At 39.3% G+C, this 144,179-nt stretch overlaps 5 protein-coding genes across 8 annotated transcripts in view; 3 read left to right on the forward strand and 2 right to left on the reverse strand.

The window, feature by feature from the left end:
- Nucleotides 1-5,322: 5,322 nt before the first annotated feature.
- Nucleotides 5,323-46,565, forward strand: phc2b (polyhomeotic homolog 2b (Drosophila)). Of its 2 annotated transcripts, none has more exons than XM_006782871.3 (15): nucleotides 5,323-5,502; nucleotides 19,951-20,308; nucleotides 22,780-22,923; nucleotides 23,066-23,143; nucleotides 23,502-23,663; nucleotides 24,930-25,052; nucleotides 25,318-25,612; nucleotides 33,169-33,473; nucleotides 34,515-34,716; nucleotides 39,851-40,062; nucleotides 41,066-41,195; nucleotides 42,111-42,213; nucleotides 42,325-42,439; nucleotides 43,247-43,577; nucleotides 43,694-46,565. In XM_006782871.3, exons 2-15 carry the CDS (start codon nucleotides 20,009-20,011, stop codon nucleotides 43,846-43,848), a joined length of 2,655 nt encoding a protein of 884 aa, XP_006782934.2. In that variant the 5' UTR covers nucleotides 5,323-5,502; nucleotides 19,951-20,008; the 3' UTR covers nucleotides 43,849-46,565. The 2 variants fall into 2 exon arrangements, with proteins under 2 accessions (XP_006782934.2, XP_006782933.2); XM_006782870.3 differs by lacking the exon at nucleotides 5,323-5,502 and adding an exon at nucleotides 15,568-15,728.
- A 1,278-nt stretch (nucleotides 46,566-47,843) lies between these two features.
- On the forward strand, nucleotides 47,844-60,154 carry LOC102795913 (T-complex protein 11-like protein 1). Its single transcript, XM_035904603.2, has 10 exons — nucleotides 47,844-47,951; nucleotides 48,594-48,684; nucleotides 48,810-48,939; nucleotides 49,038-49,158; nucleotides 50,293-50,513; nucleotides 51,250-51,386; nucleotides 53,173-53,354; nucleotides 53,688-53,869; nucleotides 55,519-55,691; nucleotides 56,731-60,154. The coding sequence occupies exons 2-10, from the start codon at nucleotides 48,606-48,608 to the stop codon at nucleotides 56,961-56,963; spliced, it is 1,458 nt and encodes a 485-aa protein (XP_035760496.2). The 5' UTR covers nucleotides 47,844-47,951; nucleotides 48,594-48,605; the 3' UTR covers nucleotides 56,964-60,154.
- On the reverse strand, nucleotides 57,090-111,542 carry anks1ab (ankyrin repeat and sterile alpha motif domain containing 1Ab). 3 transcript variants are annotated; one of them, XM_087840953.1, is made up of 15 exons: nucleotides 110,615-111,541; nucleotides 91,268-91,340; nucleotides 84,189-84,304; nucleotides 79,806-79,904; nucleotides 77,710-77,856; nucleotides 73,294-73,401; nucleotides 72,371-72,541; nucleotides 70,604-70,741; nucleotides 70,314-70,385; nucleotides 69,471-69,554; nucleotides 69,218-69,355; nucleotides 68,101-68,277; nucleotides 65,851-65,949; nucleotides 64,898-64,995; nucleotides 57,090-62,657 (listed from the first exon to the last, which is right to left on the reverse strand). In XM_087840953.1, the coding sequence occupies exons 1-15, from the start codon at nucleotides 110,906-110,908 to the stop codon at nucleotides 62,624-62,626; spliced, it is 1,848 nt and encodes a 615-aa protein (XP_087697079.1). In that variant the 5' UTR covers nucleotides 110,909-111,541; the 3' UTR covers nucleotides 57,090-62,623. The 3 variants fall into 3 exon arrangements, with proteins under 3 accessions (XP_087697079.1, XP_006782929.2, XP_006782930.2); XM_006782866.3 differs by lacking the exons at nucleotides 57,090-62,657; nucleotides 64,898-64,995 and having other exon boundaries at nucleotides 65,377-65,949; nucleotides 110,615-111,542; XM_006782867.3 differs by lacking the exons at nucleotides 57,090-62,657; nucleotides 64,898-64,995; nucleotides 91,268-91,340; nucleotides 110,615-111,541 and adding an exon at nucleotides 85,012-86,402 and having other exon boundaries at nucleotides 65,377-65,949; nucleotides 79,794-79,904.
- A 20,576-nt stretch (nucleotides 111,543-132,118) lies between these two features.
- snrpc (small nuclear ribonucleoprotein polypeptide C) lies at nucleotides 132,119-140,761 on the reverse strand. The gene is made up of 6 exons (XM_087841349.1): nucleotides 140,692-140,761; nucleotides 136,959-137,001; nucleotides 136,715-136,823; nucleotides 135,318-135,377; nucleotides 133,271-133,375; nucleotides 132,119-132,620 (listed from the first exon to the last, which is right to left on the reverse strand). Exons 1-6 carry the CDS (start codon nucleotides 140,697-140,699, stop codon nucleotides 132,496-132,498), a joined length of 450 nt encoding a protein of 149 aa, XP_087697475.1. The 5' UTR covers nucleotides 140,700-140,761; the 3' UTR covers nucleotides 132,119-132,495.
- A 1,234-nt stretch (nucleotides 140,762-141,995) lies between these two features.
- Nucleotides 141,996-144,179, forward strand: part of ilrun (inflammation and lipid regulator with UBA-like and NBR1-like domains) — an 11,520-nt gene continuing 9,336 nt past the window's right edge. The window contains exon 1 of the mRNA XM_006782864.3: nucleotides 141,996-142,287. Coding sequence (XP_006782927.1) covers nucleotides 142,130-142,287 — 158 coding nt within the window. The 5' untranslated portion in view covers nucleotides 141,996-142,129. The remainder of the gene's footprint in view (nucleotides 142,288-144,179) is intronic.

Below are 144,179 nucleotides of genomic sequence, written 5' to 3' on the forward strand. Positions count from 1 at the left end.
GGACTGAGCGCCTCTCTCTGCAACTGGATACTAGATTTCCTGTCAGAGAGGCCTCAGTCTGTCCGAATCAGTGACATCTCCAGAACCATCAGACTGAGCACAGGAGCTCCTCAGGGCTGTTCTCAGCCCACTCCGGACACACAACTGCACCGCCCTACACAGCTCTAACCACATCATCAAGTTTGCTGACGACACAACCGGGGTTGGACTCATCAGCAGCAACGATGATTCGGCGTACAGAGATGAGGTTCAGCATCTCAACATCTCAAATGACCTCGCCTGGACGACCAACACCACCTCCTGTTCATCCACACTGAAACGACTGAAAACTAGTGATGTGCGGATCGATACTGAAATATCGATTCCTCCGATACCAGTCATTTATGTTCTATAATTGATTCTCACATTAAAATATCGATATTTTAGTAATTTAGGGTAAATTTGTAGTTTATCATTAACAGGAACACAGTGGAAAGAAACTATATAGTTTCTTTCCACTTCCAATGTTGACAATCTGAATGATATATATCATTCAGATTGTCAACATTGGAAGGAACTACTTCCTCTTCTGCCTTTAATAGTCATGTGCAAAATACGGCTGTATAAATGTGTCCAGCCCCTGGCGTGCGCACTCATAACAATGGCTGAGTGTAATTGGACTTACGTGCAGACGTATTTTACCTCCACAAACAGCCGAGATGTGGTTTGCAATACATGTGGCAAGACAGTGAGGTGTTGTGGCAACACCACTAACCTTGTGAAATACCTCACAGTAAATCAGATCACAGAATATGACAAGCTTATGTTGAGGCGAACTGAAGAGGAGGACAGGGACAGGTGCTGCTAGGGCGAGACAGACGTCTCTCACTGAATCCTTTAGTGCTGCAGGTAGGCAGCGTGCTCAAATAGTGCACAACTTCAGGTTTTTTATTTCTACATGATGAATTCTGCATTATTAAGTGATAAGAACAAGTAATATGATGTCCTGTAATCATGATGACGCTATAATTTGAGATACAATAAAAGATACAATAAATAAAGTAAGTTTTTGTACAAAGTATCGGATCAGCATCGTCGATACCACCCTGAATTTTACTTATTATCGGATCGGAAAGGAAATCAGTGGTATCACACATCACTACTGAAAACGCGTACATGCCTGTATTGCGCATGCGTGAAACATAAGACAATTCGACATGCCTCATTTCTGTCTGACGTTTATTTACTTTCTGGCTCTTTGAAACGTGGCAGCAAAATGTGGAGGAAAAGCACTGAGTTTTTTAAATGGACTGAGGTGGAGTTGTTGCTGCGAGTAACACAAAAGCACAAAGTTGCAAAAGCGAGTGACTATTAAATAATCTGAAGAAAAGCTATCTGGAGCATGTACATTTGATATTAATCTTTAATAGGGCTGTCAAAATTGTGCGCAAACAAAACAACTGCTGTATTATGCCCTCAGCTATCTTAGTTTAATTGGTCACATGACTGCATCACATGACTAAAATGTGTCATCGTTTTCAAAAGCCCCCTGCTTTCGCAGTCCACACTGCAAAGCAAAAACGTATCCGCATTTCCAAAACGCTGCGTTTTCCTTGACCAAAAATGCCGTCTCAGTGTGGATGGAGGGCCAAAACGGAGAGAAAAAGATGTGTGGACATGGCCTAACTGACTCTATTGCACTCCACATACCACTGCCTTTGTAATGCAGACGCTGCTCTATGGACAATCCTACTCTCAAGAATCCTGCTCATGTTTGCAAGCTACTACGTTTTCTGGTCACTTTAAATCATTCAACCTGTAAATTGTCATTGATCCTTTTACATTAGTCTTAAGTGTATATTTATTCTCTTCTTATATTTATTGTTGTTTTTTGCACTGAATGGAACTGAAGACTGTTGTCTCATCTTTCTATATACTGTACCATTTATAGCAGAGATGACAATAAAGTTTGCTTTGACTTTGATTTTGATCAACTTTCCCAGGGAGGCTGAGGACTTTGATCCCTGTGAAGTTAGAACACACCTTCTTAAAAACAGAGGGACCCACTACCCCAGTCCGCCAATCCAGAGGCATTGCATCATCCCTCAACCCCCATGCAATGTGGAAAAAGCATTGTGGGATACAAATATGTATGGATACAAATTCACTTGAGGCCAAAGACAATACAATATATGTTTTCTTTTGTTTTTATGTGTTTTGAAAAGCTAAGCATAAAAGCTACTGGTTCCATCTATGTGAAACATAATACTTTAATTAATGCTGCTTGTCCACATTTTATTATTTTGTTTGGGGCTTTGAACTCCCACATATTTTGAAAGGCAGTTCATTTGGTAAAAAAAAAAAGAAGAAGAAGAAGAAGAAGAATAGCCTTTTTGTAAAATTCATGCACAAGCAGCAGTAATTTAAACAATAAACCTGTGTCCCTTTGCTTGTGGCTTTGGTTTAATAATTGTACTTCTGTATAATCAGACTAACCACAAAAAAGTCACATTTTATGTTTGAAACCTTACTTAAAGCAATAAAGAACAAAGAAAGCTAACTAAATTATTTTAAGTTTAAAATTATTTGCATCACTGTAAAAAATATAAAAACTTCATCTCTGATTTTATTGGTCAACAAAGCTGAATGGGAGCCACACATAAATATTCCATTAAGATTCTCACATTATTATCAGCACACCATTACCGCTAGTCCATTATGGCATACAAGCGTCACATTGAAGGTATGTTCCAGTCCAACAGAGCAGTGTTTGACTTCACTGTTACCTCTGCTATAACATTAATATCACACATTAATCTTGGCTGCAATCCCACAGCGTATCTTTGGGAACTAACTGCATTACTGGAACGATGCTGTGCTCATACTGATGCTGTGAGGGATGTATCAGGGGAGCTATGAAAGACCAGATAATTAACTCGCGGGCCAACCAAATAAGTCATATTCAGATAAATTATTCAGTATTTGCAGGCGGATGAATGTGCTGCCTCCTCATATTGCAGGCAACACAATAGTGACTTACTGAAACATTAGCAGTTCATTGTTGTCCAATTTATTACAATGCTGGGTCATTTCCATGAGGATACAAATTACAGATTCAGTGGGGCCTACTCTTGCGTGCACGGTATGTGGAATGCTAAAGAGTCTGTGCAGAGAGCAAAGACAACCACAACCTGAACCTGTGAAAGACAGCAGTTTTTAAGGAATCTGGAAAACAAAAATCACAAAATGATAGAAAACTACAAATGTGCGTGTTGAAAATTCTAAATGGAAACAAACAGAACAGAAGAAAAGGTACAGAAACAGCACTTCCTTACTTTTTTATTGTTCTAGTCACTCTGTGTATTACTTTCTGACATTTCCTCTCATCTCCTCTTCTTCTCCAGATAGAGCTGAGTAAATAAAACGACTCAATAAAATGTGGAGGCCAAAACCGCTTTTGTGGGGTACAAAATATTTGCATAATCACATTAGTTACACCTTCATTATCATAGACACAGGTGTAACTAATGCAAACAGCGCCTGCATTCCACTGTCAGACTCCTATTGGCTTGCATATCTTACTGCCATTCAAATTAATACTGTGAATAGGGTTTATATAGGTATTTAAATATTTTAAACTCTGAACTCTTTGCGCATGCATCTTTATTGTATTTAAAATTATCAGTCTGTCTTTATATCTGCTTTGACTGGTGATCATACACATGCGGTTTTTTTTATGTCCTGTTGAATGAAATCTATTAGCAAAATTAATTTAGATAATAGAATTAAGTCAGTAAGTGTTCGGGCAATGACTCAATTTTTATATTTTTGTATTTCTACACTCTTCATTCTTCAATCTTTATTCAAGAGGTTTAAACAAATTATTGGCAATTATTACCCTTTCATGCATAGTGGTCACTACAGTGGACAGTTATTCAAAGGCTGTTTTCTTGTCAGTGTCAGTGTTGATGGTATACTTGCTCATAAACCACTACATTGAACACTGATGTGTCACTCCATACCCTGCCACCCACTGGTCATTTAATGTTACTATAAATGTTTGACGTGTTTCATTGTAATGTTTTATTGTTTTGTTTAACTGTTTTGTTTTAATTGTTATTCAACCCTGTCATGCATGAATTATGATAACCTCAATCAGGATTTTTTTCTCAAGTATTTTGTATTCATCTTTTCATTACTGAAGATGAATAGAAATACTTAAGAAAAAAAATCCTGATTGAGGTTGTCATAATTCATGCATGAAAGGGTTAATTCTAAGGATTTTTAAATGCTGCATTTTTAAATACAGTCAATGAATTTCTTATCTCTACAGCCCAAAGACATCATGAAGTGCTGTTTCCTCCCTTGAGATGCTCTGCCAGGCCTTTATTTAAGTAACATTCAGTTACTGCTTGTTTGTGGGTCTCTGTGCATTCAGCTTTGCCTTCAGTAAAGCATCCTCTGATGGGTTGGGATCAAATGACTAATTGACAAACGGACAAATATCCCATTTCTTTGCCTTGAGAAACCCTTGGGTCACTTTTTACAGTATGCTTTGGGTCATTGTTTGCACATCTGAAGCACTGTTGGATCACTTTTGCAGTCTTGGTTGTATAAATCTGAGCAGAGAGAATAACCTTGTACACTTCAGAATTCACCTGCTGCCTCTATCAGCAGTAACATCATCAATAAATGCCCATGCCATACGATTTACATTGTGAACTGTTTATCTCCTTCGCTGTATTCTCTGAATTTAATTTGGTATTAATTAGTTAATTTTATTTAGTTTTCCCCTCTGCATTAAAGTCTAACTTGTCTTAAAAATGAAGAAACATTCTAATAATGACGACTGAAAATTGTGAAAAAGCCAGCACTTCAGGTTAGATTCATCTTACAAGCAAACATGATCAAAATGATACTTATTTTACGGCAGAATGGTGAGCGTGCAAGAAAAAGAGTCCACATGCTTGTATGTGAAAGAATTTAATAGCTGCTAAGCTTACAAGGCAAAGAAGTGGCCCGGAACAAAACCCTGAATCAAATGGCTCCAGGGGTGCTGTTTTGAGGTCGCTGATGTTGACCTCGGTTTTGAAGAGGGCCAAACAAAGTGCGACATATCTTTAAAGCTTCTCTGTGGCCCCGTAGCTGCACTGCAAACAGAGCACAGTGCAAAGATTAAAGCTCTTTGTTACCATGGAGATCAGGACTGAGGCCGACACTTGACAGGTGAATGGAAAGAGAGGAGAGGAGGGGTTAATTGACAATAGGGGGTGGGGTCAAATCTCACCCTTTACGCTCATTGGTCCGCTTTGCATCACGTTGCCTGTATGGAATGCAAACGAAAGAGTCGCTTCGGTCTACCCTCCCTAGGCCAGGTCTCCTTTGCCGCTGTTTCTTCTGCTGTTGCTGGAGTGCTCCGAGTCTGTTGGGCGCAGCGAGCCACCGTCCAGTGTAGAATATCAGGAGAAACACTGAGCGAGAGCAGTCAGAAGGAGAAGCGACGAAACAAGGTTTTCGGCAACGGTAAGGTCACGTATATTTGGCTTCTTGGCGCAGGATGTCACGGTTCGTACAAGGGTCACATACCTGTTTATATGTGTTTATATGTGCTTTGGAACGCGTGAGGTTAGTCGATAGCACAAGCAGACGTCTACACGGGCCCCAAAACAGCAGCAAGCGTTTTTCTAGCTGACTTGCTAACGTCGACGTTAGTTTAAGTGCTAAGTTTACTGTTCAAAACCTCATATAGGAACAAAATTGTGTTATTATTATGAATAACAACAATTCAGATGTAGCTAACGTTAGCTAGTTTTGTAATGGAATTCATTGCCAGCAGGAAAGGAGTAAAAATGCTTATGAATGAGACAGCGCATGAGCGAAACGTTTAAATGCAATGTTTTGGCCAATAATAAAGCCTCCCTTTTTGTTTTTAATTGACAACAGTGTATGTAGGGTGTAGCTTTGCTAATTTTGAAATGCTAGGCAAAGTTGGCCAAGTGGATACCAACAGGGAGCTGTGGCCCCTAAGGTCATGACATTTGGCATAAAGAAGGAGGTAGTTATGTTGACAAGTGAAGGTCAACACAGCCGATGGCCCGGGCCCTTTAAAAAGCTGCATGGAACAGTCTGTCCATTTAAGGAAAATTAGCAGTGCTTTAGGAGCAGAAATCTGTGAGGCAGAAAAACAGACTGCAATTACACTTAAAATTGGCTGAAACAAATGGAGTGTAAAATGACTAAGTATATGGCACAATAGTAGCAATGTATTATAATGATGCATCGTAGACTTATTTCAGCACTGGAACTGTATTCACCCTAAGCATATATGCATAAAAGGTTTAATCAACATCTCACCTATTTAACATATTTTCTTAATTTGTGTAATAGAATACATTTATTTTAAAAAAAATTTTTTTTCAAATATATTTGGATCTCAATATGAGTTCAGTGACCTTCACATATAATTAAAGCAAAACACAAAAATCTGCATATGTTGAGGAAATTGGGTGTGTGTGTGTGTCGGGTGGGGGTGGGGGGTGGAACAGTACTTATACACAGACTAACTGGTGTGTTTAGTCATAAAACCTCAGATACAAAGGAGACCTGCACAGTAGCCACAGATAGAAAAAAGAGGAATGTAGCCATTTTTATGTCACCCACTGTTAATTAGTGCTAAGTAATTAGGTAATAAAATGTAACTTCACTCACCCAAACTAAAGTACAACCTCTTGGATGGTCTCTACTACACTACAAGCCATGATAATGAGGTCCACTTTAATGACTCTAAAGTAGTGGAGCTTGGTCTTTGACTTTCATGGGCTCCAGATGTGTGTGTTTGAACACCTGTCAGTTATTTTGGCCTTCCTCCTGAGTTGTAAGAAATCCACCTCTCTTAAAGTTAAACTGAGGCTAAAACCATCCACGCTGTAAATGTGGTTTTAGTGCTATAAATTTGGCCATTTTAACATGGAAGTTTCTGGGAATTTTGGAGCCAGCCTCAAGTGGCATCTAGAGGAACTAGAGTTTTGTTTTTTCCTTTTTCTTGTTGGCTTCGTTTTTCGGCTTGACGGTAGTCACACGAATTGATGGAGAGCCTGTCACTATTGTGGCTAAAAGACCCTCTCCATCATGATCCGGACACCAGCTGCAGCCATTAATGGTTGTTTCACAGAGTTACCTAGATTACCTTTACAGTTTCTTCCAGATAGCTCTTGAACAAATGTTGGATTTCTTTTAAAGCCACAGTTATAATTTAAATTAAAATCAGATTAAGCAGAACAACTACAGGTCCAGACTTGGTTTGGTTTCTATGTTTTATTAAAATCTTATTAATTTTCAAAGTTCAGCTTATTAATTTACAGAGGGTGTTGTGCTTTACTTGCCTTGTTATGGCCTTGGTTTGAAGGTTATTTTGTACCTGATTTGCATCTGTTTCCTGGAGCCAGTGAGTTGAGACGGCCACTTCAAAAGGTGCTGCAAGATGGTGCCGAATATTACTGTAAAAAACTGTGAGGCGTCAAAATCTATAAGCAGTATATAATTATGATGAGAATAATACTAAACTGTTAAACCTATATCCATGCCTATATTTAACTTGCAGTGAATCTTTTTTAGATTAGGGATGTTTACTGATTCATAGCTGGGGGGGCAAGCATTTACATCACTTCAGCTCATACAAACAACTGACTAGTTGTGTGCAGCAGAAAAATAACACAGCAGGCTTAGGGAAGAAACTTGTAGATTTTCTTCACTGACACTGGGGTTAACTGAAGAAGAATTATGCATTATCCACTTAAAAGCATGTCAAGCTGTTGTAATAGAGTAGAGGCTCCTTTAAAAACCTGAGATTAGTTAGCCAGCTGTGATAAATCAAGCAGAGATAATTAGTTACCCTTCAATTCCTATAGACAGCACCTGATCTGATGCTGTTATTCAAGTTAATTATGGGCTTTTATCAGGTACTTATGAAAAGGTTTATTTGTTTATTTCACAAGAGAGAGAGAAGCCACACTTTGTTCCTATGTTTTGTTTAGAGATGAGCTCATTTACATATTGCATACTGCTTTACATTTACTTGTGACTTGCAACTGCCTCTACCCTTCAGTACACAGCCAGCATATATTGCATGTCATAGCTTTCAAAAGATCCACCTGAGGCAAAATGCCACAACAGATGGCTGACGGACTTCCTGATTGATTGTAGATACTTGCAAGCTGTAGTATAGTTATCAGTACAGGTACAAATAAAGCAGTGATATGTAGTTGTGTTTATCTGCACCAGTAGGCACAGCTACAGTGGTAAGTCTTTCTGTGGGGTCACAGTTTGTTCATTTTTATTATTATTATTTTTAAACTGCTTATTTATTTCAGGGTCACATAGTGGCTATAGCTGACACCATATGAAAATGGACTTCTTCATTAAAGTAGATGACAATTCAGGTGAAATAATGCTATGACACACTGATGACCTTAAACTGCATCCATGGGCCCATACATAGGTGTAAATTATTAGGTTGGCCTTTGGCTACATCCACATCAGTCCAGATAAATTTGAAAATGGCGTTTTCGTCTGAAAACGCTCTGCGTCCACACTATCATTTTCAGTCGTTTTCACATTGTTGTTCATCCACATTTTAATGGCCGAAAATGCTTACGTTTCCGTACTGCGCATTCGTGAAATGCAAGACGATTTGACTTGCCTCATTTCTGTCTTCTGTTTATTTACTTTCTGGCTCTTTGAAAGGTTGCAGCAAAACGTAGAGGAAAAGCACCGAGTTTTTTAAATGGACTAACAAGGAGGTGGAGTTGTTGCTGCGAGTAACATAAAACTACAAAGTTGCAAAAGCAAGTGAGAATTAAAGAATTTGAAGAAAAGCTCTGTGGAGCATGTACATTTGATATTAATCTTTAATAGGTCTGTCAAAATTTAGTACAAACAAAACAACTGCTGTATAATGCCCTCCGCTATCTTAGTTTAATTGGTCACATGACTGCACCACATGACTAAAATGTGTCATCGTTTTCGAAAAGGCTCCAGGTTCGCTGTCCACACTGCGACGCAAAAACAGCGTTTTCAAATGTATCCGCTTTGGAGAGCGTTTTTAAAACGCTGCGTTTTCCTTGACCGAAAACGCTGTCTCAGTGTGGATGGAGGGCCAAAACGAAGAGAAAAAGATGCGTTTTCAAACGAACATGTATTAGTCTGGACATGGCCTGTGTGTCTACTTCAGTGTCTTTTAACAATATAAACATTGACTAAAGCTTTCTGTCAGAATGTCAACATGTGTTATGTTTTTCATAATTTTAAACCTGTTGAGTAACACATCTGTTATTTTGGGCACAAGATTTTGCTTCTGAAAGGTAGTAAATTAACACAGTTAAGTTCTCTCGGCTACTTCAAAATGACGAAGTGGCTTCTCTGTTATCCTTTGGATAAGCTCTAATTTTTGTTGTCTCTCTGGTTCCCTGTTAGCATTGATATATATTTAAAGGACTTTAAAGGATTTAAAGGAAGCACTACATTTCTGTTTGCCTCTGCCTCATACCTGACCCAGTTTTCTCTTTCTTTTTTTTTTCTGCTGGCATGAAAGACTCCTGAGAGTGATGCCCGAGAGACTGCTTTGATAGAATAGTTGGGATTGAAAAGCGTTGATAATCTCCAAGCTTCACCAGAACTATTTAATGGTGATATTTATAGATCAGAGAAAGAATCTTTCATTTCTCTGTTGGCACCACTTCAGCCTCTCAGTCTATGTGTGCTTTTCTGCCTGCTTTTGCTGTGTTTATTTTGAGAGGCATTAATAGTCTGAGACATTTTTAGCATCTACTGGAGCATTTTGCACCTTACGCTCTTAGCCCTTACTAAATGAGCCAGGGTCCTCTCTGGAGAGTAAAGTCAAAGTGTTTTGTATCTTCGCAGCATGAGCCTACATATGCTGGAACGGCACACACTCTCAGCACACTTAACCTGGAAAGCAGCCAGAGTCTCTTTGTGCTGGTCTACTCAGCTGTGGAAGGGAAGGTCCACAGCTGAATCGGAATCAGATGGCTCAATTACGCTTCCATGGTCGGCCTTTCCTTGGGATCAGAGGGTATCGCTATCTTACACACTTTAGCGAGGGCAGTGGCCTGCTTGCTGTGTTTGGACAAGCCCATCAGCTATCATCAGGCTCAGGGGATTCTCCCAGCATTACCAGAGTTCTCTAAGGAAATGCTTTTTCAGAACAAATGATCTTGTCACTGACTTGAGGTTCATTCCACTGAAAGAACAATGAAATCTGAGACCCTCTGTAATTCAGGTCCTCCTGCGTGGTCAAATAGCATTGAAGAGAAAGTTCTTCAGGACCTAATGTTGAGGACCTCCCACACACGGTGATATGACCCTCAAAGGTTTACCCACAATGCACTCTTTGAAATCTTCTCCAATTGATCATAAGAAAACAAATACGAGATACAAGGAATCACTATTTTTATCTGTTACACTGCATTGTAGACATTAAATTGGTGCAGTCCAACTATGATATTGATACTATGGTATATCACATGATATTAAACTTTATTTTTTTACAAAGAGCTTTAATTCTGAACAAAAATTTAATTAGATTTGGGCTTTAGACTGTGACGTAATTTATTTATTTATTTTTTTAAATCCGTAATTCTGATTGCTCAAATACTGGGGAAATTTCAACTCACTCATTTATGTTGAGCTTTTTTTGCAATTACTGACTGTCAAAGTTTGGCTTTACTTAATTTAATACACTAAAATTGAGTGGGAGGTACTGATTGGAAGGGAATGACCCATTAAAAGTTTAAATAAATAGGCCCAACCCTCTAAAATGATATTTTAGTTTCTTAGAGGTAGAGCAGGGCGATATGACCAAAAATATTTATCACGATATACATTAGAAAATTTACGATAACGATATAACTAATAATATAATTGACACTAGACAAAATACTTTACAAGTCCACAACGTTATTAGTGCAAAAAAAAAACCTCATCAATGTATTTTCACTTAAATAAGCAGCTGTTTTTATGTGCATTAAAGTTATATAAAAATTTAACAGTGCAAATGCAAATTCCTTGCTCACTGTTTAACCAAAAGGCATTTCCAGTGGAAATTGGCCGACATATCCTCAGCATAACCATGTATAATATCCATAAAACTTAAAAAGAGGTTATAGACACACAATACGGTAATATTATGTTGAAGCACAGTACGTATCACTCTGCGAGGCTCCTGACTATGATAGCCGTAATGCTCCGGCAATCCATCAAGCGGTGCGGGTTCGTAGCTTAGCAAAGTCGTACTAAAACATTTGACATATTTGTCGAGCGCCGTGTACCACCTAAAATCGTTTCGAAGTCAGTAAACACAACCAAAATTCATACATAAGGCTCACAGGATTATAAGGGGCACTGTCGATTTTCAGAAAAATCAAAGGATTGATTTTAAGTGTGCCGTATTTTCCAAAAAACACGGTAATAACAACAGCCCGCTAGCATGCTCTACCAAAAATAGTGGTTTGTTGTGTATCTGATGGACGAAAGCTAAACCAGTTCCACACCACTGAAGTTGCAGCATTTTTACAAACCATTTCTGGTTCATCCGTTTCATTTAACGATCCGCTTTCGCCCTTGTCATTTTCTGTCGCTGCCATACGCGTATATAAACAAAGTCACTGCGCATGTGCGTTTGACCCATATTCTATCGCAATATTTCATTTTCTTATCGTTGCCCGACATTATACCGGTATTACCGTGAACGGTATGATATGGCCCAGCCCTACTTAGAGTACAAGATTGGCTCTTACAATAGAACCTCTGCACAAAGACCTTACGTCTTTGTGCAGAGGTTCTATTGTGAGAGCCAATCTTGTACTTAACAAATGAAGCCATTAGGTGTGAGTAATAAAGACAGTGGGTCCCCATCCCAAGTTTGTCTTTTTGAACTTCATTAGTTACTTTGACTTTAGTCAGAGTTGTTCGGCTAACTAGAGAGAATTAGTTTTGTCAATTTATGAAGTCTAAAGAAAAGCTTTTGAGACCTAACCAGTGTGTCAAAGGTAGCTCTGTTTATCTTTTAACAAGCAAAAAAAAAAAATGATAACATTGAAAAGAATTATTGGCATTGATAAAAATGAACTGATAAAATCCTATCAATACCTTTTGAATAGTTAAAACTAACACCAGTTATCAGTTTATCATTATATTGAATTTATTCCTATGTTTTAGGTTTGTCCGTCTTTATTTCTTTTCATTACCACAATAAATTCTGAGTGCCTTAAATTTTTTGCCACATTTGAAATTTTGCAAAAAAATTTCTCAGAACAAAATGGAATGCCCTACTTCAAATGGTTCATTAAATGTTTGTGAGATAGATGTCAACAAAATAGCCCCAGCAAACTCATGTTCATTTTGTCAGTCTGACTCATACCAATTTAATTTAATAATATCTTGCCTGTTTTGCCATCTGGCATCTTTAAATATCTTCATTATCCTCATCCTCAAATAATTTAGTTTACCAACTTTAGGGAAGTTAAATAAAAGCAATTATTTCAATCTTATTTAACCTAGACTTTTACCATCATAGCTCTTGTTAGGGTCTATTAGGCCCCTGGCTGAACCACCTTTTACACCGTCCTTGCATCGTAATCACTTTGTTTTTGATAGCAGTTTTGGAGACTGAGCTTTAGGATGTTGAGTTTTATCATCAAAGAGATGATATCTCACTGAGCCACACTATTGGTCTTTCCTTCCTGTTTTTAACCCCCCAACCCCCCTGCCACAGCTCTGTTAGCCAAGTGTGAGATTTCAGGCTTGCACTTCTGGATGCACTGCCAGCTAATCTATATGCTAATGAGAAGATGATAATCAATGAGGCTCACGCATGGTTGGCCCCAATCAATACTATATTGCACCAGCAAACGACTCAAATAGCCACATTTCATACTGCCAGACAGTTGGGTGGCGTGTTAATGTTGTGGGGTAGAGCATAAGTATGCCATTATCCTTTGGTTTTTATCTTCCCAATTCCATGTAAATGAATTCTGTTGTCATTAAAGAGGAGTTTAAATTCAACTCTGAAGCTATCTCATTTCATTTTTATGAGGGGTTTTGCTGGTTTTCCTCTTTTGTTATTTTGTTTCTAAGCTTGATGTCCATACAGAAATCTTTGGCACCAATTATTCAAAGCCTTCAGTAATAAATCACTCTAGTCTAGTGTGTACAGTTATTTTTTTAAAAGCTGTCAAGACATGCTGCAGATGAATAGTGTCACAAAAAAGTTGCAAAGGTCGAGAATAACAGTTGAATAGTTTGAGAGCTCATGTCAGCAGAGATAAAGCAGTACCATGTCATGACTTAAGATGATACTAGTCTCAGTTTCACAACTAATAATGAAACAATTTTGTGAATCAAAAATCTGTTTTGTTTTCTTAAAAAAAAGAAAAAATCCCGTCTCACCCCTGTGGGATCTGGGAGCTTGAAGGTCCTGCGCAGTGCCTTAGGCTACGTCCACACTAGCCCAGATAAATTTGAAAACTGCATTTTCGTCCACACTATCGTTTTCAGTCATTTTCACAGAGTTGTGCGTCCACATTGAAGCGGCCGAAAATGCTTACGTTTCAGTACTGCGCATGTGTGAAACGCAGGACGATTCGACATGCCTCATTTCTGTCTGCTGTTTATTTACTTTCCGGCTCTTTCAAACATTGCAGCGAAATGTCGAGGAAAAGCAGCAAGCTTTTTAAATAGACTAACAATGAGGTGGAGTTGTTGCTGCAAGTAACATAAAAGTACAAAGATGCAAAAGCGAGTGAGAATTAAAGAATTTGAAGAAAAGCTATCTGGAGCATGTACATTTGATATTAATCTTTAATAGGTCTGTCAAAATTGAGCACAAGCAAAACAACTGCTGTATAATGCCCTCCGCTATCTTAGTTTAATTGGTCACATGACTGCACCACATGACTAAAATGTGTCAACGTTTTCGAAAAGGCTCCAGGTTCACTGTTCACACTGCGACGCAAAAACAGCGTTTTCAAATGTATCCGCTTTGGAGAACGTTTTCAAAACGCTGCGTTTTTCTTGACCGATAACGCCGTCTCAGTGTGGATGGAGGGCTAAAACGGAGAGAAAAAGAGGCGTTTTCAAACAAAAACGTGTTAGTCTGGACATGGCCTTAGCTGTTCCTAGGACTGCGCTCTTCTGTACAGAGATCTCAGATGTTGTTCCTCGGATCTGCTGGAGCCACTCGCCTAGCTTGGGAGTCACTGCACCTAGTGCTCTGATTACCACTGGGACCACTGTTTCCTTCACCCTCCACATCTTCTCAAGCTCTTCTCTGAGCCCTTGGTTCTAATTCCAGCTTCTTGTGTTTCTTCTTCCTGATGTTGCTGTCATTTAGTATTGCTACATATATCACTACGGTCGTCTTCTTCTGCTTCTCTACCACCACTATGTTCGGTTGGTTAGCCACCACCATTTTGTCCGTCTGTATCTGGAAGCCACACAGGATCTTAGCTCGGCCATTCTCCACCATCCTTGGTGGCGTCTCCCAGCCTTGTTCCTGCTTGTTCCTGTGCTGCCATGATTAGTGCCTCTGTGTTGTCTTTCAGTCCAACTTTCTCCAGCCACTGGTAGGACGTCTGGATGTCAGCCACTTCCTCTATCTACCGGTGGTACATACCGTGCAGGGGTCTATCCTTCCATGATTATTCCTCCTCTTTCTCGGGTTTCTGCTGCCTGAGGTATTCACTGAGCACGTGGTCGGTTGGGGCCATCTTTGCGGATGTTTGTTGTCTCATCCTGGACTGTGATGATATCCAGTGTTTGTGATGATATCTCCCCCCGACTGTTGTCCTGGTTCCCCCTTCGTAGCATGTGTGTTGTTCCTCGTCAATCTCTAGACATGAGAGCAGTCCTTCTTCACAATGTTTGAACACTGAGCTGCTAGTTTCGCCATCAGTGTGGATGTTGGGTATCAAAGATTCCATAGGTCCCTCATCCTATTCATGTAACCCCTTCGTTGTTCAGCCTGTGACTCACTGTTCCTGTCCTTAGCTGAATGCTAAGGAAAATGGGCCTATTGCAACTGCAGGTTATTTGTGGAAATTGTGCTGCAGACTTGAAGTGAAAACTGAAATACTGAAAAAGGAATGAAGCCTTCGGTTTTCCACTGTTCGGGTCTAGACTAAGCAAAAGAGAAGAAAAAGCATTTCAGGGTTATTCTTATGAAATGCCTCATTATCTTGGATTTTCAGCTATTTGGAAATAATTTGGGTGATATGGGGAGGTTAGGGTCTAAGCATCCTAAAAAAAAAAATTTAGTATTCAGGAAGCATCAGAGGGGGAGGGGAGAGTAAAATCATTACCATCATCTTCATTAAAGAGGATCCTGTTGTCCAATCAGGATGCGGCTCTGCATGGGGATTCCATAAGCGCCCGTTGGCTGTCGCTAGGATACCACATAATTAGGAGGCAGGCTGTGGCCTGGTTGGTGGACTTGGGTGTTGATGCTGGGACGACGAGCTTGCTGTGTGTTGGGGGTAGACAAGAGGGGCAGGGGGTTTGGAGGCTGCACAGAAACACCCTTGCACGCGCTCATTTATTCACTCAGTCAGCCAGGCAGCCAGCCACTCACTTAGGCAGACAAAGAGGAAAGAGGAGCAACATCCTGCAGGAGGACAGCACGCTCCCCGGGGGATGGGGCATCATACCCCTGCATCGCGTTGGGGGTGTCGGAGGAGGTAGGAACACCAGGGTTAGGGGGCTTTGTCTCAGAAGCAGAGTACCCCTCTTCACACACAGATACACGCACACACACACACACACACACACACAGAAATTTTATATATAAAAATACACACAGGCACAGATTTCTCTGTGGATCTTTTAGCTATTAAAGCTATTATCACACATCAATCGATTAGTGGAGCTGACAAATGCATTCTCATAGTATTTTTAATGTGGGTCATCAGAGTTGTATGGGCACTGATGGAGGTTTCTGCACTTCCTTACTGTGATGTAAGCTCTGTAGAGACAGCCAGTCTGTCTGACAGTCTCTTAACAGCTCTCATCGTCCTGCTGGATATGCGAAATGGATCACACGCAAAGCTGACTGTCAGTTCTTGTGGTCTTGTAATGCTAGCATGAGGGGATCAATATGCTCCAACAGCACTTAAATTACATTGTTATGGCATTGACTGGCTCTTTGCACTGTGTTTCATGCTGCTGGTGCTGCTTTGATGTTGTCTTAAAAAAGCTGAATAGCACTTTTCATGGGTGCAAGGGGTCCTCCATGAAACCCAATTCAAAGCCAGATTTGTGGATGTAACAATGTAAAAGTGGTATTTGGATGGGACTGAGCAAGGGGTGATCTACATGGCACTGTTTACTGATTGATGGGTGACTCCTCTCAGAGGGACATGGGTTGCAGGGATCATTACCAGAGGGGATTCCCTCCCCTCTCCCCACATGGGGAGGCAATATGAAGCACACTGTGGGATGTAGGCTAATGATGGCATACAGACAAGCAGGCTTTGGCAGCAGTGGTGCTTTGTTTACAACCTGGACCCAGCACTGCCTGACTGCATTTCAGTTTTTCAGCCACAAATATGAAAACATCAAGTTTTCAATCAGTGACTGGCACCGCTGAATGGAAAATAAGGGTCTTTTTAATTTAGGAGGTCTTGGAATATGTATTTTATATTTTTCCATTTTTCATCCAGTTTAAATTAGGATCTAGTTCTTTGCTTTAATGGTGTTAGATATATCAGGTTAATATGTAAAAGCATTTTTAATTGATCCGTGTACTGCCCTAATTTGACTGTTTGCTGCCTTTCTTGTTATGCAACCTAAGGTTTCAATTAAAGCATTCAAGCTGTTTAAACAGATGTTTAAAAAATGTCTTTTAACTCACTCACTGGTTTGCTCAAATATTTTGTAACCTTTTGTGGGCTGTTCTGCGTTTGCCATTTTAAGGAATAGCATGTGGTTTAGTGAGATGGCAGATTGTTTCCAAGTCTCCTTTGTAGCCTAAATGGGCTGTAGAGCTTTGCTTTGGCTCCTAATCTGTTCAAAAGAATGAGTATGTGGAGGAAATGGCTTAAGAATTGCAGCATGGCGGCAGCATTGCTCCTTATTTAATTACTTCCATTACACACTCGTCCCACTCCTGCCCATTTAAAATCCTGAACCTGTTCACTCAACCTTCACCTCTCACTTGCTCCTTTTTCCTTGTAGCTGCGGTGACTTAATGTGAACCTGTATAACCTTAAGGCTAGAAATTCCTCCCTCCCTTTTCCCCCCTTTTCTAACTCATACAGTGATTGTTATTCTTTCTGATCCCCCCCATCAAACATGCTCATTAATCTCATTCTTGACAATAGTCAGAATCTTAATGAGTTCAGATTCTCTTCTTGCTCTGAGAGCTTTTTTTTTTTTTAACTTCTTCTTTTTCTTTTCTTTTTTTTAATTAACTTCTGGACTTTGTTTAAACAAAAGAACTTTTGACTTTTTCCAAAGATTGCTTATTTTCCGCCAAGGAAGGATGCTTGATCTCCTTCCATCATCTTCACTTTTTATCAGCTGCCATGCTGAAATCTTCTCCACCTTGTCTACCCGGAGAGCTCTGAACCTTTTTCGTTCTGTGCTAATGGATAGCAAAGCACCAAGGGACCAAACCTAAAAAGGCTTTTATGGAAGGACCCTAAATCATTCCTCCTTATTCTTGTGACTGACTGAATGGAATGGATTCATTATTTCTATTTTATTTTTTTAAATCTCATTCACTCAACACTCTTGGACTGAATGTTGACTTAATTTAGGCTTGTAGTGTCTGCTTAGCCCTTATATTTATGCTAAATTCAGTGGAGTTCACTGGATTCCTGAAACACAATTTTATGTGTATTTTTACATGAAAACAGAGGTATCATTTATTTTCCAGCTTGTGTTTGTATCCTGCATATTCATTTCGTGCAGTCGGACAGCATATCCGTCTTTGAGAACAGACAGCAGAGGTGTGACTTAAGCAAGATGACAAGAGATATCCTTATGTTTGTTTTGTAACTTGTACTGACTTTATATAACTTTAGCTTGGCTCAGTTTATTAAATACATAAATACAAAGTAAACAATGAGATGAAAACTCCCTTCTTTGAACAGTAAAAGCAAAGGGAGTATAAACTGTTTGAAACTTAATAAAGAGAATGGCATAAGGGGCTCTTACATAACCCAGCAGCAATGTTTGTTTTGTATGAGAGAGAATGCTTAGTATCAGAACATATATGTATATTTTGTGTAGTTTGTCAAACTGGGGGCTGGACAGTCATGACAACAGGGATGTGGGTGTCAAATTAAGTCGGGGTAAAAAAAAAAAGAAGAAAGTTAATGATTGGCTGCAGAGTTTGACGTGATCTCTTTCATGGTTTCTGCAGTGAGAGATTATTCAGGTAGTTGCTGTAGTAAAAGATTGCTGTGACCTACAGCTTACACTGGGCTGGTTTGCAGCTGGGTGCGAAGAATAAACTGAGCACTGAAATGCTCACTGAGCTGGGGAAAAAAAGTGAAACTGGTAATTCACTGGTCGATCTGCATTCCTAACCTCACCTATGGACACGAGCTCTGAGTCTTGTCTGAAAAAATAAAATCACAGATACCAAAATGGCAGAAGAGTTTCTTTCAAAGCATAATAAATTGGTAGGGGCTCGAAGTAAAACGACTACGCTTTCATGTAAGGTGATTCAGGCATCTGACTAGTGTGTTTTCTGGACTCCTCCTGGGTGAGGTGTTTTGAGCCATGGGAATGGCTCAGTGCATCACAAGAGCTGGAGGTAGCAGGGGAGAGGGAGGTCTAAAGGTATTGGTTTAGACCCTGATCAGAACAGAAGATGGATAGGTGTGATAAAGATTAGTTTCAACTGTAAAAGTAAGTAAAACAATGATTTTATAGTTATGTAGTAAATGTTTTTGAAGTCAAGTACTAATTTGAGCAAGCTGAGATTTTGAGATTATTTTTCTTTACATTAATATAAAATCCACAAAACTTGGACCTGGTGAAATCTTCATAACCAGAGTTCAGAATTTTTATTCAGAAGAGATTTTACTTAATTTGAGTTCCTTTTTTGGGCCTTTTGATCACTTATGAGTCTAAATTGCATTTTGTTTTGGTGGCAGGGTGATGCACTAATTAGTTCTTACTTATTTTTCATACTTTAAAGGGATTGTGGCACATGTGTCAAACTGAAGACGTAGGGGTTCAATCCAGTCCTTTGCAGGTTTTAATCCAGCCTGCCAATCAGTTTAGTCTTTGAAAAACTTCTTAGTCATTTGTAAGTTTTCATGTGAATCTCCTTTTTCATCCTAGAACCCTGTGGAGTTCATTTAGTTTAAAATTTTCAAAGATCTTTAAGTTTGACTTTTTTTTTCTTTGAAATTCCCCACATGTACTGAGTTTTCAGGTTCATGCTTTTAAGAATTTTAAGATTGATTATTTTATCTTGAGCTATTTGTGCTTAACTAAATGATATGACATAGTTAGGGATCTTTGGACAAGTTGTTGTTAAGAATATCTGGTATATGTAACCATAATAAGCTGTAAACTGTGTATGGCCTTGGATGTGACCAAACGTGGTAAAATTAATTTTATTGCCCTTGACTTATAGTGCAACATAAGACTAAAACAGTTTGGGTATAACTTTGATGCGGTAGATGTGTCACTGGTCTTACATTTACCTGGTGTTGAGTGGTTTATTGACAGCCATATTCAGGTGCATCTTGTTTCGACTACTTTGTCTCTATTCAGTTGTATGTAAACGTGGAAACCTAAAGCATTTTTGCAATCCATGAGCCAAAACTCTGGGTTAATAATTATTGAGTTGGTTGTCTAAAAAAATTGCTAATTCCAACTTCTGTATCAGTGGCAGAAACAAGCTTCCATACATTCATCAGGTTTTTTGCTTCTTTCTTGAAGGCACAGGAGAGCCATTCAGAAGAGCCGGGGGTCAAAGGTGAAAAGAGCAGAGGGCACCATGGAGAGTGAGCCAGGGGCCCCTGCTTCCACTGCCAGCAGTACCGGGACCACCGCAGCCACCACCACGTCCACCACCAATTCCTCCAGCACCACTGCTGTCAGCAGTAATAGTACCTCTAATACTACTACGACTACTACTAGTTCTACCACTTCCACTAGCATTAGTAATAGTAGTAGCAGCAGCAGTAGTAGTAGTAGTACTAACACTAGCAGTACTTCCAGCAGTAGTACTACAGCTGGAAGACCGGCAGTGCCTCAGATATCGGTTTACAGTGGAATACCTGACCGTACAGTACAGGTGAGTGTTTTGGTTCTGTAATAAATCTGCTGAGAGCTTAAGTTGAGGTATTCTGTGTAACATCCTGACACTCTTTGCTCTACTGCCATCTGTTGGTGTTTAAAAGTGACATACAAGCTTCTAAAATTGTTTTTGAAAAGGGAATTGATGAAAAAGGGAATTTGTATTCCCAGTAAAGGATCTCAAATGTGTGGTAATGTTGGAGCATGTCTCCAATTTGAAGGAAAGAATGTTTTCTGTGCTTTAGTGCTTTTGACCCCTTGCCCTCGGGGTAAGCCTCTACACAGGCTTAGCCTCCCTTAGAATTAGGTCCACTCAACTTTGAGTGCTGATGGTTTGACAGCAGGGTTTTTGTTAGATTGAGTCCTTCTTTTCACCCCCTCAGCATGCTGACAATCACAAGGCAATCACTATTGTCACTGAGCAGCACTGTGAGCATAAAGGACCGCTGGAAATCAGTTCATGCATGTATTTCATCTTTGCTACTTGTGCCCGTCAGCGACACGTTGTGGGTCCGGATGCTTCTGTGACACTGTTGACTGCAGGTCAAAATCCTTGGAAGAGGGCACTTGGAGAGGTGGTTTCCCAGTGGTAGGGGTTTAACTTTCTTAGAGTTGTGTCTGGCACAGTGTGAAACCTTTCTGTCCCACATTTAGGGAAAAAGAATTGTTTGTATGTTTGCAGTAATTGGAGGTTTTGAAACCCTGACTTCTGTCTCCCGATTAGTCTGTTAAATAAGCAGTGATGCAATCAGTTCAGATACAACACATTTTGATTGTACCACATTTAGGATTTGATAAAGATATTGCATACTAATGACTATTGCTTAATGAAGAAAAATCAGCAGTTTGGTCTGTAAAGCATTTTGAAATACTATCAGGACAAGATTTATAAGCTCAAGTGATAAAATAATTGTAAATCTAAAACCTTGTAAAGTTTGTAAAATGTTAAATTCATAATAACTTAGTTTTATTTAGAGCAAAAGTAAATGTCTAAAATAAAGCATAAGGGTATTATTATTGTTAGGGATGCCGCTATTATATCATCTGAACATATTTTTATATCATAGATATTTAGGTTACGGTAAACGTTTAACTTGGCAACAAATTTGTTTTCTAAAAAAAGTTATTAAGCCTCATGCAATTCCAACACATAAATCAGAAAATGCACCGTGCAATCAAACTGACATTTCTTGATGTTGTTTACTGTTATCACACAATTTCCTTTTCATTTTTCCCACCAGATAATCTGCATGAGCAAAGATCCTAGTAAATAAAACTGCATTTAATATGGGGATGTATTAGCAACTGTTACTGGTATCAGAGTTTTTGGGTTGCCTGCTTTTTTTTGTATGCCTTTGGCATGGTTCTAGCACCGCTGTATGTTTGTAAAAGAGCAAATCATTTCAAAAAACCACAGGTAAGGCTGTACAAAGAACAGAACTATTTTTAGTATAGGTGTGATGTTGGTGGCTTTAAGCGGTTGTATAATAGAAGAATGTGGAGAGTGTGGAGGTGGGTGATACAACCTCAGATTATATCACAATATTTCAAAGAAATTTGCAACAAGTGTTTTACTTGTGAATGAAATGGTGCCAGCAATAGCAGCATTATGGTGCAACAAGTCACACAGGTATTGTTTTCCAAGGAAATTTTAAGTAAGTCTAAAATAAGTGTTTAATACGTTCGCAATAACTAAAGTAACCTTGTAACTCTTCAGAAACCTGCACAACATTGTCACGCAATAAAACTGAAGCTGAAAAATATTTTCCACCTCTGATGTAATTCGGGTCCGCTCTCTTTCTTTTTTTCTTTTCTTTTTTTTTTTTTAAATCTGTTGCTCCAAGGCCTGCTTTACCACTTTCTATCCACTGTTTGCTCTTCTTGTCATATGAACTCCAACGAGTGCTCCAGTAATGCTTGGTTGAGACATTTCTTTACTTTTGTGTCGTAGATCACCAGCTGCACCAGTTTCCTCTTTGCATGCCTTCGTAGCATGGTTATACTTAGGGTATGTTTTTGGTGAAACAGGTTTGCCTTTTCCATGTTCAGCAGGGACGGTTTTCTTGCATAATTTGGAAAGCATTGTTATGTTGGAGGATGATGAAGTAGCTCCCTTTTAACAAATCATCACTGTAGGCGGACACATGGCTGTGGCTGTCAGATATATCCGGGCTTGTCTACTTGTTGTGCGATTAGATAATGTAAACACATGGCATTGCTATAGAAATAAAATTATAAAACCCATTTTCTTTTCTTTTTATTTATCATGTAAAAATTTGTATTGAGATTACCCACATGGTAGAAGCCCAGAGGCTTTGGTTTGCTTTGTTGACATATCATGAAGAATTGATGTTGTTTCGAGGTGACTGAATCTGTGATTCTTTGGATTTTATGAAAGTTTAGTTCAGATGTAAAAATCAAATGTTTTTTTTAAACTGGTCATTTTTTTGCACCTGTTTTTATTTGCAGGTATTCCAGCAGGCATTGCATAGACAGCCCAACACAGCAGCACAGTACTTGCAGCAGATGTATGCAGCTCAGCAGCAGCATCTGATGCTGCAAACTGCAGCCCTCCAGCAGCAGCACAGCCTCAGCCTGGCTGCTGTACAGCAGGTCAGCAAGCAGGCATCACAAATAATTCATTCTCTCAGTTTAGAGATGATGATTGCAGTTATTGTTGACCTGCTGCAAAACATGTTTCAGAAGTTGTGCATCTCTCACCCTGTCCTTCTGCCTCTCTCTACCTTTGTGATAGGCCAGTATCGCGGCTGGCCGGCAAAGCTCTTCACAAAATGGCACTTCATCTCAGCAAACAGGATCTACTCAGGCTACGGTAAGTGCAGTTTGGAGTGCTGCCTTCCTAAAAGCCTCTTTAAGTTATCTTTGTCCAGTTGGATTATCATCGAGCCAAGTTGAATTTTAGCAGCAGGATGCTAGCAGCTTGGTTGCTCCTTCTGTTTTACCTTTAAAAAGATTCAAGTTTCTTTTTGATTTTGTACGTATTTAGCTGTAAGAAATATTAGCAGAATGAGCACAGTTCAAACAATTTTTTTAAATTTTTTTTATTAACTATTTAATTTGATGCTGTCAAATTTAATAGTTGGGGATATGATGCTTTTGTCTCAGAACTCCTCACATCTATTCAGGACTTGTATGTATAACCTAATAATCCTGATTATCTCTCCGCATAGATCAACCTGACCACGTCTCCAGCGGCAGCTCAGCTGATCAGCCGAGCTCAGAATATTAGCTCAACCCCCACCACTATTTCCCAGCAGGCTGTTCTGCTGGGCAGCCCATCAAGCCCCACTCTTACACCCACCCAAGCACAGATGTACCTGCGTGCACAGATGGTAAGACTACAGAGAAAAGAAATGGCCACAGGCACATTTACATGATCCTCCACTTTATGCATAAACACTAACACACTTGTATTGCTTGATTTAAATAGGCACAACTCTGTTCTTTGGAGGCCCTGTGTATGTGTTTATGCCATTCAGATTTATTTTATTGTCATACAGTCAATACATCACAGATGCATTACTGAACAAAATTGCATGCACAGAGAGAAACTCGCAATAAAAACAGGGCTGAGTTAAAAAAGAATAAATGAAGGTGTTATTGCACATGTATAGAACATTACATACATAAATACATAAATAAATAAAATATACAAAATACATATTGTGTTTGTAAGTAATTCCACTGTAAATGGCGTGTTTTGTTGTCATCTTGCAGTAGAGTAGGTGGTCAGGATAATGCGTTTGCCTACAGAGAGCTCTTTGCAAACATGGAAGTCGATGTCTTTAACGTGAATGCTCAGAAAACATTTTTTGGTTTGTGTGCGTGTTCTCTCTTTCTCTTGTTGAAGGAATAGAAAGTGGTTATTTTGGGTATAGCTGGTTTTGAGTGCTTGCCAGTTGGAGTTTCCAGATTGTACAACTGATGGCAAACTGAAACTGGCAAAACAACCTGCTTATTACGAGCAAAAACACAACATTATCAGATGTCTGTGATGATTGCGGCAGGAAGCAAACTGCATGTCAGTTTAGTCATGGACTTTATTTCGAGTACAGTTTCCTGGTGCTACATTTACTCATATCAGTGTCCCAAAATATTTTCTTTAGTTTCCTGTTTTGTCTTATCATACACCAGAGGTTAAAAACTAACTAAATATACACACGCAGCACCCCATGATTAAATGATCTTCTGTCTTGTTAAGTTTTTTACTTTTGTAAATAGTGTGTTTTAACATTTATTGGGAGCCTGTGGCCCTTATTCAGTGTCATGCCCAAGGTACTGAGTCATATTTTCTAAAGCAGAATGGATGCTCATGGCACAGCTTCACCTACTTCATAGGTGCATTTTTTGGCCTGTGGCTTTCATCAGGTCAAAATGGTTATAGCCATTATTCAACACCATGCCCTGGGGTACTGAGACAGTTTTCACAGGTAGTTAGATACTGATTTGGTGATATAAGTCTTTGTCATCATTAAAATTGCAGTTTCACTAGTTGGTGGGGGAATATGATCAGTAATGACACAAGAGAGTAATTTTAGTTTACAGTTTGCTTCTCCTATTTTAGTTCCCCCTTTTTCAATGTGTGCCATACTTTCCAGGCCCAGGTACAGGTGGCGAGGAGCCTGGGTCGTGCTGTTCCTCTGTCCCCACAGCTCATCTTTACCCCAGCTGCCACTGTGACGGCTGTGCAGTCAGACAGCTCTACGCAGGCCTCCTCACAGGTAATATTGCTGGAACGTATATTATCACTAATAATACAAGAGCAGTCTTTTATCTCGCCTTAACATCTTTTCCAGCTCCCTCTCGTAAATATAACTTTATGCATTTTACACATATGTAGCAAAGCAGTAATCCATAAAAATAAATATTAAACTTAAGAGCTTTAACTGAATTTCCAGCATTTTACAAACAAAATTCTTATGAACATAGTCAAAAAATCCACAGCTTGAGCCATTTGTGAATCTTGTCTCTCTTTTTGTATTTAAGAATCAGGTACAGAATCTGGCCATCCGTGGCCAGCAGGGGGCGACAACATCCTCCTCTCAGACTCAGATGCCACAGGCTCTCAGTCTGAAGCAGGCCCCTGTGCCTATCCAGCCTGCGTCACTGATCAAAAACCCAAGTCAAGGTACCCAGGCCTCAGCAGGGGGGAAGACCAGCTCCTTAGACAGTCCCTCTGAAGGAGGGAAGAAGGGGGACAGTGCAGCAGTCACAGAAGTCCGAGCTATAAACATGAGCCGCAGTGTCACCGCTGTGAATGCTCAGCCTCTGCTTGCTCCGGGTAAGAGAAGTTTGTATATCCACAACATTAAATCCCATCCATTAAAGAAATGTCTCTCACACAGGTGAGAGAAAAAAATAATAATGATGGATATTAGTGATGCAAATAACCCCAAAACAAATAGTTGGTTAACAGGTTGTTTTGTTTGATCTTTAAAAGTACAGGAAGTAATACTTTTCTTGTTCTACTTACTGCTCTCACTCTTTTTAATCAAGAAAATTGTCTGCAGCTCAACCAGTATTTATTGATACATGCAGCCTTAATGTGTTTTAAACCTAATGCTTTGTGCGCTTGCCAAATTATTTGCAACACAAAGTCTTAAAAAACAGCAATAAACTCTGTGTAAGATATCAAGATGTGCTTACTAGGTCTTGTTGAATATGAGTGTTGGTATTAAATGGCAGCATTGTGGTTCAATTGATGGCACCATTTCCTCACAGCAAGAGTGTCCTGGGTTGAAACCTTGACAGGGCCCTACTGTGTGGAGTTTTGTCTGGGACCACTTAATTCAAGTTAAAACTTGTGGCTCCACAGTGTAGTGGTTAAAACACATTTAACACGTGGAAGTTCAAGGCCAGGAGAAGGAGGGTTATGTCAGGGAGGGCATCTGGCATTAAACTCTCTTCTAAAGGCAGTGGTGACACTGCCATACACTCTAGACAATCTAACCAACATGTGCAAGCAACCCTGTAGCATAACAGATTACATTTTAATGTCCCTAATCATGTATTGTAGCAACAGTCTTATAAACCAATGTTTGTCAGGTCACTGCTTTGATTCTGACTAAATTATATCAGCAGCTCGACTGGATTGCCATGAAATTATGCAGAGCAGAAATTGGTGGTCACAAGAGCATGAATCCTAGTGTCTCCACTGAGTTTCCTCTTCTGTGTTTCTTCAATCAAATTGTCTTATAGCCAGTAAAATCTTTAATCTTAGTGTATTTTAAATGCTGTTTCTGAGCACATCTTAGATAAAACTTCTTGTGCTGCTCATGCTCTGTGTTCTGAATGCACCAATGTTTTCCTCTGAAAACATGTGGTCCACAGAGCACGTAAGCTCTAAAACTGCAGTGAAGTTATGGTTTCATTTTTGTGGACAGAAAAAGGAAACTGACAAACTGTTTGCCGGCAGTTGCATGCTTCTGTTATGTATCAGATGTACATTTCAAACCTGAAGAAAGATTTTGGCTTTGTGACAGCTGTCTTATATACATATACAGAGCTGTGCTCTAGTGTTTATAGTGAGATTAGATGAAAAGACATTTCACACATGGACGTTTGAAAGCTTTTTCTTGGCTGTTGCCGTGACTTGTCGGGGCCTGCTTCACAAATCCATTCACTCACTAAATGGGTGAAACCAGCTCTATTAGAGACAGCGTGTTGGTTTTGTGTCTGGAACAGTCTAGCTGCTTTGTGAATTAGGAGCTGTGAAAGGCACACTGCCATGCAAGAGTGTTTTTAAACCACTTATTGTGTAATTGAAAGTCAGCAGCTGTTTTTTTTTTTTTTTTAATATTTTTTTTCCCCCTTTTTAGCGTGAATGGTTGTGAATGTTCTAGCAGCACAAGCTGATTACGTCAAATTAAGTCCCATTTGTTTGCATGATAAGTCCCTTTAGATGCATTTTAAAGAGGGTCCTCATAGGAAATCACATCTTACAAAATAATTTGTCTGTCTGTGCATGTGCCATATTTATGTCTGTATGACTGCATGGCTGTAACACTCTTTACATTTATGGTTGGTGTTGTGTGTGTGTGTGTCTGTGTGTGTGTGTGTGTGTGTGCGCGCACTTGGGCTTGTGTGTTTGTGAAGAGAGGGGGAGGTGGGGATTATCTGTGCACGTCGGTGCACAACTGTGTCTTGCTTTGTTTCAGTAATAGATTCACGTAAAATGAAAGGGAGGATGGAAGCTGAAAATCTGGCAGCATGCTGTCTGGGAAAAAAAATTACCATGGGTTGCCATAGCAGCAGCCCACGAGGGACAGGTGTGCACATGAGATGCTGGGGAGTTATTACTGTGTGGATCAGGAAGAGAAGCGGCAGCGTGGCTGGCTGATGGGATTCGGATTAGGATAAAAGCTTGGATTCAACTTGACTGTGGCTGGGTCAAGATGCACTTTGCTTTAGAGGGTAAAATTGGTAATAGAAGAGAGCAGACATTATTTTTAGCTGCAGGAAACCAGAGATTTTGCTCCATGTTGTTGGTGGGTAATTTCACCCCCCGAGGATGGTTTTGGTTCATGAAAGATTGTAGAGGTAATTGCTACTTAGCATTTTATGTAATTGATCAGCAATTTTAGTGATTTTAGTCTTAATAAAATTATGACACTTAACTGTTGCATTTCAAAAGTAGCTCATTGCCAGGAAAATTTAGATATGAACTCAGCTAGTGGTTTTGCACAGTCCACATTCATGATGTCAATTATTAATAGTTTCAGTTGGCAAATGAACCACCTATAACATTGCAATGTTACTAGCTTTGTTGCTAGTTACTACACTGACATTGACTGATATTAGACATTTAGCCTAAATTCTCCTAACAAAATGGGTGGTGAATTTATGCAGGAGGCTTGCAGACTTTAGAAGTGTTTAGAAGTGTAATATGGTAATTATGGTTTTTTCACAAGTAAAAGGAATAATTACGTCAATAACCTTGCTTTAATTAGTTTTTTATGTTTTGAAAAAAAAAATACAGTACATACTGTTTTAAACAGGACTCTCCCGGCCAAACAAGGTGTGAAAAATATCCATCATAATTTCACAGATTGATAAATGGATTCATAAGTAGTAGAGCAGGGTAAAATGACCAAAAATATTTATCACGATATACATTTGAAAATTTGTGATAACAATATAACTGACGATGTAATTGACACTAGACAAAATACTTTACAACTCCACAACTTTGTTAGTGCAAAAAAAAACAAAACATCAATGTATTTTCACTAAAACAAGCAGCTGTTTTTATGTGCATTAAAGTTATATAAAAATATAACAGTGCAAATTCCTTGCTGACAGTTTAACCAAAAGGCATTTCCAGTGGAAATTGGCTGACATATCCTCAGCATAACCATGTATAATATCCACAAAACTTAAGAGGTTATACACACACAATACGGTAATATTATGTTGAAGCACAGTACGTATCACTCCGCGAGGCTCCTGCCTAAGATTGCCGTAATGCTCTGACAATCCATCAAGCGGTGCGGGTTCGTAGCTTAGCAAAGTCGTACTAAAACATTTGACAGATTTTCGAGCGCCGTGTACGACATAAAATCATTTCGAGGTCAGTAAACACAACAAGAATTCATACATAAGGCACACGGGATTATAAGGGGCACTGTCGATTTTCAGAAAAATCAAAGGATTGATTTTAAGTGTGCCGTATTTTCCAAACAACACGGTAATAACAACGGCCCGCTAGCATGCTCTACCAAATATAGTGCTTTGTTGTGTATCTGACGGACGAAAGCTAAACCAGTTCCACACCACTGAAGTTGCAGCATTTTTACAAACCACTTTTGGTTCATCCGTTTCATTTAACTATCCGCTTTCACCCTTCTCATTCGCTGTCGCCGCCATGTGCGTATGAAAACAAAGGCACTGCGCATGTGCGTTTGACCCATATTCTATCGCGATAATTCATTTTCTTATCGTTGCCCGACATTATACCAGTATTATGAACGGTATGATATGACCCAGCCCTCATAAGTAGGTTCAATAATTCATGTGAAGGATGCCTTACAGCCTCCCAAAGTGAAAAAGAAAGCAGTTAAAGGGTTATAATTCATTTAACAAAACGGACGTGCACCTCCCATCAAAAGACTCCTATTTGTGTACCCTTGTTATCGCCACAAATAGAATCTTAAGAAAAAACAAACACCTGACGTGTCTCATTTCTACCAAATCTGTGTGAAATCTAACTCAGCACAGAACAAATTGATTAATTGTGGTTACGCTGAGAGTTTGTCAGATTCACATTCATGGGAATTGAGGAGGAAGCAAATGTTAGGCCGTCTGGCTTGATGCAGCAAGTGTATGTCTGTCATCACCTTCTCTCAGCAACAAAGAGTCGGCACCACACTATAAAACCACAGCAGGGAAACCCCGTCAGCACTAAAAAACTAGAAAGATGAAAACTTTTTTCTTTTTCTTTTTTTAAGGGGTACTTATGTATAAAACCTTTACTGTACTGTAAGTTTTGAAGCGAGTAGAGAACTGGATTCATGGAGCTAATTTTCCTTGCTAAACAATCTTCAATCCTTATTTGGAATTGTATTAAAATTAGGAAAGGTGACTCAAGGTCTACTGTTGCTGTGGTGTTATTGGTCAATATTTTTCAAGATGGTAAGCCAAAGCAGGAGTCAGTGAAAATGTGGAAACTCTGGGGTTTTCCAGGGCCTGGTGCTGCAAAAGCTGGAAGGAATGTATACTGTCCTCAATTTCAGGACATTGCACGGCAATACACAGAGTAAGAGGTCTACAAACATTCACAACCTTGGGGGTGGAGGGAGTGGGCTTCCGCATACTGTAGACTATATGATTTGTATGTATATATTGGTTTGGGGTGCCTGAGTAATTCCAGTCCTTAATCTTAAGACCTTGATAGGGAATAACATTTAAATGAATTTCCAAACCTTCCTCTTCTTTCAAGACCTCTTTCTGTTACTCATTAGAGGCTTGGGAAAGATGTCAGGATTCATGAGAAGGGGCTGATTGTATCCGGTGTGTACTGATTCAGAAATCCCCCTCCTCCTCCCTTACAGAAGGCTAAGAGTCTCTTGATACTGCAAGTTTGACGCAGTTTAACCCCCGCAAGGGAGCTTTCTGCTGCCGTTTTGTTCTTTGATCACATTACAATAGAATAGTCATTAATAAAATAGGTAAATGTGCACACCATTTGTTAACTATTGAATATGGCAACCAACAAGTTAAAGATAGCCATACATGTAGCAGGCTCTGCTACTGTAATTGGTCCTTTCCTGACTGTTTTATATCTTAAGATGGTCAGTTTGTAATGACAGAATTATACTCAGTCTCCAATACCCAATGATCAGTTAAACTCAACAACAACAAGCACTAACTTTGAGTAGCCGCCTTCTTGCTACATTCAAGACTAAGAACAGCAGACTGTGGCTCCCTCATAACTTTGGATGAACATTGTAAAATGGCAGATGCAGCAACCAACTTGCTTTTCTTGACAACTTGTGGTGTTTGGAGGTAGTAGGTTGACTTCACAGCCAGAGCTGTGATAGAAACTGTCATACAAACTCATGTTTCTGCTGTGTGAAGATGTCCGATGTTAAAATCAATTCAAAACAATCTCATTTTCTGGTCCATTTACTTGGTATTTACACATAGTATGATTTTATGTAGCACGTCTATCATCATCGTCATTCTACCACTTTGTAGAAAATCCAGTTTGAAGAAATATTTGAGTTCAGAACAAATGTTCATGTTATCCAGGAGATTAAGAATCACCACAGTCAGTAGGTTTATTTTTATTTTAGTGCAACCATAAGGCTGCACTAAAACAGGATTTGTGTCTTTAAAAAATTGATTTCTGTGGAATTTGATGCTCGCAATCATCATGTAGAGCAGGGGTGTCAGACTCATTTTAGCTCATGTGCTGAATACAGCCCAATTTGACCTCACACAGGCCTGACCAGCAAAACCACAGCATAATAACCCATCAAAAAAACCCAACTAAACTCTCAAACCATTCCCATTCAGCTTTGTCTCAATTGTTTCACATTTGGTGTGTTGCAATTTTTAATAAGCTACTGTTTTAACTTAAAGAAACGCGTCAGTGTGGCTCCTTGGCTTAACCATCTTTGGGGTGGTTTTGGCCGGCAGTGTGTAATGTCTTTGTCAGCAGGAAGGCTGTAAAACTGGACATGATTCAGAGCTCTGGCTTGAATGGCAATTAATGATTAGGACACTCTCATGATCTATTCTTGTGCTCCGCTTATCTGTAGTTTTCACACTTTATGAACCCTTACAGGAGGCCTGATCAGATATTTTTAGGAGACTTGTTGTAGACTGTTCACTTTGTTTTTCTATACTTATTTATTTTGGCTGTCTCAGACAAGAAGACAGTTGAGTAAACTTTATTTAGTAAATTAAAGTTGCTAAAATGGGAATGAGTGTCATGGACACGTCTTTTGTTTTTATTCTCTTCTACCACGCAGACTCTTTACATTAAAAAGATGCTTTAAATGAAAGGCTTTGGGGCTGTGATGCTTGAGTCGACAAAAAAAGCATGTCTCCACTCATTTCTTTTTCCCACCCATGGGCATAGTTGTTGAGTTGATGGATATAATTTTCCACGGTCTGTTTTTAAAGTTTGTTTTCTTAAAAACCCTTTAATGGTTAGCATCTAGCTGGCTTTATCCACCCATCCACATCTTATATTTATCCTTCTCTTAACATAATAAATATTAACTGAAGGTTTTCATCGACGCCACAGCTAACCAAATTTTCTGTCAGTGGGTTCCACTGTGTCTCACCATGTGAAAATGAAAACTCTTCTCAGCGGTCCTCGTACCATTAAAGGGACTAATGACATGCAAACTCTGCTGGATAGAAATGTCTATATTTTCCACGGCAGGGTACAGAGTGTGGTTACTGCCTCACAGGGAAACTTTGAAACCAGATGGAGCCTGTCCCACACGAAACAATGCGAAAAGAACAGGGGGGCGGAGGGAGGGGCCGAGGGGGATCTAAGACAAACACTGATGCACTTGGCAGTTTTCCACTCTGGGATTTACTGTGGTGTTTATTAACATAACCAGATGCACCTCTAGGTTCACATGGCTTATAAAGCAGGACCTGCTGTTTAGTAGTTTTCAGGGATAACTCTTCATTTTTGGGGGATTTTTAATAATCAGATTTTTTTTCTTTGTTGATAAAATTCTTAGAAATCAAGGAGGTGTGTGACATACTGGAACCCACTGACTCATCCTTAACTCTATACAGGGTGTCATAGATAGTTGGCTCTGCATGTTTCTTCCTGAGGCATTTCTAATATTAGACTAGCCTCAGGCTACTTCCAAAGAACACTCTCCCACTCGCACATGCTCCCACAATACAAGATTGATGTGCTGTGTCTTGGGCTTGGGGGCAAGTTATGAGCTCAGGATGTCCTTTTACCCGCAGCAGCACTGACAGGTGGTGACAAGCCATTTTAAAACTATTTGTGAGTAATGGTCTGGCCAACACTGCAACAGTGGGCCTCTCTATGCACCTTTCAACAAGCTCTTAATATTATATCCTGTCAACAAGGGACTTACAGGTGAAGGCGCTGCAAAACAAGCTCTTTTGTGCAGACGTCTACATTTTTCAATGTTTATGAGCCTGAGGCGCAGTTCTCCGGATATCGAGAGTTTGGACAGTTGTCAGCATGCATGAAATAAAGAATGCTCATTGTATGACAATGACTTGCTTTGTAAGGATATTTATGAACAGTTCTTTTTCTTACCAAATAGTTTTAACAAATAATCCTAGCTGAAATAAAATCACTTTCAGAAATAAGTGTTGGTGTTCTCGTTCCAGCATACACCCAGATTCAGCCGCATTCGCTGGTTCAGCAACACAAGCAGCAGCAGCAGTTTGTGGTTCAGCAGAGCCAAGGTTCCCAAAGGACAACGGGCCAGCTGCTGCAGACGGCCTCCGTTCAGCCGTCACAGCATCCTGTCCCCGTGCTGCCCAAACCTGCTCCTCACCAGCCTTCTACACCGAGCCAGCAGGCTACCATCTTCCACTCCACTATCAGCCCACATGCCCTTCACTCCTCCCTCAACCATGCCAAAGCTCAGCCTGTCCAGCTCACTGCCATCAACCTACAAATCCAGCCAACGGTACGTACACAAACGCAGATTAATGCCACACACAAAAGAGCTTGAAGACAGGATTTTTCTAGGTTGTGAAAATGCTGCAAGTTTGACACAAATGGGCAGCCTACCTATAAATAAACAGTTATAACAGGTCAAAAACTCCACAGATAATTTTTCAAGGAGGCTTCTTATGCTTTACCTTATTGTCTCTTGTTTATTTGCAATGACAGTGGTGGGCACTCATATTAAACGTGGTCATTACTTTAAATAATGACTGTGCGTAATCCCTGTGAGTCACAAACTCGGACTTAAAACTGTTCTAAATGCTCAGTTTTAGACATTTTTTCCCATTCTTGGATCTTTATAATGACAAGGTGAGCAAATATGTCTAATATGGTGATCTTACTTAATTACCTGCTGTTCAAACTATGTCTGACTGCTAGCTCATCTGAAAAAGTTGAGTTTAACCTGAGAGGATGTGGTAGCTGAACCTAGGGGCTACACCAAATCTCAGCAAAATGTAAATGAGGATTATTTTGAAGAGTGAAAATATGTCCTTGAAATGAATGTAACCCATCTGCTTTAATTAAAATCACAATTAGATGTGCAAAGCTATTTGGGTTCAAATTTTTGAGACTTTATTTTCTAATATGAAAAATGTCAATTCTCCAAAGTGAACTTTTCACCTGTGTCCTACCTGTAGATATGAAACCACAGGAAAATATCTCAGAGTAATGCTATCCTTTTCAAAATTGCGTGATGAATGTGTTTAAAGTATTTTGAGTTCTGGTACACGTTCTGCAATTTGGTATTTTGACAGTGCCAACCAGCTAAACAAAAACTACTTTTACAGCAGTTCCACAGTCTTCATTTCTTCTCTAAGAGACACAAAGGGAAAAACCCCAAAAAACACAGGAATCTTCACAGTATTATATTTTCCCCCTCATGTGATGTTTTCCAAAGCTGATGGATTTCAATTTCTCAGTCCCTGATGTTTGTTGTTTTATCTCAGATGTCTTCTTCTCACACTTTTTTCTTTTTGTTTGTTTCTACTGCACTTCCCAGGCCTCCCGACTACTTCAGGACAGTAAAGATAAGCCGACCTCTCTGGTAGTCAGAGAGACATGTCAGACCCCATCCACACAGCAACAGCAACAACCACAACAGCAGCAACAGCAACAGCAACCTGCAGCTTCTCCATCCCAACCCTCCAAGCCTGTAGAGCAGTCCAAGGTTGACTCAGCCACACCAGCTGTTCAGCAGCAAGGTAGAGACTCAGTGGGATTTTCTAAGCTGAAAGTCTTATTAAGAACATAATTTATGTACTTGCCTCTGGGACGACATTACTAGTAGGAGTTAAACAACTGTTAGCTACAAATTTGCACCTCGACAATTCAGCCATCTCACATCTGATGTCTTTAATCTGTTCACCTGCATAATGAAGGAAGATACATTTTTGTTCTCACATCAAAACATGTGTTATCAGCTCATTCACACTGCTCTTCTTATTGTTTTCCATATCTGTGGTCGTCACTTCACCCTAACCACTCATCTTATGAATCAGAGGGGGTTTCTGCCAAAGGTGTTATGATAATGAATCCAGTTTTTCACTCTTTTCCAGCATACATCAATCACATAGACATTTGTTGATTTCATTATGGGTAAACTGATACATCAAAATGATAATAGAAACTTTAAAATGTTTATATTATATCCTTAATTCTGCTAAGTTCCACTGAAATTAAAAATCTTTTTTGAGAGGTACACCGTCAAGAAGGAAACGGATATTCTAATAATTGTAAGCACAAAAGAGCACACAGTGGTAATTGTTAAACGCTACAGATAATTTAATACACAATTCAGATTCTAAGCAATTTTACAATCAAATAAAATCAAGATCAAAACTGGTAGAACAATGTGCTCGATTGTAACCTCTTCTGATAAGGTCAGCTTCTTCTGTAAGGTCCTGCCTTGTTTTGGCACATGCTGTCTGCTGTCGAGTTGTGTAATACTCACCTGGCGAATAGGGAGCAGTTGACATCGAAATGTGTTTACATTTGTATAGTGTGCCAAAGTTTTTACACCACAAATATACCAGATCCCACTAACTATGGCCTTAGTCCTAAAGTATCAGCTAACCTAAAGTATAGCAGTTTAACAAAATGACAAATACAAGCTGGCTTTCTGTCTGTGTTAATCTCATAGTAGCCTACCAACTTTTGCCATATGACTGCTAAGATGGGCTCCAGCCCCACCGTGACCCTGAGTTGATAAATGGTTAAGATGTTTCCCTGACACTTGGGGTTTGCTTTAGTCTTAACCTTTAAAATTGTTATTTTAATTGCATGTTTTTCCAGTTATCATTTTATTTTATTGGGGTTGCATCCATTCACTGGCACATCTTTTCACTTTGGGCAGGAACTCTGGGATTTACATCTCATTTAGTTTTTCACTTATGGGAAGTTTACCGGTCCTTTTTTCTGCCTGTCTTTTTCTTTGTGGTAGTTTTTAAGTCTTGCACCTTCTCTTTGGTGACGGGCAATTTGACGCTATCGTCATGCGTTTCCTACACACTAATCTTTATTGTGTAGTTCATAGTCATTTAGTAAAACACATACTTTCGAAAAGTGTGCGTCTCTGACAAAGGAGACTCAAGTATTGCCTTAGAATATGTGGGGTGGAGATGCACAGTTCCACATAAGCTCTTGTCCATTAGTACCAACCTTAGGTGATGATACCAGGTACTGTTTTTGTACTTACTCTGCTGGCGTACCAAATGATTTCAGGGGATGTCAGCACACTGCACGCAACCTATTGGTTTGTCAGTGGCGTCACAGAATCAGTTATGAGGGCGTCTCCTTCATGAAAATCAAAACCACCACTTTGTTGTGGCGTTCGTGTCACATACTAATTAAGTCACAGGACGCTTGGCTGCGTTGCTATAATGACCCCAAGCACATTAGGTGGTACTCGATTGTAATAGAAAATGAGTTGAGTTGTGCCCCACATCGAGCTGATCTGAGTAGGTACTAATCGAAAAGGGGTGATAAAGGATATTTAAGCACCCATTTGGGGAATGCTTTGAGACCATGTTTTGCTTCTATGGAGTAATTCATTAAATTAAGTGCGGACCAAACTGTCTAAATGGTGTGGAGATGATTCCAATATGTGTTCTGGGGAATTTCTTTGTGTGTGGGGGTAGAGTGTATATTGAGGGACTTGGATGGCCCGTGTAACTCTAAAATCCTTTTTGCGGCCCTGCTGAAAAGCATGCCTTTTGTGGCAGGGTTATTTGAGGATTGCTTGCATTTTCCGTGAGAGACCGGTTGAAGTCTGTGCCAAAAAGAAGATATTTCCTGTAGTAGGTTGAAGCTGGAGGCTCTGTGCTGGTTTGTGTTGTTGTGCAGCAGCAGCAGCAGCAGGCGGAGTGAGGAGGATCAGAGCTACTAACGTGGGAGGAAACGGGGAGGCGGGGAGATATTTACGTGAAGCGGCGCTGCAGCTTAAAGTCGGCCACAACAGCGGCAGGCTGGCGTGTCGGAGCAAAAACAAACAGCAAACCGCACGTGCTTTCTGACTGAGCAGAGCGGAAGTTGCGCGGTAAGAAAACGCTTTCTCATTCAATCCAGCCGGATTTTAGGGTGACAAAGCGCAGAGGAGCGGTGTTTACTTTCGCTTTGGAGGGGGTTTTCACAAAAAGCCGAAGCGTCTTTGTGGCGGTGCAAGCGACAGATGTGGGGTGGTTGCGTTGATGTTGACTGGTACACTGTTACAGGAGGTCAGTGCGGGATCGTTTAGGTCTGCCGGCAGATGAGCAGGTGGATATGACTGCGCTAATTTGCCTGAAAGTGACCGTAATTTGACATTTGAGATTGCGAAATGTAATCGCATTAGTCCTTGCAGCCTCGGTGCTGTTATATGAAGACAGACATTTACGATGTTGCAAACAATACTACTAATACTACTAACAACTACTACTACTACTACTAATGATGATGATGATGATGATGATAATAATAATAGGATTCGTGTTCTCAAAAGTTTAGCCTTTAAATTTATGGCTGCAACTAATTACGTTATTCATAAATTTATTTATCCATAAAACATAACAAACAAAACAAAGTTTATGTTTGCTTGCTGCAAACCTCCGAGGTGTCAACTCCATTGTTATCACACACTCAGTGGCCACTTTATTAGGTACAGCTTGCTACCTTTTTGTCTTTAGAGCTGCTCTAATTCTTTGTGCCATAGAGTCAACATAATGCTTGACACATTCGTTAGAGTTTGATCAGTTAACGATGTCAGCATCACAGGTTTTGCAGATTTATCAGCTGCACCTCAATCAGATGAATCTTCCATTTAAACACATCCAAAAGGTGCTCTGTTGGACTGAGATCTGGTGACTGTGGAAGCTATTCGAGTACACTGAACACGTTTAAGAAACCAGTTTGACTTGATGGGAGCTTTGTGTTATCCTGCTGGAAATGGCCCCCAGAAGATGGGTATGCTGTTGTAATAAAGGGATTTGGATTTAGTCAGCAGCAATACTTTGGTAGGCTGTGATTATTAAAGGATGCTCAGTTGGTACTAAGGGGCTGAAATATTAAATTCAATTAATTTATATAGCACCAAATCACAACAACGGTCCCTAGCAGTGGGGAGGCTGAACAAGCCAGGAGGGATCCATGCTTTCATGTTGTTTTTGCAAAATTCTGGCTCTACTATTTGAATGTTACAGCAGAAGTCCAAACTCCTCAGACCAGGAAACCCTTTTCCACTCTTCTGTTGTCCAGTTTTGGTAAACACATTAAGTTGTTTGCTTCAGTTTCCTGTTCCTAGTTGACAGAAGTGGCAACTAGTGTAGTCTTTTGCTGCTGTAGTCTATCTGTTTCAAGTAGAGCTTGACCACTGTTGGACTTTGGATACCGATGCCAATGTTTGATGATTTAAAAATCCCATATTCCGATATGTTTTTTTTAAATTTTCTATCTTTTAGACACACAGGCAGCTTTTGCTAACATTTATTATTTATAGTTATTTCTTTTTTCATTCATGCCCTGCTTTGATCAGCTGATCGTTTGTAATGTTTTGAACTTGTTGCCAACAGGGGAGGTTGCAGAGTGCCCTCTGGTGGTTAACATGGTTGGGGCTCTTCTCCTGTGTCTTATTTACTTTTCATTTATTGGCTGTTATAAACGCCAATAGTGGTAACAAAAGGCTTACGGCGGCTGATATTCCAACAAAATTGGTCAGGCTTGAGTTCTTAACTGATAAGAGTGGCACTTGGCAGAGTCTTCTGCTGCTGTCACTCATCTGCTTCAAGGCATACTTTGTTTGTAATGACTGGTTATTTTGGTAAATCTTCTTTGATCGTTGACATCAACAAGGGATTTCTGCCCAGAGAACTGCTGCTCACTAGATGCGTTCTCCTTTTTGGAGACCCTTCGTATAGCCTAAAGCTGGTCATGTGGGAAAATCCCAGTAGATCAGACATGTTTAAAGTCACTTTAATTACCTTCGTTCTCCATTCTGATCCATTAATGTTATTGGAAGATTACATTAAACAGTTAAACTGATGTTCATTAATGGAATTCGCCAAAGTGGATGACGAGTGTAATAAATTTTAATTATTAAAATTTAAGAAACTGAGATGGGTTACTGTTGAACATTTTCACTTAAATGTGATGCAGATTTGATGACATGATTACTCGATTTTTATTAAATATGCCTGATAAAATTTCCCCAAAATTAAAATGGGAATGAAATGCTTGGTTTTACAGCTGAAGCTTTGTTTGTTTCATGTGTTTTTAAACATGTAATTATAGCAAATCCGATAATATGTCCAGCATAGTGTCTGCAAATGTGTTGTTTGTAATGATCTCAGCATTGTCTGCAGCACTTGCACACGTAGCATCACAATAAAATGATTCATTTGAAGTACATTGTTAAAAAAATTATTAAACAAATACTCTATGGTTTCCTTTTCAATATTACTCTAACACACTGTGTTTATATTTATGTGCATAAATATGCATACAATCCATTATATTTATATTTCCAATGTAGTATATTGGATAATTACATTAAATTTAATATAATTATGATTATATGAAAATCTGACATTTCTATTGGAAAACAAACAAAAGGAAAAGGACTCCAGCTCTACTTGTCTTGCTTAACCAACAATGTACAACCAAAAAATATTCAGATTACATTTTCAGATTTGAATGGTTAATGCTTCTACGATAAGCTGTCTTTTCTGCTTTTCTAAATGACTGAAACGATCATCAGCTACTTCTTTTTAAGCTTTAATTTCATTCAAACTGAAACATTTCTCAATGGATACATGCTCCTTTGTATTAAATGGACCCATTTTTGTTTTTGTTTTTTCTCTCCATCAGGTGGGGGTACAGCGAAGAGGCCGAGTGCAGCAGTGGGGACCCCACCTCCAGCCATGACCTCAGGAAATGAGAGCGAGGCGCCCACCGTGACGGGCAGCACGCCACAAAACGGAGAGAACAAACCACCTCAGGCCATCGTCAAGCCCCAGGTCCTCACACATGTCATCGAAGGCTTTGTCATCCAGGAAGGAGCTGAGCCGTTTCCCGTGTGTGTAAGTGCTCAATCTCAGCAATACTGGCAGACAAACATGATAAACAACCCAAAGCCAGCACCGTCTCCAGTGTACACGCCTGCAGGGAACTGTCAGCAGGCAAACACATACCCTCTGTTACTGCTAGCAGTGACATCGTACAGCTTCTGTTTGACACTCGTTAATTACAGGGAGATGAGACCCTGTGAATGGGAAAGAATACAGATGGAAGAAGGTAATGAGCAGCGCTCTGTAGTCAGTTCATTTAATCAAGGGCATTAAAATCCTTCCTTAATCTGTGTAGTCATCTCCCTTGAAATTGGTTCATTATTATCTCATATTGTTTGTACAGTTTAACATGTGCTTATATATTAATGTTTGTATCTTTTCAATTGTATTAGTCATTAGGGGGAAAAAAAAGTGTAGTTTTAATTTCTAGGCTTTGGCCTCTCTGCCTCCTACTGGACATTTTGTGAAAATGCTCTACATACATGCACACTTGGCTAAACAAGCAGATTACAGTTCCAATTTTTATTTAACAGACATGAAAATAAATAAAATGCAGTATTTAGGAAGATGCGTACACACATGATGACACACAGAGCTGAGGATTATTTTTTCACCAATGATGGTGTTTATCTGTTATTTTTGTGATCGCTATATATTCAATTAACATCCGGAAGACTGAAACATTCAGTTGGTGACCACTGTTTCCTTTTAAGTCTAAAAGGTTTAACTTGTAGTGGCCAGCAGTCAGCTGACTTTTTAAAAAAAATGTCATCTCATCAATACTACGGTAATGAGGCGCAGTGGGGCTGTGCAGTGAAACAGCTGCCCTGATTTCCAGGTTATTATTTGGAGTAGCAGCAGTCTTTGCGTTAATGTTGCTGCGGCGACAGAATGCAGCTGTTGTGATAAAGCAGTCCAGATGTAAACCCTTAAACCACACCCATTGTTTCTTGTTACTGTTGTGTGCAGCGTTTCATTTTTAGTCCATTTATAAATATTTTATGCCCCACACCAGGTGGAGCGTCTGCCCATTCTCATCGATAGTCCAAAGAAGCTGGACCATCAGCTCTCATCTGACCCGGACAAAACTCCGGTCAGCAACGCAGCCAACACCGACTCCGAGCCCGAGGACATGAGCCAACCAGGTGAGACCAAACACATTACAGTGTAGACTGTGTATATTTCTTTGTGTAGCTTCACCAAGTTTTGGAGGTGTTAGTCTGTCGCTCCTGATTTTTCCTGCCAGGGTTTCACATAACGTTAAAGGAATTCACTTTACAATGATCATCCTCTCATAGTATTGGAAGGTGTTACGAGCAGACACCGACCCAACAGACAGAAACTCTGACCCTGGTGTGTCCGTAGAGTTTATTTAACCACGTAAACTGCATTTTGCTCCTCTGCCCCAACAGTCAAACCCAACACTTCTAAATAATGTAGACCCTCTGGAAGTGTTTTTAACTCAGTTGCTGGAAGTTCATTATTAATTAGATGTTCTGTCAGTTCCTGTTTCCTGATACATGCTTCTTTTTTACCTTTATCTAGCATGTTGTAACAAGTTGTCCATTTATAAGTTAGAAAAAGACCTATGTAGAAAAGTGCTGAAAATATCGGAAACGGTGTGGAGTAGATATTTGGCAACACTAGCTGATGTTGACATTTGTGGTTTTGCTGCAAATGCCTGTTTTTTGGGGTTTTTTTGCCTTCACTTTAATGTGGAACACTTGCAGGAAGTGCCATCAGTAGCTTTACAAGGGTTGACCAACTGCTGTAAACAAAGCACTCGCAGAGAAATCTCTTGAAAGAGGTTCAAAGCAATGTAGGTTTGTATGTATTTGACATCTGCACCCTGAGCCTTAACCATCTCATGACTCTCCGTCAGAAGTAGAAATGATGCTTTAACGTTGGGCCCCGAATAGTTTAGATGAGCTACCTACAGTTTTAATTTTCTGCACGCTGAATACACCTAGTATTATGTCTGTCCTTTTTTTTTTTTTTGTTCAGAAGAAAGTCTAATACTTGACACGTGTGTTGTGTTTATGCTGCTTCCTCTCCCCCAGAAAAAGATGAGCCCAAGCTGACGTGTGAATACTGTGGCTGGGTTGATTTTGCTTACACATTCAAAGGCTCTAAAAGGTTCTGCTCGGTGGTTTGTGCAAAGAGGTAAGTAACCTTGGCTTTTTTTCTTTCATGTAAGAAAATAGCAATTTTTCCATTATGTTCACAAAAAAGGAATTTAAAAATATACATATATATATTTATTTGTATGAACAGATACAACGTAGGCTGTACGAAGCGGATTGGACTTTTCCGTCCAGAGAGGAACAAACCAGCAAATCGCTGGCGTCGACGGTCTCAGGGCCGCCCCAGTATTGAGGCAAAAAAGCAGGTAACAACATGCTTCTTAACTGTCATAAAACTTCCTCATCAACACTTTACCTCTCATCAGATAATGCTTCTGCTGCACATTTTAAACCCTGCACTTTTCATGCCTCTTGCTTTTTAATGAAGTTGAACATAATTTGTGTGAGCCCGATTATCTCCCTCTGTCTTTAAAGGGTCATTAAGTACTCGATGATCTTCATCAGCCTTTATTGGTGACCGGCAGAAATGGGAGAGCATTAGTAGAGATTTTCTGCCTTCTGCACAAGTTATATAGATGTAGATAACAACTGGATTCACAGTTTTCTCCCCACACGTCAAAGCCTTCTTTTGGGACGTAACACATTATCCTTTAACTGAACGTAAAGAGAAGCAGTTTAGGTAATTACAGCAGAAATTCAGTGGAAAATATAAAGCAAGCATTTTACACCACAATAGTAAAATGTGGTGTAAAATTTTCTTTTTGAATCAAGAGCTTTTTAATATTTTATGGCCAGCTTATGTAATGTTATAAGGATTCAGCTTTAAACCTCCAGTGGGGGGTGCTTTTGTGTCATGTTTACACCAATATGCTTAGGGCTTTGCAATTCAAAGACGAAGTGATATTTGAGGCAATGGTATTGATCCATTAATCCCCATCATATCCCTGCAGGTGTATTATCGGCATTTAAACCTATTGTACCCTACAAATCTTACTTATTATCCCGTTAATCTTTGCGTTGACTTTTATATTGACCTGGGAGTGTTTTACTTATGCGCTATCCTTTTCTTAAATGTAACAATTGATGTCACTCCCGTTTGTATTGCTTTGCAGAAGCTGGCCTTGTCACCACAGCAAACTCAGGGCGGTTCTGTATCCTCACCACATCCCTCCCAGCCCAGTCAGGAGGAATCCAGCCCGTGTTCAGACATGTCGAGCTACGAGGAGCCACCGTCTCCCCTGTCAGCAGCCAGCTCTGGACCTTTGGCTCCTGCCCCGGCTCCAGCCCAGGTCCCCGTCCCTGTCCGCCGTCAGCCGAGCAGGGCCTCGGACCAGGAGGCCTGCGTTGGGAGAGATGGAGCACCGCTCTGTCAGCGCTTCGTACCCAACGACCCCACCAAATGGAATGTGGAGGAGGTTTATGAGTTCATTCGTTCACTACCAGGTGAGTAGGATTTGTTAAGAAGGCACAATCATAATGCTTTATACTCGGATGTGTTCCGTGTATGAAACCTGTTTACCTGTTATTAACTGTAGCTCGTGCCTCTGCTGTTTTCACAGGTTGCCAGGAGATAGCAGACGAGTTTCGCTCTCAGGAAATCGATGGACAGGCCTTGCTCCTGTTAAAGGAGGACCACCTGATGAGCACTATGAACATTAAGCTGGGACCTGCACTCAAGATCTTTGCACGCATCAACATGCTCAAAGACTCTTAGCAGGAAACCGTGCGTGTATGGGTGTGTCTGTTTGTGTGTCTTTGTATATTATAGCACTGATGGCACAGAGTACTGACTGCACTGTGAGCAGGCCTGCTCCATTACTGGACTGGTTCCTGTCATCCAGAATCTCACTCAAGCTTGACTCGACCTCCCAAACCAGATCTTACTCACCGGCATCAGCTCAGTCGCCTTGTGACCATTTATGCTTCTGCTTGGTAACGTTAGAGTGACGTGTCAGACACTTTAGTCTGTGTTTACATGCAGTCACAGGAGAAGCTTTTCAGTTGCTAAACCTTAAAGGAGCCTGTACAAAAGCTGTGCCAAAATCTTTTATTTTTCCAGATGAAAAGAAATTATACTTTAAAAGTATACATGGTTGAAACAGCAGACGCATAAGTTTCCACCTGGCAGTGCACCTGGTGAGTTCTTTCTGGGTTAAAAAGAAAAAAACTACACGAGTTGATGTGGGTATAACTGTTAGTAGAAAAGACATCAGATGTCAAAACTGGAGACAAGTTAATGGCAAGCAGCAGCCTCTGGGGCTGAAAAAGCCAACGCACAAGTGCCAAAAACTGCAGTTCTTCTACAGTCGCTGGCTCTAAAAGCCATTAATCCCCCTTACCCAGTTTATGCTTCCCGTTGTCGCCCTCGCTAACAGTGGTGCTGGCCAACAGTGACATCACAATTGCTGGCAAGCACGACGCATCGGTGTCATGTAGGCTGGTGTGTACTATCATGCCACCATTTCAGTGACACAGTCGTACAGAAGCTCGGAGATTCTAGAGGGATTTTTAAAGCAAGGCAGATGCAGCAACAGCTTAAAAACATGACTTTGCCGTAGCTTTGCATCCTTTTTCTTCTTCTCCTATACCAATGCTCCTGTGAAGGATTCTTCTTAATAGGAGATGAATCTGATGTGTGTCAAGCACCAGTATAAATGGGTACAGGGCTGTAATGACGTCACGGTTGGTGTAACAAGCAATTTGATTAACATAAGCTAGACTAAAGACCCCAATGTTAAAATGCTCAACTTTACTGTATCAATAAACATGTCTGCAGCCTTGTACAAAAATGTTTTGGTCTTTCTGGATAGATTACACCTTCAAACAGCCTAATTGTATCTGATAGCTCTTGGCGAAGCTTCCATTCAGCTAAATAGAGTCGCTATATTTAACTTCTCAACTGTGTTTGGTGCCTTTGGGAGCTTTTTTTAATGCTGTTATCTGACATTTTATATGGTATTAAAGCACTGCTGAACTTCATATCTGTGCAGGTATCTGTACTATAGATGCAGCTTACAAACCAAGCTTGCCAGCATTAACTGATAGCACTGTTTGCTATTGAACAAATACATTCAGCACAGCTCCAACACAACATGGACATATAGCTCAAAGTTTAAAGTGCCAGTCCATAAGTTGATAAGTGATGTTGCACTACATCCATCAATTACATAATCTGCTTCTCTGCCATAAACAGACGACGGGGGAAAACACCTCTATAATGTCAGCTTTTCAAGCTTGGGAACGATAATCTTCTATTACATGTGTAATCTGTTAAGCTGTGATCACAGTGCAGGAGAATTAAGATAACAAGAGTGTCCTTTTAGTACCAGATGTAACAGCAATTATCAAATGTCATTAAGCAGATTCCAGATGAAGATACTGATCCTGTGATAATTACAGAAAAATGGAGTGTCATGTTTACCCCGGAGAGTTTTTTTTTTTTTTTTATAAATAAAGTCTCTAAAAGCTTAACTGAGGGAAAATGTGGCTAAGAGAAGAGACAGTGCCAAGGTGCATTACCTGTTCAGTTATGATTGGGCCAGTTCACACTGCAGCACAGTCAGTGCTGAATGGAGGCATTGGGACAAAACATGAGAGAAGTCTCGATTTATTATATTATTAGACAAGTTTTTGTACAGTTTGGTTAGCGTGTGAATGAGAGCGAGGTGGCTGTACGTGCGGCTGGGAACAGAAGATTGCATTCATTAATTTGCCCATTTTTATTCACTTGATGCTCCTTTGCCTTTTCTCACAATGGACTCTCACAGCTCTCGAATACAAAGCTTGAATGCGAAGAAACAATTTAAACAGCCTGTTTTGTGACATCGATTTTTCCCTTCCATCCGCCAGTTTTCTCCTCTGAACTTACACTGCTTACAAATGATTTTTTTCCCAGCTGCTCTTTTTTTTTGTTGTTGTTAAAGATTTACTAAAATATGATATTGATTTCTTGTATGAGATTTGTAAAAGTACACTAAATTATCAAAGAAAAAAATGTGGGTACGCTGCTCTCTTTTCGTAGCAGCTCTGTTTTTGGCACTTATTTTCTCTTTTGCGTTAATGTTGGGGAAACGCTTCACCTAAAAGTGAGAAATCTGGAGTGGCATTTGTGAAGCGGTGCCAAAAAAAAGTTTATATGTGCATCACAGCTCAAGTGAGGAAGAAGAGTGTGAATCTGTTAAGTTATCGTTTTAATTTTTTAACAAAAGTATAAAAGGTGTTTGATATTTTGAAATATGCAAATGTATAAAGTACCATTGGCTTGGGAATTTTGGGTTTGTTTGTTTGTTTTCTATGGGGGGAAAAAATGTTCATATTTACTTGTTTTGTGGGCGAGTTTGGAAAGTTGACTTTTTTTTGATACTGCTTTGTTAAATGCTTGTATTTATCAAAACTGTTTGTTACACATTTTGCAGTCATAAATAATTTGCTATACAATTCTGTGTCGGGACATTTGTGTGTGTCTGTGGATTTTATTATTTATTTATTTTATTAATGGGACACCTCTAGTTGTTAATTTATATACAAAGCTTTTAATTTCACAAATTCCATTTGAATGAATGCGCTTGTGTTTTTTGGAGCATGTTATTAGAATTTTATGACCACTGTTTCTTTCTCTTGAAGTTCCAGACTCGTAAGGACCGAAACTTAAAATGCTGAAATATCATCAGTTTTATTTAATTAAAGATGGAAAATGGTTTTGAAAATGGGCAGATTTGGCAATATATTTAGAGATTTCTTCAATTAAGCACCAAAGATCTAAATATAACCGGGTACCAAAGCATTTTTTTAAAGGCACATATTTCTTTTGATACATGCAGTCTCCCTGTCTACATTAAGTATTTAAAGAAATATGCTAATCTATAGACTGATCACAAATGAAATCCAAAAATGATTAACAAACCGAACACCATCTGAAATGATGGCGTTATGTTTATTATTGGGATATGATATAGAAAACATGAGCTTGAGAAGACACGCAAAAGCAAATTAGCTTTCTAGCTCCATTTGTGTCCAGTCCATTTGGCCTACTTGATGAGGGAGGTGAGGGAATTGAATATGATATAAAATAAATATAAAATCCATTATGTAACAAACCTGGAACCTGAACACACACACAATATAAAAAAAATTATGGATCTGGTTTATAAAGAATAAAGTAAACAGAACATACACAAACAAATTAGTAATTGTAGAACAGGCCTTTTAAAAGTACTGGTGCAGTATTTGAGTGGTTCGGTATAACGCACTGGTTGACGGTTCACGTTCCTAAGCTGTGTACCTGCTCTTTCTCGAAATTGGAACAAAGATGTTTCCAGGTGTTGAGCTCTCATAACGTTTCGTACAATGGCTGACGGGCGGTTTCCTTTTTGTTTCCACCGAACTATAATGAAGAAACAGGTAGCTCGAGTTTTGTTTCAAACGCAGAGACGAGCAGCGTACAGTACAGAAAACTGCAGCACAGACACGCCCACTGATTTGATTTGAGAACGGACCAAACCAAAAGAAGTAGCGGCTTTTTTAATGTCTTGCCTTTTTCAAGGTAGAAAATAATTTAGTTCAGTGGTTTATTATGTTTATAGCTGCATTTTTCTATGTGAACACAGTCACGCATACAGGATAGACTTTCCTGTGAAACAGGAAGAGCGTCTATCATTGTTTAACCATCCCCCCCTTATTGGTGAAAATAGTTTAGTCCAAGTTTGAAACGATGTTTTGAACTGGAGGTTTTTAAACTGCGGAAAGAAACACTGTAACGTTTCTAACATACTACTCACCTCTAAAACCTATACTATATTCTTTAAATAACAGCAACAGGTAAGTTCGCCTTTAGAAAGGTGTCATATTTTCATTTCTGTGTAGTCTTATTTTTGACTTTAATAAATACGTTTTTACTCATTTTATTTTATGTAATTTTTTGTTAATACTTTAATGTACACATGTAATAGTACATTTTCTGTGTGTGGAGTGTAGGTGTACCCAATTTTACCCTTGTACCCAACTTCATTAGTTTTCTTTTTTCCCTAATAAATAATGTTTAACCTAAATATTTATGTTTATATCAATAAACATATTTATATCAATAGTTGCTATAGTGTGTGTGTGTGTGTGTACATATGTATGTGTGTATATATAAATATAGAAAATGTGTGTTTATATAGATAGAGTTGAATATAGATACAGGACTATTGTACATTTATAGAAAAAGGTGAAAACCCCTTATAATTTCCTAGAAGTAGTCACACTTTATGTTCTTTTTGATCACTAGTCCCCAAACCAGGGGGCAAATCTTTGAAACTCTAGCTGTGCTGTTTCTCATTAAAATATTACTAAAACTGTTGCTTGATTGTTAATCAATTGACGAACAGTCTCAACCATGACCATTTTGAGTGGAGGCGTAGTTAAAACCTGACAAAAGTGACTATTTGTACCACGTTAACGAGCGATCTAAATGTCTAGACTGCTTCTGAAATGCCAAATCAGAGAGAGGGGGCCACTGATGATTCCCCTGCTGACCTTCCCTGTCTGGAAAAACTTGACTCTCCAACAGGTACGTGGCAGTTATTACAGCAGTTATTGTTTTCAGGCACATTCAGGGGCCATTAGTAATTGAAATATTACCACCGTGGCAGTTTTAATTATCTGTGGGTGTGTGTGTCCTGTCTGTGGTGTCAGGGAGCCCACCCACAGCCTCATTATCCAGTCTAATGGAGCTGGAAAATTGCGTTTCCAACCTGAGTCTTGCACATGAGATAGTGGTGAACAGAGACTTCTGCTTCAAACCCCGAAATCCTTCTACAGACAGGCAAGAAAACACATCTACAGTGACCTTGGTTATTCTTAGTTCCTATATTAATGAGTGTTTTTACCCTTGAGCTGTTCTTTTAAACTGCTTGTCTGCAGCCTGGAGGGTAGAGTGACAGAAATCGTTCACCGGGCCTTTTGGGACAGTCTTCAGGAGCAGCTGAACAGCGATCCTCCAAACTACAGCCACGCTGTGCTTCTGCTGCAGGAAGTCAAAACTGTGAGTATCTGGCATTGTAAGGGTCAAAAGGAAAGCACAAACATGATCACCAACCTTATAAAAGGAGGAATTAGCGCTATCTGATCAATAAAGCATTACTTTAATTCACAATGTATTTGTTATGACGCTGTCAAAAATATTCAGGTTTAAAAGAAATGTGAAGACAAAAAAGAATCTTACATTTTAGATCTTTTAGGGTTTTTTTGTAACAATTAAAAAGTCATTTTTAAAGTGACATAAAACAGAAAAATCAGAGAAATACATGTCACAATGATATTACAACAGATTGGGTTTGGCAACCGTGTGGCAGTCCTTTGAGTTTATTTGAGTTTGTACATCACTTTGATGTGTAGAAATCCTGTTGTGGGCAGATGTCCCAGTCCTTTTCACACAAGAAAGAAGCTGAACAGCTGCTTGTTTCAGAGTTTAAAAATTGAAATCTTTGTGCCTTACATTGAATGAAAATGTTGGTGGTTGAAAATATACAGTACAAGGGAAGTGATTATCCAGCTTATTTCTTTGATCATACTGAAAAAACAACATTGCATCTTTTGAGATGAAACATTAGGTCACTGCAAAGTGTATTTGTAGCTTCTGGGAACCCCAACATATATACCCAGATGTTTATCTTTAATATAGTCACACTACTGCGCCTCCACAAGGTTTGCACAACTTTTTTTTAAAACAGATGAGAGGTTCAGGTTTGGCTGCTTTGAGAGTGTACATTTACTTAGAGAAGCTCTGTCTTTGCACAATCTTCTATTTCCTGTAAATTTAAATAAGAAATGGAATAAGATCCCTTGAGCACATATGTAGATTTTCATATCTTCTCTTTTGATTCCAAAAAAAGGAGAAGAAATGAAAAAAATAGAAAGAAACTGGCCATGTCATCTTTAATCAAACCCATATACTACTCTACTTTTATCTTAGATGTGTGCTTGTATTTTATAGCTTGTTTAAGATTGTGTTTATCTGCCCAGGGATTGTAAACTTTGTAGTAGCTAAATCTTTATTAAATAGAAACAGTTCCAAGTGACTGTTTGCAGTGGATTATATTAAAAGAACTGGATAAACAGAATATTTCCAAACAAAACATAACATGTTAGTGAAAATAGGCATTTTTCTTCACATTAGATGCTTCAGTCCCTGCTCTTGCCTGCTCACGTCAGACTGAGGTCTCAGCTTGACGAGGTGCTGGATATGGATCTGATCAGGCAGGAGGTCGACCACGGGGCTCTGGACCTCCACCGACTGGCGGAATTTGTTATCAACACCATGGCATCTTTATGTGCTCCGGTGCGCGACCCAGAAGTCAGAACACTGCGGGATCTCAAGGAACCTGTGGAGCTCCTGAGGTAAGAAGCAGGTTAACAACACCTGCACCGAATAAACTCGTGTCTGACATGGAATCAGTGGCAGGCTGTGGCCATGTATTAAATCCAGCATGCAGCAAGTTGTATTCCTGTAATGACATCACTTGCAGACATTATTACCATGAAATGTAACGTAAAACCGAATTAATATACATTCACTGATCAGTTTTCTGCTTAGTAATGCAGTGCCAATATAAGATAAATCCAAACTTTTTTTCAGTTGGTGTGAGTTTGGATGCTCTGTTCTGCAGGAATACCTCTCATAATGTCCAATTATAACTAAAAATAATCCTCAGTATGTGCAAATATTTAAATATGCTTGTAAATTCTTGTTTTAAAAATAGTATAAATCCCACCAGAATTAACAAAATCTATTTAAACAATATAAAGATGCAAATATATTAATTTATATCCAAAGCATCTATATATTGTGCTGAAGAGATATTAACTAAAATTGAACTTTGGCCAAGCTGTACTATCATGTAATACCACTTTGCGCCACATGATGATGCTGTGAGTTGTGTAACCTTTATTTAACTGGGCAAGTCCTTTGCTCTAGTGATGACCTGCTATTTCTTGAGAAAATGCATGTAGAGCTAAAGTAGCCAATGTTTAAAACATCTCCAAACGTGTATTAAAATTCTGCCCCCTAGTGGTTGAGGTTACCTTATTTCCAAGAATGTCAAAAAAGGTTTTACTCAAACATTATTCCTCCCAGGGAGATCTTCCGTGTCTTGGGTCTCATGAAGACCGACATGGTTAACTTCACCATTCAAAGCCTGAGGCCTCATCTCATGCAGCAGGCCATACAGTACGAGCGGGCGAAATTCCAGCAGATCCTGGACAAGCAGCCAGGTGAGAAGGGATTTCATTTCCAGCACTCTTCAATCTTCAACTTCACTGGTGCAATGAGTGATAGATGATAAAGGTGACTTTGTGAGTGCTACATTTATGGTCGCTAGATATTTCAGTTTTCAATTAAACCTCTTTTGACCCTTGTCTTTCTAAAGTACCATCCTGCCATTTTTCTGCTTCTCATATATTGGGTAAGGAGTGGGACAGCCAATCCCTGAACTGAGTTTTTGGCTCATGTACTGTGCTTCTGTAGCGCTGGCTAATCAGAGTAACTGGCAGCGTGACAGTCACTGGTGCTGAAAAAGCCATGTTAGCATCCATCCATTTATTTTGTTAATCGCTCATCCAACTTAGGGTCATGGGGGGAGTTGCAGCCTATCCCAGCTGTCATATGGTCAGAGTCAGCCTTTACAAAAGGCTGACAAAGAGAACCACACAGTCTCACATCCAAACAATTTTTTTCTCACTACTCTGGTGAGTAGTTTAAAGACAGAAAAGTCTAAATAGTAAGCAAGATCATGAGTTAAGCAAAAGAGTTTTATCACCTGGGAGAGACACCTGGTGCAATCCCATGTGAAGCCTTTGTTGGGATGGCTGGAGCGTATTCCCAGTGTCATCGAGTGACATGTCGAGGAAAAGGAGAAGACAAGACGGGTCCTTTTTAAGAGCAGCAAAAGAAAAAAAAAGAGCGATGGTAGCCAAGGAGTACAAAACCCAGAGAATCAGTTATGGACATTAGTTTATTTATAAGTTAGCAGTCCAGCCTTATATTATATGCATAGGTACAACACTCTTATCAAATGTTCTAGAGCAGGGGTGTCCAACTCCAGGCCTCAAGGGCCGGTGTCCTGCAGGTTTTAGATATCAACCTGGGTCAGCACGCCTGAATCAAATTATTAGTTCATTACCAGCCCTCTGGAGAACTTCAAGACATGTCAAGGAGGTAATTTAGCCATTTAAATCAGATGTGTTGGAACAATGACACATCTAAAACCTGCAGGACACTGGTCCCCGAGGCCTGGTGTTGGGACACCCCTGTTCTAGAGTCATCACAGCAATCAGGTTTTCACCAGCCGTCTCTAACCAGAAACCACCTTTTACTGGGTCCAGCTCCTCCACCACATCCGACACCAGTTCCACAGACTTAACTCCAAGGTTATAGTCCCAGGTCAATTGCAAATGTAACATAAAAGGTCAATATATGCTGATAGATTACTCTTCATAAAAAGACAAAGTGGGATGGAGATGATTTACTTTTTAACAGCACCACAGTCTTAGACTAAGGTAGGTGTGGGGAAAACCACAGAGGTAAATTTAACAAATTATTGTGCTTTAAAGGTGCATATTTAAATATGTAAATAATAAGTGCAAACACAAGTTAAACGCAGTTTTAGCAAAATAACTCAAGTATGAATTCACAGCTAATCCCTACATGAGTTTCTAGTTTCTACTGAAGAGAGCATGTTTATTTTTTTTAAATGATGGTCTCATTAGTTTAAAAATTGATGATAAAGCAGGGGATGCTTTAAGTTGCATGGAGTTAGTGCTCAGTTTCTCTGTCGATCTCTGCCTCAATCGTCACAAAGTCTAAAATGGGGATGGTGAAAACGCTCAGCTCGAGGCTTGACAAACCACAGTGACATAACCATGGCTACATCCATCTTTAATGAACAGTCTATGGCTCTGTCTCGCTCAGTAGCCATGATTCACTTAGTCGGTCTCATCTGTGTAGTTTCAGTTTTTTAGTATATTCTTAATCATTTTATAATTTGTCACTTCTCTTCAGATTCTTTGGACAATACCACTGCTTGGCTTCAGGCAGCAGCGTCTGAGGTGGTGTCGCCGTGTGAGCCACAGTCTGATTCTCCCGGTCCTGACAGCCGCAGTCCTTTCAGCCCCACCGCTGTCCTCAACCGGGCCTACATACGTCTTCTCCACTGGGACCCACAGGACCAGAAATATCCTGAGGTCAGCTGCCGTCTGAAAAATTACATCACGCCCATGCTTTTCATCGGACCCGGTGATATTTTATTGATTATGAGGGAATGTTCAGTTTGCCTACCCATTCCTCTTCACTGGTTAAAAGCATGTGAACTGATTTTAGACGCTGCATTAATATAATTGATGAATCATGACAGTTTGCATTTATATACTCTATGACCCCTGGAAATTCATCAATTATCTGTGGCTTCGCAATCTTATTTAGGGTTATAGCCATTAGACTCCTTATTGAGGTATTGATTTCATATTTATGCTGAAAACATTGTCCCCTTGTGACCCCAATCTGCCTTCCACACACAGACCATCCTGATGGATCGGGCCCGCCTGGATGCTCTTGGTCAGCGGCTCCAGATGTTGGTCCTGGAGGCGTCGGTGCTGCTCTTGACTAACGCTCAGTGCGGCTGCGTGGTTTTCTCCCTGCAGGGGTTTGTAGGTAAACTCAGGCAGTCCATCACTGCCCTGCTGGAGGGCAGTCACACAAGGTAAGAGGAGGATGTGGTGATGCATGTACTGGCTGTCACAGGGAACAGGTATTGTATGAGAAAGAAACCAATGGAGGTGACATGAGGCAACTAGCTTGTCAGAACAGATCCAGCTAACCTCATTCTTTCTGTTCAAGAGAGGGCGTGTCATGATTAGCGGATAAATGTGGAACAGCAGCTTGTAATGTTCGAGGTCTGCTTGCACTCTGGTCCGAGCTGCAATAAAAGGCAGCACAGGCTGTTTCTGCCTTACTCGCCTTTGTTACAATGTGGCAGTATTTAAAGACCTCGGCTGTTTTTTAACCCTCCGTAATATGTTCATGCGATCATTATTTAAATGCCAGAAGAGAAATCCTGAGCAAAATTAGAAGCCATTGCCATTGTTGAACATTTCTGCTTTGGTGTGTTGTAACAATGAATATCTCAAACTTGGCCTGGATTCATAGTTGACAAACTTCAAAAACTGAACCAATCAACATGCGAGATGAGGCTAACTTGTTAGAGCTGTTTAGGGGTACGAGGTTTATCTAACATTAGTGAGGAATTATCAGCTATAATCAAGCCTGAATGTTCAGATTATCTATGAACTCTATGAACTGGATCTGTTTTATGCATATACTGTTACCATGGTGGATGCTAATATTAAACGTGACCAGAGTTTCAAAATAGAGCAGTCCTAGACCGCATATCTCTGCCATGGCTGAAGACGACCTCAAATCAATTTCATAGATTTGAAAAAATGTTTGAATTCTTTTGTGATGTTTTCTTGAAAAAATACAAACAATGTTTGATATTTGGCAAGTTCTCCAATTTTGCCAGACATTGGTTTGTTTTGTTGTTTTTTTAAAACTCTAAATTTTGTCAATAAGAGCAGGTATCGGTAATATGGTCACAGCGCAGCCTGTGAGCACAGAAGCCCCACCTACCTGGTGTTCAAACAGTCTGTTTGACAGCGACAGCCAGTCAGAAGAAAGGTGGCTTAAAAGGGAGCGTGGTCTTAGAGATAGAGGAGCTAACACTGTTTGTTTGAGACAGTAGAAGTAGTAGAAGTGGAGTAAGGAATATTTTGAACTTCCCCAACTTTAAAATGATGGAGCCTAAATGAGGATAATAGTTCCACTTTGTAATTTCTAACACTGTAGAAGCTGTTCTGAAAAAATGATTTCCAGACAATCTGGCATTTGCTCTTCAAAATCTATTTCCATGTCAAACATCTGTGGCTCAATTACTCCTACGTTAGTTTTATCATTGCATAGCAGAAAGTAGTCTTTCAGTGTTAACTGTCAGAGCAAAGCAGATATGCCTCAGCAGGAGGCAAGCAGCAGAAGAGGTGAGAGGAGACAGAAGACGACACTAATTTGCATTTTCATAAATACGCATCTACTAAAAAGAGGCAAGGGTGTAGAATTATATCGAAGCCATTTTAAGGAGTGCACTCATGGAAACAAATGTGTAATTGTGAAAAACAAAGATGAGCTTGTAGGAGTTTAATCAATGGGCAGGAGAGGAACTTTAATCAAATCCTGCTCTTGGAGAACTCCTTTATTACTTCCATCAGTTCCTGTACATAGATGCGTAGGCCTGTGAGACAATATATGTCTGATGAAGAATGCTGATGGTTGGTCTGATGTTGGTTTCTGGTGCTACAGGGAAGCTGACCTGAAGGGGGCCTTGTTGGGCATTGGGGAGATAGTATTGCAGCAGATGTCTGAAGCGCTGGCTACTCAGGGAGGTGCAGCACTGCCGCAGGAGAGCCAGGATCTGCTGAAGGGACAAATATCTGAGCTGTGGAAACACAACAACCCAGTCTGCATGCTTATAGGTAAGACAGGATGGGGGAAATGAAATATATCCACATATTGGACTTAAATCGGTGTGTATTACTATATAATTTCAGCTGTTTACGTTTTGTAAGGTGTGAGTGGAAAAAATGGCCATTTAAGACTACTGGAAAAACATTTTTAAAAGAAGTATATTTTACGTAGCAAAAACTCATGTTTGGAGAATCACAATTTTCAATGGACAGATTAAACTAATCAGTTAATTTGATCTTTTTTATTTGTGTAAAATGTCACAAGAAAGACCATGGTGATACCAGGATGTTGAAGCAGATCATGTTCCTTGAAAAATAAATCCTCAAAGTATTTATTATAAAAACTACTATATTTGCATATGTTTTTTCCTTCTTTTTAAAAAGCAATATTATCTTGTATTTTATATATTATAAGATTATAATATTTATAATACAGATGAGCATCTACTCTGTATTTCTTTATATATTGCTTCCAAAAAGCCAGACTTTATTGTAGAGGTCTTGAGCAATGGTTCTCCACGCTTTCTGAAGGTCTTTTGAACGTGTGCTTTGACTATTTGCTGCTTTTTCCACTCATTTTCAGTCCACTCCTTGTACCTGACCATTTTCACAGGAATATTTTTTGTTTGTTAAACCACTTGAACCTGACTTGAGTCCTTCAAATAAGCACTTAAGGGACAAACCAGTGTTTGTCACACTGTTATTAGCAGCCTGTTCCCATGTCTTCAGTTGAATCTATAAACAACAAGATGATTCCAAAGAGCTATTAGCTGAAAACTTGGCATATGTTGGCATGATGTCCAGTGTGTCCTCAAAGACATTTAGAAGGCATCAGGTTTTTGGTTAAGTTCTTACTTCATTAAAATTTAGGATAACTTGGCCAAACAGAGTGGTTCAAAAAAAGCGGTCCTGGAAAAATATTTTCATTAAGATAGATAAGTACATGTTCCTGCACTTTAATGCTGCTGAGTTTAGATAGTCTCTGTTTAAACTTGGATGTGTGCTGCCGCAGAGCTGACTTCTCTCCCTCCTTCTCTCCATCAAACAGGAGAAAGGGTACAGGGTTTCCTCCAGGACACGCTGCGGGGCGGCCCTGCTAAAAGGAGTCCAGAGCTGCCTGCTCCCCTCGGGCTGCTGAGTGCTGAGCTAGTTGAGCTGGGGACGGCCTTTGGGCGAATCGTCCACTTCAACCAAACAGTTTTTGGTCCCTTCTATGCACCCATCCTCAGGAAACTGCTGTTCCAGCCAGTAGGGGCCGAGGCTGGGGAGGACTCGCGCTAAACTGAGGCTGACCCTTTCAGTTTGTAGCTACATTCTTAGGCAATTTAAAGAAACAAAGGCACAGAACCAAAATCCTGTGTTGCCTTATACATATTTACTGCCTTAAAAAACCAAACACGTGAAAGAAATTTTAGTAATTCTGACCCAGGTGAAAGCTATAATTATTATATTTAGCCATTTTAAGATGCTGAATGTGAATGATTTGAGAAATCAGAGCACCAAAGAACATATGATGAGTATGTAAATAATACTTAAGCTTTAATATGTAGCTCTTCATGTTGAAAAATGTTTATGAGTAACTTACCAAAGACAGCATGCACCTTTTCAATATTTTTATTATTATTATTTTTTTCTTGTTGAATCAAAAATATACTTGTGTTTCTTTCAGTCGTTGACATTGGAGGGGGTATGTGCTACTAAACAAATACCAAAGTGATATATTTTTTCCACCAGCCATTCAAAGACATGAAAACACGTGAGCTTGAAAGAAATTATTGTTCACCTTGTTACATTTTAAGCAATATTTCAGAAAAAAACTGTTACAGGATGCACATACAATGGGATAAGTTAAATCCTAAAGGGGTCTTATTTTAAAATCGGTATTTTTTTTTTTCTTTTTAAAAAATACTAATACGGTTTTTAGTATATTTCCCCCATTACATGTTATTGTAGTGAAGCTTACAAGAGTCCTGTTTTAAATGTATGTACACGCTAACTTTTCAAATGTTTGGAGTGACTGTGCTATAGCTGACTGCCAACAAGCAAAGGAAGTATTCAGAAACCAATTTGTGCCCTTTTATTTGCTTCTGGCACTATTTTTGTAACCCATTAACAAACTGTATAAAAAAGATGGACATAGCCTTGGGGTCTATAAAGTAAAACCAGTGCATAAACACCTTAAACCTAGATTCTTTATAATGGCCAGCAGGGGCCAATTCTGGAAGCAGCCAAAAAAGTCAGACAGTGTACAAGTGAGGAAAAACTGCAGTTCCTTTAGTGACCACTTGTGTCTCCATTGACTCTCATGTTTAATCCACAAGCTTGGTACAAAAACAAATTTGGTCACAACTATGCAGTTTTTTCTCCGCTCATACAATAAATAATAATTATAAATGCAGAGCAGACAGTTGGTGATTTCATTGGTCGCTACCTTAGTGATGCACCCAATTGTGATGATACGATACCTGGTAAATTGTATTTGTTTTTTAAGAAAAGACTTATTATACTTTCAAACATACTTTTCATAAATAAAATGTTATCCGTCTAATTTATTCAAATTCGTCTTATTTTAGCTCTGCGAGTGACCACTGCATACTGTCGTCCTTTACAGTGACACTTCTCAAAGTGCCTCGAGGCTACTACTGCTGTGATTTGGCGCTATATAAATGAAATTCAATTGAACTTCTCCTTTACCTGCTGTCGCTGTGAGCACACCTTTTATGCATGCGTGGGGTAAAGCCAATAACAGAAACATGAGATGAAATAATACCACATGGAGTTGACAACATGTTACTGTATGTTACTGTAGCAATGCAATAAAAGCTTTTTAACAAGTGTTACACTGAGCATAACAAGAGTGAGGACCAGCGAGAGTGAGCAAACAAGAGAGAGAAGCTGACAGAGAAAGCATCAGAGTCTGAGCTTTTCAGCAAATAAGTTAACTTATAAGTCATAAATAAACTCCTATTTCTTTGCTTTTAGCTTCCTCCATGTTAGCTTCCTTGCTTTTGACTCATGAAACACAGAAATGAAATTAATTCAGTAAAATATAGATTTAAATTGAACAGAATGATCCATTGGTAGCAGATCCAAATATCAGATCAATCCGCCCCTATCTACATCCACCTTTTATATTCAGTCAATCAATTTCAGTAAAGATAAAGTTTATATTAACTTTTGCCAGTGTTGCTTTGTTGTTTTCTAATACTTCATGCTACAGTCACACTAGGTAAAGCAGCGGTAGGAGACCATGGCACGACCAAAATTATTGCATCACGTTGGAATCTTACTGCCTTTAAAATGGTTACTTTAAAGACAGCGAGTACGTCTGCAGTCAGGTATTTTCAAAATGACTGTGGTGCTTCAAAAAAGCGCTAAAGCAGCACAGCCAGTCTGCTATCAGTTTGTGGCTGAATGGAGTCAAGTTGGCACTTACATTGGGTTTGTGAAAATACAGCAATTAAATGTGATAAATGAGTGAAAATCTCAAATGCTTCAGGAATTCTCATTAAACAGAAACCGACATTAACTTATATTCAGTGGGGCCCAGCAAGCTCCTCAAAGATTTGAAATTCCTCCTCAAATACTCACATAGTTGCTGCAGGACAGCAGGAAGGTTGTACTCATCGGAGTAGACTAACTCAGATTGTTTGCCAGTCTGTCTCGCTTTATAAATTAAATGGCAATTATTTGACTTTCTGGGGATTAACGGTGACCAATGCAGTCGTCTTGCAGTCCAGTGTGCTTGTCCAGAGGTTTAGGGTGATGCTCGCTCAACCTCTGGTTGACCACTTGGTCGCCACAACTATAGTCAATCAGTCTCCAGTTGCAAAAACTGACTAAACGAATGGATTCAAACACAAAGCAATGGGCAATTTTTTTTTCCTGCTTTTACTGTAGTGTGACTGAGCTGTTAGGTTTGAGAGCTATGCAGAATGACCCAATATGCATTTTAAAGAGTCAGCTTTTCATTTTCTATTTAAATTAAATTTATACCCATAGCTGGAATGTAGCTAAAATAAAACATTTCTAAAACAATGCCAGTTTTGAAGAATTGTATTCATACGGTTAGCAAAAACATGCAAAAAAAGGACAGGTAATTCTCATTTAACTTTGACTTTGCTATACGTCCCAACAGAACTGATAAACATATACCTGACAGAAAAATGTTTCTTCATGTTGTGCAAATGCTACGTTTACTGTGTTGAATACTGATGTGTGTGTTTTCACCAGGCACCTGGATGCTTGGCTCTGACTTGAATGCAGTTGGAGACATGAGAGAAACAGAGACTGGGGGCTAATCGTTTGTTTAGAATAAAAAGTTGCACCACCCACTAATCTCTTTGGCAGCAGAAAGAGTGAAAGTATAATTGTACATTAATTACCATGTTTGTTGTATTTGTCACTTTAAATTTTAATCAGCTGGTGTAATGTTTCTGCTTTTAACTACTCAGCCATATAAAAGAAATCAATGCTGACAACAGACGTGAGAGGGATTCTTTAGTCTTTGTATTATTTAATGTCATTAATATAATATTGCTTTGAAATTTGAAACAGTATCACATTTTCATTGACAAACCATACTCTGTCCAGAAACATGGGCAAAGCATTGTATGCTGGTACAGTTTTTTTTCTTTTCCTCTACATTTTGTTACCCTTTAATAATAATTCCCACATTTTCAATAGACCTGAATCAATAGAAATGCTCATTAATGGTCTATATCATTAATGGTCTACAGTGCTCTAAACATTACAGTACCTACATAACAAGATCAGAAAGTCACACGGAGGCCAGGAAATAGACTTGACCTTTCTGAGTGACCTTTCTCAAGACAGGAGTGATACACAGGTCCTGTTTAGCCAGTGATGTGGGACTACCGGTTTACCTTTTAGTCTGTGTTGGGATTCATCTCAGGGGCAGTGGAGGAGCAGGGGATATACGGAGTGAGATCTAAATGTCAGAGTAAGCGCTGGTTTGGCCCTGCACATTGCATAAGGCTTACCTCTCAGTTTCTCTCTAGCTCTTTCACACTGCTCTGCCCGCTATAACTCAACACACACAAACACACTCGCATCGGCTGCTCCCCTTCAACTCACAGCTTGGTATCCGGAAACTTGAACGCTGGGGCGAGCTACACAAGGAAAACACCAATGTTAAAAAGAGCGGTTACATGCACAGCGATATCATGCCACCAAAACTTGCTTTAAATAGCTTGCTGCTCATTTAAGTGTAATGCTTTCATATTGTGCATCCATAATAGAGCAGGTTGTTTCGGTGACACACAGAATGGGAGAACATACGTGACAAAATGTTGGACGACGATGGCAAAACGAAATGAGGGTGAAGCGCTGAGTTGGCGTGTGACGGGGAGAGGGAACGTAAAAAGCGAATGGCAGGTGAGTGAGAGGAGACGAGACACTGCTACGGTACATACAGAGAGACTGCTCAGGCCAAGTGCATCAAAGGGTACGAAAACACAAACACACTGCCAACATGCAATCGTCAGTGGAAGCTAACAGTTAACAGTCAGAAACAGAGTGGCAATGACACAGCCACGGTACCGCACGCAGGCCGGTTACACCGTAATAAAAAAAATTAAATCAGTCAGCCTCAACGAGCTCAATCCTTCACTTCTCCCGCAGCACACAAAAAACAAGGACAGTGGCCGGTGATGTAAGAGTCCAAACTCCCATGAGGACAGACAGAAACAAGGCATACAGCACGCACAGCAGGTAGTGCACACAGGGGAGAACCCACAGATATGTGTCGACTTCACGACGACCTTTTTTTTTTTCAGTCACAGTGCAGGAGGAAAATCTTTTAAGAAAAAAAAAAAATGGTACCACGCTCTCAGCATTACAAATCCACTCGCAGTAACACGACACCAGAGCTACATTTAGATTTGGCTCTTTTAATGTAGTGGAATAAAATCTTTTCACCCCCTCAAAGTAACACACGTTGCATGTACTGTACCTAATTCTAAAGTGGAGTGAAACAGCATGGATACCTACTCAAGTAATCATGATAATAAGATGCTATGACGGGAAATGTGCATCAGATTGTGCTAGAGGCTCATTAATACACCCAATATTTTTTTTTTAACGTTGCTTACGTTTTGTTTATTTTTATTTTTTTGCCTCTGGTAGTAATGTTGGGATTCTTTACAATCCCTTCGTAATCATTCCCCCCAACCCACATTTCAGTTATGCCCCGTCTATCAAAAAGTATCACAAAAATCCACTAATGTCAAATTTGCACCATAAGAAAAAAAGAAAACAAGGTCTTAAAAGGGATAGTGCCATGTTTTTAAACACAGTGTTTCTTTTCATTTTTTTTTCTTTGTTTAAACTGACAATAAGAAGAAGCTGTGATTTTCAGGCTCTCAGTGCTACCACGACTGCTGAGAGGCACTGGGCAGTACAAGGCCAGAGCAAAGACTCATCCTGACAAAAACTGTACCATCTCTGCATCAACGTCATCCCAGCTAGTCACAGTCAGTTTAAATACAGCAGAAAATAAGAAGTGTTGCCTTTTTTTTCTTTTCTTTTTTTGCCTTTAAAGTCTTTTAGAAGCAGGGTGGAGGCGTGCAGTTGTTGGGTGGTGGTGTTCGGGCAGGTCAGGGGATTTTTAGTTGATTATAGATAACCGTAATGAAGTAAGGCTGTTGTCCTTGATATTGTCCTTCTGGGTGTGTATGTGTGTATTTGTGTGAGTTTACGAGGTCTCAGTTTTTGGTCCGTTTTGAGTCCAGACATCAGTGATTAGATTCGTGACCGATTCCTTGTGGTCTTTCTATGAGTATTGTACAAATGCGTAGAAAAAACCCCAACAACAACAAAAAGAAAACACAAGTTGTTTGCTGCATGTTGCTGTTTTGTCTTTCATTGATTAATTGTCCATCTTGCATCCCATGCTATCAAAGCAGCCTCCTCATAGTGCTTCACAGTGGTAGATGCCTGGTAAGACAGGACAGGCTACAGATGGAGAAAGAAAAAAAATTATAACTGTCGAGAGGCAAAACAACCAAACAATTGTGTAAATGAAAAAGATATGTTAATAATAATAAAAAAAAACAAAACCTAAATATAAGCTACAGACTTGAAATCTATCTGTGTGATACCAAAAAGACACAATAAAGAAAAAGTTAACATTTTGGAGAATATGCTTGCTGGGAATTATGCAAGGGGACACAACTGTACATTTAATATGGAGCTGACTGGATTTACAGGTAGCAGAGCACCTGCTTAATTAAGCTCAGCTGCCACAAGAACAGATACTGAACTGAAAATGTAACTTTCTTTTCAGTAGTTTTTGCTTTTATTTTATTTTTATTGTATGAATTTATTTAAGCCATTCTTTTTTTGGTTGTGTTTTTTGTTTTGGTTGCTATAACACAGACATTTACCAACTTTTGGGATAAACTAAGTAGAAATGCTTTAATCTGTTTGGCATACAATCTTATAACTAGCTAACCTGCCTTTAGAAAATGAAACTGAGTGACTAGAGGAGGAATGGGGAGGGAAAGTAAATTGAACAACTGTATAGGGAAAATAAACAAGTTTATCTCCTGATGCTGCTGTAGTGACTTTTATTTTGTCAACATTTAACTTGGTTAAAGACTGGTGAGGGCTTATTGAAATTTGGGATGCGGACTGAGGTTGTTATAGTTAACTTAAACTGAATGGAAAAACAAAAGCTAGGTTGGAAAAAAAACACATCTCAGTTAGGCCTCAGTCACACAGGCCTAGAGACTGGTCCCCCTGGCAACCACAGGTCGTTAGTGGAAAATATTTAATCCCAGACTAGTTGCGGAGATTTCTGGCTGCTGCTGGGTGAACTTGGTTGCTAAAATGGAGCTGCATCAAAAACTTGCTTGTGATTGCATTGGTTGTCAAGACTGCAAGTTCACCTGTACTTTACATCAAGGAGGGTGACTTGTCTATAAACACTTGCCACAGCTACTTCCCGAGTGGTAGTGAAACCTTAGAAAGTGCACTTCAGACTAAAACTGGAGACTGTTCACCTTCAAAAGTAAAAATTGCTCTTTTCATGCAAGCAACACATTTCAACAGCAACTTTTACTTTGAAAGTAAATAGTCACTCTGTGCATAATTAGCAAGTGTTTGCAGATGAGTTGGCATCTTCCATGTAAACAACGGGCACCAGTGGCAATCTGCTGGAAACCAAAACAATCGCAAGGAAAGTTGCACGATGGGCTTTAGCAACCAATTTCACAGTGACCCTAATAACCTCAGCAACCATTACACTTTTTTTCCCCTAGTAACTGGAAGTTGCCAGGGTGGGAGAGGAGGGGTCGCCTGTGTCTAGGCTGGTGTGAAAACTAAAACGTGCAGTATACTTATAATCTAACCTGTCTAAAAATATTAGAACGTTTCTTTAGCTATTTGTTAAATAGCTGAAATTTGTCAGTAATCAGTGGGAGAATGCTTTGGTGAATGTGCTTATTGAGACTGGTATATGTAGCCTGTGTGATTTCTGTTTCAGCTTTATATTAACTATACACCTGTGAGACTGTTGTCAATATCCTCACGTAATTCTCTGCTAGACATATTTCCCAAAACGTCTAACAGAAAACCATTTTTAAAATAATATAAACTCAAGACTTCTGGAAATACTTCAACTTGCCTTTAGCCAGTGTGAAGTCTAGACAGAGCAAGAGAAAAAATGAGCATGCCTGTTTTGCCTGTGGAGAATCAATTAAAAAAAAAAATGGCTTGAAAGAGGAAGAATAATAAAGATGCAACCTCTGGGAGCTATCGGGGATTTGGAGGCAGATGCAAGTTGTCAGGAAGAGGAGGATGAGGAGGAAGAGGCAGTTTGGTTGAGAGAGCGGGGCCACTGTAAAATGAGATCAGTCCAGGATCATCCGTTCCAGAGCTCCGCCATTGGCTGTAGCAGCAACAGGCGACGGAGGCTGCCAGGGGGTGTTGGGGAGGCATGGGGGAGCCGCAGGAGTGTTTGTCATGGCAGGTAGGAGGTTGGTTTGGGTCGCTGGGCAGGGCAAAGGAGGGTGCAGGAGTAGGCAGCCCTGAGGGATGCTATACCATCACAGTGAGAAGGCACGGGGCTCACATGTATATATGTGTGAGTGTGAGAGATAAATAGAGAACCGGATGCAGGGGCAGAGGAAAATACAGGGGGGTGCAGAGGGGCGGCTGTGGGAGTCCGGCCTCAGAATATGGTGGTCTCGTACTTGGTGCTGACAGGGCGCCTGTTGGCGTCCCGCTGGTCCAAGAGCCAGGTGGTGCTGCCCAGGGACTGCATGTCTGGGTCCATCTCCAGGGGGTCGATCTGCCGAGGGAGGGAGGGAGGAGGGACGAGAGGAGGGCGTGAGACGTGTGGCAGTGGAGGCCATTGCGCCACACTGACAAGTCCTCAGCTCACACACGTGCATGTGGATTAGAGGTACAGTCCAGTGATCATGTTATAATCACAGACACTCAGGGCTCAATCCACAACATGGATGATGTCTGACAGAAAAGACCCTCAGCCTGTATAAGCAGCGGCAGTAAAACCAACAATACGACCCTCTGGGAGTTAAAACATACGCTGATTAGTAGTTCAAAAGCACCATGCTCTACACCATTGGCTACTGTCATAGCACAAACGGCAAAGACACATAATTCTACATGCATTACGCTGAGTAATTTACTTAGAAATACATTTGACTTTTAATTAGCTTGGAAAAAATCTCAATGTAGGCGTTTGGCAATCTGAAATTTCCTGCTTATGAAAGACACCTTCAGTTGAAAATATCTTAAAAAGACACAAGAATTGAGAAACAGTTTAAAACCATCGAGCAGAAACAACTTCAGCCATCATGTTATTGACGCAATGGGCTAAACCCACACTGGCATAATTTAGCCAACAGTCTTCATATAAAGACGGTAAATCACATCAATGAGTCGCTCGTCCCCGAATGGGTTTAACCACAGAGCTAATTGCATTTTAACACTAAAATGTAAGATGAAGATGACAGATGGGAAAATAAAAGGATGAGGTTCATGGTTGAAATACTAATAACCACACAACGTGGAGGCGAGGTGCACCGAAGCACTCAGATGCAAGAAAAATAAAGAGGAGAGGGAATTGTGTGTCAGAAGATGCATGATTAAGGATTGAATAGAGGAAAGGAAAGAGAAGGACCTGGACTCCAGGGCTAACAGAGTGCAACGGGAGGAAGGAAGGACGGTGGGTAGTACACGTGTGACAGTGACAGCAGCGGCATTCGAGCAGAGGGGCACCCTGGGAAGCAGGAGGACCAAGAAGACAAGAATAAAGACATGTTAAAAAAAGAAGAGCGCAGAGGGACAGAGAATTTATATGCACTAAACAGACAGTGTAGAAATCCAGAAGCAGCAGAACGAGCAGTTCATTATCTGTCCTTAAAGCTCAAGAGGGCAAATTTCTCAGCATCTTTGAGTTTTCTTGTCATTGACTGTTTACTTAACCCTGTCTATGAATAGTGACGGTCCAATTATAGTTTAGTAGCTCCAGCTAGGCATGGCAGTATTTATTTATACTTGTGTCATTTTTGGCCCTCCATATGGCATGTCTGTGGAGCGTTGGATTTCTCCACTTGCTCAAGTGGCGTGCATGTGGCTATATGCAGCAAAGTGTGAGGAATTCATTTACGAGTGTTTATACTGTTTAAATAAATCAGCAGCATGCCCAGATGACTAGTTTAGTACCTACAAACCTACAATAACTGTGCATGCGTCTGATTTGAGATATTAACAGTCCAGGGTAACAGTATTTCTATAAATTGTTCAAATTCACATATCAATATTTGTCAGTGATCCCAGTGAAGCAATTATATACTGGAAACAGCTATGAAGGTTGCATCAGTGTTGTTTCTATATTCCAATTTAAAAAGCAAACAAACACACCAAAGATTACAAACTTATTCCCAAAGCCAAGAAACTCGAGCACATACATCATTATTAAGAAATCCACTTTGCGCTGTTCCTTTACTGAGTGCATCCTGGGGTCTGTCAAAGGTTAACATTACTGGCTAGGCCCTTTTCTTTATTGAATATGGGCACATTTACACTCCAGCTAAAGTTACTCAAGTAAGCAACATTTGATCATCACGCTCATTAACAGTGGAAGCTTTGTAAAGCATTTTTAGAAATATTTTATCCACAGCACAGATAAACCAATAGGGCTAGCTAATATGTCATGTCATTGAGTACTATTTAACCCAATAACAGTAATGTATACATGCCATCTAATGACATATGTTTTAGTCACTGCATTATTTCTGATAACTATGTATTTTAATGATAATAGTAGGGTGGGGCTTTTCCTGGCGTAAGAAATACACCGACCAATCGCAACTGGATTTCTTTAAGGGAAACAGCCATTACCGAATATGCCCAATGGGCATACACTGGATTTTTTTTTTCATTTTGAGATGCATACTTAAGATTCCTTTACAATATTTTTGTTTTAAAACAAGAGGGAAAAAAACCTGACAGTAACAGTTGATAAATATTTTTTTGTTTTAGGAAATATTGTCTTTATGCAAACTACAGAGGACAGGGCTTAGCAAACAGTCAATCTCTTCTTAGGTAAAATACATGAGAAACCTTCATGATTGTCACAGTTTTTGTTTCACTTCACTTGGTAGCAGCGAAGTGTATTAAAACAAATCGCAGCTGACAGAAATCAGCCCCCCCACCCCCACCCCACTCTTCTCATCTAAAACTTAAACAACCAGCAGGCTCATTATGCAGCTCTGTGATCACTCCATATATTATCCTTGCAGGCAGGTAGTAAAACAATGTGATTTGTGTCTCTGAATAAGCAAGTGGTCCAGCAGTGTGTGCGTGTGCGTGCTCCTAGCGGCGGCTGTGCAGCGCTCTCAGGTGACAGTGATCACTGAGTGCTTATTATATGCAGCCTGAGAGGTCAATACATCAATGCTCAGGGTATACCTGAACATTTATGCAGCACACTCAATCAGAAGTGAGGAAGCAGCGGGTGGTTCTGACCAACGAGGCTGTGCACAGGCTTAGAAAAATCCCAGAGGAAATCACACACCTCCTCCCACCCCCCTGTTAGCAACAAATAAAAGGAATCATTCATCACGCTTCACATATGCACAAAAAGAAAGTCTCCTCTGATTGGAGTGACTCACAGAGCAAAGTAATGACTCATCACTTTCTACCACACGCACAGCAAATCCTCCTTTGTAGGTGGCCCATTAGGGGTTCAGCAGTGGAGAAAAAGTGGGTCACAGGGTCTGTCTACTTATTTTGAAGTATGACTGCACAATATGTTCCTTCACACCTGCTTTCCTTTTAACGTGTAGAGTAACCTCACCACTCAAATGCACTCAGAGATGCACACATTCGCCACGATTTTCTTCAGGTTTTATAGGCTGGTACTCACTGCTGATCTTCGCATGCTGCTCCAGGACTGAGATACAGGACGGCTGGTTTTGGTGTCTATGACCTCAGAGCCCAGAGATGAAGGAGGCATGTAGTGTCTCGCCCTGGACTGAATCGCCATCTGATAAGCCACCTCAAATGCCTGTCCCAGCGTTAGGATGATCTCGTAGGTCTGTGTCTGTGTGAGTGGAAAATAAAGATTCATTGTACTGAAATATGTGACAACAACTTTTTAACAGCTGACTTTAAATGACCGCACACAACAAAGACAACATCTTTATGCACACTTGCTTGTGTGCTCAGTAAACGTTTAATTTCCATAAAAAAACACAACTAAGCACCTTGTATTAGTTACGCTGCAAAGCTTGGACTAAAAAAAGTCTTCTGACCGTGTTACAGTATTTGTTTTGAGTTAACCACTATTCAATTTGGTTTGCAAACACTTGTTTTCAGCAAATTCACAGCACACAAAAGCGCTGCTCTTCACATTTTTAGGATAATTACTTTGTATAATTATCCACAGGCTCTTGTTTAAATATGATGCATTTACAGAGAAAAGCTAAAGCAGTTTTTAAACTGACATTCTGTGCATGGAGGAGCTGTGTGAAGTATAAATAATAGAGGCTCAGCAGTGGGTTTTTTTGGTCCTGTAAAGATCTTTTTCAATGCAGTTCATTAAAAAAACAAACAAACCCACAAACAAAAAATGTTTCCCTGCAGTTAAAGTGCCCCCACAGTGGTCGAGCTGCCAAAAATGAAACCTCACTGCTGACCTTTTAACAGACCTTTTGACTCAAATGACAACATAATTTGTGCTTGTGCATGGAAATGCCATGCATAGCAGGAGTGGGTCTTTAATCAAGCTATTTGATGAGCCAATCAAGAAAATAATCCATAGGATGCTCAAGGCAGGTTTAACTGCAGGATATGTGACGTCCTACAAGGGGACATTTTGGTTTTCTTTCTTTATTTACCAAAAAATGTGCAAAATGTTCTACAATGATATGAAAATATGCAGCTGTCTATAGTGGATTATTTTAATATATTAGCATAATTACAGTGTATTATGCTTATAGTTCTAATTCTATTAAATCAATCACAGGGCTGATGTTACTCACCACTTCCACAGTGCTGAAGACATGACAGAAGTGGTGGCCGCTCTTCAGATCCTTGGTAATGTATGCAAATGTGCAGAGGTCATCTGGGTCTTGCGCGGCACATGAGATGTTCCTGATCTCATGTTCTGCTACTATAGTCTAATGAAGACAGGAATGAAGTGAGCGCTAAATGAGAATCAACCACTAATGGACAGTGAGAAAGTCGACAGCAGTGTTTGCATTGGACAGGTCAATAATCAATAATTCCCATTACCTTTGTGGCTGCATCGATGAACTTAACACCTCTATAGGTAATGGACAGTATGACAACTGGACCCTTTTTGGAGTCCTTGGATTTCTGGAATAGATACAAAAAGAATAAGTGAGAAGAAAGAAAAAAATCACTGCCTATTTTGGGGAGTTTATTAATTGTTATGACGGATAAAAACACTTTTCAGTTATTCTTGAAAAAGATGGAAAAATTAAGGTTTTGTAGTACTAAAACCAGATAATAAAGCCGTAAATCTTTGTCCATTCTCCTACAATTTAGGCTTTGTCCTGTTTTATACTTCTTTTTTCTGTCTTCTTTTCCCTCATGTTTTCACCAGTCGCAGCAGACGACTGCCTCCCAACCCCCGAACCTCGGCTCTTTTGGGCCAATATGGCTGATCATCTCCTTTATAATGACCTGAACACAGATCATGAACCAACAGTATTGCTGCTCACATGAAAACAAGCAACCAAGCTAAAGATTTAGTTTCAGCTGTTTACTGGCAGATACATCTAGTTCTTATTTTATTGTATTTTAGTGGACTTAAAAATGTATTTATTATTGGATTGATGGCATGAACTAGCGTAGTGTTTGCCCACAATGTAAATTAAAGTAGTAAAAAAACCAAAACAACCGGCAAGAACCTGTAAGAAAACAAAAGGCTTTTTAAAACTTATTTTGGGAAAATACCACCAATTTTTTTTCAAATTAAAAAAAAAAAAAAGTATGTTTAACTGGTTATTCTATACATAAAGTTATAGCTCTCTCCCCAACCACGCGTCAGCGTTGGGTGTTACCACCATGGCTTTTACATTTGCTCTTAGAAGGACATTGATAAATACTTACCCTAATTTTAGCACAGGCATCTTGTGTGGACTCAATCCCTCGTAGATCCCTGATTATCAATGATCCTAGATACTAGAGGAAAGAGTCAAAACACAATTTAAAAAATGATTTAAAAGTTGGTGCTGGCAAACGAAGTCAACTACAGACACAGACGGGCCATCGCAAGCACAGGATGTATTTGAATAAAAATGTCCTACACTATTTCTTGTTTAATAGTGTTTAATAGTCCATCTATAACATATTTACAGCATATTCTGGCATCTATGCTGAAGACAGTAAAAGTGACTTACTGTTGCCTCGTACCCGCAGGAGTCCAGAATGAGTTTCTCAGGCTGGTGATGCCAGGCGGAGACCGTGGCATAGGTAGCAGAGTGGCTCGGCGGCCGGAGGTTTAGACGAGACTCTTTATGCCGGTCGCTGTGTCTGTCCTGCACAGATGCAAATGAACAGGCTGCTAAATGCAATAAAGAGAACAGACTGATCCAAGAACAAAATATTCTCTGCTTTGTGTTCAATTTTTGTAGATATTAAAGGGGATAAAATGCTATTTTTTCACTGTTTTGCAGGATCTTTGTAACCACACTCATTTCAAATACTAATTTGTGCATCCATCAAGTTGGCAAGGTAAAGGGTTTCTGACCACTGAACATTAGTGTGAGGGCAGATGTCTGGTCAGCAGTTTAATGCAAGTCTTTTATGCTAGGAAACTAATAAATATTATGCATGCTGGGCCTTAAGGTCAGTGTAGGCTGTGCTCAGTGCTTTCATGAATCACTGTCAGAGTAAAATATACTTATGATGATGATTACACACTAAGAGTTTATGGAAATTGTAAGTATTGATTTTTATACAGCAGTGGTACCATATTCCCTTTCCTTATTTGTGGATGCTCCTGTGTGCTTCCAGATTGGCCTCAGTGAGTCAGAAAGCAGCTATGCCAGCTTGACTGTTTGTGTTGTAGTTTGACCTTTAACAAATGCTAAGATTTGATCATTGTGTTATTCTTGGTTTCTTCTCTTAAAGAAGAAACAATAGTCTACAAAGATAAAAAAAAAAAAAAAATGCTCAATGGCACTTCATGTCTTTTTTGTTTTTTCTTCCTTGGACTACTTCATCACAATGAACATCAATTTATTTTTTTTATATTTTACACATATTTTCTATATTCTATTCATCAGCACTTAATGGAAGTTAAGATTAGCTTAATTAGGTAAAATTACACATATTTATATATAAGAAATAAACTCAAGTTTTTGTTCATTAAGAATCAGCAGTGCTTCAAATGTTTATTTGGACAGGGAGAAAATATCAGACAGATGATTAAATATGACCTTGAGTTTTCCAACTATATTGATTCAAAATGTCAGCTCCAAAATGTGGGTTTCCAAAACTTTCCATCGACTGTATTTTCTACGTACATCTCTGCTTAGACCTGGCTACGCAGCAAAAATACAATGTAAAAACTCAACAACCTTGAATGCACCTCTGCTTTTTTCACTGGTTCTAGTTACATTTTGCTTTAATCAATCACTCTGCACATCCACCCTTCAATGCAAAACTTCGTTTTACATCCGGACCAGCACAACACATTTAACTTTCGGCAGCATTCATTTATTTGTTTCTTTTATTTACTTATTTATTTATTTAAAAAAGAAAGAAGAGGTCAGACTGATGTGATTATTTAAAACGAAATACCAATACCCCCAAAGTTATTTCTACTTGATAACAAGCAGGAAAAAATATGAGCCTCAGTACCAAGAAAAACCCAAATGTTAGACACTGGATAAGACAAATGATGTCAAACCTATGGCTAGAAAGACTAAATATACTGTAAATATTATGTATGTTAGATTGAAGGTCAAACAAGGGTTTGTAGAAAAGGCTTGCAATTAATCTGATTGACTTATTGTCAATGGTTTTCTGTGTGCGGAAACAGAGAACAGGCTGTTTTCTTTTCATCTTTGTCGTTTCTTTGCGCCTGATTGTGCTCATGCATCTGCTGAAAGCTACAGACATTGTTGGAGAAAAGCATTTAGGTAAAAGAAGGTGGCACTCACTACAGAACGTGGCCTCTCGCTATAAGAACGCAGAGATACACTACAGTCTTGGTCGACTCCTCTTCGCCTCCGATCTGACTCGGTCAGGGGAAGGAGCATGTCCATGGAGCGACTGGTGTAGGGGTCCAGCTGACTCAGGGGAGATGTGGTCTGGGATAGGAGGTCATGGAACTGCCATACGCATCGACACACACACACGCACACACACACACACACACACACACACACACACACAGACACACACACACACACACACACACACACACACACACACACACACACACACACACACAGATTAATGATTTGAAAGCACTGTCTGCACAGGCTGGTTTTCCTGATCTACATCCAAGCCTAATCCTCGACAAAAAGAGCCTCTTCCGTGGAGATTCTCAATTCTTTTTAGCCCAGTTTAATCTGCCTGGGAAATCAGCCCTCAGTATTTAACTGTTGTGAACATAATGATATTGAAGAATCTCATTCCAAAATTAGATTTCTGCTGCAGAAAGAAAAAGGATCCATTTTCTCACAAAATGATGTTGGTATAGAAAAACAGCTGAACCGTGCCATGCTGCTTTACACTTCAGCTCTGTCTGGATTGTTGTACAGTAAGAAAAAAATAAACTAAAATATAACAGCACACAGGAACGAGGGTAAACATGCTGAGGGGGAAAAAAATCTCATAAGAGACAAGAGTGACACGATATGTGTGTTATATCGAGGGTATGAGCAGAGCTATCCTTCTTACTAAGCACATTAAGCATATCTGATCTATTAATCGAATAAGTGTCGACAGTGGTTAAACAGCAGCACTAACACTGCTGCAGTATGGCTGGTGCTTTAAATAAAAACATCTTCCATCTTTTGGAGCTGACCGTATTTTTGTGAATTCTAGAGAAAATGTGAGAAAATCTGAAATGCATTACCATAATTGGGGACAGACGACGGGACTTAGATGGAGCCTCTTCATAGGGTCTCTCTGCTAGAGAGGCAATGATCCTCTTCCTGTGACCCAGAGGACCAACCTTAATAACCTAGAGAGGACAACATCAGGGCATAGCATGAGACTTTCCACTGTACTCTTAGATCCATATCTTACATACAGGAGTTTATCTAGACTAAACTAATATAGATACTTTATATTCAAAATAAACTGACACAGAGTGGCAAGCACCCCTCACTGGCAGGCATCCACAGGCAAACAGAAATGACTCTCGTCAATAATTCAACCTCAATCTGTTTTGCCGTAAGCTTGAAGTACCGCACTGTCTCCTTCTCGGGACGCTCTATAATTTACGACCCATTTTTGGACATAGTGCTTAAAAAACACACAAGACTTTACTGATTTATGTAGGATAACATGTGACATATGAAAAGGATAAAGCATAACAGTGTCACTATGTAAATACACACTGTGTTTGCCATTCACAGTATAAAAACACTGTTCGTCTATCCACAGCATCTGTCTCACTAAACATTTGTTTTTACAAAGGCCGCTGAAGCTAGTGAGACTCAAATCATCACAAAAGGAACAATAAGCTAATTTTATATAGTCAAAAACCATCACCCCAAAACTGACAATTTGCATAATCGGCTATTAACATTCATGCTCATCCAGTAAAGGTGGATGTTGAGTGATTAATGTTACATTTGCAATTATGTCACGGGTACAAAATATTCCATAACAGGCTCATATGATTCTTTGTCTAAAGCTTCAATTATTTATTCAGTGGGAGTCAGAGGCAGAAGAGGCAACTGGTTTGTGTGCTGGATTCCTGGTGCTGTTTTCATCAAAACCATGTGCAGAATCCCAGTGAGGCCAGTGTGCACGAGGCCTGCGAAATGAGACGAAATTTAAATAGTAATAAAGAACACCTTGGGATTATACAGGGAACCAGCTCACAGATCATCTCAATGCTCGATGCTGTTTGCTGTGAGACGCTGAGGAGGATGCTGGAGATGTGATGGGCAAAGTGAGTTCAGATGCTCAGAGGCAGTTCTGCTACTCTGCACACTGAAAGTAATGTGCCCTGCACTCACACCCCCATCCTTCTGCATCGCAGTCTGCTGGACACCATCCCTCACACACTGCATGGACAGTATGCTTGGCTGCTGCTCGACTGTTGCTGCTGCTGTGACTGCAGCTGTTGCTGGTTTCTGCTAATTTACCGCCACAGTGTTTTTCATAACTACGCACACAAACAAACGGAGTGAGAAGTGCAAAAAAACAAAACAAAAAGAAAAACGATGACTCAATATCAGCTTTGTTACGGTGCTGTTTTGGCATATGAGCCATATTGGATCATCTCATTGCTGGTATTTCTTTATGAGTCACAACAAGAAAAATAATATTTTCAACACAATCTGTTATAAATTAGAAAACACGGAAACATTATCACCACATTAAAAACTGACAGACAGATTTTGATTCCATATACATCAGTGATCCAGTCAGACCCTCTCTCACAGTAGGAAATATTGATCACATTATTGCAGTGAACAAAGGAAATGCACATTACTGTTGATTGACTGACAACCATTTGGTTAAATGAGATGGCTGCATTCAGACAGCTGCACAACACTCACTCTGCAAACAAAAAAATTGTATTGGTATATAGATGGAATTTATGTATTGCTTTATATAACGCACATTCCTGTCTCATCACATTCTGTCCGACAAACTTGCTTGTATTGACTCTCACAACCCTTGTGTCTCTGCTGCACCGATGTCAGCAACATAACCCTATGACACGTTTGGATTATCCTATTTTCACATATGAAGTTTGGACAGTTTTAGGAAAATCAAGTTGGGATATTTTCCAATTGTCATCTCTCACATGCAGCATACATAAGGAAACAGCCCACTTCAGACATGTTCTAGTTTGGACATTTACTATATATATATCCACTATGATATAGGCAAGAGATCACCACTCTCTCATGGTAAATTACCTTTTTATGAGTTTCTTGCTCTTCACATGAGCAAGATGATATCATAACACTGAATTTACACAAGCTTCTCCTTCTTATAAAGTGCAAAAAGGATATAATGCTGCAGACATTGCACAGCTTTCATATTAAAGCAATTGATCAACAATAAACTTCCACTTTGCAAGATCTCCAACATCAGTTATAAAAAGTGAAATTTGTACAATGTGAATAAACCAGGTATCAAGTGGCAAATGGAAAAACATCAAAAGGATGCCTATAAAGTTGTTGCAGCTCAATACTGCTTAAGCTTTGATTTGTGACTCCAGCAGACAAGGCGATGGCTATTTGCAAATCGTCATCACAGGCAGATTATTCCATTTGGATAATTTACATAGTAGCCAATATTATCAATATTTCATAATTAATTATTTTTTTAAAAAGAGCGCCGTCTTGAAAAATCTCTAATTAATGATCATGTGTTTTTCTACTTCCATATTCTAGTAATAATGTTTCAAACACTGTTCTCCATGTACACACAATCTGAGAAATCAATCCTCCTACACATGTTGCACCCATGTTTCTAGGCAAAATTAATAAGACCGCCTCTCTAATCACTAATTATCATAAAATGTTACACTATTTCCATACGGATAAAACCAAATTACATTTCTCCATGTCATCAGTCAGAACTTTGTCTCTTAATTTACACACATCTGTTAATTATCCACTAATTACTGTGTGGTGATTTTGTCTCTGCTATAGTTTTATGCAAATGCTTCCATCACAAAGCATTTCTGATATTTCAGCTCAGCATTTTAAAGTGCTGCTTAACTTCATTGGGAGCCACATATTAAGATGGCCTTGTTATTAAGGCTATGAGAACTGGCCCACAGCATCACAGATTCAAAAGCTGATGACTACATCCATCCACAGAGTTAATCAGTGCTGGACTGTAAACCCCCAAAGGTTCATAGAGCTTAATACAAAAGCAACAAATTATCAACTAAGGCAAACTTAAATCAAATGTTTTCTGAATTATTTTCTGAGTACATGCTATATATCTGTACTTTAATTTTAACAACTGTACACTACTGCTTTGGTAACTATTGTCCATGATGTAAATATATAAAAATGTTGTGTGTTTCTGTTCTATGTCCTGTGTCCCGTTCTGTTTGTATATGTGTTTTGTTTTGGTTTTTTGCTGCTATTCCAACCAAATTTCCCCCTGTGGGACAATTAAAGGATTATTAAATTCTATTCTGTATCCATTTTTGAATTTCACATTTAAATATAATCAATATTCGTTACTCTTGTCTTGTATAAAAGGTATGGTGAGTGATTATGTGATTATTTATTATTCACATAATCACAAATAAATTAATAAAAATGTCTCAATTTATTTTAGTTTTCATTCATTTAGTCTTAGTTATGACGGGCATGTATAATTTGAGAATATGATTGCAATATAATATATTATCATATAAACTTACCTTTTTCAGTTTCTTTAGACTGCTCTTTCTAATGTACCGAATGTCTCATTTCTTGCATGTACATTGACACAACAATCCAACAATCCAGAAACACTCACACAGACCTCTCAGTCTCAAAAAAACTTCATGCTAGCTGTGTTAAAAACAATTGTCAGAATGACAAGAAATGAAAACAATCTACATTTCCTCTACCTTTTTGAAATTAGTTTTGTAGCTATACAATATAGCTTCTGTGTCCCTTTTTTTAGAGTGCATGTTAGAGTGTTTTTTTCTTGCATCTATGGTTTTACCTGACATTAGAAAACATGCTAGGTTAATCCTGCTTATGTCAGCCCACGACACTCTTATGAAAGATATAATCATAATCTGAAGAATTTAACTTCCTGGTTAAAGAAAAGCTTTATATAATACAATAACCTTTATGAGTGTATGCTTTTGATAAACATCAGCAAGACAGCTTAAAAATATTAACTTTAAAGATTTTCTTCCTTAACAATGAGCAGAGCATGCTCACTCCTTGCGGTGCCACAGTGTTAGTCACTAGCTCACCTACCCACCTCAGCCATGACAGCTTTGTTATTCAAACATGAAGGTAAATAAAACACGACCGAAGCAACTGAACTGTAAACATAGTGGTACAAATATAGAAGTACTAAGGAGAGTAGAGCATACAATATTAATGGGTGAGCACTGACTATTGTAGACACAGTTAAATACTTAATACTTACTTAATTATATTTTTAGGTAGCATTTATTTTATCAAAAAAAATAATGTTTTCGGACTCAGAAAAGGAAAAACGTCATAAAACATTGCAAAATGTCAGTAGAAAAAAAGAAGTAAAAATATTTTTTTTGCTACTTTATGCATTTAATTACTCGTAGTGCATGCATTTATAATCTGAGTAATCAGTGGCCTCTTACATTGATGATCTCCAGTTCCCACAGGTTCTTAACACACTCCAGTGTGCGGTAGCCGCTGGCAAGAAAGTTGGGCAGATATTCATGCAGACCAAGGCCATCCAACCAAGTGGCAAGAGATGTGCTGCCATCACACCCCAGTGCTTTTACCTACGGAGACAGATGCATCTAAGTAAGCAAGAACTGTGACTTTATGGAAGGACAATTTGGGTTTTCTACCCAACTAAAGCTGACTGCTGCAGCGGCCATGCTAGGCAAGTAGCTTAAAAAACAGCAATGTCAGTTCAGCTCTTGACTGAAACATCAACGATTGCCGGATGGAGTGCTGTGAAATCATCATTTATAGTCCCCGGGGAAGGTTACTCCTGACTTTGCTGATCCCTACATATTCCATCTAAATGTTTCTCATCTCCAGAACAAAAATGTAATTTGTACAACACTGCAAAGCTTATGATCTTAGGTGACAGTATATCAGCTGCTTCCACTTCTTTAGGTACACTTGTTCAAGTGGTGGTCTAAAGGAACTAGTACATGCCCATGCTATAGCATTGTTTGACCTGTTCATGCTGGTGGCCATGAAATGAAAATGATATGATGCTTTGCTGTAGGCACGTAAATAGGTAAGTTTAGCCAATTGCTATGTGGTTGCTAGGCAACATACAATAGATCATGTATATTTCAGTTTTTGTGGATATAAATGAGATGCTACTATGATGACGAAAAAGATACAATACTTTTAGATGGTGTTATAATTGTTAAACACTAAAAACAAGTCATTTCAGCCTGTTGCTTAGTAATTGCTAGGGAATCTGATGACATCAGAAACCTGATATACATAATAACCTTCAGGAGCCTATGATGTACCTGTGTGCCAAGTTTGGTTGCTCAACTCCTGACTGTGTAGGAGGAGTTAGCAGCCAAAAAACAAACACACAGACAGAGATTTGTACAGTAAATCAGTGGCACGTAGACATAGTCAAGATCTGCTCAAACCAAGTTCAAACCAAGAACATGGAAAAGAGTTGCTTTTAATAAAGCTTATTTGAAAGCCAGCAGTGTTCTTTGCACTGAACAGTTTGGATAATATTGTTCCATTCTTAAAATAACTTCATCAGCCTCCTTCATAGTCCACCTCAAAGTAAATATGCAAGAAATGGACCTTGGAGAAATGGAGGTGTAGCCGTATGCAGAATGTAGAAGGCAAGATCAGAATGATTCACTATTGTACTCACGACGGTAAGAACAAAATTGGCCAGTGCAACTGTTACATGAATTTAACAGTAATTTTGCATGCACAGTTGGTTTTTAATCAGTTTAACAACATTTCTACAAACATCTTAGTGAAAGAGGCCAAATGAGTTCATTAAACTGTAATGACTTCCATATTAACCAGAGTTCAATCTCACAGAAAACATCTGTGAACTAAAAGAGGACTCGCATCACGAAGGTGCTGGACCAACTGCATAATGCTATCATTTCAATGTTTTTAACAGAGTCACCGGTTAATTTGTGGATTAATGTTAAAATGATACTAGCGTAGTATAAAACATAATTCACTCAAGCATACCTTATATTTAATTTTTTTTATTGTAAATGAGGAGAAAAATTGTCTTTTAAAAATGGATAGTTGTCTAAAAAAAAGTAATAACTAGTTTTTTATGACTCGTTTTTTCATTTGCAGTGATATCAAACAGATATCAAAGTATAACAAACACAAATAAAGCCACTCATCCATCCATCCATCCATTCAACTATCCTCTTAATCAGTTGTCCAGTTGAGGGTCACTGAACTGGAGCCTATCCCAGCTATCATAGAGTGAAATGCGTGTATTCCTGAATGAAAGATAATAGGTTTTAAATGAACCCACTCTGTCATTTTGTTTGCTTAGACAGCTTTGTTGCTTCAGGCTTAACCCACTCTATGGACAGCATGAATACTCCTTCAACACTATAACACATATCAGGGTGCCATTTATCTATTTTTAGCTTATTTAGTATTGTAAGTGAAGTACTTGTCCTTATTGGGTTTTTTTTGTTATTTGAGATCTTGTCAGTTGCTGGTCTGCTTAGTGCTGAAGATAACCTACGATATTAAGCACCTTGGGAAAGTTGCGTGCCGCGTGGAGGATTTTCTTTCGATGTCCCGGATCAGTGATCCCGATGTCTCTGAGATCCTGGTCCTCCATCACGTTACTTCCCTGCATGTGCACAAACACAGGGGAGACACACAAATAAACACATTCACACACAGGCACACCCAAAGGCGTAGTCATCAGACATACGTGCATGCAAACAATCACATACACACAAGCACATAGACAGTACGCAGAATGGAAATGGATATACAGAACAATAGTATGCAAGAAAAATCATTTATAATACCGTGTACATATTTGCACAGAAATAAACAATCCACTCAAAAGTATCATGACTTGCTCCACAGCCTTACTGCAAGGGTAAAACTGTGACTGAAAAAATACACACTTGCTCTTAACACACACCGCATGCGCAAACACGCAGAATATGCACATCTCTGACACAAGCAGTAACAGCAGAGTGGGAGGACAATGAAGTCAAATAAATTGTGCGTGCCAAGAGTAATCAATCTGATCTGGTGCGACTCAGCAGGAACAAAGCCTTCAGAATTGCTGCTGCGTCTCCAGGATCTCTGTGCTGCTGTGCTTCATCCAGGGACACCAAACAGTCCAAGAGGAAGTGTTCCACAAACAATTTGAGACTATTTGTTAATTTAGGGTGTGGAAACAATGAACAATAGATTTTTTTTCTCACATCCTGAAAGCTTCAAAAAGAAAATTCTTCCCTTATTCAAATCACAGCCCCACTTGCTTCATCGTCTTATACTGGTTTATAGGTAGGAATGTAAATACAAGGAGAACCATGAAAATGAAGAGCTAAGCGTTTTTCCCTGAGGACTGCTGCAGATTGATTCTCTCTGGCCAAGAATGTTAAAATGTTCTGTAGTCTTTACTCAATCTGCTCTCTCTGGATTGGTTTCAGAGCACAATGCAGCAGTATTCACAGGCCTCTATCAGGGTGCAGTTGGGAGATTACTCACTGATCGCAAGAATAAAAGGTCAAAATGAAGCGGGCCTGATGTAAGGGAGGTCCAAAAATAGATCCTCCACTTTTATTAACACGGTTGGAAGTTTGATGATGCCTCGGGAGACTTTGCAAACTTGTTATTTCATGCCGCATTTGAAACATGTGACAGGAATGTATGGTTCAGTTCTTACATAGCTTATAAGCTATGGTAGTGTGATTTGATCTGATATGCCTTGCAGATGTAGCCATGGTAGAAGTCCTTCATCTCACTAAATGCACTCAGTTAAGGCAACAGTGAATTAGAACTGCTCCATTCCCCTTCTCCACAGAGGAATAGTTTGGAAGCATAAAGATTTTCCATTTTTAAAGCGGACGTAACAGGGAAATGATAAAGAATACAGAGTTTACGGATCAGAATGTTTATGTTCAGCTCCATATTACGATATTCAAAAATGGGGGGAATGTAGGGTCTGATACAATATTAATGCAGAAGAGATGCAATACAAGTGGATGATGATGGACAAGCTTCTAAGATGTTCTCTTTATCTAAAAAAAAAAAAAAAAAGATTTGTGTATTTTTTCACTCAAATGAAATGTGTGGCCATGAAGGCCAAGAGAATGAAAGCTACGGTTGCCCCACTTTTGGTAGTGCAAAAATGATTATCATCGTGTAAAAATTATGAGAATGGGCACACAGCTGTTCATAATTTATGATCCCTCAAAAGCTGCATCTCAGAGCAATCATCACATGCAGAGAGCCTTGCCGACTCATGTGAGCGGCTGCTCTCGTGCGCTGACGAGCGGGCACAAGGAAACTTTCCAAGCAGGACTATACAGTGTATCTTAAGCTGTGACAGCAGTGGGTTGTGGGCACAGAAAGGCTTGCGTGCTGAGACTCCTGTCACTGCAGAATTAAACTGGGAAGAGCTTTCAATCCCCTCTGGGCTCACAAACGATATAGTGTTTAAAGTAAAATCTGCTCTTGGTTTACCCAGTTTTTATGTCAGCTGATTTCCAGAAATGGTTAAATATAAACATGTTCCTCTGGGCTCCATTGCATTGTTCCTAAATACAGTGTTAATACATAAATGAAATCAAACATGACGGGGAATTGAAAAGGAGCCACAGTACTGCCCTCTACTGATCACTTTACTCAAATTTGCAATGAATCCCACAAATGAGTTCTGATATTTAAGTTCAGTTAGATTGATGACATCTGAAGCAAGCCTAGCACAATCTAAAAGGTCAATATTAAACATTCACAGTGCCTGCCTGCCTGCCTACTCTGACCTTTCTTCTTGTTTGCAACCTCCACATCCTTGTAAATATCCATGGCTAATTTGCCTTGTGAAGCTAATGATTTATTTCCTTGATGCATCAAGTCTAGCAGACACATTAACTGTGGCATGAACATGAACATCAGAAAGGCTAATGAACCAAGTCCACATCACACTGTATCCTGGAAATCTTGATCTACATGGATTCATTCAATCCCATTCAATCAGACGGTAAAGCTCGCTTTTTGTTCTCTAAGTCTACTATATCTACTAAATGATAAATGTTACATTTTGGGCAAAATAACAAAATACAGGCAGAGATATTGCTTAGTCAATTGAGGATGACAGTTATTCTACCTGGTTGTTGCATCTGGCTTTTGTTGGCTTATGTTGCCTGTGTAACAAATCAATAAGAAGAACAGATTTCTTCATCAACTAAATGAAGTACCTGCTCCCACATGGTCATTTACAAGAAGACTAAAAACATATAATAATTAGATTTAATCAGTCAAGGTTAGAAATCATCCTTTTTTAGTGCCAAAGGACTCATCCCCTCAAATCTTATGCATTGAAGTCTGAATTTAATACAGATGACCTGAGTTTTGTACAGTACAGTACAACTGGCTGAATCCATAATGTGTTTTTTGCTGGACATTTTCTGACTGAAAAAAATCAACTTGCCCTTTTGTTCCTAGTGTACTAATTACATAACAGCATTTCCAAATCTCTCAGTGTGTAAATTACTTCCAACTTAATTAACTCCAGTGTATTATTCTGGAGATAACTGATTTATTAGTGTAGCTGTAATCACCTACCAAATACTGTATTCCTTTATTTTTACAACCATGCTCTTATAGTTGTGTCATCGCCTCATAAACAAATATAAAGCTGAGTCCGTCTGAATGGTCACATTCTTATAAATTCCCACTATACTGCAATCTCATTTCTACCCAAAATGGGAAAAGAAATCCAGAAAAGACAGTAGCACTTTTAAACTATACTGATTTGTCAATACAACCACTATTTTTTTCTGACCTCACTGGTCTCACTTGACTGAACTCCACTGTGACATCAGACGCACTGTATCATATAACCCATGGTGCTATTGCAGCTCTGTGGCCTGAGAAATGTTACCCCCAGGCCTACTTATTTACAGCATATAGCCATGTTTTCAGAGAAACATGACTATCAGATGGAAAGTGGTGTTTTTGGCTATCCCTGTCAAATGCAATATTAGGTTTCCTCACAATGTTCTTTACGGGAAACATGATAAAGCTTTCAGACAGATTGTGGACATCATTTGGGCTTTAGTATGAATATATTAATATTAGATTCTTACTGTTGCATAAAAAAATGCTAAATTGTATAAAATTCTTCAATAACTTTTTATGTTTTAGGAAAACAGTGGAAAAAACTGTGATTTTGATCATTTTTTACAGTATAAATAAAAAATTAGAAAATAGAAAAATGCATGCAAACATGTGTAGTGCAATTGCAGCATATCATTGTAAAAACAAAATACAGCACAACAGCATGCTGCTGCAGTGTAATCATCTCTTGTACAGTAAACGCAAGATAGGCCCACCATATGGATAGTATAGAGAATAATCTGTGTAGGATTTAATAAGATTTAGCAATCAACCATGCAAAGTGTATCTAGGATAAAACATGCTGTGCTTATATTAAGAATTGTTTGTCCTGGTTAAGTGACTATATCTAAACAGAGGTCAAGTACAGTGGCTGTAAATCAAGGGAATCGATGTGGAGACAGACATTTGAATTTTACTGTAAATGAGATGAGTGGGAATGCTGGGAAAAAGTTAATGAATGTTGGCTGTCTGTGTGTTCCCACTGGTGACAGCTCATACTCTTTATAGGGATTCGGGAAGAAGCCATAAATTTTAGCTGGGTCATGCGTTGCACAGAGGTGAGGAGGAGTTATGGAGAGGAGATGGGAAAGTGTTATAAAGGAAGAGAGAGAGTGGAAGGGTGAGTGAGAGACAGAAATAAGGGGGCGTGGAGTTACCAAGAGACAAGCAGAGTGGTGACATAAAAAGACTAATGCAGCTTGTTTGACAGTGGAGAGACAGGGTGATGTAAAGTGGAACCGACCCTTGAGATGACATGCTGCAGGTGACTCACCATGAATCGTAGGTCATCAAAGCCATTGAGCAGGAGCTTGCTCTCGTACTGCGGCAGCCCCACGTGCTCCAGCCACTCTCCCACCGGCTGGTCCAGGGCTTTACCACAGGCCCCATCTGCCGAGAGAGGGAAGCGCTTCAGCAGAGAGAAGCCGTTCAGCCGGTAGCAGCGGCACTCAGAGGACGACACATGGCATTGCCACATCATCCTCGGCCAGCAGAAGCAGAGCCGAGTGCAGCAGCACCAGGCAGGGTAGGGGGGAGACAGGGTCCAGGCCGGGGGTGAGGGGCTCCCACAGTACAGGCGGGGGCCCGGCTAAACTCAAACACGGGAGGAGGAAAGGAAGTGCTGCAGGCACCGCTCAAGCCCTGCAGGGGACTGACTAGGCTAATATACACCCACTGGTGTTAGTGTGACTGACTAGATATGTCAGGCAAGGGTGGAGGTAGTGCGGGGAAGGGAGCCCATCTGAAGCTCTGTATTGTTAAGTTATGTTGGACTGAGCCACTACAGCATCTTCCAACAAACCGAGCTCACTAAGCATTCCTTTAGTGAGCAGATGAGCAAGTGTAAAAACAAGTGCCTAGTTCGTCCAAAATCATTACAACACACCACTACAAGTCAAGAGACTAGATCATTTTCAGACTGAGTGGAAATGGAAATTATGTTTCACTAAATAAGACATTTTCATATACCTGACATTATTTACTCTGTTAAAAATATCCCCGTCACTTATTCTAAAATCAGAAACTACTCCATCAGGATGTAACACAGAAATACTCAGCTCCCCCAAAATGAATCTGTCAGGGTTTTCACCACATACTTGTAAAGCTCTGGCTGAGTCCCATGGCTTCATTGGTCAACCTCTTTGAGAGCTAGGACAAGGCTCATACAATGAAGGTAGCAGCATTCTAAAGTACTGTTGAGGTATGCGTGTAATTTTTGATCAAGGAATAGACATTTGCTTAAATCATATTTCGTCCTTACTCCACAGCCACACGGAGTACGGTCAGGTAGACATATTGTAAATCCTACATCAAAGAAACGTTGGCTTAGGCTTTCCACAGTGTGCTGATTCCAAACTCCTCAATTCATAATAAAATCCAAGTTTAGATTCCTTGATAAAGCTCCAGGTAAGCTGTCTGCCAAAGGAAAAAGGCTCAGTGTCCTTGGTGGTACCAGTGCTCCCTGTGCTGCCCACATTCACACTTTTCAGCAAGCTGCTGGATGTGCGGCTAAGCCAAAGAACGTGCTTCTCATCTCTGAAAGCAGTAAATCCAGGTTCAGATCCAACAGATGGCAGGTGAGCCTCTTGACTCTGAAGCGAGGATCACTGCAGGACCACAGTGCCGGTTAAGGTAGCTCCTTCCTGAGGCAGGCGCCCCCCACTCCCTCCCCAGCCCACCTGGTTCTTCCCCTTGCTGGGTGCAGCTAGCAGCCTCTGTGCTCAGGGCAGAGGTTTGCTGCATCCCCTGCCTGTCGGAGACACGCAGGCAGCGCAGATGCAGTCACAGCAGCTGCTCCTGGCTCACACACGCTACCCCTCACTGCTCACAGGGCATAGCGTCCTCACGCTGGCTACTTCTACACAGGAGACCAACGATCTGCCTTAAGCTCAGCCACTGCCGCCACGTCCTTCTCACATCCACGACAGCCAACAGACTCACTGTTCATCCCCCCCTTCTCATCCGAGCAAATCCCCCAAGCTCTTCTTTGTAACTCCCCCCCCCCCTCTTGTCTCTCTCGCTTCTCTCAGCTTTCTTTCTCTCAATCTCATAGCCCCATACCCATACTGTGTGATCGCACTGCAGGGCTGCCGTATGCTGCCTGATGAAGTGGGGTGCTGCTCCACGTAACCACCTCTCTCTCCCACTATATCACTTCCCCTCCCTCTGCCTCTCTCTCCCTCTCTGGCTCTCACTCTCCCTCACTCTGTCTCGCTCCTTGCCTCTCGTTCTCAAACACACAGACAGATGCAAACGCACGCACACTTTCTCTCTCGACTCATCGTCTGTCTGTCTACCCCTTCCCATTATATCTTGCTCCTCTTTCTCTCTCAATAAAATGCACACATACTCACTCTTTTCTGGCAGTGTCTCTCTAACCTTAACGTACCTCTCCCCCTCTCTCCCCCTCCACTGCACTGATTAGAATTGCACAGAAGCACTCTGATCTTGCCAGTGGAGAAAGGACACCACCATCAGAGGCGAGGAACAAGCTCCGAAAGCCCCAAATCACAGTCTGTTCCAGCTAAGAATGACTAGAATTTAAAGGGATGATGGAACCTCGATCCAGTTCTGCAGGAGCCACGCCAGTTTTTTTGGCTAACATGGGATATTGAAACAAAGACTCTGCTCAAATCCCTGCTTATTACCAGAAGGCTTTAATTCATTTACATCTTACTTTGATGATAGGACAAGGGGGGGCAGCATTGATTCAAGTCAGCAGAGTTTTTAACACACTTGGAGAAGAGAAGAGAAGAGAAGAGAAGAGAAGAGAAGAGAAGAGAAAAGGACATGTCGAGACCTGCCTCTTCTCCATCTCATCCAGCATGACAGAAAAGAGGCAAATTCCATTATGTACTTCCAGATGCTCATGTCATGTCAACCATTTTTAGAGCACAACAGAGGCTTCTTACAGGAAAAAGCCTGCATAAGAAAGTAAGATGACATAAAATTTTTAGAATTGGGGTTAAAAATAAATAAATCAGGTCATGTGTGGCATTAACATGTCTTTAGTAATCTGATCACAACTGGACAACTGCAGAAGTTCACACTTGGCATTTGAATGCCAAGTTATCGCTTTTAATCATAACTACAATTTGCAACATCCCAAGACATTTGAATTGGAGGTAAAGACAATACAATATAACCCCAATGATTGAGCCCCCTGTGAGCTAACTCTTCATGATGGTGGGAAGTAAGGAACCTCGTTTAACTGGAAAAGACACACTGTAGAACCAGTATCAGAAAGGGGCAGGCATGTGCCTTGACTGGTTTGGGGGTTGAGGGGAAAGAGAATAAGGGGAAAAGGAGAGACAATGACAAGAACGTGAAACGGAAAAGTCAAAAACTAATGATAAGACCAAATACCAGATTCCTGCTGCAGTCTAATTTTTCAAACCAGCATCTCACTGCTCTACACAACAGCAGATTACTGTAAGCTATCACTAAGTAGATGGCAGCCCCTTCCTGAGCCAGGTGCTGCCAGAGGTTTCTTCTTGTTAGAAGGGAGTTTTTCCTTCCCACTGTCACCAAAGAACTTTCTCAAAGGGCCTTTTTCTTTCTTTGTATTATTGTAGGCTTTACAATATAAAGTGCCTTGACGCAACTACTGTTGTGATTTGGTGCTATGTAAATAAAATTGAGCTGAACTGAATTGAATTGCATTAAAGTGCCTTTCACAAATTACGAAATCATCCAACAGTCTTTTGCAGAAGTAATAATAAATAATAGCCACAGGTGTTCAAACTGCTAAAGCCAATGGCAGATGCACAGCTGTATTTTAGTGACTAGCAAAGCTTCAGTTGACAAGTGCAACTCTGCAGTCAAGTGGCTGAAAAATGAAGCCAATGCTAAAGTACCTGAAGTAGATAGGTTATAGTTATTGAACTGTAACTTTCTTTGTGGTATTGGTGACTTTTTGACATTAAACAGTCTGTGCCTCAGTTTTATTGCATGAAAATCTATTATTTTATGTACTATTAGAACTAATTTGTGAATATGTGTGGTATGTGCTTTGCACCTCCATGGTTTATGGAAGCATTTGCTAACCAAGTTTAGCCCTTCATTTTTTCCTCTAAATATGTCCATCTTTCATTATTCTGTCTTTTTCCCACAACATGTCAGGACCCACTAACCCAACACCTGAGCTTTGAAATGCAGTGTACACAAACCAATCCCTGATGTCCCAAATGTTACGTTCATCTTTTATATACAAAAAAGGTGGATCAAACCACCTTCAATGGAGGTGTGAGCTATGTGTTCTCGGTACATCTTGAGTATATTCACACCTATAATTAGAACTGTCCACTTGTGATCTTGACCAAATATGCATGTTAATGACAGGTGAACAAGGCTTGAAAGACTCAGTGGTGTTATCCCAGTAAGGCTCCAGGCAAAGCATTATTATGCAGGCTTTCAAGCAGCCTGCAATCACCTCACACATTCCCCAATGGGTAGCCAGCCAGTCAGTAAGGTAGAGAGGGCGAGGAGAAGCAATGACAACACAGGGAGGCAAAGTGAAGGGCTATTGATTGAACCTTCTCTTTAATTGGCCACGTATACCTTTGTTTCTTCGCCCTTAACAATTAGGTGAAAGGCCAAGTCAGGTCTCAATGACCTGTCAGTCATCCACAAGGACTGATGCTCATCATTCGTTATCAGGAAAAGAGGCTCCTATTAAATTTTCTGTGACTGAGGGGAAGAATGATGGATAGGGGGAAGGAGAAAGGAAGGGAGAAGGAGAGAATGTGCAAGAGAGATAAGACGGAAAAAGACTAATAGAGGAGGAGGCGATGAAACATATGGGTGAGATAAGATGGTAATAGGAAGTAAGAAGGATTGAAGTGGACTAATTATGATTCACTACAAGATCCCACAACTCCTCCTTCTCATACTTTACACTTTTCTCCTAAGCCTCATACCAATCTCAGCTTTTACGATACAACAAAACTGCTCAAAATACCATCCACCCCACCCAATTTTTTCCATTCTTTTGGGACAGGAACACCTCCCACGATAGTAAAACCTAATTACTGACTGACAGAGGATCCAATTCTCCTTTGGGGGGTGGGGGGAAATGGGTCACTGTCTTATCCCCTGTTAAACAGCCCAAGCTGTCAAATCTGTCCAAGTGGGTTTCTGTGCTGTGTGAGCACTATGAGGTCTAGACTTGGCTCCACGGAACACCCCGAATGGCCTATTTACCGAAGAAGAGGTAGAGGTTGTGTGTAGATAAAGCCATGCCTTTTTATCAGAGCAGGAGAAAAGCAGTAGCTCCTTGTCAACACACCCAAGCACTGGAGAAAATGAGCCGCAAAGCTGAATTAATTCAGAGAAACTGAAGGCGGACTCTTTTCCTTTGAACGTCAGAGTGTGCCTGTACACAAACCGAGCCGATGCCTCCTGTGTGCTGTTAGCTGTGCGGTCTCTCTCTCCAGTCCCTCTCTTATTCTAAGCACATTTACTCAGTGAACTCTTTCATACAATCAAGGCACTTGTGATCGGCACACAACACAAACATCATTATCTTTGAGGATTTATATGGTACAAAACTGCATTAACATTTTGCTAGCCGAGAAAATCTGATTCTTTTCAGAAATTGCTTCGAGAAGATGAATGACCATCCTTCACTTGTGTTATGAAGTGGATAAGGTTTTCCTCATCCTGTCACAACAAAAGCTAAAAGTGGAATAAAGATTTACAATTTAGGTTTCCATCTTTGTGTAATCCCTCCTACATCTCTCCCCTCCTATCTATGTGTACCTCCTTCCCCATGTGATTACTCTGAAGGGTAGCCGATCCTTCCCTTACACAGTGAAAAAAGGAAATATGACCTTTTTATTAAGAGACACACAAAAAAAGCATCCTGGCAACCATCAGAACTAGTTGTGCACAATCTCCGATTTAAATCGGAGCAGCAAGTGTATGACTCAGCTGAATCTGGGACACTTTCAGCATGTCATTCTTCAAACAAGGACTATTAATAGCACACACCTATAAGTGTAGAGAAAACAAACACCATATTTGCTCTTACGTAATGTGGAATAACTCCAGGTCTTAATTGCTTAGATAGCATTTAATCCAACACTGCTCACTGAGCTGGAATTTAAGTCAAAATTAAAATGATAAATTAACAAGCTTTTCTTAAAAAAGATATATGTGAGCTTAAAGATAATGAATGAACAGAAATTATCCTTAAAAGAATTGAAATGTGATGAAATAAGTACATTTAATGATTTCTAAGAACAGTTTATTTTTATTGTTTTTGATATACTTTCGTCCTCTTCTTTTGAAAATGTACATTTCTAAATTGTGAGTTTTTTAAAAGCACTTTAATCTGCATTTTGTTACTTTAGGGGAAATCATAAACATTGAGAATTTTCACCTTATTATTGCCACTCAAAAAGCTGTATAATGTTTATTTACTTTTACAATATAGGTTTTACTTCTCATAGCTAAAAGAAATCGATTGTCTTCCAGACATGACGACTGAAAATAAAATTTAACGCTAAATCCAAAACAGAAAATTTACAATCTTCACTATTTTATATTAAAAGTGGTCAAAACAATCACATAAATACACCAAATGGACATTTGTAAGAGGAATTCAGGAAGATGTTATGGAAGAAATGACAGCATTGAATCCGAAATATGATGAAAGAAACTCTCTCGTTGCTTTGGTCAGCAGACACTGCAGCCCATAAAGCATACTGCACATTACTAATGAAAATGTTATCCCAATAAATCTGATGATACACGTAAAACGCAGTCCTGTGCAGAAAAACACCCTTACACAGTCCTGTACGACAAAGCCTCCTTTCCTACAGAGTATGTAATGGAGGTAGGTTTACACTGTATCAACTCAGTTGTGTTATCTAAACAAACTGAGATGATGCCAGCTGGCTTCTCCCTCTGTACTGCCTGAAGGACACTTGATGAAGCGTACTATCAAATCAAGCCCTATTGAGATCTACAGTACCACGAGAAAAAAAATTACAACACTGAGGGGAATTTAGAATTTGATTTCCCATGAAGTGGAAACCTTGTGAGTAATAAATAACAACAATGATGTGCCAAACAAAAGTCAGCATGAATCACTGTAACTTGTGAGAACAATAAAAGTGCTCTTCGTCCTTTCTGAAGGCGTGTTTAAATGCCATGAAGGAGCTCTTGCTGGTGTAAAATGACTGGTTGCAGATAATATTCTATATAAATCGTGCTCAATTAACTCATCAGTGGTAAATGAGTAACATTCCTTAATACCTCAGACAGTGTTGTTATTTTGCATTTACACCACAAAGTCAAATCTGTGTAGAAGAAAAGACTCCAAATTCAAGTTGGTTACTGATGGATTACCTGAACTTGGTATGGGCTGCTTGTTTTTGGATGTTTCAATTCCTGCTCCAATTAAGTTCATGATCTTCTCAATCTGTTGAAGAGAATAAACGTGAAACACTGGTGAAAAATTACCTTACCTGAGACTGACAGATTAACTCATGACTTTAAAACAGAAGCCAACACATCGTAATGGATCGACTTTAATGCATTAATGTAAAACACACATCCAATCTTCCTTTATCCTACCTGAGCCAAACCAATTATAAAACAGGAAGGAAGAGTTAGGTCTGTGCACTGCTACTGCTGGGAGTGTTGGAGAGAAGGCTGGCTACTTTGCATTGATGGATTACGAGCAACAGTCCAACGTGGACAGCAATTCAATGACTAATGCTTCACTCAGCAAAAACACAGACGGTTGATTAAGGTGAAGCAAGAATATCTAGGAAGTTCTGTAACCAGGTCCAAAATGCATAAACTAAGCCCCAAGAGAATGAGAGCTGCTGTTGACTGTTTCAGGGAGTAACTGATTGCCCCCTCAGACCTGTGTTATTTAGGCTTCGGAGAATAAAGCAATAGCTTACTGCAAGATTAAGTGTGCACAATGCTGCATGCAGGAGATTACAGAACAACTCAAAAAAGAGTTGTTCTGGGGCTTAGAGCTGAGCGTGTTTATTTAAGAGGACTCTGATTTTCCAGAGCCAAAATATATTTTAAGGTTGTTTGTTTGTTTTTGTTTATTTTGCTGAGTAACAGAACATTTGTGCAGATTCTAGTGAAATGCTTTTGGATATTGATAAAGGTATCACAGCTGATATTTGAAAGGCAAGGAAGACAAGCTGTGAACATTATTTTTTTTCATCCCAATAGAAATGAATATGCACAGATTATACACTGAATCTGTGGTATATAGGAAGTACATTTCAGCAGTTGAAGACTACTCCAGTATTTTATTATTGCACTTCATAGACTTGATTTAAAGTTTGTCAAAAATTGAAGCACTGAAAAAGGCAAGATAGAATTACTTTCTACATTTTTCATTGCACAAAAATTATAATAAACAAACAAGCTTTACACTCTACACTCCAAAGTTTGAAACACAGCATTTGCTATATATTCGAGACAGAGAATCCCAGCTGTGCACAAAAACAGTCAAGAAATAACGCAATCAAGAATAGCAGGACTTTCCAAGTGTTTTTTTTTTTTTATCTTCACTGGCATAAAGGTAGCTTAGAGGTGCAACTTGGCCTGCCAGCTAGTGAAATTTGCAGCCTTAGCAAAGCTGGAGATTTTTCCAGCTTTATCCAGAGGTGATAACCCTGTGTGGATTATCTGCGATTTCTTGTTGTTTTTATCAGTAGTTTAATTATCTGCGAGTGACTATTGCATTGTTACTAAACACAATAATTCAAAAATGGAACAGTTTGACATCTTCAAGTTGAAATTCATAGTATTCAAAATAAACTAATAAAATGAAATCTGTTTTTGCATGTTAATCTAGAAGTTTTACAATTTTAGGAAATGTGAAAAAGAAATAAATATCTAAAGTTTGGACTTTAGCCCGGTGAAATAAGCTGAAATGGCTCTGAAACTTCCTCTTAATGAGACTGACATTTAAATGAAGCTTATGCGTAAGTTCAGTAAGGAAGATCTGTCGTCACCCATCTGTCTGCTTCCCAGGTGTTGACGGATAATCTAAGCTTTACATCAATTCCACTTTCCCACGCTGTCAAGTTGATTATGACATCACATGTCTAGTCCAATCAGTTTTCTGCTGGCCTCCTTCAGGCCGATCAGCCTTTACTCGGCTACTTTAAATCTCACTGCGCATCTGTCATTCTTCCTTGCAGTCGCCTTCATGCAACCCACCTCCTCCCTATCACCGCCTCTCATCACTCAGGCTTCAAGCCTCCATCTTCATCTCCACCACCAGCATCTAGACTCGGGGGGGGGGGGGGGGGGGTCCTGCCCTTATCCCTATCACAGCTGGGATTATGTTCTGCTGTGCTAGGCCATCAGGGTCTGAACGCCAAATACCTCAAATTGAATTTTGTACATCAATAAATCATGTTCAGTTCATTCTAATGATCGCTTCTTATTGAACCAAAGCTTACTGTTGTTCCAAATGCACTTATGTTCACTATCACTCTATCAACTTTATTCAATCAGTCATGGTTTTGGTACTACCTAAACTACCCTAAACACCAAGCTAAGCGCTCAGTTGACAACACCTTGACAACCTCTGGTGCTATGGAAAAATGTGTAGGCGAGTTACAAAATTACAAACGAAGTGTTGCACCAAACACCTCATTGTGATTGGTCACTAGCAGATTGTTGCCGTTACCCACAGTTTACACCAACTTACCCACACCAACTTGCCGGCAGACACTTGCATACTACTGGCTGAGTGGAAGTAAAACTTGAAAACGTTTGATCTGTTTGCTGACAGGTCGGTTCATTACAAACTATAGACAACCTTCCAAATCTGCTAGCAATCAAAGCAAATCTGTGAGGCTAATTTTGCACAATCACTCACCAAATGGCCGGGGAAAAAACATTTTTCCTAGTGACCAGTGATTTGCCATTGGGTCGCCAACTGGTTTCTAGACCTGTGTATTTGGAGCCTTCACCTGCTAAAGAAATTTGGTTAAAGCTTAAAAAATAAAAATAGAAGTCCAAAGATGAAATAGATGTGAATTTTGTCTATTTCTGCATTTTGTTAACTACTTCTCCAACCTAGGGCTGTGGGCGGGATGTGCTCTATCTTAGCTGTCAGAGGCAGTGTTGCAAACTTAGCGACTTTGTCGCTATATTTAGCGAGTTTGCAGACACCCTTAGCGACTTTTTTTTCTAAAAAGCGACTAGCGACAAACCTGACGAATTCTTCTGGTGTTATTGGAGCCTTATTTATGACGACTGATTGACGTGAAAACGCGTATCGCTCCTACTCTCAATAAGCAGCGGGTGCTGCCATGGGCACCTCGCTCATGCCAAAGCGCTCACAGGCGGAGGATAGTCCTCCCCCAGCTGCTATCAGGGCAGGAGACGTTCGAACCTATGCGTCCAAACTGCAAATGAATCGCGCATGAGCGAAGCCGCTGCTCCCGCACTGACTGTAACGCAGTCAGTTCTTTAACTGTTATGTTGTTTTGTGGACCACAAGGTTTTAAAATACTTATAAACACACACACAAAGTAACTCCATTAGGAGTTTCCATCGCCAATAGGAAATTAGGCGATGACGTCATTTAGCGACTTCTAGCTACTTTTAGGACAGCCAATAGCGATTTTCCTTACTGTGGAGTTGGCAACACTAGTCAGAGGGCAAAATGGTAAATGGCCTGTATTTGTATAGCGCTTTTCTAGTCCCTAAGGACCCCAAAGCGCTTTACACAACCTGTCATCTACCCATTCACATACTGGTAATGGCAAGCTACATTGTACATCCTGGACAGACTGCCAGTACATTACAGGGCCATCAAATGAACATCCTTATATTTTATTTATTACAACCCTATTCAGCGTTCCTATGAATAATAATCACTGTAATCTAGGGCTGCCACAAACGATTATTTTGATAGTCGACTAGTCACCGATTATTTTTGCGATTAGTCCACTAATCACCGATTATTTTTGCGATTAGTCCACTAATCAGATCATGCATCCATTGTACATAAAACGGACAGCTTATGCACCAGCATGCATCTGCTCTTATATAACTATCACTAGCTTACAGCTTGAAGTGTTTAAGGTATGTGCTAACTAAAAATAAAGACAAGATGGTAGTTTATTAAATTTTAAGGAAACGTGCAGATTGTTTCGGTGGAGTTCAATAAACTCAGCCGATTTACTCAGGAACAAATAAAATACTGAAAAAAGCCAAACAATAACATTTTTAAGTTATCTAAGTGACTTATATATCATGTTTAACCTGAGTAGCGAAAGACGGCGGTGGATTTGAAAAGGATTTGCCCAAAGTCCGGTGTTCTCACCAGCTCTAGTGAGGCTTGAACCCCGGCTCGCTATCGAGCTGGTGGGTAACAGACATCTCCGAAAAAGTCGGAGCGCTTTTGAAAATATGAGTTGTCTTGATAAACTGAACAGATATTTGAAGTTTACACAGCTACATTCTCGCCTGAAAACACGTTAAACGTTTATTTTGTGACCCAGAAAGAATAATAAGAGTAGTATTAAAACTAACTACCTGCCGCTGTCACTACACGATCCGTACTGGAAACCCGATCGGTACCCCGCATGCGCAAATCTTACGTCACTTCCTCTCTTTGCCAACATTGCGACATTCAATATATTTGAATGATACGGTTAGCGCCCAGTTAGCTCCTAGCATTTCTCAACAGCTCTGCCTCCTTTTCGACTGCCCGGGACATTTAAACAATGGATAATCCGTATACAAACAAATTCATGCTTTTCTCCTCAACAGAGAGCGTTTCCCGATTGAACAACAGCGCCGTAAAATAAGAAGAATGGCGCCTAATTACAGACTTAATAATATTGATTTAGCAATGTGTCACGTGAAGATTCATCAGCCAGATTAAGTGTTTACTGACAACTGACAGTGAATGCGGACATCATCATCACTATTCCAGTCAATCCTCTCCTCACAGACAAGCATAAACACACTTGACTATCACTAAATCAAATTTAACACACGTTTGTAATGACGCCAGTTCATTTTATAATGGGGTTCATTCGCTCGGTCAGCAGGTGGCAGTATCCTCGTACACTGGGGAGTACACTGCTATTAAACGAACAGAAGAAGAAGAAAACATCTGCACATGCGCGGTACGGATCGGGTAGACCCGATTTGTACGGTCCGACTTTGCACATGCGCAGTAAGGATCGGGGAGTCCCGATTCGTAACTATCTTTTTATTTTTCGTTTTTGTCTACACTGTACTGAAATGCTTCATTATTGCAAACATTTTAAGATATACTTATTATTCTTAACATCTTAACCGATACTCTGACCTGTAACTATCGTAAAACGCTACGACGCATGCGGGGTACCGATCGGGTTTCCGGTACGGATCGGGTAGTGACAGCCGCCATTGTTGGAAACTGAGCTGGGCCGCGCTATGAATTCTGGGACGCAGCTTCTTCTTCTTCGGGGTTTAACGGCATCTGCTATCCTTGTACATGCAGTGCTGCCATCTTCTGTTTCAGTCCGTTATTACACTCTTAAATCCTACTACTTATTCCTGCGTCTTTTGGGATCTACAAAGCTTCAAACGACACGTCGACTATTAAATTAGTCGTCGACGATTTTGATAGTCGACGTAATCCTGACTAGTCGACTAATCGTGGCGACTACAATCACTGGCCAGGTGTATAGTCATGCATCAAGAACAACAAGGCAAATGATCTGTACCAGCCACTCTGTTATAAAATAATCTACTACAAAAATAACATTCAATATTCTTCAGCTACTGCAGAAAAGTGTAAATCCAACTACAAGTTCTGACAACTTCAAGCAAGCCAATTAACAGGCTGGGGTCACCTTAAAATGTATGAACACAGTATTGCGAATCAGGCTAGAGACTATATTTAGAAACACTGGAGTAGTCTATTCATAATCAGCATGAAGATTTTTGCAAGCCTGAAAAACTGATTCTGCTTCCACTAGTGACACCAGAGACACAGCCAGGCTTATTTGATGTAATATTTAGTGTTTGAAAAAGCCCTATGCACTTCGCTAGTGGCATCAACACTGTGGATTGCCTTGATTCATTTGGAAGTCAGGCACGTGGGACACACAGCATATGCCTCCAGCAATACAGACCTCACATTACTTTATGAATTAACCCAGTTACATTCTATATCACATAGACACACTCATCAGGAGTGCATTACATCTAAGCTTAAGTGCACCTTTATTAAGACCCGTCACCAAAAAATGCTGCTTCTGAGGAAATTAATTACGTAATAACTAAAGTGCTGAAATGTCTTCATGTGCATATGGCCTCATCCGGTGCATACAATTCCCCAAACAATAGTTGCAAAAAACCTTTAGGGTATTTTATGTGATTTCAAAAAGAGAAAGTTGCCATCATATACGTTAAAACACACAGAACTGTCCAAACATTGCACCCACCAGAAGTAAAGGTTGCTTTAAAAAACAAAGGCATGAATAGTATGTCAATTAAGTTCATATAAAGTCCATCTGTTGCTTTTAAAACTGCATTAATTCTCCCAGGTACACTTTTACATAGTTTTATAGAGCGAGTAGGATGTCCCCAATATCTTGGAGGGCTTGCCATAGTTCGTCCTATCACTTCTTCCCAGACGTAGGCGCCATAAAATCAGGGCTTTATTCTTTGGCTTTTACTCTGGCTCTGTGTTTACTGTTTGTACCTGGTGCCCAAAATGTTTTGCACTGTAATGTATATTGAAGGTATTTCTCACGAAACAGTTACCATGTGAACTGTACCAAATGTACTTATCCACTAACAAGTAAGTCTACTTTATCCCTAAGCCAAAGTTAAAAATGGTGGTTATGAAAGACTGATGTTACAGAGGAATCTTTACACCACAAGAAAAATTAAAGCAATAGTTCTACATTTGGGAAAATGTGCTTGTTGGCTTTCTTGCCGTAAGTTAGAAGAGAGGATCAATAAAACGCTCAAATCTGCACACAAAATATGAAGTTATACCTACAATTTGGTTTCTTCAGGTTAGAATAAAGGTGGGACACAGGGAACAAATAAGCCTCGTCCACAAAATCTGCCCATCAGCACCTCAAAATCTCAGTAATTGTTATATCTCGACTCCATACAGAAAATGAACACTCCCAAGAACAGCTCCCAAGAAGTCAGCAAAGATATCAGGAAATCACCAACAGCCAAAACACATAGTCTCAATTTCCAAACTTTGTTTTTTGCATGAATAAAATATCTGATTTTATTATATAATTTATTAACTGGTGATAAAATAGGCATAACAGTTGCTCGATGGAATATTTTGTTGGTTTTAGCCATTTAAACCTGTTTCTAGGTTTAATGCCAAGATAACCAGCAGCAGGCTGTTCTATCATTCAGTGTAACACCAATCTAACTCATATTAAGAAAATTAAGACATTTATTTCAGTGTCAGACATTTCCCCTAATCACTACTGTTTACTACCGCCTGTACACCTCGCAGACTTTCTGCATCAACACAAAGCAAAACCTACTTTAATTCAGTTTATTTATACAGTGTCAAATAACACAAAAAAAAAAATTATTAAAAAAACTAATCTCAAGATGCTTTATATAGTATAAAGGCACTATAACATGAGACACAGAAACCCAACAATGCCCTAGAAGTAAGCGCTTTGCATTACTGAAAAGAAAAAAAAAACAAAGCTCTATTTTAACAGGAAGAAACCTCCGGCAGAACCAGGGTAAGGGAGGGCAGCCATCTGCCATGACCGGCTGGGGTGAAGGAAGAAACACAACAAACAAATCACAGAACAAAGCGCAAACTACAAGAGAGAGAAAACACAAAGCTAATTACATGCAGTAACGGTGTACAAATACATGGGGAGTGAAAGAGAGGAGAGGTGCTCGGTGCATTATGGGAGATCTGCCTGCAGCTTAAGCCTACAGCAGCATAACTAATTAATGGGTCAATTACTAGCTTTATCAAAAAGTTATATATTTGAATTCTAATGTGTATAATAGACACAGTGTCTGACACCTGAACCCAGCCTGATAAAGATAAAGGCTTTGACCCACAATGGAAACTCCAGGAACCTCAAGTAATGCTGGAGTTTGGAAACAGTGCTCTGTTGGCCTAATACAGCAGTATAACTAGCGTGCATCAACCTAACCAAATAGGTATAAAATAATAATTTATAAAGTCGCAGTTTGTTCTCTGAATCCAGTTAAGCACTGCTTTTTCCTTAAGTATTATATCTGAAAGGTGAAGTTAACCCAGCCTTTTCTCAATGTTATTTAGTTTAACTCAAAGTGTATTTTCTAGAAAATGTCTGGGAGTCAGAGGGGATATGATCAAGTAGATGTATTCACACTGAAATGCTACTGATAATGCTGTTATGAAGCACTTGGAGGTTTGAGTGGGCTGTATCATAAAAATCGGTGCTCAGCTGAATGATAGCACTAAATCCTGAAGTGATTTAGATGTTAATACAGTTTAAGCCGCTCCTCAGTTCATGCACATATTGCAAAAAATTATCCACTCTGTGCCACCTTTTCATGCTCAAGTGCTTCAGTGAAAAAGATCCGATGGTAAAGGTGAAATCATTTTTGCTTCTTTCCAATGCAATCAACTGCCCTGCTGAATTCCTGTGATCACTCCTTCAGTCCTTGGCACTTACTCTGTAACACCTCCAGATATCAGGACTTATTCCTCTCAATCTTGAAACAAGCTTTTTTCTGAAGAGGTTTTAAATCCTAATTAAATCCTAATCATTGACCAAAGGACAAGTTAAGATCAACATTTTTTGAATTACACTTGCCACAACAATGTTTTTCTCCACTTTGTCTCAGAGGCCAAAGTTTTGGAGGATTGACCTTGATCTAATTTAGGAGATTAAGACTTGAACACAAATCCAAGGTGAATAAATAATTTAACTCCTTAACGCACCCCCACTCTGTGTGGGTGATATAAAGGCAGGTTGTGTTGGTTTAGAGACATTTGTTTGACAATTCTCAACCAACTGTGGGCAAAAAAGTATATCAGGCAACTTGATTGCCCAATTTTTCTCCCCATTCAGGCCAATGATTGCTTTCTGCCAATAACAGTACTAAGAAATGCTTTGCAATTTTTATTTTCCTGTTGTCTGTAGCCTATTTTCATTTTAAAGGAAGCAGTTGAGGTTACTGAGATAAAGAGGCTGTTCTTAGCTGCATGGAAAAGTAAGGAGGAAGGCACGGCAGCATGAGGATTTTGCTTGCATGCATCTAAAATTAGATGTGTGCATATTGCAAAATGTATTTAGAAGCATAGGTGTGAATAAAATGTAATATACTCCACTCAAGCTGGTTGGTTTTTCTCAACAAAAAGGTTTACAACACAGCAGCAGTGGGGATGATGTTGTAGTTTATGGTGGAGCTGGAGCCTCGCCCCTCAGACACAGCAAACAGCAAAGTGGCATTGCTGTCGTTACAAGAACAATGCCCCTTACTGTAATCAGAATCAAGACCTCTGCTGGCCAAAAGTATCCTTTCAAAGAAAAGCCACTTTTTAGTAAAACTGCTGTAAATATGGAAGGAGCAGCGCTTTAACTACAGAGGATGATGCTCAACTCAAGTGAGCTAATTAGGAAGACATAACATTAAGTCATTTTTGATCTCTTGGTGCTGCTTTACTCGTGAGTGAGATGTTTTGCACGCAGGAAAAGAAACACAAAAATCACGTTAGAAATCAGGTTTGCCTATGTGGCGAAGGTGTGGTTCCTGGCTCGGCTGCAGGGGAAGGGTGGTGCAGTGAGCTCAACGGGGTGGTGCTGGGAAGGCAGGTGAGAACACAGCTGGTGGCGTTTGGTCTGATGACAGGTTTTCCCCTTTTTTAGTGAAACGGGACACGAGAGGAGAGAAGCTTGAAGCAGCTGAGACCGGAGCTGACCAGACTGTGAACTGTCACAAAAAGCAAAGTCAGAAATAAACGTGACATCTCGCTATATCAAACTGTGTGTGTGTGAAGTGCATTTTACAAGTGTTGCTTTACAGCCTGGGATGTATTGTGTATCCTTTATATCACTGACAAATCAATACAAATAACACATTGCTGACTTAAATCAATGGCACTTTAACATGCTGGTGACTGAGCCTGTTATCTTTAAGACAGGCCTGTTATTTGCCAGGGTTTGGACAATTTTATCCTGGGGTAGTCAGCCTGAGTGAGTGTTACTCTACAGTCTTTAGATACTAACTCGTATCATTAGTGCTTTAGTGCACACAAGACGAGAAATAAATACACGTGTGATGACATTCCAAGAGATTCTAGACCCTCAAGTACTGCTGGAAACCAGGAGATGGAATATTTTAATGTTTATACAATAAAAATGGAAACATCAGCTAGAGGCAAAAATTACAGACAAATTGGTCGCACATCAGCAATGATGTTTTTTTTCCTATTAGGGTGTGACTTCTATAGGGTTTAGTTGCTGTTGGACCTGCTTGTCTGGGGACACTGTGTCAAACATAAATAAAAACAGAATGCAATTAATTAATTTCAAAACATTTAAATTCTATATTTAAATGAAATTATTACAAACGCAACATGTCAAATGCACAAAGTGACAATTAATATTCTATTCGTTTGTCCTGTCCATTCCACCAAAGAACCAATCAACAGGCAAAGTGGGAAGTACAAGTCAGCAAACAGCTCCAGTTTTGTGCTGGCAGACATACTGCATCTTTATCACAGTATAGATGTGTGTATTTACCATGTTTTATGTCCCTTAAAACCCCATGAAAAGGGCTTAGATTTAAAAGCATGATTAAAAAAGCCGGTCTAGAGCAGGTTATATTTAAGAAAAGAGAACAAAAAGCTGCAAAATCATCACCTTCTGACCAATCAGTTCTCTAGAAAATAGCATCAACAGTCCTGCGACATCTCTTTGACCTCTCATAGATACCAAGAATGAGTCTCACATTTCTTTTGAACGTCTAAAATCTTTGTCTATCTTTGCTAAACATCAGTAATACATAAAAATTCAACTTTAATCCTTAATTAATTCCTTAAAATCCTTTTTTCCTGTTCATTCAATCAATCAATCACTCAAATCAGTTTTATATTTCTATAAGCCTCAATATATAACCCTAAAACAGGAACCCTATTTTTACTTGTTGACCCTAAATTTGCCTAAATTAATTAGTCTAAGTCTTAGACTAAGCCTGCAACTGATTTCTATTTTTACACATACTCTTTACTTGGTCTGAGACCATCAAACACCACCAGCGCTGCAGAAGAAAGAATAAAAACTCAAACTGAGCATCAATTTAACTGAATAACAATTATAATCTATCATATTTTCCCTGTGCAAGTGGTATGTCTTACTGACAGAGCAGCCTGTTAACTTACAGTCATATTTTTTGGTTTTGTCTGGCTCAAAAAGGCAAAAATTATTAATATAGTAGCACATTTTCACTTGCCAAAATAGTAAAGCACACACACACATTAATAACTACTGTACAGCACTATTTCAATTATACACACAAAGACCACTAACTGTGATTGATCAGATGGGGCCATTGCTGAAGAAGTATAAGCTATATTAAAGACCCGATGACAAGCTAAGCTTGGCAAGTGTCACACACTTGATCAGCACCATCCTTTCTTAATTTCCCTTTTTCTGTGCAGCAAGAACACAAAAAAGTATAAAAATGCTACAATATACACATATTTACAGTTCAGCTAGTTTTGTAACAAATTCCACAAACTACATACTAGCTAACATGTTGGAGATAATGTGAAATGATCCTAAACAATGCGCTTTAGAGAGCATTATTGTTCACTGAGCCAGAGTCTGAATGCGCATAAATGATGGCTGCAAATCCAGAAAAGAAAAGACAAAGAAATAGATGGCTGAATATAGAAATACTAAAAAGACTACTTAGAAAGGCTGCCTGCTTCACTGTCCCTTGTCTGGAAACAGGATTAGCGCCTCAGTATCACTGTCAATAAAGACAGATGGCCCAGCAGCTCCACAGTATACAAGACCAGCAACACATAATTCTATCCACCGGATTTTATTTGACAGCTCTGAAACCACACAGCATAAATAAAGCCTGCGAGAATAGTAACAGTAAAGTCAAAAACGGCTTTATGGTTCAGCTTATTCATCTTTTCAAGTATCATTCAAGAATCCATATGATGTAAATATAGTTATATTGAACAGGTTTGAAGCTATTTTTTCACAAGATTCTAAAATTCTTTTGAGGAAGAAATATTTTAAGATTTATTGTGAAAGCTGCTAGCTTAGGTTGAGCTCACATTGCAATAAATTTAAGGGCCACTTAAATGTAACTTTCATAATAAAGTTTTATTCAACCCTCCTTCAAAAAAACCCTCCAATTAAATATCTGTGCCAAGTCACAAAATCAACCAAATTTGAAAAAAGGGTGTTCACTTTTATGCAAATGCAGATTTCTCCAGTGAAATACCAGAAAACATACAAAACATCAAGGGTGCTAATATGTTTTTTTTTTTTCTGTTACTCTAAATCATAGATGTTAAATTGGTGCAGTTTTATAATTAAAACTATGCAACATGGACCTGCTAATGGAGCTGAACTCATGCCATGAAGATCATGGGTCACAGTTTTTGTGGTGATCTTAATGCTAGAGGAGGCCTGGAAAGAGTGGAATCAGGTAATAGGAAAGGATGCTGATTAGGCTCGACAGTTTGGGACATCTTAAAATGTACAATCTGAAATTTCTATTTTCAAAATTTTAAACTCCCATTTTTGAAAGGAATTATAGTTTCAGCTCTTGCACATGTGCAAAAACAGCATTAAGAAGCAGTTTGGAAGCAGCGTGGAAGCAGTCTCCTGCTTCTGATACACCTGTTGTGAAATTTTACAGACAACACGGCATCAGAAGCAGGACTGTGCCTCACCCCACCAAGCCCCCTGAAAACACCATTACTCTCATATTAATGTACCACATCTGTCAAACCAGATCTTGGAATGTGTTCACTCTGCTGTAGCTTGCTATATAAATTATGAACCAGCTTGCACATACTGTAAAAAACTTGGCACCAGCTGTAATCTACAACATTAAGATATTTTTGTGCCCTTTTGATTTTTTTTTTTACGACATGCATAAAGCATGTGAATATTTAACAGAACGAAATTAACAAGATAAAAATATATTCGAGGGCCACATCAGCTTGTGTGATTTATAACCACAGAATAATTTGAAACCCCAGAAATACCACTGGGAAACTTTGAGTGCATGCAGAAATGAACCCATTAAGCATCTGCAATATGTGGCTGCGTTAACCTTTGGCTTTTGAGCGTTCAACACATGTACTGACGATGCCAATCACCTTAAAGACATTAAGAGGACTGAAGTGAAAATTACTATATAATTGAAGCTATTTGTAGCATTATGTCAAAAAGGGAAAAGGAGAAATTCACAACTAAATCCACATGTAAAAGTAGTGAAAGGTGAAAGTAGTCAGTTTACTGGGAGAAATATTTACATTTGCTAAATGCCTGCTACTGATAATAACCATCAAACCAATGTAAAAATGTTGTTTAATTTTACAGGAACAGTAATGGTAAAACTGGATAGTAGTTTATCTTTGAGTAATTATTAATAAATGTTATTAAGGCCTGCAATATGTAGTCTAAGATGCATTTTTGAAGCTTAACGTAGACGCTCAAATCACATCACTGACAGACAATCATCTTTTTTTTTATTAACAGGCTAGTGCTTTTTTTCCTATCCTCAAAGAAAGAAGAAAAAAACTTGCTTGTTCCTGTATAATTAAAATATACATTCAAACGAAAATAGTGCAGGATGCTGACATAAAATCATGTACTGGAATGTTTAGATTTGGTGGGATGTTCATAAAACATAAAGTTGTGCTTGAAAAAAAGTGTAAATCAGGTTTTAAAATAAATATCACCACTTACAAGCCATTTAAATTATTTTTTTTTAGTTTTTTAATGTTAGCAAACTTCAGCTGCACCTGTTTTAAGCTAGCTAGCTACTAGTTTAGCTAATTTGGGCTGTAAGATTTAACCTAGATATGTATGCATAAGTAATTTTGTTTTACACAAACAATTAAAACCAAATTTGAACTTGAATTTTGTTTTACAAGACACCACAAATCAGAAGTAGTTTACCCTCAAACTTTGCTGTCATCAGTGGTGTTGAAGTTAATGCCGGTGTTCTGGGAATCCATCCTACCTTACAAACTATCCTACCCCTTGTTTCTGCGCATGAGCTGCATATGCGCACAACACAAAACCCAAATTTACTTCATTTTTTTTAAAGCCATTGTGAATGTTTGTTAGGGTTAGGGTTTGTCAGAAGTCAAATTAGCTTACAGGTAGCCTACAATTTGCCAAAGTAGGACGGTTTCTCAGAACACCCGGCTGTTATATTCCTCAGCTTTCCTGACTGACAGTAAGCAGGCAGCATTTCCTGGTCTTACATCTTATTTGTAGTGGGAAAGAACTAAAATGGAGAAGTGGCTAACAGAGTCAAATTCACAAAGGAAAAATATTTTAGAGAATCAAAAGGAAATACAAGGTCATGAAACCTGTTCTAAACATTGAAAAAAAAACCCTCACCTGAGGTTATTGTGTTTGACAGAAAGGAAATTAAAAAAAACTTTACAACCAAGGTATATTGGCTAATACAGCTTACATATTTAAACTGAATTTGGGACAATTACAAAAATATGAAGGATGCAGGAAATGTAATTGTTCATCTGTTTTATGAATTTTCAATAAAACAAAATTATATGCAGTCAAAACAATCTTACTTTAGGCAGAAATTCTGATGAAGGGTGCAGGTCCTAGGCACATGTCAGCAATGGTAAATGGTAAATGGCCTGCATTTGTATAGCGCTTTTCTAGTCCTTAAGGACCCCAAAGCGCTTCACACGACATCATAGGTGTCAAACTCTGGCCCGCGAAGCCATACCAAATTATTATTAGAGCTGGCCTACTGGTATTATACAGCTAATATATATATTGTTTAGTATTAAGCTTTGCTTGTTCCATATTCAGTTTTTCAGCAAAACTTGTTTGAGTCCATAAGAAAAGATTCATTCTTATATCTGGAGGAAGATTTTTTTTTCAATAAATATTAATGTTAGCCCACGACCTTGTTCCAGTTTTGAATTTTGGCCCACTGTGTATTTGAGTTTGACACCCCTGCACTACATTCAGTCATTCACACACACATTCACACACTGGCGATGGCAAGCTACATTGTAGCCACAGCTGCCCTGGGGCACACTGACAGAGGCGAGGCTGCCGGGCCCTCTGACCACCACCAGTAGGCAAACATGGGTGGTGGGTATGGGTATCTTGCCCAAGGATATTTGGCATGCAGCCAGGAGGCAGCCTGGGATCGAACCACCGACCTTCTGATTAGTGGCCGACTTTCTCTGCCACCTGAGCTACAGCCACCCATATCATTTAGTAATCGAGCAACAGCTGACAGGATAAGCACTGGATATTATGATTCATGTCATAAATGTGAAACAACAGATGCAGCAGCACCACTCACCCTGCAGATGTCTGCCATTTCAGGGCTCTGAGGTTTTCTGCTGAGTATTTTCCTTAATTAAAGCTTAGTTTAATCACACTACAGACAATTCCACAAGGATTTGTATGCGTCAAAGCATTACACAGTAGTATCACTCTCTACACCAACAACTTTAAGTGCTGAACTAATGGCTAATCTGAAGATTTTTGATCCACAGTATCAGAAAGGAAAGCTTTCTCATCACAAAAACTAATGCCTGTCTTTGTTTAAATAAAAAATTCATAGAATAACAAGTCTTTTCACAATAAAGGAGAACAAAAAATGCTTATTATATTATTGTATTATATAACATACCAGATATAATAATGTTTTAAATGTATCAGGTTTCTTTTTTTAATGAGATCATCTGAATGCCAGTATGTGTATACAGTTTGGCATGGACTGCCACGAAAGTGTTTTTATTTATATGACCTGAAGCCCAGTCCCCCTCTAGGCCTGGTACGTTGCATTAATGTTTTCATGTTTAATGTGGTGGTTGATTGCATTATGACATACATTGGCTCAACAATTGGATTAGCAGACTTTCAGAAAGATCCATAAGGCAATTTCATGCTTAGGGTCACTGGTTTTATACATTTACTATAAAAGATCTTTGCCTAGCAACTGCAAATTTGGTAAACACAAGAATCATATTACGCATCAGCAGGAATAACAAGACAAATTCAGCTCACAGGCCATTTGAGTAGAAAGAGCAAGCACAGAGGGAGAGTGATATGACAGAAACCGTTTGTAGGCCTAAAGAATAAGGCAGCAAGGATTAAATTTGCAAAAGAACATGCACAGTAAGGCTTTTTAAAACTTGTGTTATTTTTGGATGGTTTTTAAATTCAACCTACAAGGATCTAATGCTAGAAAGCTGGTATGGAGAAAGCCAGGGGGGGATCTTCAGTCAGGCCACCTTGCTTTGGCACATTATGACAAAGCAAGGTGGTGGATGCATGCAGGTTTGAGGCAGTGTTCAGGTGAACTTGTATCTATTCACTGAAGGAATCGTGAACTCTGCATTTTAAGGGCAGCAACCAAAATAAACTTTTTCTTTTTTTTTTATCAAGATGATGACTCAAAAGAGACTCTTCAAGAGTCCTTAGAGCCCCTAAGGGAGAGAAAAAAGCTAGCTTGTTGACATGCTTGTCTGCATGAACTAAAAGCTTTGCTGACTGAAACATGATGGAAAAACTTCACCATAGCTAACAGAATGCTGTCAAGCTGATCTACAAGTAAAAACACAGAAAGTGAAGACTAAAATATTATGACTTTGATGCTAACAGAGAGCATCCAAGTACTTTTTTGTCCTTATTTGAACTTAAGCATAACAAACATTTTGTGCTTAATGAAATGCCTTTGATAGCTGTTTTTTATTTGCTAATGCAATAAAAATGTGGTGTAAGTCTCCCTAAGTGTTGGTGTTATTGTATATATACACATAGTGTATATAAACACATGTATGCACAAACTGATTTAACTTTTGCCCTGAGCCTCACCCACACCCATATCCCCAACCCAAACAAATCCCTTGACATGTGGAAGAGAAACAGACACTCCAGGACAGCTGCAAAACAGGATGCCCTTGAGAACAGGACACCCCACCCAACATAGCCTGGGTAAACAGTCCTGTCAGAGAACAGGGGTGGAGTGGAGAACAGGCACAGGGCATGCAGGGCTGACAAAGAGAGAGATCCAAGTTCAAGATGTCTTGGACCCCTAAACTGCTTCATTGCAGCCCTTGTTGTAACATATAGTACACACCATACATTTTTAATGTGAACATATTTTTTTAAAATGCTTTCATTAAAACATGAGGCAAGACTAGTTTAAGATAAATCTTTTAAAATTGTATCAAGTCCAAACAGGCTCGAAACTGAGTCAAGAAAAGGACAAACAAGTCAGCTGTCTTACTGATGGTCACAGTGAGACAGATTTAGGCAACATTTACTGTAACAACTCACTCTGATCATTCTTTAAGAAAAGCTTAAAGTGCTGTAAATTAATTACAAATATAGAAGAAAAAATGAAAAGAAAACTGATTTCCCCAACAGGCATATGGCACTTTTGAACTTTCCAGTGCCGTCAATATACATACACTTAAAATAACAGTAAAGACTTTTAAACTTTTAAGAAGCAGTCGTGATTTCTGGAGCCTGTGGGGCCACCATTGACATCAAGGGAAGGCATTTTGTGTTTAATTGTCATTTAAAAGTCACACATACAAACATAAGTCTTCTTTGAATTTGCAATCTTAAATAATTAGATATATAAAATTATGAAATCAATGAAATCTAAAAGAAACTAAAAAGTGCTGTCCTTCTGGTGCACGTTACAAATTCTAAAATTTTAAAAATGAATTTTACTTTGTTTTGTGTTAGATTTACTTACAACTGATAAAATATGGAAAACAAGAATCATAGGCATTGGTTTACAATCACAGAGAGCAGAATGTGAGGAAAACTGCCTTTTGGCTAACTGTAACCTGACAGCAGTGTCTTCAGATGCTGGACTTTGGAATAGTCCCAACCTAACCAAAAATAATGGATGACAGACTGAATATAAAAGATGGATGTAGTGAGCACAATGTGACCCAATGTTAAGTGAAGTCCTGTTGTGAAACATTAGCTGGTCTATGGGCTTTCAACCGGATGTAACAAGCAAGATGTAACAGTTACAGGATACTATATCCTGCTTTACATTCATTTTGGACCCACAAGTTACAACTTGAGCATGATGATGTATTCAATAACACTTGAAGCTAGCAAATGAGATTGTAACATTCAATAAAATTGAGTAAAAGAGCAGAAGCAGTGTTTCCTCAAAGACATGTATAATGTGACCTTGTTTTGCAACCATTCTTCCCAGCTGGACATTAAGGAATGCACATTTGCATTACAGTGACTTTTTAGATCCATCTTTTATATAAAGTCTTAGTGGATGTAATGAAAGAGTATCCACAAAATAAAGGGTTTCGTATTGCTTATTTGGCTGCCCAATTCTGTTTTGCATAAAAAGATTGATTTTTAAGAAACTAATCGGTCAAGTTGTAATTATCAGTGGAGCCAATAGCTTTTGCTTAAGCACTGATAGCAAAAAATTCATGCAAGCAGGAAGAACTGAGTGCCCCAAATAAATTGCAGACAACTAAAGCCTTTTCATAAGAAGCATTTCAGTTCGACTTAAACCATTTGCTAGCCAAGATATCAGCTGGGTTTGATGACATATGGCACTATGCCAAAACTTAATCTGATAATCTGATTAAAATCCTTCACGTTATTATTGTGATGGGGAATAATCACCAGGCATGAAGCGTCAGATATGTTCTACTTTGCTGTGGACATCTTAAAAAATTGTACTGCTCTGCCTCTAAGCTGTATAATTTAATAATATATTATCAGTCGTCAGCCATTGTCTTCATTGTCTCCAACCATTTAAGTTCTGCTAAGAAATGATTATTCATTCCGTGGTTTTTGCAGTGCTTTAGGGTGTACTGCATTGATGCTCCAAAGTGCTCAGAAATCACAAGTTAAGGCTTTTGGGGATAATGGGGGGGTGGAGGACCATTCACATTGGGCTGAAAGTAGATGGCGCAAGACGTAGAAAAGGAGCCAGAAGAGAGCCGGATTCAGTGGAAGCGTGGGTCGGCCCTTGAGACATGTACTGAGTGGATATGGAATGACAGCACAAGCCCAATTAGTCTTGGATGCCAGGGCTGCTACAGGGAGGTCGGTGCAAGTGATCAAGCCATTCATGCATTCAAGCACTCGCCCGCAGGCATTCTCCGCCAACAGCCTGGGTAAAGTTACTCTATCACTGCTTCTGCTGGACTCCTGATCGCTCTCATTGCGCTGCCTCCGCTCTCCCCCTCTCCCTTCCTTCCTTCCTTCCTCTAGCATGAAATGCACTGCCTCGCCCGTTCTCATTTGTCTTTTTTCACACTAATCCAGAGTTGCTTCCCTTATTGGTTTTCTTTTTTCCCCCTCACACATTCACACTTGCTAACACACTCTCTCTTAAAGACATTAACACGCTCCACTCGAAAGCCTGTCCATGCCTGAACAGTGACAGTACCACTCCTTCTGTCCTCTACACCCTCCCACTTTTTCCCCATCCCTAGAACTTGAGTATTACCTCATCCCACTCAGAGGCAAAGGAAGGCATGCGCTCCATGGATGGCTGCCCAGAGCTGCAGTTAGACACAGACCCACTTCGGCCAACCAGACCTCCATCCTCCTCTCCAAGTGGCGATGCCAACAAATCAGAGTCTGACTTGGACAAACTTCGAATCAGCCCCGCGTCTGCAGGTCTGACTTTGGCTGCTCCCGCTGATGCAGACTCAGCCGAAACCTCACTCAGCTCCTTTATGTCAGCCTCTGGATTCTGGATCACGTTGGTGGGGTTTACATCCGGTGTGCACTCTGCCATTGCTTTTGGAGCTGCCAAGTGCAGCTCAGTGCCTTCACTGTTTTTCTGCCGTACTCTAACTTGTTCAGTCAGTCCAGAGAATGATCCAAAGTCTTTGTGGAGTTTTTAAGCTTGTAGTTGTGGAAAGCCAACAGATGTACTGGAAGACGCAGATTAATAAAATATAGATGTTGAAGGATCAGTTAATCTTTCTGCGCAGCAGCTCATTCAAAAGTCATTCAAAGTTCTCCTGTTTTGAGGTAAAGACGGCACAAATGAGAGACTTGTTGTGCACGGAAACAATAATCAAGGTCCACCCACTAGTTGTATCCTGTAGCCCTCCCCTTACTAACTGGCTGCTCACTTTGATACTCCTACACTTGCTTTTATCCACACATGCAGCCTTTTTAAAAAATAAATAATTCAGTTTTTATCATCACTTCAAGTCATTTATTTAGTTATGCAAAGCCTAAAAGCGAATACTCCCAAAGAAATCTGGGAGGGTAACTCAGGTTTAGATAGAGCAAGAAGCACATGTGTTTATACTGTAAATATAAAACATACAGGAAAATGTGTCTACCTTAAGATATAATCTACTCCCAAATATTTAAGAAAGTTAGACTCACCAGAACCAAAGAAGCCAGAATCAAAGTTTTAACTACTGCATCTTACCTGATGGCTTTTTCTGGTCCTACCAGTTCTTCCCCTTCCCTGTGATTGTGTCCGTCCTGCTCCAAAATCTTAAGGAGGACTGCTTCTATCCTGTAGTGAGGATCAGACGACGGGAGGATCCCGAAGCCTGGCCTTATTCAGACTGACAGCTGGGGTAATCAGGTTACTGACGCACTGGGTGGCTGCTCCATTAGAAAAGGAGGGAGAGTCGGGATTCCTGCGTTGTCATTCATGTGTGTCTACCAGTGTGGGTGCATGGAAGAGATTGAGGTTATTGAGTTACTTAGCTTTGTTACTGTAGAGCAGAAAGAGTCTACAAAGTATTTCAAACCTTTACTGAACCTGTATGGAATACCAATGAGATTTCTAGCGTTGTACCTTTGTGCAGTATACCTATTTATACACAGCGTATTCCTATCTAAAACTCTTTTCTTGGCCTAACTGTTCTGATGTTGTGACCTAAAATCTTGGCAAAAAAGTAAGGATGTTCCTCCGGGAGCTTCTCCCATTTTCTTACCTCTGCAAATTCTCCCTGACCTGAAGCTTTATCGCTAACACGCTTACATATTCATATATTATAATCACAAATCCATTTGAGGCCCAAATATTCACAGTTCAGTGAAACTGATTTTGGTGCCATTTTCATTGTTACTATCATTTATGATTATATTTTTAATCGAATCTTCTTTGCAAGAGCACTCACTAAGTTGTAGGCAGCAGCTCAATCAGGATTATGTGCAACACACATCCAGAGTGCACACAGGTATTCACATTAAACACGTATGCAAGTGGAATGAAACATCAACTAAGCATAAAACAGGGGTAATAAGGGTAATAAGGGATGTGACTGCTTCTTCTAGTCATTTGGTGAGACCAACTCACTAAGATTGAACTGATTTTTGCTACTGATTCCAAGCAGCATCTTTAAAAGTCCCCTTCGTTTTTGTAATTCATCCTTAAGACCAAAAACACATTTTTTGTATACTTTTTTGAAGGATATAACTCCGTAGGCTCTGCAAAACCAAATGTTCTTGTTCATGAGTTTACAAGAGGACAAAACAGTTCATCCACTTCAAGCATACAATGTGCAACAGCAAGAGTTTTGAGTTTTGTGATGAATCCATCAAGCTTGTGTAAACACCGCGAGGATGCCTGCAGACGAATAACGTCAACATAATCCAGCACAGACATAAAAGCCCTGGGAACAACTCTTTTTTTGGCCTCAGAGGAAAGCAGGACTGGGAATCTAAAATAAATACCAACTTTCATTTGATATTTTTCTAACTGGTAAATGTGAGTCTTTGAAGAGAGAGAGGTAGAGGCATAGTGAGATAGTAACACAATTTTAGAACCATGTAAAGTAATGATTAAAAAAAAACTGAGTGGATTTCATTTTACATGTGAGGAGAGTTTAAGATGACACCAGACAGTGTTTCTGCTAGAAAATATCACTCTTCAGACAGGGTAGAGATGAGTGTCAGGGATGATTTGTGACAGAAAGAGAACAGCAAGAGTGAAAGGGAATATTTACAAGATGGTAGTGAGACCTACCACGCTCTATGGTTTGTTGACGGCGGCACTGACAAAAAAAAAGACAGGAGAAGATTAGACATGCGTAGATCAGAGAGGGAGCTCAGGTTGAGCCCTTCGGACTTGGTGACTTAAAGAGGCAGGGTTGAGATGGTTCGAACCAGTAGTTGATGCTCTGGACAACAGGTGGTGAATATGAAGCTCAGAAATAAAAGATGGAGAAGGCTCATGGATCTAGTGCAGAATCAAAAGTGAGCCTTTATTTTGGCTGGTGAAAAGTTCATAAACAAAGTCTATCGGAAAACTAAACAAACTCCCAAACTGGCTGGAAACAGAGAGAGGAAGTTAACAGATGCTGCGACAAAAGACAAAGTGTGAGTACACACAAGAAAAAAACTGGGTGGACAAAGCTTTTCAGTCTGTGGCTCCAAGCCTCAGGAACGGTTTACCACTCCAGCTCCGTTTAGCTGACTCTGTGGAGTCTTTGAAAAACTTATTTAAATTCATTTATTTATTTGTATTCTGTTTTAAAGGCTCTCCGTTGATATTAGTTGTGTTTTAATTGTCTCACTTTGTGACCTTTGTGTCTGTGAAGAGCACTATTTAAAAAAACTTACCTACTTACAAAGTCGTTATGGGGAAGTGGACACAGGAGGGTCAAGAGTCACAGTAATCAAATACAATTACACAGGAGGGGAAGTGAATTAAACTCAAGACACTAGAAATGAGAAACTATAAAAATAAAACAGGAAGTGAGGACCATAACTAAATGGAGAATGCAGGAACAATAAAAATCTTAACATAAAGCAGTTGACATTGGGGAATAAGATAGGAAACAGAGAAAGTAAATGGAACTAAACACTGAAGACTGAAAATGCTAAGGAATAACACAAAGATGACAGCATCATTTATGCTGTCATCTTTGGCATCGCCACTTGGAGAGGAGGATGGAGGTCTGGTTGGCCGAATTGGGTCTGTGTCCTCATTTTAGGTTTAACAGCGTTTTAGTAGGTAAAAGTGAATGCTTTGACATGAATTGAGCTGCGGTTTGGGGAAGGCATTGAAGGGGAAGGCATTGAAGGGGACTGGCGATGGCTCAGGGGCCTGGCAGATCCCCATGTACTAAATAGAAGTGAAGAAGTTAGAGAATGGAGAACAAGGAGACAGGGAGGGTGGGGCACAAACCTATATAGATGACAACCGGAAGGAGTGTGTTTGGAGGCTTGGTCCTGCTCCTGAAATTCCGATACATAATCTCCAAAAAAACCCTGAAAGTCCCAAACTCAAAGAGGTGGGTCAAACACCCAGGACCATGACACATGCAGAGGGTTGATGCGACAGAGGAGGATGGCTGGGATAGGGTTAGAGGGAGTGAGGGTGAGAGAGGCAGATGATCCACTGTGGCAACCCCTAAAGAGAGCAGGCAAAAGAAGAAGGCTCTTTCATCAAACAGAGCCAAGAGGTGAAAAAATGTATCAAAATGTAGCTAAAATTGAGGGCTTATAGTCACCTGAACTGTTACTTCATGAGAAATTCTTTCAAAATGTGGCGATTTTTAATATGATCGCCCCTCACCGTGTCAGAAAGTTTTCGCTTTACATGATTTATCAATTATATGTATGAGTTTTTGTTAAGTACAAAGGTTGTAAACATTGAAATAGGAAATCTTGATGATATGGCAGGAATGTAGACAAGATCTCACACCCCCTGTGCTATTTATGACTCTTCTCAAAGGGCGCTGACGCTGACAAAAGATTCTCTTGTGAGACATCCTTAGTATTCACAGGCAGCCATAGCAGTGCACAGCTCGCCTCTGTGCCCTGTGCCCTCAATCAGCCAAGTTCCTTGCATGCTCACCTCTTCCCCATGGGCAGTGCTGGTATGAGCATGACAGAAAAGATAACATCCTTCGTTCTCCAAGGAGGGTTCATACAGCCACACGCTGCTTAGGCTCGCAATAACAAAACCCTTTCCTAATGACGCACGCTGGATTGCACGTCTAATGATGAAACAGTTTAAGTTATACACGTATTCAGTGCCATTTTAAACAATAAAAGCTCTGGAGAAAAAAAAAACTTTAGGAGATAATGATGTCTTCACGCCATATTAGAGAGACAAAAATAAAACATGCATCCCCTCCTTCAGCTGGCTGGATGCTGAGCCTTAGGGTAAAGACAGTGGTGACTCATGAACACTCTTCTAACAAAGACATGCACACTGTGCAAGTCACAGAGAGGCAGTGTATACAGTAAACGCACATGCTGAAGTGCAGTGTTTTCAAGTGCACGGGGTTTGTGCCTGTGAATGTGGATTTTGTGCCTCTAAATTGTTTGCACACCGTGACACATGAATGCCTCTTTAGGATTCCTCTGATTCTTCTTGTTTTATCTGCACCTGCTGTATGTGTCTCCAGGTCTACAAATGACAGTTTTAATAACATTTCAAAACTTCTAATACCATTTTCTCATCACTCCCGTATGTAAATCATTATCCTTCTCTGCAATTTGGTGCCCTGCAGTTCCCACCTAATCAGTCGGCATTACAGGCACAGAGAATGAGGCCACTGGGTAAAGATCTAATAAAGTTAATCAACCGAGGACGCTATTACCTTCAGATAAGTTCCAAAACAAGTGCTGCAAATCAGCGTCTGATGAAAATCGTAAAAAGTGAAATACAGCTCCCTGCATGCCTGTGAATGCGTAGATCCAAATGGCATTTTTTCACTTGTTTGCCTTGGAGAGATTTAGAGTACATTAACCCGAGAGTCATGGACCCGAATGCTTTGATGCTAACCTCTGAGGTCCTCTGGTCCCAGAGGCAGCAGGGATGCCATTCATCCATGCTATCATTTTCACATACCCCAAAAGTGGGAATTATTACTATTTATCATTGGTGTAGCAGAGCAGTCCAAGGATTGATATCATACTCGTTCCAGTTGTGCTTAGCAGACTAGAAAAAAAGGTCATTTAGAGGGCAACAACACAGCAGATACACATTCTGAAATAACCCTGAAACACGTTCGGGACCTCAGCAGCAAAAGTCATGCGTTTGCCATCATTTTGGAGCTACTGAGAACAAGTGTTTCTCTCTGAATCAACACTCGGCAACACTACAAATGTTCCTTCATTGTACACTTCAAAGTCAAGGGATGAAATGAATCACTTCAAATAGAGGCAACAACAAAACTACCTGCTGTTAGCTCAGAGTAGCTAAAGATGAGGCTCCTGTGAAAGCTTTCCAGCAGACACGAACAGCACTGACCTCTCAGCAGGGAAATGGGAGGGCAAGTGTGCACGGCTGAGTGAAGACGTAGTGCTGGATATCCGTCAGCATTAGAGGAGGAGGGCATGAGAAAGAGAGACTAGAGGGTAGAGATACGATCTTTTTTCAGAGTTTAGTGGGGTTTTGTCAGTAATCTCACTTCTCTTTTACCAGTAAGATCTGAAATATTTGAAGGATATGGGAAATTAGGTTTCCTAAACTGAAGGAGGCAACAATTGGCTACCTGCTAGTGTGTTTCTAATTAAACAGCTTGGAAATGGTGATAGCCAGAGAGTTTGGTTAACAGATTTTACCTATTTTGTAAAGTGTGGTAAAAGGATGGATCACCACTCCAAAAAAAGTCTATTTTTTTTTACCGAACATGTGCAGCTATTAATTTATTACTGTACCTCTGCCAAGGAGGTAGCATTTGCATGCATATATACATGTCATTCTTTCTGTCTGTAAACATAATAGCTCAAAAAGTTTTAAATGGAATCTGATAACACTTTGCAGAGGTGTAGAGTTGACTCATGTCAACAATCCTTTTAAACTTGGCTTACGTCCTTCAAGGTCTTCAGAGTCAGCTTAACGATTTATTCATCGAAAACTGACAAAAAGCCTTATAACTTAGAACCTATGATTTTTACAAGTGTGCTATTGTCAACGAATAATACGTACCTTATAAAGCGACCTCTGACCTCTCCTTCAAGGTCAATAGACCAATCATAAGTATGATGTTTCTTACATCCATTGTTTGTATTGACAACATATAGCCATATAGGGAATGATATATGGGGGTTCTAAGTATCCCGTCACAGTTTGTATCCAAATATCATGTTACATTTGACCTCTGACCTCGTTTTTACATTTTACATCTGCCTTTCTTTCATGTGGATTGCACAACACTGGACATTATATTTCTTCATTTCCACTTAATACTGTACAGCTGCTGTTATTGTATATATATATATTTATATTTCTTCATACATTCTTATATATTTCTATACTGTGTATTTGTGTATTGTGTATTTTGTTGTACAGTTATTTTATTTTCAACTTTAATTTATATATTTTATCTTATTCTTTCCTAGTTAAATTGACCCTTTTTAATTTTCATATTTATTTCCTATCTTATTCATAGCCTTTTTTTTTCTTTAGGTCACGAGCAGTTGTGTAAGCATTTCACTGCATATCATACTGTGTATGACTGTGTATGTGACAAATAAAATTTGAATTTGAATTTGAATGTTGGCCCCCAAATATGTTATTTTTACTGCACTACAAACCTCTTAAATTATGCTTAAAAAGAATAAAGAACACAAAAGGAATATACAAAAAACAATACGATTCCCTTAAAAGTAAATACTGCCCAGGGAGTGAGCTGCCTCAGTGGAGGTTTGCAGTCTTGGAGTGCTTCTTGTTTAGACTATTTTTGTAACGTAGGTTTCCCGTTTTTGGAGATATCGCCCTTCTGTTGAATGTGTGTTTTGGTTTTCACATGGAACAGGGTCCTTTTATGTCTGAGATGTAAATTTCATCATTGGACAGCAAGTGCTAGGATCTGTGTGTAGATGTCTGCGTGCCTGCTGTTTTTTGTGACACATTGTGATACTACACTCTACTGATTGCACATGTGCCCTTCAGTCAGATTTTAAAGAAGCATTACAGGAATGATGACTCGTCTGTGCGCTGCAGTCCGTATCTGCAACTGAGTATAATCCCAAAGTCCAGTTTGTTTGACAAGTATGACCGCTGCATGCCACGTCCAGGCGTGGTTAAGTGTACGGCACCCTGAGTTGCTTAAATAAGTTTTTCCACGCATGGTATGTGTACAGCCAGACCACACCCAAGAAATGAACTCCAGTGATTCCTGAACTCCAGCTGCCTCTTCTAAGATGGAACTAGATGGCAGTTACCTTGTGGTCTTCAAAACGCCATAAAAAATGCAATTGAAAAACTCAGCAGGCATGTCTCTTTCCAGAAATCATGACATGTTTCCAAAGACCTTATTGTGAGCATTTTTATGCTTTATTATTATTTTATGCTTTATTATTTTGTTTTTGCTGTCTACAGGGGCTTTAATCTGCAGAATGAGTGAAGTTGTTGGCAGGTGTAGTAAAAGAGAAAATACTTGAATAGATGAAACAGCTCACAGCAGGTTCATGATTTATGGAAAGAGACTTTTCACTTATTTATTATTTTCACTTATTTATTTATTTTTTTGGCACTTTGGGCACCACAAAGCAAGTACCATTTAGGGTGCATTATATTAAAGAGAAATCAAATATTTCTTAAGAACGTACATCCAAATTTAGGCATTTCTAATGTATAAATTAAACTTAATAGGCACAGAATCGTGTGCAGACATCCATGGCTCTGAGGTGATGGTCATGACTTTGATAATCCCCATTTTTCACCCTTGTTTAACGAGACTCTCCTGTGTGACGAAAGGGTTCATTACAGGAGGGATTTTCACTGACCTTGGTGGTCCTGTGGTACTTTTTCTAATGCCATTATCAGATAAAAAGTGAAATCATCTAATATTTTAGATTTTAGATTTATTTTAGGTTTCTTCCTGTTAAGAAGACGTTTCTCCTTCCCACTGTTGCCAGGTGCTTGCTCAAAAAAGGCCTTTTGATTGTTGAGGTTTTTGCTGTGTTACTGTAGGGTTTTTACACTCAAAAAACTTACATTACTTAGATATATAAAAATGCTTGATTAATAGAAATCTATTATGTTTATGGTTATTAATTGATTCCTTCTTGTTGGTTATATTTGAATTAAAGAAATTCAGATCAACCAGATTTATATGTGTTCACTCACTGACAACGTACTCTGTCATTGCTAACTATTACGCATGCTCCACACCCAGGAAAAAGTTCAAATCAAACATCATGAAGCTCTGTTGTATGTTAATTGTCCCTTGGGTATAAATAAAGTCTTCTGATTCTGATTCTGAAGTGGGAAGAAACATTGGAACAGATAAGCAACACATCCTCAGAAATACCATTTGCAGAACTACTTTTTTGCATCCTTAATACCAAGGGTAAATAATGCATAAGTAATATATAATTATAGACCTGAATATATTCATTTCTGTAGGAGGGATGAGTAAATCTTTTATAAGAGTTAACAATGATACCTCAACCCTATGCTGTGTTTTGTTTTCCAGTATACTCCATGCATGTTTTTACTCTTACTGATCTTACTGGTCTCGCTGTAGATATTTTACAATTATTAATTACCTTTAATGGTTGTTAATATCTTGCTCAGTGTCAAATTTATTTCCATTCATGAAAATATTCCTATTTTCCCTCCTCTGACTGATTACAATCATTAAACATCTGATGTGTCAAGGTTGAAATGAGAGTTCTTTGTGTGTGTTTTACAGTTGAAATGTAAGTAGAATTTATTTGATTATTCTTGACTTTACCAGAAGTACATCACAAAAATAAACGAGCCTTCATCTGCTCGTGGGCACCTGCTCTTTAATCCATGGTAAGTTTTTTTACACATTTCTAATTAGATGCACATTTATGTACTTGGGGTTCGGGTAAGTTTCATAATATTATCCTTGGACTCCACTAGAGGGTATTGTTCGCAATGCATGGTGGCATTGATATGCAGTAACTTATACATGAATACTATGCTGAAATCACGTACTTGATTTGCCATTTTAAATATATGGCTTCAGTAAACTAATCAAAAATATGGGGGTGTTAATCTGGTTAGGTTAAGATTAACAACCAAACTGGATGAAATGGTTATTTACAGTATACTGTATGTCAGTATATACAGTATGCTGTGTTTGTGTGTTCATAAGGAAATAATCTTGTTGCAGTGCAATTTTTAAATGAATTATATTACTTAAGATATTAAAACTGTATTCTATATCACAGGACAAATAAGGATAATTCATATTTAGATAAGCTTTGTCTTGCCTTCAGATGTTTGTTGAAATGTCTGTATTTCTTCTTTGAATAGTAGATTTCTGTTTTTATCAGACAGATTGATGGGCCGCAGATGCCTTTGAACAAGTTGTTGTGATGGTGAGAAACAGTGAGAGCTGTATCCTTAGCAGACATTTAAGGATTGATTCCAAGAAATGTACCAGCGAAATCTGGTTATATGATCAATGCCATTACAGGTTTTATATGCCATCATTGTCAAAAGGATATAAAACACTTTTTCGGTGGGGTGTGATAAGGGATTGCTCATTCTTTGCTTTCACACTGCGAGGAGTCGTGTGTAACAGTAAATGCTGCCGGCCACATAAGGACAAAGCTAAAATTAACAGATAACCATAACAGGCCGGAAAGATCAGAATCAAAACACAACCTGAATTCTAACTGTATCTCTGTCATTTGCATACAAGAACAGAAACAGTAGTATGTTGGCGTGTGTGTCGGGTGGGTGGGTGTTTACCTGCAGTGTTGTCATGCATCAATGCACGCATAAGCGTTTTGTGGCCGCACGTGTACGTATGTATGCATGCAGGGTAAATGTTTGTGTTGGAGAGCCAGAGGCATGCAGAGCTTCCTGTGTTAGGTTAATGCTCCCTGTGCCGCTCTCAGTGAAAACAATGGGCACAGCTCCATGTTTCTGAATTTCCCATCAGGGGGACGATGATGACAATCACCACTGACAGATTAAACACATTCCCTGTTTTTACTGCGGCTGGCTCAGAATATCACGGTTAAAGAGAAGAAAAAGGAACACCACAGATTTTCCAATTGTATTTAAGTGCTAACAATTTTCTGCTTCTTACTGGAGGTACATGGTGAGGCATTGAAGGGGGAACACATTTATATTCAGAGGAAAGATGGGACAAAGGGAGAAGACGCAATCTCATTCTCACCCTACACAGGTAGAGTGAGGATGAGAGGGCAGAGTAATTAATCCACAGATAACGCTGACGGTTCACAGCCAGGTCACTTTCAGTGTAACATCACCATAATAGCTGCCCTTGACAAGCTCCATATTCACTGAGCACCGGAAATGTATGTCTAAATGATAGTAATGATATTGGCAGTCATGAATCAATGAGACATGCTCAATATATTCAGCAAGAGAGAGTCGAAAAATTTATTCTCAGCGATGTGATAGTGTCAGACAATGCATTTCCATTATGAACCGGCTCACACAGCACTTTAAGATAGATTAAGAACACAACTTGAGAATAAAGACATTAATCACTGTTGATAGCTGAAGAAAAAAAATCCATTTATAAAAGAAAGGTTTGCACATGTTTAAGGTACAAAATACTGCAGGAGCTGCTTTCTATCGTCAGCTCTTTGTTGGACAAACTCTGGTCCAAAACCCTGGCTAAATCTGCCTTCATCTTTAGATACGCAACACTAACTCCAGTGCTTTTAGCCTTTTCAAACTTTCTCAACAACAAAGAGAGCAAGAATCCTCTCCTTCTACAAAAATAGTCTCTGCCCTTGACTCTATATTGAGCACATTTTAGAAACAACTTTACTTGTTGCTGGAGTAAAAGGCGGCACAGCACTCTAGCATTCATCCTCGCTGTGATGATGACATCTTCAGATTTAAAAGGTGACTTTACAGGAAATGTTTTGTTTGAACCTTGATATACCTGCTTGTTCTTATTTTTAGAAGGAGAAATGTCTCTGTTGTTTTATGTGTATAAAACACGTTTTTTTAGTCATAATAGCTGCAAATGTGCAAATTAGTATCTCCTCAGAGAAGCATGCCTTGGCAATTCGGAAGACACTAATGACAGTAAAAACTCTGAATTCTCACAAACTGTGCCTAGAAAATGGTTTCAGTTTTGTTTTAAGGGACTGAATATGTTAATTTAGCAGAAAGCTGATTATCGGATCAACAAATCTTTGGCAAATGAGAGACGAGAGAGAAAAGAAAGCACGGAGTGGACAAGCAGTCTAAAGTACACTTTGATAAAGACGGGCCTTAGCTAATTTCTAACAAGAGCCAAGTGCTTGTATTAAACACCATCACATGCATGAGTGAGATAGTAACAGATGATGTCTTTTTCAATTTCCACATCGGTGCATATTGACTGGCAGAAGAGAACAAGAGAAATTTCTATAGGAGAGATAAGCTATTTGATTGCAAAGACAGCACCCGGCAGAAACAATTTGCAAAACTTGAGGCAGTTTCACATGTGCCTCTGAGGCAAAGATTTTTCAGACTTCTTTCTTTTCTGCTGTTAATCTTCCACAGCCATTATGGATAAAACTGCAGATTTTGCACCTTCGCTTTGTTCGTTTCATCTTCTGTGTGCATGAGCAAGTGAAAAGGACTGTACTGGAGGGCATTAAGTTGTTCATGATCCTGATGATAAGAACGCAGAATGAACATGAGCAGGAAAGCCTTAATGCCTGCACCATGTGGGGCTGCTGTCAGTCAATGAGTATTATCATTCTATTTTTAAAAGAGAAGACAGAAGAGAGAAAAAATGTTTAATGTTTTCAGCATTTGGTGACAAACATTTAAAATGCCTTATTTTGTAGGCTTTTGAGGTTATTATGGAAATAAATGAATATACTACATCCTGCATTTGGAAAAAGTTCCTTTATATAATTTACATAGTTTATCCAGAATAGCCAAAAACAGTCACTGGACACTTTATTAGGTACACGAATTCAACTGTGCATTAACACCAGAGATGGGCAGTAACGCGTTATCCGATTACTTTTTTCAAGTAACGAGTAAAGTAAGGGATTACTATTGCAAAAACGGTAATTAGATTACCGTTACTTTCCCGTAGGAACGCTGCGTTACTGCGTTACTAAAACCGTGATTTTCTTGCGAGAATGTCTCATGACAGTGACGTAAGCGAGTGCGACGTGTGTGACAACAGCTGTGTGCAGATCAACAATGGATCATATATCGAGTGCGGGAGAGAGTATGAGCGTGCAGCGTTTAAAGCGTGGACGTACTGACCTTATTTTGAGTTTGATTCCGTAAAAAGTGACAAAAACATTAGTGTCCGTTGTGCGTGGGAAGAAAACTTCTTTTTACAGCGAAAAAGAACCCCTAAACTTCCAAGCAAGCACCGAGTGCGCTACGACGTAATGGGAAACTCACAGAGAAACTGCCGTATCCTTCCACTGACCGCTGCGGCACACCTGCACCAGGATAACCCTCCGCCTACCCCACTCCTGCTTTACAGGTGAAAATAGAGCAAAAGGACCGCTAGTCTTTGACTTTATTTATTTTCTGCTGTGTTTTACTTGCATCTGAAAGAGTGAGTGTAAACACAATATATATAAATATATATATATATATATATATATATATATATATATATATATATATATATATATATATATATTATGTGCTGGAATGTGCAGAAAATAGGTTTAAATGTTAAACTAATTTCTTCCAGTCAGAGAATGGTGCATTAAAATGGTGATTAAAACTGATAAAACAAGTTTTAAAAAGAGACTTTTCCATTTGATTACATTTTGTATGATGGATTATGTAGAAAAAGTAGAATTGGGCTGAAAGATCTATCGCTTTATCGCCTATTCAGGTTGTAAATCATGTTTTTAAAAAGTAACTAAGTAATTAATTACTTTTGAAAATAAGTAATCAGTAAAGTAACGGGATTACTTTTTGGGGGAAGTAATCAGTAATTAATTACTGATTACTTTTTTCAAGTAACTTGACCAACACTGATTAACACACATCTAATCGGCCAGTCGCATGGCAGAAAATCAGTTCATTTGGGCATGTAGATATGATCAAGACAAAATGCTGATGTTCAGACTGAATGTCAGAATGGTGAAGAAATGTGATTTAAGACATTCTGAATGTGGCACGGTTACTGTTGCCAGATGGGCTGCTCTGAGTAATTCAATAGCTGCAAGTTTACTGGGATTTTCCCACACAACCGTCTCTATGGTTTACAGAGAACGATTTTATAAACCAAAAAACCCCGGTACGGCCAGATGAACAGAATCAACTATCACAGAAGTGTTGCTTGTGTATCATCCCTTCATAACCACACTGTACCCATCTTCTGATGACTGCTTCCAGGAGGATAAAGTGTCATGTCACAATGTTCAAATGATCTCAAACTGGTTTCTTGAACATGACAGTAAATTCACTGTACTCAGATGGCCTCCAACAAGATCTGTCCAATTTGGAAGCTGGTGGAACAGGAAAACACAGATTATGCTATCATTATACTATCATGTCAGTATGAACAAAAATCGAGTATTTTCAGTGTTATGACAAATTAAAGCAGTTCTGAAGGCAAACTGGTGCCTAACTGAGCTTCAGCAATCTTTTACTGTCCAAGTTTGGTGACCCCGTGTGAATTGTAGCCCCCTTTTCCCGACTTAGTTTACAGGAGTGGCACCTGGTGTGGTTTTCTGCTGCTTTGCATTCAAAGATGCTCTTCTAAATACTTTAGTTGTAAGAATTAGTTATTTGAATAACTGTTGCCTTCCAATCACCTCAAAGAAATCTGGCCAATTTAATATGACTTGTGGTTTCAACAAACATTTTCTATCAGAGAACAACCATGTTTTCTCTTTCTCTGTACACCTAGGGATTGTTGTGCAGATTAAGTTTCTAAAAACTTCAGACTAGCCAGCTGTCACCAACAGCTGTGTGCATTTACAGAGTCGCTTAAATCACCTTTCCTCCCATTCTGATGCTCAGTTTGAACTTCAGCAGGTTGTCTTGACTATAGTCCCCATAGTTACTGGTTTAACATCTTCTTCTTTTAATGTGTTTTATTTTTGTCCCATGTTATCCTGCATTTTAAACTTATAATGTTGTGCTTTTCTTGGCAAAGGTTAAAGTTTAAAGAATGTAATTTAAAAAGCATGTATATCAAATGTTGGGAAAAGTGCAATAAAGGTAAGACAAACTAGAAATGTTCTGAGTACGCTGGAGGAACATCATATGAACTGAGGGGCAGGATGTGCTTTAAAAAGCCAGAAAATGAGGTTTCCTAAGAAAAGCACAAAAATAATCTTGTGATGCCACATCAACAATTGACTTGGGACACTCTTAAAAGGCAGAAATTTGCAACTGCTTTTAAATGCATGTATGGACGGGAACCATATGTTTGAGGTGATGAGGACCTTGATAAAAAATTCAAGTCCTTTAGTTGGAGGTGAGGTTATATGAAAAATTTATCAGGTGACTTTATTCCAAATTTAGACTTTTGGAATTGGGGAAAACAAAAACACTCCAGAAGAGAAGATCGACCTCAATGTGCCTGGATTTTTCTTTTTCTGTAGCTTTTAAACTCAGCTTGACTGTTAGAGAGGTTCATGCCTTAGGTATGAAGTGTCTATCCATGTAAACAATCCTAAGAATAGGAATAACTTGATACTTGATTTTAAAGGTTAAACATTAATTCATTCATTTGAATTCATTAGGATCTGTTATCATAAAGCAATACTTCATATATTTAAACGGTTGGCATGGTTATGTTGCCGTTTTAGGAAGAAAACTCAGAAAAGCTTTTAAAAAATTAGGCTTTTAAGTTGTTGGAAATCGTTTTTATGTATTTTGAGCAGCTGATATGCATTTGGAGATGCTTGCATAGTCAAATGTAAACGTAGTCAACACCACTTGCTAAGCATCACTGAGTCCATCCATCTCAGATAGTATTTTTAGAGCATTTCCTGCTTGACTGTCTCGAATTTGCATGAAACTTTTATGGTACAAAGTTTGAACATAGTGTTTAATATGGTTGTAAATTTCATGGATCAATATGGTGTGTGTTCAAAGACGCTCTTCTGCATACCTTGATTGTATTACAAATGCTTATTTGACAATCGATCCCTTCCTATCTGCTTAAAGCTTTCTGGTTATTCTCCTTTGACTTCTGCCATGAACAAGGCATTTTCAACCCAAGAACTTCTGCTCACTGGATATTATCTCTTTTTGGACCATTCTCTGTAAACACTCGAGATGGTTGTGTGAGAAAATCCAAGTAAATCATCAATTTCTGAAATACTCAGACCAAGCCATCTGTCACCAACAAGCATGCCACGTTCAAAGTCACTTACCGTAAATCACTTTTCCTCACTCAGTGAACTTCAAGCAGGTTGTCTTGACCATTTCTACATGCCTAAATGCAGTAAGTTGTTGCCATGCGACTGGCTGATTAGATATTTTTATTAACGAGCAGTTAAACTATAAATAACATAGTGGCAGGTGAGAGTAGCGGCCTTTTTGTACTAACTTAAAGTGCAGTAATGTCTGACAGTTCCAACCATATCAGTAGTTCAGGGTAAATTATTTGGCTGTCCTTTTGACTTTATGAAACTCATCTGTAAAGTGCAAAATACTTATATGCAAATGCTAACAGATGAATATTTAACACACAGTTATTTATAAAACATGGCAATGCACAACGCAGTGGAGCAGGTGAAGGAGAATCACTGTCAGTGTCCACAGAGCGTACAGCTGGCCGGTGGCACCCGTGGGGCGGGCTTAAGACAGTTTATACTGAAGGAGGGCAGCTAGCAATGTTATGTGTGATCAAAATGTTCGCCCAGTGGCAGCGAATGACTAGTTCTTCAGCTAAATATAGACATTTATCTGATGGCGTGTCGTCATTTTGCTCAAGGACACTTTAACAGGCTGTTCATGATTGAATCTCCTCAGAGCAGTATAGTAATAGTAAATACTCTTCATCTCCCATCCCAGTATGCTCCACTGTGCTGACAGTGGGTCTAAATCAATCCTGGAGGGAGAAGAAATAATAATTCCAACTTCCTTCCTGGTCACTGGCACAGTCCACTCATCAAATTAGCTTTAATTGAATCTGATTCAGTGTCATTCATTTACTAACCAACTAGGGGTTGCATTTCATCATCTCTCAGGAAGAGTATTGTTTAGAGTAATCAAGAAGGAAATCTTAGAAGAAGTGTAGGTTGTGGAACAAAACACAGGTTAAAATGTGAGGTGAGTGAGAGATGAGATGCAAGCCTTGCTTTGTTTTCCCAGATACTGTTGTGTAGTACATCTGTATCAGCCAGCAGGCCCACGGGAGCCCCTGCTGGCCAACACAACCACTGTTTGAAACAAGCAGATTCAAGAGGCTCTCCCTAAGGCCAAGGAAAATGGATATTGATCTGGAGCCATGACTAAATGGATTAAATTACAGAGTAGTGTTGGTAGCAGGGCAGCAGAGAGAATGAGGCAAGAGGGAGAAGGAGGAGGAGAGGAGGTAGAAGAGTTGGAGGAAGAGACAAAAGGGAGGAGGAAAGGGAGAGACAGGGGGTATTGAAGAACTCTACCCAAACCTTTGCCTTGCAGACTGCTTTCTTTCTCCCTGATTCTTTTAATCAATAGTCCACCCAGTAGCTCTGTGCAATCATCCCCTGCATGCCGTACTGAAGCATCACCCTGGTCTTCATGCAGTTATGAGCCAAATGGTTTTAGAGGAATTGCTGGTCAGGGGATTATTATTTTCTATTCAGCCAAGGCTGCTGGATGGAAAGAGTGCCAAGTGCATGCTGGGAGTGAAAGGAGATGCACCATCATGAATACAGAAGCCAAACTATCTTGCAAAGAGCGTAAATCTGGGCGGAGGTGGCTGGCTGTCTGCCGCAGTCTAACCTGTTTGGTATGAACGGTTAATCTATCAGCAGTTCTGCTTAAGCCCCTCTGTGCTGAGGCCTCGCCAATGGGTCTGGGGGTCTGCAGAGAATAGCTTTCCGAGTGCCTCTCTGTGAGCTCTGAGTGTTGATATTCGTGACATTAATGCGTTGACTTGTGACAGGAATATCAAAAAGGTGAATGTGAGCTGCACTGTAAAAAACGGAAAAAGATGAGAAGAGTTAGCAAACATCAAAAGAATATAAAGTTAAACATTTAACCAAGATAAATTAAACATCCTTACATTAATAAGTTTGTTGCAATGAACCCACAGAGAACTATAACCCAACACTGTGAAGCTTTGCACAGCTCTGCAGCACCTTTCAGCTCATTGTTTTGGTTTAAAGTGGACTGGTTCTCATATAGTGCTTTTCTACTCTACTTCAGCTCTGAAAGGTCTTTATACAACAGGCTTCATTCACACCCATTCTTACAAGCACTTCTTTTTGCCTTCAATCTAACATTCACACTTCGATGAACCCATGAGAGAGCAACTTGGGGTTCAGTATCTTGAATTGAGATTTAAACTGTGTGTTTAAAGTGTGTACCACAAAAACACCCAACACTAGCTGTGCAGCTTCAGATGGTAGTGTTAGCTCCTAACTGGTGACATTTGTTGAATTTAGTGGCTAAAGCACCATTTATTTCTCTAATGAGATTAAAAAAAAGGGAAAAAAGTAATTGAATTTATTTCACACTGTTGCATATCAGCTGAGTAAATAAATTCAGGAGGTCTGTTTTGTTTTCCCTGTTTGTAATGCAGTTTCACGTTTTGCCGATGTGCAACTCTGATATTGGTGAGTTTGTTACAACTAAAGTAAAAATTTCACTTTCAGATTTACTTCTTAATGAGCAGTGTTGTTTGTTATATATGAACTAAAAATGCAAAGTCTGATACCTTGGGAGATTCGCTCCCTGACATATGTTCTAAAGGCGAAAAGGGTCCAACCTGGTGCTGGCAAGTTGTACCGAACAAAGTGGTCAGTGAGTGTATATGATAGTGTTTTATAGTGCAAAACAGAGCTCCAGTGATGGAAACATCAAGGGAATACTTTCTCCCAAAGCTCCCTTTGCCTGCATTGTTGAAAATATCTCTGCATAAATGTTTTTTTCAGGGCCTAATTTCACTCAACCCGACAATGCGGTGGATGCTCACGAGCTGCTTTGCTTCTGTAGATTTCATTATAATACATATTTCTCATGATTTCCTCAACTCCTGAGCTCTAATCATAAACACTTTTCGCCACTCCACTTCCTCCCCTTCAGGGCAACGCTCCACTTCATGGCTGGATTGAATATTCATAAAGAGTCTGTGGATTTCAGATGACACAGGGGCATCCGCCTATGCTCGACGTATGCATAAAATGTGCATTAACATGGTTTTATTTCTGTCTCACTGATGTGGGGAGTGAATGTTTATAGGACACTTAATGAAATCTATCCTTTAGAGTGGCCTAAAGAATGCATGTAATCTATCAGAGTCTCTTTGAAGATTACAATTTACACCATGCATAACTGACAGCTCCCCAAAGTTATCTGATGTGGTGCACAGCACTGTAACCATTTGGATTGTCTTTACAGTGCCTTCCCTCTGCTTTGCAAGTCTATAAATTGGCAAACGCAGCGTGAAGCATATGGCTATTGCCCCCCAACAAATTTGTTTCTTTTTTGTACGTGGCCTAGAAATTTCCTAAACCATAAAGCCACATAAATGTCCTCTGGGAGTGTGAGATACAAAGAAATTTGACAGTTCATGGAAGCACAAAAATCAGTCACTGCACATCATTCCAGTGTCTTGGCTCTAATTGGAAAGCATTACGACTCTCTAGCTCCATCTGTTGAGAAAATTTCATAACTATGGGCAGAGGTTTGTGTTAACGGATAGGGAGGTTAGAGCCCAGCTAGAGGACAGAAGTGAATTCTTGCAAGGCATGGAAGATACAAATGTCAGCTGAGATAATGATTCACTAGCTGCTGCAGATTCTTATGTAAGAGCTGTAATTCTTCAAACATGCTTGACTGAGTAAACTAATGAGGGTGGGTGAACTTTCTCATTTGTCTTGTGGAACAGTATTAGAAATATCCATCTGTTGTGTTTCTCTGCTTGCATTGCTGAGAGAGGCTAACACATTAACCAACACATTAATACCTGCAGGCTGAGACAACGTGCCCCTCGCATGTAGGATGAACCAAGTACGGGAGGGGCAAACCTTGAAACTTCTTTCTACAATTTCTGGTTTAAAATTCTTTAAATGTTTGCGTCGAATAACAAACCGGGACACAAGCAGGTAGAGTTCAGAGTGTATTACAGTCGCAATAATTGCATTCTAGTTTTCCGTTTTTCCTCTTTTGAGAGCAGAAGCAAACACTTTTTTTCTTTTGAGCGATGCTGTGTCAAATCCATTTTTGAACACACACACAATCCACACCATGTAATTCTGTCAGCAGCTCAAAATAACATTCAGCTGCCAACTATGAGCTTTAATTTCAAAGACACAGTTTAATTTTAAAAGGATCCATAAAGCAATATCTAGGCAGATATACCGGCTCTGTGTCACCTACTTGAGTTCATATGCCAAACCCGTTAGCAAAGGGTTGACTGGAACATTCAGGAAATAAAAATCTGTCAACTCTTTTTCCAAATGTATAAAACAACATTGCTATAATCTAAATTAGTGTTTAATAACAGGGGTTTTGGGCATGTGAGCTATATTAGTGGTCTTTAATCTTTGTTTAATCCAAATGCTTCAGCTGCACCTATCTATGCAAAGATGTTTTTGCATTTTAACTTTGTTACTTTTTAGAAATACCATCAACCCATCAGGGACTGCAGATGATAATTACTGTGTATGGCTACATCTGGGGCATTTAAATGATGGGCCCAAGTGCACACGTTAATTAATGTGCATTGTCCCTTTTCAAATAAACATTAAAAATACATTTGAGTTGCACTGCTGCCCAGCTGCTTTCGTATTACCCCAATAGAGCACTTTGCTCTCAGACTGCGGGCTTACCTCTGTTACCTCCTATGGTATCTAAAAGTAGAATGGGAGGCAGAGCCTTCAGTTTTTAGGCTCCTCTTCCCTAGAACCAGCTTCCAGCTTGGATTCAAGAGACAGACCTTCTCTACTTTTAAGATTAGGCTCAAAACTTTGCTTTATGATAAAGCATATAGTTAAATCTGGATCAGGGGACCTGGAATCCTCTCTTAGTTACGCTACATTAGATTTAGGCAGCTGGGGAATTTCCGTGATGCACTGTTTTTTCTTCTCTCGCTCCTTTTAACTCACCGTATGTTTATACACCTCTCTGTATTTAATTGTGAGTTACTAATAATCTCTTACTCTCCCCGTGGCTGCCCCTCCCTGAGCCTGGCTTTGTTTCTTCCTGTTGAAACAGAGTTTATCCTTCCCACTGTCGCCAACGTGCTTGTTCATAGAGGGTGGTCTGATTGTTGGGGTTTCTCTGTGTTATTGTAGGGTCTTTCCTCACATTATTAAGCACCTTGAAGTGACTGTTGTGAATAAAACTCTAGTAAAAATAAAAACATATTGAACTGAATTGATCTACTTTTTAGTTCCTAAATGCTCCACATTCTTCACTATCTTTGTTGTGTTATGGTGTACAGATACTGTGAATTGCCTTGATTCCTGTCGCATAAAGTTTTAAATATTTTCTGCACAAAGTATGCTGTACAAATTCAAATTATAAGCACAGAGTCTGAAATATTAAAGTTGAAATATTAAGGCAATATTTCAGCTTTAATTCAAGGGATCAGGAACAAATACTGGTATATTTGGAAATTGCAGCTTTGCTCTGCCAGGCCTGGCAGGTAACAGCATTTAGTGATGTCCATGAGCTGTAGATTTCAACTAGTCACTGACTGCAAATGATTTTCATAGTATTAAAAGCATGGCCTATATTAAAAATGATTGTTTTGTCCAATCAAATTGAGCCTCTGAAAATCACACATCTGTTAATACTACAGAAACTGTTAGATCGTGACTGACTTACAATCAACAGTGGTGTTGTACAGAGGAAACATTACGAGTTTTATTACAATTTTTGATTGATAAAGTGAATGCTTTAATACTGGCTTGGCTTAGAGTCTGAACATAAAGGTTTAAATAATTACAAGGAAAGAGGTTTTTAAATCAACATTTTATTCCTCCAACCATTGTAACAAAGTACAAAAACATTTAAAATCTAAAACAAAGCAAAACCTTAGTGATGAACATTGTCAAATCAAACCTGCTTCTCTTATGTGTTCGTTGAATATCAGTGGAAAAAAAAAAAAGTTCTTCCAATCATACACTTCAAAATGACAACATTTGTATGGATATTGTCATAAATACCAGGAAATGAAGTATTTATACAGAAATGACATAATTTAAATGTATGTTCAAGGTTGAAGACAGGCTGAGCAGGCTTTAAAAAAATAAAATAAAAAGAGTTTAAGCCAAGTGTCCTCCGTACACAGCGGCTCTTCGTGGAAACAAACAAAGCACAAAGTCCACTCGGCCTTATCTGTCTGGTCTCATCATGCCCGGCCTCACTGGCGGCATCATCATCGGTCGAGGATGACGCATCATGTTTGGTGGTCCTGGCATCATCTGCATGGGTCCTCCCATTGGTGGCCTCATGCCTCCTAGATGTAATGTTGATGGCATACGCAGCTTTAGGTATTATTCATTACACCAGTTTACCCAAACGCCCACATCAGTGCACTGACAGACTTTTTCAAATAACGTCCTTGTCTTTTGTCTCATCGGGCCACCAAGGCACAGAAATGTGTGATTGCTTAAGATATTTTAATTTTGCCAAAGCTGATTCAAAAGATATTGATTTTACAGTGATATAAAAGCAAAAGAAAGGCTGCCAATCAGGAAAGAGAATTCACACACAATACAATAATAAATAAATATTCAAATAACCCTGTGTGGTCAACAGCTTCATCTGCATGTGTGGTCATTGCTTATGAACACAACCTTGTTTAACAACAGTAAGTCTAAAACTTTTCAAATGACTATGTTCAAATGTTTCTGTATCATGTTGAATAAATATCAATTAAAAATGGACCTAGGGCCAGGCCACACCTTCAGGTAATACCAAACTGTATCACAAGATGGTGCAACAAGTTTAATGACACCTTTACTTAACCAGCCGAGGCATTTATAGCACATTCTTATTTACAATGCTGTAGTATTGGCAGTAAGATTTAAAAGAAACAGAAGTTAAAACAACAGCAACTGTTGGGGTTTAAAAAAGAAAAAAAAATTAAGGAAAAATGTTTCTTACCAGGCCCACCGGGCATCATGCCATGTGGTGGAGGCCCCATCATAGGCATCATTGGAGGACCTCCCATTGGGGGTGTTGGTAGCATGCCTGGACGAGGAGGACCAGCTGCATTTGAGACAGAAAAATGCCAGTGCACAATTAATGTTAAGACTCTGTACAAGTGCACAGAAATTTACATGTCAAATCCCATAGAGTGAATCACAGTATATGCAAAGAGCCTCATTTACAGTGATATCTGACCAACAAGAGAAAACAAACATCCAACAACAGACAAAGCTTATGCTCACTACAGCTCTAAGGGATCGTTTTATTGGTCGCAGTTTTATCATCATCATCTTTGACCTTGTTTTTTTTTTTTTTTCCTCCTTCTCTTTGATCAATAAATCTGCAAACTTGTGATTGTCAGTTTTGTTGTTCCCCTTAATTCATTTTTACGCATGAGCTCAATGTTGGGATATTTTAAAGAGTTTCCCTGTCCACAGCAGGCGACCGTTCGCTTAGATGCATTCTCACTCCTGGAAATCATAAAATAATTGAAGCGAGGTGCTTCCTGGTGGGGGGAAAAATAGACTAGTCAATTTTTCTAAAAGACAACACTCGGCATACAGCCAAAATAGAGTACCAGCTAATGGATGAGGTTAAACATGTTAAAAATACTGTTTAACCTCATCCATTAGCTGTGTATTTAAGCAGCATTTAATAACTAATAATTACATTATTCAGTATTAAATTCAGGGTTTTTAAATCTCACTGATAAGTGTGGTACTTTACACTGTGCATAACACCTAACAGTTTGCCTATGCTAATGTTAATGCTAGCACCAGTAGCCATCTTTCCTTGCAGGCTAATCTGCACATAACTGTGCAGAATATGGTTACACACTGCCGTGTTGGAAGTAAACCAAACATGCAACTGTTTATTTCTAGGTTAAAGTACTGCAGAACCACACCAGTATGTTCAACCATCGTTTCTTTTACCTCCCACTTTGCTTGTTTTCAACCTACACTAACAGAGAAAGAGCTGCTGCTGTCTGTTAGGGCTGCAGTGGTGGATGATGGTGGACGGCCTCTTAACATCTTGCAACCACAAGATTAATAAACATTAATAAACTATTTATTTATTAATTTATGTGATTAGAGTTGCCACAGTCAGTTAGAGTGGGGGTGACTCAACATATGTTTACCATTAACTTTGTTGTGCAGGTTTGTGGTCACAGTTTTACCACAATTTGGAATTAAAAAAACAAAACATTTTATTTACCAAAAAATATATATATATATATATATATATATATATCAGCAAATCAGTGACTCACATCGTAGCTCAATTTCATCTTAATTTATTTTCACACAACACTGAGAAATTGCTCGTAGTTGCCCTTCCTTGGACATAAACACACAACAAGAGACAATCTGCTGCAGATGCATTCTCACTACTGGCAATAATACAATAATACAAGCAAAAGGTGCTTCTTGGATAGCACTTGCAGGAGGCACATCATGTTGTGCCTCCTGCAAGCGCTACCTAAGAAGTACCTTGAAGTGAATTTACTCAACTTTACAGGCACTAGTTACATATGAACTCAATCTGACATTACTTAAGGAATGTGTGCTTTTGTCTGATCTCACACGCTAGATGCATGTAATAAGTTAGATACCGAATACAAAGGCTCTTATTTAAAAGCTTTAAAACGGTGATAATTGGCACATAGTCTGGAGTTAATACACGTTTAAGCAATCCCAACCTGAGTCATAAATCCAGCTTTCAGGAAATATATATACTGTATATATAAAAATACTGCATTTTTTTTTTCATGTCATGAGATGCTTTACTCATGCAAATTAATTGTTAGTTATCCTGTGGATATGACTGCTAAAGCTCCATATGTATGGCTCCTTGTTAGTCTAGTGAAATGCACTTCATTCAACCTCCAATTAAAAAGAAAATGTTAACAGAATTTCCCCATATGGTTATGAATTTATAAAAAGCCAGTGTCCGTGTTATGGTTGGTTAATTAAATTAGTACCAAGTGTAAAGATGGACTCACCTGGGGGAGGGCCACCTGGGAACGGTGTGGGAGGAATCTTTCCCTGTTGAAATGCGGCCGCTGTTGGCAGAAAAGACGAAATTAAAAACACACAAAAAAAGACATTTTTCATGAAGATTATGAATCCCGTGCAGATCCCAATCTAACGTCAGTGCAATGCTCTACATATGGAGTCCAACAAATGGGATCTTTTTAAATGGGAGAGGAAGTAACATAAAAGTGACTTCGAAAAACAAAATCATGTTTAAAAGCCACAAAGAAGAACTTAGTCTGTAAAACAACAGATTCCTTCATAGTGGACAAAAACACTCATGAGCTTTGCATTTTATATATGGATTAGTGGTAAGTAATCTCAGAGGCCCAAGTAAGCTGGTGTATAGAGCCCACTGGTTAAGCAGAGAACTTGGATATCCTACATGAGTGCAAAAGCATGCCCGTGTGGGATATGTAACAGGCTTTTACTGTCTGCCTCTAAACCAGCTTACTAAATATGGAAAAGAAAGAGCATGCGGTGCCCACATTAAGCATATAGATGGTTTGCTGTACAGTGGTCCCTTGCTATAACGCGGTTCACGTTTTTTTTTGTGCAATTTTGCATGCTTTTTTATTTATTTATTTTTAAATTACAGTGCATTGTGTTCTGCGTCCTGATCGGCTGTAGACCATCGTCAAACAATCTCTGCCATGCCGTGTCACCTGCCCAGTACAGAATGCGTTCAGCTTGTCAAATTTAAATAAATCTTTGATCACTAGCAGTGTGACTCTGAAGTGCTGTACTGTATGTTTGTAAGTTTTCTCCCCAACAAGCACAACAATGTCGACGAAACGTTTTGCACCGTCAAAGGCACCTGCAGTAGCACCCAAAAGGCAGAGGAAGATGCTAACCATCGCACAAAAAGTTGGACTTCTGGACATGCTAAAGGAAGGTAGAAGTTACTATACTAATACTGGACTTATTTTTCTACGAAGATTTGAACTTTGAGGGTGTTTAAACAAGAGAGAAAAGCGGGAAAATCTTCTTGCCTGTCTAAGAAAAGTGTGTGTAATGAGGGGTTTTACAGCCTTAAAACATCTATAATAACAGTAAAAAATAAAGTTGGCTACGGATTTCACCTATCGCAGGTTATTTTTAGAACGCAAGGAACGAGGGACCACCATACAAGCAAATAAAAACATCACTGATGCTGCCACTAGAGGGCACTTTCACATTTAAGATGGGTTTGTTGGACAAGTGATCTGTATCCAAAAGAGCTCAGAGTCAGAACAGAGTTTCTCCCCTGATCAAAACATGTTTTGTCATCAGGAGACTATGACTCAAGCTTCCTAATCTTACCTCAAACCAAAGCCTGTAGTAATTTTATTCTTGACACAAGACATTCAGACAATAATATTCTTACTTGTTTTATCAATCAGACTCTGTGCTTGCTCTTCCATCCATTTCTGGTAGTAATCTTTCACATTTTCCTTGTGCTTTCGGCCACTGCAGTGGGTTTTCCTCACTGACGGCTTAAACAGAAACAGAGTAAAACCATGAAATATTTAACTGGAAGAGAAAAGACAGACACACACACACACACACACACACACACACACACACGCTAATGCCTTTCAACAATTTGATTTGATACAAACAAAACTTACCGAATCATGTGTAAGGTAGGTATCACAGTAGTCACAGTAAAACCTGAGGATTAAAAAAAACACAACAACAAAAAACAGAGGTTAACTTTTTAGTTTTTTTGTTTGTTTTTTTTAAAATCCAGACCTTTTAAATATGGCCAATCGGAAATATTATAATTCTGATCATTTATCAGTACATATCCATATTTCTATATCTATGTATAAAAACCAAAGCTGACACTTGTGAGACTTGCCTTTGTGTCAAAGTAACTGAGGATAAAATACAGAAGAACATGAAGGAGATTTTCCTGTCCTGGCATTTAATAGCAGATGACACCTTTAAAAATATTCTGCAGTAGATCAACAACAGACAAAAACCATGAATCAACATATGAACATTACCTTATGCTTTTGAAGGTAAAGTTACAGAGGTTTTATTAGAGACGCAGCTAAGCGTTTTGAAATTTTGCATAATTTGTAAAGGTTTAATTTCTTCAGTACTGAAGAGCAAAAATTTGGCTTTCTTGCCAGAGGTCATTTTGTGAAAATAATAAATAAAATAAAAACAAAATAAAAACAAACAAACAAACGCGCTTTGTGTTTACATCTTTTTGCCGAATCAGTTTACCTGCTCTCATTTGACGTTTTAGCTGTTTGGCGTTTTTTTTTTTTTTGTTTTTTTTTTAATAGTTTTGTGAGCTTTAACCTGAAATTCTGGTGTTTCTGGCAAAATACATGTATATTTAAAATAGGGCTGGGCCATATCATACCGTTCACGGTAATACCGGTATAATGTCGGGCAACGATAAGAAAATGAAATATCGCGATAGAATATGGGTCAAACGCGCATGCGCAGTGCCTTTGTTTTCATACGCACATGGAGGAAAAAAGCATGGTGGTGACGGAGAATGAGAAGGGCGAAAGCGGATCATTGAATGAAACGATGAACCAGAATTGGTTTGTAAAAATGCTGCAACTTCAGTGGTGTGGAACTGGTTTAGCTTTCGTCCGTCAGATACACAACAAAGCTCTGTATTTGGTAGCGCATGCTAGCGGGCCGTCATTATTACTGTGTTTTTTGGAAAATATGACAAACTTAAAACAAATCCTTTGATTTTTCTGAAAATTGGCAGTGCCCCTTATAATCCTGTGTGCCTTATGTATGAATTCTTGTTGTGTTTACTGACCTCGAAACGATTTTATGTGGTACACGATGCTGGAAAATCTGTCAAATGTTTTAGTACAACTTTGCTAAGCTACAAACCCGCACCGCTTGATGGATTGTCGGAGCATTACGGCCATCGTAGGCAGGAGCCTCGCGGAGTGATACGTACTGTGCTTCAACATAATATTACCGTATTGTGTGTGTATAACCTCTTAAGTTTTGTGGATATTCTACATGGTTATGCTGAGGATATGTCAGCCAATTTCCACTGGAAATGCCTTTTGGTTAAACTGTCAGCAAGGAATTTGCATTTGCACTGTTAAATTTTTATATAACTCCAATGCACATTGGAGTTGGGCGACTGTGGCTCAAAGAGTTGGCAGTTCGTCTTGTAACCGGAAGGTTGCCGGTTCGAGCCCCGGCCCGGACAGTCTCGGTCGTTGTGTCCTTGGGCAAGACACTTCACCTACCGCCTACTGGTGTTGGCCAGAGGGGCCGATGGCGCGATATGGCAGCCTCGCTTCTGTCAGTCTGCCCCAGGGCAGCTGTGGCTACAACCGTAGCTTGCCTCCACCAGTGTGTGAATGCGAGAGTGAATGAATAGTGGCATTGTAAAGCGCTTTGGGTGCCTTGAAAACCGCTATATAAATCCAATCCATTATTATCATTATTATTATTACATAAAAAACAGCTGCTTGTTTAAGTGAAAATATGTTGATGGGTTTTTTTTTTTTGCACTAATAAAGTTGTGGAGTTGTAAAGTATTTTGTCTAGTGTCAATTATATCGTCAGTTATATCGTTATCGCAAATTTTCAAATGTATATCGTGATAAATATTTTTGCCCTGCTCTAATTTAAAAATCCAATTAGGATTTAATGAATAGATATTGCATTATTCAAACTATAATTGATTTGAATCAGAGAAATCAATTGTTTAAACCCACCCCTAATATCAACAATATAGAGCTGGTACTCTTATACACTCACTGGCCACTTTATGTCTGCTCAACAATGCAAACAAAGTAGATAAATTTAATAGGCTAATCACATGGAACCAACTCAGTGCATTTTGTCATGTAGAATTGGTTAAGTTTTATATTATACATGACATGGTTGTTGGTGCCAGGCACGCTGGTTTGATTTTCTTGGGATGCTCAGCACATCAACCTTGAAGCAGATGGACTACAGCAAAAGAAGACCATACAGGGTGTCACTAAAGTCTGCTAAGAACAGGAAAATGAGGCAACAATTCACACCAAACCGTTGCCTTGGCAGACAAAAGATTGAAAATATGTTTTCTGGTCTGACGAGTCGCTACTTCTGTTGTGATATTTGAACGGTCAGAGACTGGTGGAAGCAGCATGAAGTGCTGGATCCATCCTGCCTTGTATCAATGGTTCACGGTTTGATGGTCAATAATCCAGGTAAGGAAATCCCATAAGGTTTATTGAGTTCATCTGTACATAAAATTTTTAAGTGGGAAAAGCATGGATGAGAAATTAAACTATTCACCCACTGAAAATGCTGCATCCAAATAAACTGAATCAACCTTTAAACAACATGGTGTACTTGAGTAATGTCCAGCCCTTTAAAAACCACAGTTTTCCAACAGGGTAACACCATGTCACATGTCAGCTCAAATCACCACTACACAAAATATTCCCTCTAATATATCCTTTTGTATATTAGAAGTGTGTTGTAAAGGAGAATGCATTTTTAAGTAACATATGCTCCATGCAGGTGTTAGAAAATGTCCAGCTAGATTTTGAGATGCCCTACATGAAAAGGAAATATTTACCTTTCACAAAGCATAGCATGTATACTTATGCGGTCATGCAAGAAATGTTTACATTATTCTTATTTTTCAGAAATAGATATGATATTCTCGGGCCAGATGACTCACTAATTTTAGTTAATATAAAATTGAAAAGTATCATTTAAAAAAGTGATTTTATGATGAGGAAAATGCATGCCAAAAAGTGATGATAATCTTAATAGTCTCACTTATTTGTTATGGAGAGCTTTGCAGCTGGTTTCCCTCTATTCACCTTGGAAGTAAAATAATGTTAATATGTGTCAACAAGATCTTTAATCTAATACCAGACCACGTTTCTACATGTAAATATTTTATGAATTTTAAAAAAGGCAAACACCACTGTAATTCTGCGCGAAAAAGCAATGAAAAGTTTGAACTAAATACACATTTGTTTGTTGGACCATTAGGAACCGCGAGAAAACTCGAACAAAACAGCGAATTGCTCTGTAGTTTAGATATTTGTTAAGCGTATTACCCAAGTTACGTTAGCCTCAATGGAAACCACTGAGAGACTGATCTATTCAATATCACAGACCCATGACTTTACTATCTGTCAATATTTGCTGCTAAACGTTTATGTTAGCTTTCGCTCCAGCAAATAGCCAGAGCCCAGACACAGCTTACAGCCTCGGTCTGAGCATACCCCGGTTATTAATCTCCAGGGTTTTTCTTACCACCAATTCTTACTTAATTTAAATACAAACGCACACCAATGCTGTTAAACGAAATAGGTAAAAGACTTATCAGTAAAAACAAATTGTATGTGAACTTACTTCGGCATGTTTCACAGCAACCTCCACCAGAAAGCGCGACGCCGGTGCTCCCAATAAGCGTTCCGACAAGATATGGAGACCTACACAAATTTAGTTCCGCCTAAAATCGTGTTATGGAAAATTACATGGTTTTCTTTCTTCTGTTGGTATTTAGTTGTTATCACAGCCATTGCTTAAGTCAGAAATTAGCATGTATGTGGCATGTATTGGCTTTAACTTGCTAACCCAGTTTCTAAAACCATATATTAGATTTAGTAGTTTGTTAACTGCAAATGACATGAATTGAATTTTGTTTGTGTTGTTTGTGCTTTTTCTTTAGTTAATGATGAACTCACAAGTTAGTTGTGATTTAAATACAGTAGATGAAAAGTACAATAATAATAATAATAATAATAATAATAATAATAATAATAAGTACAATAATACATTTTTGACATTTAGTGATTTCCATTACTATTAAGCAGTACATACTACCCCTGCGTGTAAATGACGTAATTACATTCGTAATTACAACCAAAATCAGCTACTTTCAAACAAACAAACTAATTACATTTTTTAAACCCACCATATCATTTGTACCAATAATAAAACAATTATATTTTGCAATCCAGTTAAAAAAAGAAGGTGGTGCAGATAAAGGGCACCATTTACATGTATGTTGTAGATTCAGTGTTGTTCAAAACAAAAACATAAAGACCCCAACATAAATAAAATAAATGTGTTAATTTCTCCCAAGACACTGGACAGGAAATGTTGTCAAAAGCACTATATTCATATAACCCCCTATATTGATAATGAACAACGCAAGTTTTTTAAAACTTTGTATTCATTTACCATTTATAAAATTGAAAAATAGGGATTTTGAAGCATGACATTGATACATAAAATATGATTATGTGAATAGATAAAAGATTAGGTACATGAGGTATATTGTTAAACTGTGAAAATTTGATATATGTAAATGATATATACAGATCGTTATTGATTTATATATTTCTTTCCTGTATGTTGAATTTTGCTTTCAAGCATAATCACTTCATAGAAAGGTTAAGGAAAAGTACATCTTTAAAAAAGTGAGTTTTGATAATTCTGAAAAAGTTTTATATGTGTAATTAATATATTCAGTGCTGTTTTCATGTACATCAGTAGTCATACTGTCCATATTTTACACTGAACAGATAGATGGGAAACAGATTTCATTGATACACCAATGAAAAGGTGGCTACAAATAGCAACAGATGACGTCGACGCCCACCAGGCGATTGGCGGAGGGCTACGAGCGCGCTGTTGCAACGTCAAACATCGTCCCCCTAGTTGTGCCATGCGCATTAACGGTTGTTGTTGTTGAACTGGTTGTTATGGCTGAACAAGGCCTCGGACTCAATTGAGAGAGGACCCCCGTACCACCCCCGTCTCCGCCACGGGACACCTGGCACCTATGGAGGGCACGGACATGGACGTGGACGCGGAGCTCATGCAGAAGTTCAGCTGCATGGGCACCACGGACAAGGACGTCCTCATTTCGGAGTTTCAGAGGCTGCTGGGCTTTCAGCTCAACCCTGCCGGCTGCGCCTTCTTCCTGGACATGACCAACTGGTGAGTGCGGGGATTGGAGGGCCCGCTATGGGGAGGACAGGAGTATGACGCTAACCTAGCTTTATAATTAGCTTGTTAGCCTACATAGATAAAAACTGTACAAAATAGAGCGCTATGGAGGTGATGTTGAACCCTGAAGGGAATCATATCACCATTCCCATTCTATGGGATGGCTGTTAACTCCAAGCTATCATCACTGGCAAACGGAAGTGAAACGGTAAAGTTTGCCGTGACCGCAGAGGAAACAGTAAGGTGAAGTCACTGAGGAACCAAATAGCTAGCAGGCTAATTTAAGCACAGGGAACTCTCGCTCCCGGATCGTCAGCCATGTTACATAACAGCGCACAGAGCCAGTTAAACCGTGCTCATCGGGAAGCCAAAACTCAAGGCAGCGTCGCTCACTTCACGTTATTCTGATGACGTAACCAGTCGTGATCTATCAGCGGCCGACAACAAGTGGTCTTGATCACAACGCCTTTGTGCTCCTGGCCAGCTATGCTCACGTTCTTTAGTTTGTCAGCGATTGATGCCCTTGATTGGATCAATTTTGAAAGATAAAACTTGTTTTCACGTAGCTTCTGTATAGGGGAATGGAGCTTAGGAGGTCATAATGGAAAGAAGGCATCATTGCACGGAAGTTGTTTGAATCTGTCCCCTGAATCCAAGATTTGGAAGTTCTAAGTAAACATGAATTTATGGCTAGTATATGAGCAATGGCTCAGAGGTAGCAACCCACTAAGCCAGGCAGCATTATTTCTCTCTTACTGGCAAAGCTAAACTAAGAGAAGTGCCACTAAGATGTAGGACTGTACAACTTTGTTTTTACTTCTTTTTGTTGTGTATTTTTCACACTTGCATGCTTCAGATCAGCAAAAAAATGTGAGTAGACAAAGATAATCTGAGTTAATACAAAATACAGTTTTTATATGACTGTTTAATTAAGGGGGAAAAAGTTATCCAAAGCTATCTGAGACAAACCTAATAACTAGTTTTGCCACCCTTGGCAGTAAGAACTACAATCAAGAGTCTGTAGTAACTGGCAATGAGTCTTTTACACAGCTGTGGAGGAATTATGGCCCACTCTTTAATTCAGCCACATTAGAAGCTTTTTGATCATGAGCAGACTGTTTAAGGTTATGCCAAAGCATCTTAATCCGATTTAAATTCAGACTTTAACTAAGCCACTCCAAAACATTTGTTTTCTTTTTATCTTATTTATTTTGATCTTTCTGATATTTTGTTGTTGTCCTGCTGCATAACCCGAGTGTGCTTCTGCTTCAGGACAAAAAACCGATGGCTTCAGGTTTTTCTATTATAGATTAGAATTCACGATTCCATCAATAATGGCAAGTCGTCCAGCTCCTGAAGCAGCAAAGCAGCCCAAGGCCATTATACTACCGCCACCATGATTGACTATTGGTGTGATGTTATTTTTTATCAAATATTGTGTTAGTGTATGCCAGATATAAACTTTCCAAAAAACTGACTGAATAAACTGAACCAGTCTCATCATTCCACTGAATAGTTTCTGTTTTGGGGATCATCATGCATTTGGCAAGCCTTTGTGGGGATTTTTTGGTAGCTCAGTAGGTAGAGCAGGTCATCTAATAATTGGAAAGTTGGTGGTTTGGTCCCTGGCTGCTCCAGTCTGCATGCCAGATATCTGTGGGCAAGATACTAACTATGCATACTAGAGTATGAATGTGTGTAAAATTTAGATAGAAAGCACTTAAGCATAGAAAAATGAATAGGAGTGTGTGAATGAGGCATGTTATACAAAGCGTTTTGTGCTCTGGAAGAGTAGAAAAGTGCCATATAAGAATCCATTTTTGGTCAGAAGTGTTTTTGCCCAGTCTCTTTTTTGTTACACTCTGACATTACGTGAGCCAAGT

The sequence above is a fragment of the Neolamprologus brichardi genome, chromosome 5 (assembly GCF_056152115.1).
Source record: "Neolamprologus brichardi isolate AB-2024 chromosome 5, ASM5615211v1, whole genome shotgun sequence".
Classification (NCBI taxonomy): Eukaryota; Metazoa; Chordata; class Actinopteri; order Cichliformes; family Cichlidae; genus Neolamprologus; species Neolamprologus brichardi.

Excerpts from the sequence above, each read along its gene's own strand:
- phc2b (XM_006782870.3), top strand. The coding sequence starts at position 15,685 with ATGGGGCATCATACCCCTGCATCGCGTTGGGGGTGTCGGAGGAG. Across the intron at positions 25,613-33,168 it reads TCAGCCTCTGCTTGCTCCGG|CATACACCCAGATTCAGCCG; the intron begins GTAAGAGAAGTT and ends TTCTCGTTCCAG. Across the intron at positions 34,717-39,850 it reads ACCAGCTGTTCAGCAGCAAG|GTGGGGGTACAGCGAAGAGG; the intron begins GTAGAGACTCAG and ends TCTCTCCATCAG.
- snrpc (XM_087841349.1), bottom strand. Across the intron at positions 133,376-135,317 it reads CCCAGGTGGCCCTCCCCCAG|CTGGTCCTCCTCGTCCAGGC; the intron begins GTGAGTCCATCT and ends TCTCAAATGCAG. Across the intron at positions 132,621-133,270 it reads CATGATGCCCGGTGGGCCTG|GAGGCATGAGGCCACCAATG; the intron begins GTAAGAAACATT and ends CATTACATCTAG.
- LOC102795913 (XM_035904603.2), top strand. The coding sequence starts at position 48,606 with ATGCCAAATCAGAGAGAGGGGGCCACTGATGATTCCCCTGCTGACCTT. Across the intron at positions 49,159-50,292 it reads TGCTGCAGGAAGTCAAAACT|ATGCTTCAGTCCCTGCTCTT; the intron begins GTGAGTATCTGG and ends TCTTCACATTAG. Across the intron at positions 50,514-51,249 it reads GAACCTGTGGAGCTCCTGAG|GGAGATCTTCCGTGTCTTGG; the intron begins GTAAGAAGCAGG and ends TATTCCTCCCAG.
- anks1ab (XM_006782866.3), bottom strand. The coding sequence starts at position 110,908 with ATGGCAGAGTGCACACCGGATGTAAACCCCACCAACGTGATCCAGAAT. Across the intron at positions 70,386-70,603 it reads CCTGCGGGTACGAGGCAACA|TATCTAGGATCATTGATAAT; the intron begins GTAAGTCACTTT and ends TCTTTCCTCTAG. Across the intron at positions 69,356-69,470 it reads TCATCGATGCAGCCACAAAG|ACTATAGTAGCAGAACATGA; the intron begins GTAATGGGAATT and ends TGTCTTCATTAG.